The 142671-nt window shown below is 41.3% G+C and overlaps 6 protein-coding genes across 13 annotated transcripts in view; 4 read left to right on the top strand and 2 right to left on the bottom strand.

Moving 5' to 3' along the window:
- TMED10 (transmembrane p24 trafficking protein 10) overlaps positions 1 to 22975 on the top strand; it is a 44481-nt gene extending 21506 nt beyond the window's left edge. Inside the window, exons 3-5 of the mRNA XM_029238036.1 lie at positions 3104 to 3177; positions 19229 to 19355; positions 19793 to 22975. Coding sequence (XP_029093869.1) covers positions 3104 to 3177; positions 19229 to 19355; positions 19793 to 19914 — 323 coding nt within the window. The 3' untranslated portion in view covers positions 19915 to 22975. The remainder of the gene's footprint in view (positions 1 to 3103; positions 3178 to 19228; positions 19356 to 19792) is intronic.
- A 6918-nt stretch (positions 22976 to 29893) lies between these two features.
- NEK9 (NIMA related kinase 9) lies at positions 29894 to 67891 on the top strand. 2 transcript variants are annotated; one of them, XM_029238539.1, is made up of 22 exons: positions 29894 to 30227; positions 32666 to 32843; positions 34550 to 34605; positions 35148 to 35218; positions 36861 to 36966; positions 38580 to 38711; positions 40534 to 40644; positions 41694 to 41758; positions 44060 to 44110; positions 44566 to 44758; positions 46405 to 46549; positions 47176 to 47376; positions 48260 to 48306; positions 49487 to 49642; positions 51447 to 51555; positions 52063 to 52224; positions 55919 to 56089; positions 56805 to 56864; positions 59249 to 59457; positions 60360 to 60473; positions 62072 to 62281; positions 64498 to 67891. In XM_029238539.1, exons 1-22 carry the CDS (start codon positions 30009 to 30011, stop codon positions 64618 to 64620), a joined length of 2889 nt encoding a protein of 962 aa, XP_029094372.1. In that variant the 5' UTR covers positions 29894 to 30008; the 3' UTR covers positions 64621 to 67891. The 2 variants fall into 2 exon arrangements, with proteins under 2 accessions (XP_029094372.1, XP_029094371.1); XM_029238538.1 differs by having other exon boundaries at positions 60360 to 60521.
- Positions 67892 to 70144: 2253 nt separating this feature from the next.
- Positions 70145 to 79120, bottom strand: ZC2HC1C (zinc finger C2HC-type containing 1C). The gene is made up of 2 exons (XM_029238969.1): positions 77798 to 79120; positions 70145 to 70733 (listed from the first exon to the last, which is right to left on the bottom strand). Exons 1-2 carry the CDS (start codon positions 79118 to 79120, stop codon positions 70470 to 70472), a joined length of 1587 nt encoding a protein of 528 aa, XP_029094802.1. The 3' UTR covers positions 70145 to 70469.
- A 1106-nt stretch (positions 79121 to 80226) lies between these two features.
- ACYP1 (acylphosphatase 1) lies at positions 80227 to 93026 on the top strand. Of its 2 annotated transcripts, none has more exons than XM_029236214.1 (3): positions 80227 to 80534; positions 85112 to 85209; positions 92595 to 93026. In XM_029236214.1, exons 1-3 carry the CDS (start codon positions 80372 to 80374, stop codon positions 92808 to 92810), a joined length of 477 nt encoding a protein of 158 aa, XP_029092047.1. In that variant the 5' UTR covers positions 80227 to 80371; the 3' UTR covers positions 92811 to 93026. The 2 variants fall into 2 exon arrangements, with proteins under 2 accessions (XP_029092047.1, XP_029092048.1); XM_029236215.1 differs by lacking the exon at positions 80227 to 80534 and adding an exon at positions 84649 to 84794.
- Positions 93027 to 94593: 1567 nt separating this feature from the next.
- On the top strand, positions 94594 to 122584 carry MLH3 (mutL homolog 3). 5 transcript variants are annotated; one of them, XM_029237364.1, is made up of 13 exons: positions 94770 to 94828; positions 96219 to 99564; positions 101960 to 102058; positions 102763 to 102848; positions 103588 to 103692; positions 104737 to 104809; positions 109382 to 109453; positions 110739 to 110850; positions 111877 to 112036; positions 118942 to 118965; positions 119071 to 119149; positions 121069 to 121220; positions 122182 to 122584. In XM_029237364.1, the coding sequence occupies exons 2-13, from the start codon at positions 96282 to 96284 to the stop codon at positions 122302 to 122304; spliced, it is 4368 nt and encodes a 1455-aa protein (XP_029093197.1). In that variant the 5' UTR covers positions 94770 to 94828; positions 96219 to 96281; the 3' UTR covers positions 122305 to 122584. The 5 variants fall into 5 exon arrangements, with proteins under 5 accessions (XP_029093201.1, XP_029093199.1, XP_029093198.1 ...); XM_029237369.1 differs by lacking the exon at positions 94770 to 94828 and having other exon boundaries at positions 99450 to 99564; positions 102018 to 102058; XM_029237366.1 differs by lacking the exon at positions 110739 to 110850 and having other exon boundaries at positions 94613 to 99564; positions 111954 to 112036.
- Positions 105110 to 139818, bottom strand: EIF2B2 (eukaryotic translation initiation factor 2B subunit beta). Of its 2 annotated transcripts, none has more exons than XM_029237371.1 (8): positions 139584 to 139795; positions 139344 to 139464; positions 139054 to 139202; positions 137938 to 138101; positions 136876 to 136971; positions 136117 to 136254; positions 134962 to 135028; positions 105110 to 106242 (listed from the first exon to the last, which is right to left on the bottom strand). In XM_029237371.1, the coding sequence occupies exons 1-8, from the start codon at positions 139744 to 139746 to the stop codon at positions 106223 to 106225; spliced, it is 918 nt and encodes a 305-aa protein (XP_029093204.1). In that variant the 5' UTR covers positions 139747 to 139795; the 3' UTR covers positions 105110 to 106222. The 2 variants fall into 2 exon arrangements, with proteins under 2 accessions (XP_029093204.1, XP_029093203.1); XM_029237370.1 differs by lacking the exon at positions 105110 to 106242 and adding an exon at positions 133105 to 133670 and having other exon boundaries at positions 139584 to 139818.
- Between the last annotated feature and the right edge of the window lie 2853 nt (positions 139819 to 142671).

Genomic DNA, 142671 nt, shown 5'->3' with positions numbered 1-142671 from the left:
GGTTAAGAATCCATCTGCCAATGCGGGAGACACAGGTTCGATCCCTGGTCCAGGAAGCTCCCACATGCCGCGGAGCAACTAAGCCTGTGCGCCACAACTACTGAGCCTGTGCTCTAGAGCTCGCGAGCCACAACTGCTGAAGCCTGTGCGCCTAGAGCCCATGCTCCGCAATAAGAGAAGCCTTGCACACCACAACAAAGAGTAGCCCCCGCTTGCCGCAACTAGAGAAAAGCCCGCGTGCAGCAACAAAGACCCAGTGCAGCCATAAATTTATTTATTTATTAAAAAAAAATAAGTCAGATGGTAATGAGGGCTTTGGAGAGAAAGCAAACACCTTAAGATGCTGAGCATGTCTCAGAAACAGCAAGGAGGTCAGTGTGGCTTCCTCTGAATAGTGCATCACTTACTGATTGGATTGTTTATTTAAGTATTTGAATATATATATATCTCACACACACAGCCTTGTGTTGTTTAAGTGTCTCGTGTATATATCTTACATTCCCAATTTTGTACTCTTTGAAGGCAGAGATTATCTTTTGTTCTGAATTTCTTATATGCTGATGCTGTGCATGTAAATGCCTAGGAACTAGTTCAAAAATGTGTGTGTATATATGTATAAATGTATGTGTACACACACACGTTATAGCCAGCATTCAATTTCTAGTTTCATTTGTGTTTATTCAGCTGTTTATTCTGATGTGAAGACCTGATACCTTGTAGTCTTTGGAGCACCCTTAAAAGACTGTCTATTTGTCAGGCAGAGAGAAATTTCAAAGGGTGTTTTTACAAAGGAGACCCTTTATGGCCATGATGTCAATTAAGGGGCTGGGCTGGCTGTTCTGTGCAAGAAATTGTATGGTCTGGACTCAGATGGTCTGTGGTTTTGTGGTTTCATTCGTCTTTGAATAATGCTAAAGCTGTGCTGTGGCAAACAGAGGTAGCGAGAAGAGTCTGTTAGGAAGAGAATATTTTGATCATTCCGACCAGGCGGAGCTGTGAGCTGCTTGGATTTCACAACTTTTTAAGTGAGGAAGGAGAAGCAGATATTTGCATTGAATCTCTTACAGGCAGTGCTGTGATCAGGATTGCACATTAGATTTGGGAGAAGATACCTCTCTGGGTGTCACTTTTTGTTTTGCTTTCTTTTGTTTTGGAAACCTAATTGGTTTAATGCTCAGAAGGTATCTGTGACTTGGCTTAGTTTCTTTCTTTTTCTTTTTTTTTTTAAATAAATGTATTTATTTATTTTTGGCTGCGTTGGGTTTCCATTGCTGCATGCGGGCTTTCTCTAGTTGCAGCAGGCGGGGGCTACCCTTTATTGCATGTGCAGACTTCTCATTGCGGTGGCTTCTCTTTGTTGCGGAGCATGGGCTCTAGGCATGCGGGCTTCAGTAGTCGGGGCGCACGGGCTTAGTTGCTCTGCGGCATGTGGGATCTTCCCGGACCAGGGCTCGAACCGGTGTCCCCTGCATTGGCAGGTGTATTCTTAACCACTGTGCCACCAGGAAAGTCCTTGGCTTAGTTTCTTGATCCTACCTATTCAGTCTTATAAGCTTTCAAATTGATCTTTCTAGTCTATCCAAAAGAACTTCTTTACTGTCTTTTAAACATGCCACAATCCTTTCAATAGCTGTCTTTGTTCATGTGTTCCCTTCTGTCCAGATACTTTGTCTGCCGTCAGGTGCTACCTCTCAAGTGAAGCCTGTCCACAACTAATCTCTTCCCTCTTCTAACCTTTGCTCCATAGCTGGGATTGTCTGAACCGTTTTTGTTTTTTCCTTCAAGTTTTATATGCTTTGCATTTTTACTGTAGCTGGTATGCATATTTATGTCTTAGATGCCCATAGAATTATTTGAAGGCAGAGATTGCAATCTCTGTTCTAGCGCCTTGTGAGTTCTTAATGAGTAGTTTTTGAATTGACGTTTCAGAAAATCTCCAGTGTTTCTCAGGGTACAGTACCACTCTCTATGGCTTATGGTCTCAGGAACCATGATACTTAACTGGCAGTATTTCCCAAAACTCCTAATTTCATGCAGGCAGTTTTTAATTATACAAGTAATCAGGTGAATTCCAGGAGATTGAGACTGAGCAGTTTTCTGGGCCTCTTTTGAATCTTTCCCTTTCTCCTATTTGATGATGTAAGAATAGAATTCCTTTTTTTTTTTTTTTGCGGTACGTGGGCCTCTCACTGTTGTGGCCTCTCCCATTGCAGAGCACAGGCTCCGGACGCGCAGGCTCAGCGGCCATGCCTCACAGGCCCAGCCGCTCCGCGGCATGTGGGATCTTCCCGGACCGGCGCAGTGGACTCTCAACCACTGCGCCACCAGGGAAGCCTGAGTAGAATTCCTTTTGATCAAGCTGAATCAGATTATCTTTTCTAATATGAACATTGCTCTGTTGGTCCTACTATCCCAAATAGACTTTTCTGTTTGTAAGAAGTATCCCTGAGAATTTTACTCTTACTGTTAAGTTTCTTCTTGGGCTCTTCTAAAGGCTTTGTGGGAATAGTCCCATAACACTTTGTTTACCTATTGAAATGGCCTTACATCGACCAAAATGTTTGAAATAAGTGGAATAGTAGACAAATCCTGTGTACTTTTCAGTACTCATATTTGTATTAAGTAAATTCAAGCTTAGCGTATACCGAGTAATCCTTCTCTCAGAATTTCACAGGTCAGCCTTTTCAGATGTGGAATGTGCCTTTTCAGCCTAAGTTGGTGCCCTCTACCTATTGGTCTATATGCCACTCAATTGTATGCTGTTGTGACTTTCATTTCCTAATCCAGTGAGCCTGTGTGTTTTCTCTTCCCCTGTTCTGTTCCTCTGTAGTACCAGCTGCAGTATCTTGTGTCCTGCTCCCTCAGAGATGTTTGCCAGCAGCATGTTCTTGTCACTTTCTGGCACCCCACACAGATAGAGGCTTTGTCTGGAATGCTTGTGATTTTTAGCCAGAGCCAGGAATTTTCTGCAGCTGAGTAGGGGGAGGAGTTGCTGCTGTTTCCCTCTATTGAGAGGGTAGGGCTTAGGGAGAGGGAGGGTGGGTGGGTGATTTCCCGGAATTTTAAACATTCCGCACAATGAATCCTTTGATTTCTTTCTCAGGAACAGGGCGGATACCTGACCAACTCGTGATCCTAGACATGAAGCATGGAGTGGAGGCGAAAAATTACGAAGAGGTATGTCCTGCTGTAACAGCCAGTAGAGGCAGTAGCTTGCTGTTCTGTGAGGTTTCTGTGACCTAGTCAGGCCAACAGGCTGTGCTTTGCCCAGGAGGCTGTGGTTTTCTCAGCAGTCATGTGATAACCAGCTTGATATAAAAAGTTATGTTAACAGCCTTGAACAATAATTCTGGCTGTGCTGTCAGCCAAATGACTGGACCAACTGTCCCATAGAAATGTTGGTGTGATAAAACCCAAGCATATGCCATTAGTGCTCTTGAGACGTCTGAAACCAGATATATATTTATAATTTTTAAAAGCTGGAATTCATTTATGTTAATGTTCAAGGTTAAGAAAAGTGATTTTTAAAAAAATTCCTATGGCTTTTATTCCCCGACTGACAGCTATGTATATAGCTAGGGCATAGATTCAGTGCCGTTTTAGACTTGAACAGTTGTGCTGTCTTTGAGAAACACAATAATCAAAAGTAGCTTTTAGTTAAAATAATTTCAAAGAGAGAGCAAGATGGAAGAAAAAACTGCAAGAGACTAGCAGTTTTGCTGACAGGAAGTATTGTAGAGAACAAAAATAGGCATTTATTTGGGTGGTAGGGAGGTGGAAGTGTGCATAGAATTAGGGGAAGGGAGACCAAGCCCTTTTAATCTCAATTATTGTGAGAGATTCTGGGGGCAGCACAAAATGGTTCTTCAAATGAAGAGCACCTTTGAAAAACCACAAGAACTATTTAAGACTGGAGGATTGATCTTTACAGAAAGATAAGAGTGTTTGTACCGAGATCAGTCTTTTTACAGCAGTACCTGAAGGCATGAAGAAGAGGTGGGGTACAGGAAATGTAAATGGCTTTTGAAGAATGTAAACTGAATAAACAAAGGAAAGTTGTTTTAAGTGATTTAAGAGAATTTTCTAGGAATGTTGGAACAGGAGAAGTTATTCTATCTTTGGTCAGAACTTGGAAGGGAAATATCCTAAAATGGAAGATTGGAAGCGACTGGCTGGTTCTACGACAGGAAGTAGTACTACAATGATTGCAGCTCTCCAGGTCTTTCCTCTTTTTTCCTAGTTCATGTGTGTGTTCAACTGAACAAAACTAAACTGAGTTATTTGTAGGGAATAAACAGGAGCAAGTGATGCAGTTGTGAATGGAAGACAGTTCCTAGTGGAGACTTTGATTTGCTTGTTTCTGTCTCCAGGCTAGTTTAAGTAAAAGAAATAAAGCAAGAGCTTCTTTGTTTGATGAACTTAAGAGTAAACTGAAAAATCCAAGAATCCTAATTATATCTAAATAAGATCATGTAAGTTAAAGCACTGTTGTACGGTATAAAACACTAAGAAAAATGTTGTATTATCATGAGGTAGAAGAATAGGTAAAATGATTTTCAGTTTTTGAGTACTGCTGCTATATTCTCAACCTCAGACTGCATATTAGACATAGCTTGTTTTTCTCTAAAACAGATGGTATTATTGTGAGTTTACATATAGTATGATGTGGACGTCACTAGCGTATGGCATTTTACTTTTTTATTATTTTTTTAATATATCTTTATTGGAGTATAGCTGCTCCACAATACTGCGCTAGCCTCTGTCACACAACAAATTGAATCAGCCACGTGCATGCATACATCCCCACGTCCCCACCCTCTTGAGCCTCCCTCCCACCCTCCCTATTCCACCCCTCTAGGTCATCACAAAGCACCGAGCTGATCTCCTGTGCTGTGCAACTGCTTCCCACTAGCTATTTTACATTTGGTAGTGTATTTATGTTGATGCTACTCTCACTTCGCCCCAGCTTCCCCCTCCACCCCATGTCCTCAAGTCCATTCTCTATGTCTACGTCTTTATTCCTGCCCTGCCACTAGGTTCATTAGTACCATTTTTTTTTAGATTCCCTATACATGTGTTAGCATACGGTATTTGTTTTTCTCTTTCTGATTTACTTCACTCTGTATGACAGACTCTAGGTCCATCCACCTCACTACAGATAACTCAATTTCGTTTCTTTTTATGGCTGAGTAATATTCCATTGTATATGTGTGCCACATCTTCTTTATCCATTCATCTGTCAGTGCACATTTAGATTGCTTCCATGTCCTGGCTATTGTAAATAGTGCTGCAACGAACATTGTGGTACATGTCTCTTTTTGAATTATGTTTTTCTTAGTATATGCCCAGTAGTGGGATTGCTGGGCCATATGGTAGTTCTATTTTTAGTTTTTTAAAAAACCTCCATACTGTTCACCATAGTGGTTGTATCAATTTACATTCCCACCAACAGTGCAGGAGGGTTCCCTTTTTACCACACCCTTTCCAGCGTTTATTGTTTGTAGATTTTTTGATGCTGGCCATTCTGACTGTTATGAGGTGATAACCCATTGTAGTTTTGATTTGCATTTCTCTAATAGTGATGTTGAGCATCTTTTCATGTGCCTCTTGGCCATCTGTATGTCTTCTTTGGTGAAATGTCTATTTAGGTCTTCCACCCATTTCTTTTTCTTTTTTTTTTTTAAGCAGAGGTCTTCTTAGAAGCCCATATCATTTAAATTTATTTATTTATTTATTTATGGCTGTGTTGGGTCTTCGTTTCTGTGTGAGGGCTTTCTATAGTTGTGGCAAGCGGGGGCCACTCTTCATCGCGGTGTGCGGGCCTCTCACTATCGCGGCCTTTCTTGTTGCGGAGCACAGGCTCCAGACGTGCAGGCTCAGTAATTGTGGCTCATGGGCCCAGTTGCTCTGCGGCATGCGGAATCTTCCCGGACCAGGGCCTGAACCCGTGTCCCCTGCATTGGCAGGCAGATTCTCAACCACTGCGCCACCAGGGAAGCCCCTTCCACCCATTTTTTAATTTGATTCTTTGTTTTTTTGATATTGAGCTCCATGAGCTATTTGTATATTTTGGAGATTAATCCTTTGTCCCTTGTTTCATTTGCACATATTTTCTGCCATTCTGAGGGTTGTCTTTTCGTCTTGTTTATGGTTTCCTTTGCTGTGCAAAAGCTTTTAAGTTTCATTAGGTCCCATTTGTTTATTTTTGTTTTTATTTGCATTACTCTAGGAGGTGGGTCAAAAAAAGACCTTGCTGTGGTTTATATCAAAGAGTGTTCTTCCTATGTTTTCCTCTAAGAGTTTTATAGTGTCTGGTCTTACTTTTAGGTCTTTAATCCATTTTGAGATTATTTTTGTGTATGGTGTTAGGTAGTGTTCTAAATTCATTCTTTTACATGTAGCTGTCCAGTTTTCCCAGCACCAGTTATCGAAGAGGCTGTCTTTTCTCTATTGTATGTTCTTGCCTCCTTTGTTGTAAATTAGGTGGCCATATGTGCGTGGGTTTATCTCTGGGCTTTCTATCTTGTACCATTGATCTATATTTCTGTTTTCATGCCAGTACCATACTGTCTTTCTTTTTTTAATTTATTTTTTTATACAGCAGGTTCTTATTAATTATCTATTTTATACATATTAGTGTATATATGTCAATCCCAATCTCCCAATTCATCACACCACCACCACCACCACCACCCCCGCCACTTTCCCCACTTGGTGTCCATATGTTTGTTCTCTATATCTGTGTCTCTATTTCTGCCCTGAAAACCGGTTCATACTGTCTTGAATACTGTAGCTTTGTAGTATAGTTTGAAGTTGGGGAGCCTGATTCCTCTAGCTCCATTTTTCTTTCTCAAGATTGCTTTAGCTATTTGGGGTCTTGTGTGTTTCCATATGAATTGTAAAAATTTTTTTCTAATTCTGTGAAGAATGCCATTGGTAATTTGATAGGGATTGTATTGAATCTGTAGGTTGCTTTGAGTAGTATAGTCATTTCCACAATACTGAGTCTTCCAATCCAGGAACATTGTATATCTCTCCATCTGTTTATGTCATCTTTGATTGCTTTCATCAGTGTTTTATAGTTTTCTGAGTACACGTCTTTTACCTCCTTAGATAGGTTTATTGCTAGGTATTTCATTCTTTTTGTTGTGATGGTAAATGGGATTGTTTCCTTAATTTCTCTTTCTGATTTTTTGTTGTTAGTGTATAGGAATGCAAGAGATTTCTGAGCATTAATTTTGTATCCTGCAACCTTACCAAATTCATTGATTAGTTCTAGTAGTTTTCTGGTGGTATCTTTAGGATTTTCTACGTATAGTATCATGTCATCTGCAAATAGTGACAGTTTTACTTCTTCTTTTCCAATCTGTATTCCTTTTATTTCTTTTTCTTCTATGATTGCCGTGGCTAGGATTTCCAAAACTATGTTGAATAAGAGTGGCTAGAGTGGACACCCTTGTCTTGTTCCTGATCTTAGTGGAAATGCTTTCAGCTTTTCACCATTGAGTATGATGTTTGCTGTGGGTTTGTCATATAAGGCCTTTATTATGTTGAGGTAGGTTCCCTCTATGCCCATTTTCTGGAGAGTTTTTATCATAAATGGGTGTTTAATTTTGTCAAAAACTTTTTCTGCATCTATTGAGATGATCATATGGTTTTTATTCCTCAGTTTGTTAATGTGGTGTATCACATTGATTTGTGTATATTGAAGAATCTTTGCATCCCTGGGATAAATCCCACTCGATCATGGTGTATGATCCTTTTGATATGTTGTTGGATTCTGTTTGCTAGTATTTTGTTCAGGAACTTTGCATCTCTGTTCATCAGTGATACTGGTCTCCAATTTTCTTTTTTTGTGGTATCATTTTCTGGTTTTGGTATCAGGGTGATGGTGGCTTCGTAGAATGGATTTGGGAGTGTTCCTCCCTCTGCAATTTTTTGGAAGAGTTTGAGAAGGATCGGTGTTAGCTCTTCTCTAAATGTTTGGTAGGATTTGCCTGTGAAGCCATCTGGTCCTGGACTTTTGTTTGTTGGAAGATTTTAAATTACAGTTTCAATTGGGAGATTGGGATTGACATGTATACACTGATGTGTATAAAATGGATGACTAATAAGAAAAAATAAATAAATAAACAACAACAACAACAAATTACAGTTTCAGTTTCATTGCTTGTGATAGGTCTGTTTATATTTTCTAATTCTTTCTGGTTCAGTCTTGGAAAATTTTACCTTTCCAAGAATTTGTCCATTTCTTCGTGGTTGTCAGTTTTATTGGCATATTGTTGTTTGTAGTAGTCTCTTATAATCCTTTGTATTTCTGCAGTGTTGGTTGTGATTTCTCCTTTTTCATTTCTAATTTTATTGATTTGCATCCTCTCCCTTTTTTTCTTGATGAGTCTGGCTAACGGTTTATCAATTTTGCTTATCTTCTCAAAGAACCAGCTTTTAGTTTTATTGATCTTTGCTATTGTTTTCTTCGTTTCTATTTCATTTATTTCTGCTCTGATCTTTATGATTTCTTTCCTTCTACTGACTTCAGGTTTTCTTTGTTTTTCTTTCTGTAGTTGCTTTAGGTGTAGGGTTAGATTGTTTATTTGCAATTTCTCTTGTTTCTTGAGGTGAGATTGAATTGCTATAAACTTCCCTCTTAGAACTGCTTTTGCTGCATCCCATAGGTTTTGGGTTGTCGTGTTTTCATTGTCATTTGTTTCTATGTGCTTTTTGATCTCTTCTGTGATCTCTTGGTTATTTAGTAGTGCACTGTTTAGCCTCCATGTATTTGTGGGGTTTTTTTTTTTTTTTGGCTGCATTGGGTCTTTGTTGCTGCGTGCAGGCTTTCTCTAGTTGCAGCGAGCAGGGGCTACTCTTCGTTGCGGTGTGCGGGCTTCTCATTGTGGTGGCTTCTCTTGTTGCAGAGCACGGGCAGGCTTCAGTAGTTGTGGCATGAGGGCTCAGTAGTTGTGGTTCACAGACTCTAGAGCACAGGCTCAGTAGTTGTAGCACACAGGCTTAATTGCTCCACGGCATGTGGGATCTTCCTGGACCAGGGCTTGAACCCATGTCCCCTGCATTGGCGGGTGGATTCTTAAACTGTGCTACCAGGAAGTCCCTGTATTTGTGTTTTTTACAGTTTTTTTCCTGTAATTGATTTCCAGTCTCATGGCATTGTGGTCAGAAAAGATGCTTGATACGATTTCAGTTTTCTTAAATTTTCCGAGGCTTGATTTGTGACCCAAGATGTGATCTATCCTGGAGAATATTCTGTGTGCACTTGAGAAGAAAGTGTATTCTGCCACTTTTGGGTGGAATGTTCTATGAATATCAATTAAATCTATCTGGTCTGTTGTGTCATTTAAAGCTTGTGTTTCCTTATTTATTTTCTGCTTGGATGATCTGTCCATTGGTATAAGTGGGGTGTTAAAGTCCCCTGCTATCATTGTGTTACTGTCAGTTTCCCCTTTCATGGTTGTTAGCATTTGCCTTATATATGGAGGTGCTCCTATGTTGGGTGCATAAACATTTATAATTGTTATATCTTCTTCTTGGATTGATCCCTTGATCATTATGTAGTGTCCTTCCTTATCTCTTGTAACAGTCTTTATTTTAAAGTCTATTTTATCTGATACGAGTATTGCTACTCCAGCTTTCTTTTGATTTCCATGGAATATCTTTTTCCACCCCTTCATTTTCAGTCTGTATGTGTCCCTAGGTCTGAAGTGAGTCTCTTGTAGACAGCATATATATGGGTCTTGTGTTTGTATCCATTTGGCCAGTCTGTGTCTTTTGGTTGAGGCATTTAATCCATTTACATTCAAGGTTATTATTGATATGTATATTTCTATTACCATTTTCCTAATTGTTTTGGGTTTGTTTGGTTTGTTTTTGTGGGTCTTTTTCTTCTCTGTGTTTCCCGCCTAGAGAAGTTTCTTTAGCATTTGTTGTAAAGCTGGTTTGGTGATGCTGAATTCTCTTAGCTTTTGCTTGTCTGAAAAGCTTTTGATTTCTCTGTAGAATCTGAATGAGATCCTTGCTGGATAGAGTAATCTTGGTTGTAGGTTTTTCTCTTTCATCACTTTAAGTATATCCTGCCACTCCCTTCTGGCCTGCAGAGTTTCTGCTGAAAAGTCAGCTGATAACCTTATGGGGTGTCCTTTGTATGTTATTTTTTGCTTTTCCCTCGCTGCTTTTAATATTTTTTCTTTGAATTTAATTTTTGTTAGCTTGATTAATATGTGTCTTTGTCTCTTTCTCCTGGGGTTTATCCTGGATGGGACTCTCTGTGCTTCCTGGACTTGGTGACTAGTTCCTTTCCCATTTTAGGGAAGTTTTGCACTATAATCTCTTCAGATATTTTCTCAGACCCTTTCTTTTTCTCTTCTTCTGGGACCCCTATAATTCAAATGTTGGTGCGTTTAGTGTTGTCCCAGAGGTCTGTGAGATTGTCTTCAGTTCTTTTCATTCTTTTTTCTTTATTCTGCCCCTCGGCAGTTATTTCCATGATTATGTCTTCCAGCTCACTTATTCGTTCTTCTGCCTCAGTTATTGATTCCTTCTACTGTATTTTTCATTTCAGTTATTGTGTTGTTCTTCTCTGTTTGTTCTTTAGTTCTTCTAGGTCTTTGTTAAACATTTCTTGTATTTTCTCAATCCGTGCTTCCATCCTATTTCCAAGACTCTGGATCATCTTTACTATAATTACTCTGAATTCTTTTTCAGGCAGATTGCCTGTTTCCTCTTCATTTATTTGATCTTTTAGGCTTCTACCTTGATCATTCATCTGTGACATATTTTTTTGCTGTTTCCTTCTTTTTTTTTTTTTTTTTTTTTTGGATGAGTGGGATTGTGTTCCTGTCTTACTGGTTGTTTGGCTTGAGGCTTTCAGCACTGGACTTTGTACACTGTTGGGTAGAGTTGGGTCTTGGTGCTGAGATGAGGACCTCTGGGAGACCTCACTCCTATGAATATTCCCTGGGGTCTGAGGTTCTCTGTTAGTCTGGTGGTTTGGACTCGGAGTTCCCACCACAGGAGCTTTGGCCTGACCCCTGGCTCGTGAACCAAGATCCTGCAAGCCACACGGAGTGGCAAAAAAAAAAGGGGGGGGTAGAATGATGACAAAGAAAAAAAATAAAATTAGACTAGGAAACTAGCAGATATGTTAGAAAGAATATAAAAATTAAAATATAGTTGAAACAACAACCAGAAGGTAAAACAGAACCACAGTAGTAAGAAAGGAGGAGAGGAAAAAAAAAAAAAGAAAGGTGGAAAAGGCCTTGGCTGTGGAGGGTGGGGCCTAAGCAGGGACGGGGCTTGGGTGGTGGGCGGGACCTATGGTTAGGACTTATGCTTAGGGCTGGAAAAGGCCCGGGGAGGGGGCGCTTAGGCTCAAGGAACAGAAGGGGCTCAGAGGGTGGGGGACCCCACCTGGGAGCTCAGCAGGTCTCCGGGCTCAAGTGGCCAGGGCCATCCCAGAGGGCCCCCTCCCACCTGCCTCTCCTGATCTCCCTGGCCTCCCTCCTATGCCCCCAGGACCCACGCAGCCCCGAGGGGGCCTCTGAGGGGGTAGGACCCAGCCCGAGAGCCAGGCAGACTTCTGCCGATTGGGCAGGGGATAGCATGCTCCCCCCGATCCGAGCCCCCAAGGGTCCCTCCAGGCGTGGGAAACCCTCCCCTCCCTCCAGCCACCCCTCAGGAGCGCTGGTCCTATCTGGCCTCCACTTCTCCTCCCCTCTCAGTCCCCCCACATCCTACCAGTTCGCTTGGGGTTTCCTCCTGTCACCTTGGGCGTGGAGGTCCCCCACCAGCATCCTGCAGGCACCCTAGTTTTGGGGAGACGCAGACTCCATGTCTTCCCACACTGCCATCTTGACTCCGCCACCCCCCATGTGGCATTTTAGAATCCCCATACCTCCTGGAATTTCCATCATCCTTGGACTCTGTTTACACTGGGAAAGGGCCTTTATCTTTCCTGACCTTTTACTTAACCCAAGAGGGGAATCCCTAGCAGAAAGGAAACCACAGTGCTTCCTTTGCCTGCTTCCTGCTTCAGAAGTCTGGCACGTCCTAAGCCTTTCTTTACGCACATGGTTACAACACAACTCTTAAGTTCTCTTTCTTAACCAAGAAACTCCTCCCACTGCTTTCTTCGGTGGTCTACCTCCCCACTCCCCCACCCCACGAAAAGCAGATCAGACTGAGACAGAGGAGGACAAGTGGTTATTACACAGGCCAAAGACTAGGCCTTTTCTCAGTCTGTGCCTTAAACCTTGCTCAGAAATAGCTATTAGTTGTCTCTGGGCTAATGCCTGTGACAAGAACATGGATAATAGAAGCACTTGTTGAGTGGTTAATTACCAGAGAGCACTGAGCCTATGTAGAGGTTTTGAGGCATTTAATTTCAGGTCCTTGAGGCAAGGGAGAGACTTTATCTCCAGAGGATTGTGGCCCTTCAGCATCAGTATTTAGATTCAGGAAGGTGGCACATTTCTTTTAATGTTTTTTTCACATCACAGCTCTCCCTCACATTTGCGGACTTCATAATTCTGAAATCCCATGTGGTCCTGTAAGATTTAGTAGTAATCGCTGTCTAAATAGCTGGACAGAGTACCACACTACCTACTAAATTGTTATGGAGGATTAGTTAATGCATGTGAATTGCTATGTAAACACGATACAAATGTAAGGTGACATTATTTGAAGGCAGAATGGTTGCCATTTTGTAAAGAAGCATAGTCTTGTAGTTTGAATTCTTTAAAGAGAAAGAATGTGTATTTCCTCAGAAATAAAGCACTTTTGATTCCCTCCATTGTATTTTAAGGACCTCTCACCCCTATCAGAGGGTGGCATTTGCCCCTCAGAGGGTGGCATTTTTGTAGAATCAGTATGTGAATTGAGCCATTTCTTTTTAGTTTGTGGTCTGTGAACTAGATCAGCGGTTTGGAGGGACTTACTGTCTAATCTTACAGTTGTGGGAATGAAGGCAATTATCCCACCAAGAACGAGCTGTCTGACATATCCTCTAACTCTTGGGCTGTGTATGTCCCCTCTTGCTTGGATGTCCACATTTTCAACTCAACTAAAGTCATGTTTTGCCTAGGGGTCTATTAGTATGCCATTTGCTACCAACAAATACACCAAAAACACAGTTGCACTTGTTGGAGCAACAGCTGAAGGCTTTCCAAAGGTTCTGTTTCTCTGAATGCCCTCATGAAGGAGGAACTCTGGTTTTATATACTTGATCCAAAATCCCTTTCTTGACATAAGTTAAATGAAATAACATGGGTAAGGCACCTGACACATAGGTGATCAGTTCAGTAGATTTTAGTTCCCTTCTCCTACCCTTTCTAGAAACTGCCAAATGGCTATGACAGAGTAAATAGGATCTTTCTAAATTTCATTCATTTAGCCCTAAGGTTGGCAGTATCAGCTGGACTTATTTTGCACAGTTGACCTTTTGACCTTCGTTGAAGAAGCCTGTGATTCACATGCCCCCATGTATAAGTAGACTTGCCTTTGGGTGTACGACTGTCTTCATTATCTTGATTGTGTTAGACTGGATGGTCTCCACTTTTATTACTATGCTTCTAAAATTTGCAGGGGCTGTGGAGTGGGGTGTGGAGATAACAGAGTCATTTGTCTGAATCTGGTTCTCCTCAAGAAGCTTCTCTCTTGAGTTTCTCAGTGTTCCACCAAGGGAAAGAATCTAGTGATTCTCTAGAGGCTGGTTTCACATGTGTGTTTTAAGAAGCAGTCTTTCAGATTTAATACCTTTCCTTGGTACAATTACATAGAACTCTGAATTCTTTAGATTCAGATCATCATTAGAGGAATGGAAGATTTGGATATGGTTTAAGAAGAGTAATTTTACGGTTATTTTGGAGGTGTCGTAGATACACAGGGAAAGCTTTTCCAAGCAATACCTACCATTACAGATGAAGAGTGATAGATACTGTGGTAGAGAGAACTTTTTCCTAGGCAGTGTGCCTGGTGAAGATGAATGCTGAGTGAAAGTAAATGCAGAGTGCTCTTAACATACAGGGAGTGTGTGCTTCAGGGGACCAGCAGCACATAGCTGCTATGAGAACGCTGGCTCCTTAAAGAAGGCATAGAATGGACCTAATGGGTTAGCTACAAGTGTGTACCATGTATCAGGCATGTGGGACTACACAAGGTATATATCATTCTAATTCTGTTGAGTTCAAGATCCAAACTAGTGTGGGGGAAAAGGATAAAAAGCAAAAACAATGTGAATATGACAGTATATGATTGTTAATTGTGTGACACAGTCTGAGTGTTGTAGGGCATTAGGGAAGAGGGAATTAGTGTTAACAGTAGTGGTTAAAGGAGGCTTCATGGTTAAGGCTGGAAAGATAGGTACGATTTGGGTACACTGAGTGTGTACGCTTTTGGAAGTCAGGGATTCATTTCTGCTTACATTTTACAGCAGAGCTTTGCAGTTTTGATACTAAATGCTTTGGTGACCCTGGGTAGGGAGTCAAGAGACTGTGGTACTGCTAGTCTTGGTCTTCCCCTCAAAGGACTGAATAACTATGGAATCATGAGTTTCCTCATTTGTAAAATGAAGTCTCTGGTAGCTCTGATATTTTTGATTATTTAATGGTTAAATGCAGCCTACAAGGGGAATGCTACCTCCTAGTGGAGAACCTATGGTACACATTGTCAAATAGGGTTTGCTTTTATCAGACTGTTGGCAAAACACACATCATCCTTCCAACCTTGGAAGAGAAAAGTAGACCAGAATAATGGCCTGCCTTCGTGAGATGTGTAATTTCACATTCTTACAGACACTGAACATTGAATCAGATGTTTTGAATAGCATAACAGCAGTCAGTGGGGATATTGATAGAGGTTTTCCTATTAGCTTTTTGTACTGACTGATATAAAGTCTTGATGATACTCTTATTATTATTATTTATTTGGCTGCATTGGGTCTTAGTTGCAGCATGTGGGATCTTCGTTGTGATGTTCAGGCTTCTCTCTAGTTGTGTGCAGGCTCCAGAGTGCGTGGGCTCGGTAGTTGCAGCACGTGGGCTCTCTAGTTGTGGCGCACAGGCTCAGTAGTTGTGGTGCACGGGCTTAGTTGCCCCGCAGCTTATGGGATCTTAGCTCCCCGACCAGGGATCGAACCCGCGTCCCCTGCATTGGAAGGCGCATTCTTAACCACTGGACCACCAGGGAAGTCCCTTGATGATACTCTTTGAATGCTTAGTCCTGGGCAAGCGAAGAGGGTCTACTTTAAAATACTTAGGATAATTTGTTTTAAAATTTTATTCTATTAGTTATAAAAATGAGAGTAATGCAGTATGAAACTTATGAAGCTTAACTGATAAACTGGACAACTTACCCAGATCCTTGTGGCCTACTATATAGCACATTCACTTCACTTTTGATCCAGATAAAACTTAGTCTAGTCATCTGGTTTTCTTCACCAAATTTTTTGTTCCTACAGAATAAAATATAAACTCAGACTTGGATTGCAATTCTAGCTCAACCAAGCTCTGAGACCTTGGGCAAGTTATTTAACACTCTGAGCCTTAATTTCCTCATCTGAGAAATTTAGGAATAATAATATTCACCATATATAGGATTATGTTATGAGGATTAAGTGAGAGTATAAAATACGGATCACTTTCTGGGTATATAGTAATAGGTCTAATTCATTATATTACCTTCTTCATCCTCATCCTCAATTTAGCTCCAGCCTAACTTTTTTTTTTGTGGTACGCGGGCCTCTAACTGCTGTGGCCTCTCCCGCTGCGGAGCACAGGCTCCGGACACGCAGGCTCAGCGGCCATGGCTCAAGAACCCAGCCGCTCCGCGGCATGTGGGATCCTCCCAGACCGGGGCACGAACCCACGTCCCCTGCATCGGCAGGCAGATCCCCCAACCACTGCGCCACCAGGGAAGCCCCAGCCTAACTTTTGAGGCTTATATTTGCTGTTACCCATCACCCACCCACAAGCTCGCATGCGCGCACACACGCACATCTACCTACTTTATGGCTACTCATGGCCTCCTAAGCAGGGCCTGTACTTTCTTCCCTACATGTTTTGGTTTGCAGGTTCCCCTCAGCCTTAAATATCTGTCTCTCCCATCTCTTAAAATCCTGTACACCTTGTATGACCCAACTCCCCCACTTCCTGTTAAGCTTTCCTTTATTCTTCCAATTGTAATTAAGTTCGTGCTACTTTCTTTGCATTCCACTTTCAATGTGTACCTTTGTTGTAGAAGTTAATACATAGTGCTTTATATTATGGTTGTAGCTTTTTAGGTGAGCCTCTCCACGAGACTGTGAGCTTCTTAGGAGCAGAGATCATAATTTATCTTGGTGCCTTGCACATAATAAGCCCTCAGAAAAACATTGTTAGGGTATTAACATGTTAAAAAACAAAACAGAAAAACCTTTTTACATTTGTTTTGATTTCTAGGTTTAGATTAAATGTAGAAATATATTCATTATTTTTGTTATTTCCACTGAGTATCCATGGTATGTTAGATGGTTGAAATAGCAAGTTGGTTTTCAATATTGTTTTAGTCTTTTGGCAATTCTTTACGTTTGCTGGATTTTAAACTAATATCAAGAATAAAGGTAGTTATCAGGCAGAGATGTTTTTTAGGGAAAGAGACCTTCATCCCACTCAGGAAGTCTGCAAATAATTTACTGAATTAAGGGCAGGATTGAGTAGGGATTTCATTGAGAAAATGAAATCGACTTGGATGATATGTTATGAATAGAAGTATAGAGTCTACAGTAGGTCCTATACTAGAAAAGGGGTTAGGAAATTGAATGATTAAGTAAACAGTGGCCCATATGCCATATGGAGTACTATGTAGCAGTTAAGAAGTAAGTATGAGGTGAATCTACAAGCACTGAAGTTTTTACGGTAAGCGGGCCTCTCACTGTTGTGGCCTCTCCCGTTGCGGAGCACAGGCTCCGGACGCTCAGGCTCAGCGGCCGTGGCTCACAGGCCCAGCCGCTCTGCAGCATGTGGGATCTTCCCGGACCGGGGCACAAACCTGGGTCCCCTGCATTGGCAGGCAGACTCTCAACCACTGTGCCACCAGGGAAGCCCAGCACTGAAGTTTTTGGAAAGATTTTATTAAATGAAAAGAAGGAAGCCTTAGAACAACATATACATTATGATCGCATTTATAAGTATGTTTTTAATTATATTTTCCTATGTACATTTATATACATACAAAGGCGTAAATAGTGTGTTATCTTCTGACAAGGTCTAGAAAGATAATACACCAAGTTCATAACCACCTCTGGGAAGGAATGTGTGGATGTGGGGATCGAGGAGCTGTGAAGATGGGCCTTTTGTTTTTGTTTCCTTTGCTTCTGAATAATTTAAATTCTTTAGTAAGGGGACATATTTATATGTTTCTTGTATAGCTAAAAAATAAATGAAACACCAGAAAGGAAAAGGATTGGGACAGGTTTGGGGGACTATATTCTACAAAGGCTATTCTCAGTACCAAATTTATTTTCATTCCATCCTCCTTTTTGGGGTTTTAGGCCTTTGGGCTATTGTCATTTAACCAAAAAAAGAGTGGGGAGTTAGAAGTAGTCTTCAAAGTAATTTTTAAGAATATTATTTTCAGCTGGCAGAGAGAGGTACAGCCATAGTGTCACTTCCAGTTCCTTTTATAAGTTTCTATTTAAGGAGCCTTAAAGCACTTATCTCTAAAGATGTATCATGCTGTTGCCTTCATACTATCTCATTCAAGAAGCTTTGGAGGGGAAAGCATATACCAGGAGGGAAAATGTTAAACAGCCTAAGGTTCAGCTTATTATATATGTCTTGTATCTTTTTCCTGGGGGGATTTCTTTGCTCTGCACCTCTATATGAAATCAATTAACAGATATATATTGTAGGTTAATGGCAAAACCTGGTGTTTGGGTATTCAGCTAAGAGTGTTAGCTCAGTGTATTAACTAATCATTGTAAATCTTATAACCAGTTAGCTTTATTCTGTTCTGTAGCTAGCTGTCAGTCAAGCTATTAACTGTATCCAACATTTTACAATTGTAAGAAAATGTACATCCAGTGAAAGAAACTTAGGTGGATCATTACAAATCCATCACTATATTTTAGGTACCTTAGGACTTCCTTGGTGGCGCAGTGATTAAGAAAAAGTGGGGAGTTGTATAGAGAATGTATAGGGAGTAAAGAAGCAGATGTAGAAATATCTTTTGAAGAGTTCTCTGTGGAAAACATGTAAGAGCAACTGGTATATGAATTTTAAGATCTGAAATGCTCTGGTGTTATATCCCCATTTTAATACAAATCATAATCTAAGATTGATAAAGAAAAAACAAATAGAATAATGAAATCCTCTCTCTGATCATATATGCCTTTAGTTACTAGATACTCTTGGAGGTTTCACAGTGGTCTGGGGTGAAAAAGGAAGACAGTTTATTTCTCATACCCTTCATTCCTTAGCACACAGTGATGTCCTTGGAGATTTATTTTGATAACTGGCTGTGTAATTAAAAACAAAACACATGGGGATATATGTATACATATAGCTGATTCACTTTGTTATACAGCAGAAACTAACACAACACTGTAAAGCAATTATACTCCAATAAAGATGTTAAAAAACAAAAACAAAAAAACACTCGGTGGATTTTTTTTTTTTTTAAGCAGAGCTAGGATTCATCTGGGTTCTAGAGCTCTGTTACAAACCTTAAAGCGTTGTGGGATTTAAATGAGCAAACCAGAATTCTCTAATTTTGCAGTTTGGGTTATTATCTTAATGTTATATTTATATGTACTCTCTCATTCCTGTGCATTCCCTATTGGGAATTCGGTGTGTTTTCTTCTCAAAACCACATTTGACTAATACTATGACGCTCACACTTATGCTAATAATATTGCTTATTTCTTAGACAAAAGTGGAAAGGCAAAGTAAAATGCTTTATTAAAGTCAGAAATCTTGGAAAAATAATATATCTTATTTTATAGGCTACCATATTATAGTACTACTAAGGAGGTTTTAATCAAAATTAAAGTATAAAAAAAGTCTGAGATGGAAACATATAGACAGTAGGGAAGGGAAGAAGCCCCAATTTTAAAATGTGTTAGAATGATGACAGAAGAAATTTTAAGTTTGGCGAAACTTTTAAAAAGACTCCTCTGTTATGTTGTGTTCTTGACTGTAGCAGTTTTTTCAGGGAGTGTGTTCATAATTCCTTTCTTTTCCAGATTGCAAAAGTTGAGAAGCTCAAACCTTTGGAGGTAGAGCTACGACGCCTAGAAGACCTTTCAGAATCTATTGTTAATGATTTTGCCTATATGAAGAAGCGAGAGGAAGAGATGCGTGATACCAATGGTGAGGGGAGGGAAGCTCTTGTTTCTTAGTACGTGCACCGTAAAGGAGATAGATCCCCAAACTTTAAATTCTGGTGTACCTTTTTCTCAGATTTGCCAAAGGGGGTTATGTGGAAGGATAATTGCTTACTTCCGTGTTGTTGCTCTACAGGTAAATGAGCCTTGTTAAATTTTCAAGGGAATAGCAGTTTTTTTCTGTGATAAGCAGTTGACCATATTCTCAGTCAGCTCATAGTGTATCAAACTAATAGTACTAATCTTTGTAATTTTTAACATTTATGTATAGGATAATGAAAATTTAAGAAAAAAACTTATCTGAGATCCTACTGTAAGGCCTAGGGGCAGAGTGAAGCTAATTAATTGCCTTTTCCCCCTGGCCGTTTACCCTACTGAGCCTCACTTCATTACATTTACACTGCTTTTGCTTTTTTTTTTTAGAGTCCACAAACACTCGGGTCCTGTACTTCAGCATCTTTTCAATGTTCTGCCTCATTGGTCTAGCCACCTGGCAGGTCTTCTACCTGCGTCGCTTCTTCAAGGCCAAGAAGTTGATTGAGTAATAAAGCCCAGTCTCCTCCCACCTTGTATCTTAGCCAGCAGAACATCGCTGGGATGTCCGTGGCCTAAGACATCCTACCAGCAGCACCATCAAGGCACGTTGGAGCTTTCTTGCTAGAACTGATGTCTTTTGGTGTGGGAGGACGTGGGTTACCACCTACACCCAATAAGTCAAAGAGGGACTTCTTTTTAACTTGGTAGGATTTGGACTGGTTTTGCAACAATAAGACTATTATTAGAGTCACCTATGACAAAAAATAGGGGTTACCTAGATAATGCCAAAGCCAGCATTTGTACTGGGTTTCCTCGTATGATCTGTTTGAACCATGTTTTCTTTCCTTCTCCCACTTGCTCACCAGCTTGGGCTTCCACTCTAGTTCTTTTACCAACATTTGTATGACCATGTTGAACTTGTTTCATTCTGATTGTCCTCTTTGGATTTCTGTGTGACAATACCATTAACTTTCTCTTGACCCTTAGCTGAAATGTTTAGATAGCTTCTGGTGGTACCCTTTCACAATTTTATGTCTCTTAAAAGTGTAATGGATGTGACACCTCATAGAAATGAGCTTTGAACTGTAGATTACTCTTAAAGAAAATTTCATTTTAGAGAATTAAAATATTTGTGCTCAGCCGCTTGAACTTCTTTCTTTTTGTGTATTTATGTGTGTTTAGTTCTATGCAGTTTTATCACATGTATGGATGTGTGACCACCACCACAAGATGCACAACCGTTTCATCACATGGATCCCTTGGGTACCCTTTTATAGCCACAGTCACCTCCTTCCTTAACCCCAAGCCCCAACCTCTGGCACCACTAATCTGTTCTCCATCTCTCTAATTTTGTAATTTTAAGAATGTTATATAAATGGAATCACATAGTATATAACCTTTTGAGATTGACTTTTTTCACTCAACATAGTGCCCTTGAAATCCATCCAAGTTGTTGCATATATCACTAGTTTGTTCCTCTTTATTGCTCATTAGCATTTCATGGTGTGGATGTACCACAGTTTAACCAGCGTCTGAAGGACATCACTGTTGTTTTCAGTTTTGGGCCATTACTAATAAAGCTGCTGTGAACATTCATGTACATGTTTTTATGTGAACATAAATTTTCATTTCTCTGGGATAAGTGCCCAAAAGAGCAATTGCTGGGTTATCTGGTAAACACATGTTTATTTTTGTAAGAAACTGTCCTGCTTTTTTCAGAATGACTGTGTCATTTTACGTTCCCATTAGCAATGTATGACCAATCCAGTTTCTCCACATCCTCACCAGTATTTGCTATTTATTTTTAATTTTTTTAGTCATTCTGAGAGGCGTGTGTAATGATATTCATTGTGGTTTTAATTTGCATTTTCCTATTAGTAAATGGTGTTGAACATCCTTTCATGTGTTTATTTGCCATCTGTATTTCTTCCTGGTGAAATATCTGTTCCTTTGCCCATTTTATGATTAGATTGTGTGTTCTTTTTACTACTGAGGTTTTTTTTTAATTGAAGTATAGTTGACTTATACTATTGAGTTTGAGGAGTCCTTATATATCCTAGATACAAGTCCTTTGTCAGTTATGTGGTTGCTTAAATTTTTAACATAACTTATACAAAGGAAAATATAAGTAAAATTTACGAAGTCTTCTTACATGGCAAGTCACTGACTTAATTTCTGTTCTTATGTATTCCATCTAGACAATTAAGTCATATGAAGTATTAAAAGGTAACACATCTGGAAGGATCATGAATCGAGTAAATACCTGAAAATATATGTTACAAAAGCAAATCCAATAATCACTTTGGGAATATGAGGTGCCTAAAGGCCAATACTAAGCTAAATAAGAGAAAAGAGTGGACACGAATGATCATGTTCATAAACAACAGTGAAAAAATAACATCACTTGATATTTTCCCCACTTCTCCCAATAAAGTGGGTGGGAGTTTGTCCTTTCTGTAATCTCTTTTTTTAACCCTGCTGACTGTTACAGGGCTTGTCCCATCGCAATGACAAGCATTACAGGACTTAGGGCTCTGCAGCTTGCAGTTAAGAAGCAGCATGTTGGAATTAACAGAGAACAGTGCTGTCATGACCTGGATAAAGTACAAAGGGGAAAGAGGGAGTGAGTTATGTTGTTAAACTTCCAGGCTGTTCTGTAAATGTTCCAGCTATTGTGAACCCAAAAGCCTTTTTTTCCCCCCTCTTTTGACTCCCTTTATCCATTCCTCTGGTGTGGCATAAAAGTAGTGCTGTCATTAATTTGTGCAACATTGCCATCTGCTGTTAAGAATTGATAGATACTGTTTCTGAGAACCTGGCAGCCAGATCTCACCATAAGGGCAGCAGATGTTGAGAAAGTCTATCTGTGGTATTACATATACTAAACAACAGAGGATACATCCAAGCAGGGAAGAGAATAACCAGACTTGTGAGTTAAGATCCATCCTTAGACGTTTAAAGGTGAAATACTGTTCTGTACCATTAGCCTAACAAGAAACTTTCATATTTCTGACTGGTGCCTTTTCCCTTTTTAGAAACAATGAAAGCTACTCAGTTGGTTGTAGTCTTCTGTTCTGACAAAATGTCAAAGAAGAAGATAGGAGAGGAAAATACTTTATTTGGCTGATGTTTTGTTCCCACATGTGACTTTGTGAAACTGAAATTCTTTCCTGTCCTTTCCTTTTACTCATGCCAAGACTACAAACTTGGAATTTGTGCTTTTGGTTTAAAGTTCATTGATATCACAGTTTGATTTTATCTAAAAAGTAAAATTATTTGCCTTTGATAAAAGACTAGTGCAAGAGCAAATCAGCTTTAAAAACGAAGATGTTATCTGCTTTCCTCCATTTTTGAACCTGTTATTCAACAAAGCCTGTAAATTATTGATGAAAGTGATAGTTTTAAGTAAGCTTTGTTATACCATTGTCATAAACCCCTGTCATAACCTGTTTTTATGTTTGTTTAATGGAAAGAGGCATGTGGGATTTATGGATTTATACAGATTCACTTGTAAGTGTTGGATTGGGGATTTTTGTGTAAATTTCCTCAAATAAAGGCTAGCAGAAACTATTTTAGGTGTATTTTTCTGTTACTCGAGTATCTCCTTGTCTGGATTGGCAATAATTCCTCCATATTCCTCAGTATTAAAGTATGGCAAATTATATGTGACGAATTAGAGAAAAAATGTTTGTAATTTACTCCAGATGGATAAAGTTTATGTGAGCTAGTAAAAGTTTATTATACTTTATATATAAATGTATAAACTGTATATTAAAGTAATAATAATTATACATGTTCAGAAAGACCAAATAGGGTTCTGTAAGCCAGGAATTCTCTGTAGCTTCTCTGTTTTAGAAACTGCTACTGGAATTATTCCTACAGAGGGTCTTCTCCCTTTCCCTCCATTCTTAGAATACCCCTCCCAATTTAGAACCCCCCCAGGACTTGCTTTTTTGACCCATCACATCTATGCAAAACCCCACTCCAGCAGGTAAAGGCCATTTTCTCCGTTCCTTTTACTTGCAGTTGAATCTTCTCCATAAAGCTTCTTTTTTTTTTTAATTGTTTTTGTTGTTGTTGTTTTGGTTTTTTTGGTGTTTTTGTTTTGGTTTTTTTGTCTTTTTTGCGATACGTGGGCCTCTCACTGTTGTGGCCTCTCCCGTTGCGGAGCACAGGCTCCGGACGCGCAGGCTCAGTGGCCATGGCTCATGGGCCCAACCGCTCCACGGCATGTGGGATCCTCCCGGACCGGGGCACGGACCCGTGTCCCCTGCATCGGCAGGCAGACTCTCAACCACTGCGCCACCAGGGAAGCCCTTTTTTTTAATTTTTCATTTAATTTTTATTTTTGGCTGCGTTGGGTCTTCGTTGCTGCGCGTGGGCTTTCTCTAGTTGTGGCGAGAGGGGGCTACTCTTGGTTGCGGTGCGTGGGCTTCTCATCGTGGTGGCTTCTCTTGTTGCAGAGCACAGGCTCTAGGCACACGGGCTTCAGTAGTTGCGGCACACAGGCTCAGTAGTTGTGGCTTGTGGGCTCTAGAGCGCAGGCTCAGTAGTTGTGGCACACGGGCTTAGTTGCTCCGTGGCATGTGGGATCTTCCCAGACCAGGGCTCGAACCCGTGTGCCCTGCATTGGCAGGCAGGTTCTTAACGACTGCGCCACCAGGGAAGCCCCATAAAGATTCTTTTTAAGAGTCAACCTGAAGTGCTTTACACATTGACTTGCTGGCCTCTTATTTACCCTCTACCTCCATTCCCCCAAAAAACAGTTAATAAATTATGTCAGTGAATCTAGTTTATAAAGTAGTGGTTCCCAACATTTAAGTGTAAATACTTTAACATCAAAAATGTCTTATTTCTTACTGATATTTTATAGAACATAAATAATGAATGAATTCAGCAAAATGTGTAAGTGAATTTAAATTTAATTGTCTCAACGGTGTATATGTTAAATAGTTGTACATGTTCTACAAATTATTAGCTATTCAGTCTGCTACAATGATATCTCATATAGCCTGAGCCCCATGAATAATATGAATTTTTCTAGTACCACATTTAAAAAGTAAAAGAAACAGTTGAAATTTATTTCCTTTTATTTTTTAAATAATTTTTATTGGAGTATAGTTGATTTACAATGTTGTGTTTTTCTGCTGTACAACAAAGTGAATCAGTTATACCCATACATATATCCATTCTTTTTTAGCTTCTATTCCCATATAGGTCATTACAGAGTATTGAGTAGAGTTCCCTGTGCTACACAGTAGGTTCTCATTAGTTATATATTGATATTTTATATATAGTAGTGTGTGCATGTCAATCCCAATCTCCCAATTTATCCCTTTCCCCCTTGGTAACCATAAGTTTGTTTTCTACATCTGTGACTCTATTTTCATTTTGTAAATAAGTTCATTTGTACCATTTTTTTTTTTTTTTAGATTCCACATATAAGCAATATCATATGATATTTATCTTTCTCTGTCTGACTTACTTCACTCAGTATGACAATCTCAGGATTTCCCTGGTGGTCCAGTGGGTAAGACTCTGTGCTCCCAATGCAGGAGGCCCAGGTTCGATCCCTGGTCAGGGAACTAGATGCCACATGCATGCTGCAACTAAGAGTCCACATGCCGCAACTAAGAAGCCTGCATGCTGCAACTAAGACCTGGCACGGCATGCATGCATAAGTAAATAAATATTTTTTTAAAGTACAACAATCTCTAGGTCCATCCATGTCACTGCAAATGGCATTATTTCGTTCTTTTTGATGGCTGAGTAATATTCCATTGTATATATGTACCACATCTTCATCCATTCATCTGTTAATGGACATTTAGGTTGCTTCCATGTCCTGGTTATTGTAAATACTGTGAAATTAATTTTAATAATACATTAAGTCTAATATATCCAAAATAGGATGTCAACATAAAATTCAATATAAAAATGTAAAAATGACTGAGATATCTAACATTCTTTGTTCCATATAAAGTCTTTGGTGTGCATTTTATGGCTACAACACGTCTTACTTCAGACTAGCCACAATTCAAGTGCTCAGTAGTTTCGTGTAGCTAGTGGTTACTACATTGGACAGTGAAACTATAGACTTTGCTAAGTACTTTGGTAGTTTCTTTAATATTACCAGTAAATCTATGGCCCCTGGGAATCATCCATTCACAAGAGATGATAGAGAACTTCTGCTATATAGCATCCTAACTATTCACTTGTTAAAATATAAAATGGAAATACTGTTTTTTACCAGAAGCACTTTGAAATCAGTTATACCTTTAAAATGGTGAGTATTTCTGGACTTAAGAATATTCCAAAGTCAGATATTTAGTTTCATTTTTATCTAGTACAATGAAGTGCTGAACTTGAGTTTCTGTTTTGTATTCTCTAAGATGGAACAGGATATTTGTTAAGCTTTTTATCTATGCATTATAACTAGAACATAATATCAGGCTAACTGTCTAGTTCCATATTGCAAAGATGCCAGAAAAGTGAATTTTTAAGCTTTGGCTGAAACCTACTCAGCTCCTCTGAATGAAAGTCAGCACTTCTAGCTATAAGTAATTGTTTTTTCCATTCAACTCAAAAATCACTTATTGATCATCTATTCTATTTAATGTGCTGAACTAAACTCTGGAGTAGACCCAGATAAATAAGAAGCAATACCTATCCTCACTCAAAGTGCCTTCTAATTAATAGGAGGAGGTAGATGGAATGTCCTCTCTCCAGCATGATCTCCGTACTTTCTTTAGCCACCACTGACTTAACATTTTGCATATTCCTCCAGGAAGTCTTCACTAACCCAGCTAGTTTGGCTTGGAAGGGTGCCCCTCCTAAATACCTTTCTAGAAGATTGTACTTTCCTTTTAATAGCACTTATATACGGTTGTAATTGCCTGTTTATTTGTTATGGATTGTAAGCTCCAGGAGAGTAGGAACCATGTTTATTTTGTTCTCTTGTAACCCAGCACCTGACACAAGTTGGTGCTCAGTGTTTGTTGGATGAATGAATTGAAAGTTGAAAACTATCTGTACAATCTAAGAACCCCGGAATGAAACCAACAAAAAATTTAACAGGGGTTATCAGTCAGTCAGTCTTGCATTTTGGTTTAAAAACTGTTATATATGTATGAAGTAATAACGACCTGATATTCTTTCAACAAATAATTTTTAGGCCTGTAATATCAAGCACTTTTCTAGGCACTGATGATACATAGTTGTGAAAAAGAGGGCAAAATCCAGGCTCTCATGGAGCTTATATTCCAATGAATGGTGATAATAAAGTAAACAAGCAAGACATCAATTTTATAGATAAACATTGTGAAGAAAATAAGGGGTGATGTGATCTGGTGGGAGAGCTGTGTTACTTTGCATCAGATTGGCTGTGAAAAAGAGGTTTGGTTAAATACAAGCACAGCGTAAGTAGATCATCATGAAGTCTGGTACAATAATAGAAAAAATGGATCCAGATCAAGGAAGACAGAAGTCCCTTGTACCCTCCTATTCAGACCCAATGTGGAAGGTTATGCAGAGTGTAGCATATCATACTTTAAAAGGAATATTGATGGGGCTTCCCTGGTGGCACAGTGGTTGAGAGTCCGCCTGCAGATGCAGGGGACACGGGTTCGTGCCCTGGTCCGGGAAGATCCCACATGCCGCGGAGTGGCTGGGCCTGTGAGCCATGGCCGCTGAGCCTGCGCGTCCGGAGGCTGTGCTCCGCAACAGGAGAGGCCACAACAGTGAGAGGCCCGCGTACCGCAAAAAAAAAAAAGGAACATTGATGAACTCTAGAAAGGTCAGAGGAATGTGAGCTCATTAGCTCTCATACCCTTCACCCCATTCTACCAATTCTCTTCCTCCTGTATTTGCTGTCACTATCTACCTAAAAACAAACCTAGATGTGAGTCTCCTGGACTCAGATTTGCCTCACCAACCATATCCTAACTGAGCACAAAGTTCTAAATGTTCCTCAGATGGATTTCTTAAATCTGGGTCCCTTTTCCACTCACAGTGATAGTACCTCAGCGCTTGTCTCCCAGCCTCCAGTCTTTGTCTTCCATATTGTCATCAGAGTTCTTTGTAAAGTATAGCTTTGGTCTATGTAAGGTGATCATATTGGTTTTTGTCTGTGCTGGGCACATGAGCAAAAGAAGACTTACTAATTATGCGAGGGGGGAGGTATAAACTGAGACATCACATCCCCCAGCAAATCAGGACATATAGTCACACAAATCATATACTCCCCTGCTTAAAAATCTCCAATATTTTCCATTGCCCACAGGAAAAGCCAAATTCTCTAAATAAACATTTGAGGCCTTGTCTTCTGCTTCTACCCCACATATGCCATGGCCTCCAGCCACATTGCCTTCTCTTAGCCCTCAAACATCCTGCTCTCTGAAAGACATCTGGAGCCATGTTGCTGGCTTTGACTCCCAGCTCCCCTCACTACCTATGTAACACAGAGCAGGTTACTTAACCCTTCTCTCTCAGTTCCTTTTGTAGAATGGGAATACTATGAGGATTAAACGGGATTATACATAGAAAGAAAACCTTTAATTTTTAAAAAATATTTATTTATTTAGGCTGGGTCCGGGTCTTAGTTGCAGCATGTGGGATCTTTGTTGCAGCGTGTTTTAGCTGTGGCATGCCGGATCTTTTTTAGTGGCAGCTCGTGGGCTTCTCAGTTGCAGCCTGCATGTGGCATCTAGTTCCCCCACCAGGGGTTGAACCCAAGCCCCCTGCATTGTGAGTGGGGTGTCTTACCCACTGGACCACCAGGGAAGTCCCAAGAAAACCTTTAGCATAGTGCCAGGAACACAACAATAAATGTTGTTATCTCTGTAGGACATATTCCCACAATTTTACGATTAAAAAGTAACCTTGGGGCTTCCCTGGTGGCGCAGTGGTTGAGAGTCCGCCTGGCGATGCAGGGGACACGGGTTCGTGCCCCCGTCCGGGAATATCCCACATGCCGCGGAGCGGCTGGGCCCGTGAGCCATGGCTGCTGAGCCTGCGCGTCTGGAGCCTGTGCTCCGCAACGGGTGAGGCCACAACAGTGAGAGGCCCGCGTACCGCAAAAAAAAAAAAGTAACCTTGAAGGGTCTCCCTGGTGGCACAGTGGTTGAGAGTCCGCCTGCCGATGCAGGGGACTCGGGTTCGTGCCCCGGTCCGGGAGGATCCCACATGCCGCGGAGCGGCTGGGCCCGTGGGCCATGGCCGATGAGCCTGCGCTTCCGGAGAGGCCGCGACAGTGAGAGGCCCGCGTACCTTAAAAAAAAAAAAAAAGGAACCTTGGAGATGTAAAGTTGCCCAAGGTCACATAACTGATGGAACATGTTTTTCCACTGTATTGCAATTTTTTTAGTGACTTTAGGGCGGGGAGCACCCTTTGCAGATTCCCCACCTCCAGATACAGTATCTGGCAGTGCGCAAAGAATGTTGCACGAGGTCAGTTGGTCAAAGATTTGGAAAGACACGTAGAAGGAGAATGTGAAATCTGGAAAGAGAGTGTCAGGAGAGTTGACTTAAAATATTCTTGACGTTATGTGGAAGATGGAGGGACCCAGCGTAGTCCTGGGTAGGTCTGGAAGAAACAACTGGGCCCACTGACTGAGATGACAGGAGGCAAGTATTTCCGCTGGGGGGGGGGGGGGAAGGTATAAATTGAGGGGAAAAGGTATAAATTGCTTACTAAACAAAGAGCGCTGTGCGATGTTGGAAGGGACTGTTTCCCCAGTCACTGCCCTTGAGATAGGCCTGGCGCCCATATGAGACTGGATGACCTCTGGACGTCGAAACTGTCTGAGCCTAGAGTCTGTCATACAGAGTGAAGTCAGAAAGAGAAAAACAAATACCGTATGCTAATGCATATATATGGAATCTTAAAAAAAAAAAAAATGGTACTGATGAAACTAGTGGTAGGGCAGGAATAAAGACGTAGACATAGAGAATGGACTTGAGGACGTAGGAGGAGGGTAAGTAGCATGGACGTATATACGCAACCAAATGTAAAATAGATAGCTAGTGGGAAGCAGCTGCATAGCACAGGGAGATCAGCTGGGTGCTTTGCGACGATCTAGAGGGGTGGGATAGAGAGGGTGGGAGGGAGGATCAAGAGGGAGGGGACATGGGGATGTATGTGTGCATGTGGCTGATTCACTTTGTTGTGCGACAGAGGCTAGCGCAGTATTGTGAAGCAGTTACACTCCAATAAAGATCTATTAAAAAAAAAACTGGGGACCTGGCCAGCAATCAGGGGAGGGGTCTGCAGACCCGTCGATGACGCCCTTGCCCCCGCCAGAGCCACTGGACTCCACGCCGGTCTCCACCAGGCGCCGCCACCACAGCCCGAGGCCTCGACTTTCCAGACCGCCCGGAGGAAGAGCAACCTCGCCGCTAGGCTAAACTAGCGACCAGCGAAAGCGGAGGAAACCCCGCCGGGCCGGAAGCACCCAGAACTGCTTCCGGGTCAAGGGGGAAGGCCCCACCATGGAGCCTAGCTGGGTGGCGGGGTGGCTGGGCTGACGGGGCCGCGGGCTGGTGTCTGAAGCGGGAGAGGCGCAGCGCCGCCCGGGACACGCAGGCGGGTCCCGCGGCCGCCGCCATGTCGGTGCTGGGCGAATACGAGCGACACTGCGATTCCCTCAACTCGGACTTTGGGAGCGAGTCCGGGGGTGGCGGGGACTCGGGCCCGGGGACCAGCGCTGGTCCGGGGCCCCGAGCCGGCGGCGGCGCGGCGGAGCAGGAGGAGCTGCACTACATCCCCATCCGCATCCTGGGCCGCGGCGCCTTCGGGGAGGCCACGCTGTATCGCCGCACCGAGGTAGCGGCCCCCGGCTCCGGCCGCCCCCGCCCCCGCCCCCGCCCCGCCTGCGCGGCCCTGCTCTCCCTGCTCGTCGTCCTCGCTTAGTGTTAGGGCCCCGAAGGGTATCTGTCTCGGGGTCTTCATCACTCGTTCAACTCTCCTCACTAGGAGTTCGTTACAGCACTGGTTTTACTGACTGGTCGTTTTTGTTTAAATCAGGCAACTGAACAAGTCATTGAACCTTCTCTGAGCCTTAGTTTCCCCATCTGTAAATTAGAGTTAGTGATAGCTACGTACCTTAAACGTAATATTTACTTTTTAAGGTTATTTTGTGAATCGAACGAAGATACTTTGCAAACTGTAAATTAAACTAGTTTATGAATGTGAGGTATTGTCAAAACTTCCTTCCTATTGTGCTGTACAGCTCTCCAAGGTCGAGGTGGAGAGGAGGGGATAGCTTCAAAATTCCCACATCCGTGGCAGCTCCTCTGCTTTTGCCATATCTTTATGTTCAGATATGAACACGCAGTTGGAGATTTTTCTTGAAGATCATGGGGAAGATTGTAGCGTGTTAGTTTCTTCAGTGATTATCCAGCAGCGTTTATGCGTGGGAAATACTTTTTTATTTTTGGTATATTCTAAGCCATTAGTTCTTAACCTAGGGAGGGACAGGACTCCTTTGCGAATCTAATGTAAACATTCCCTCCCCCCAGTCCACTACTGCACACATACAAATCCTTTGAAGAGATTTGTGGGTTACTGACCCTCAAGTTCAGAATGTATACTGATTAAAACCCTATACCGAGGAGTCTACTTCCAAAAACTAACCATAAACAGGGTTTGATCACTGAAGTCTTAAAACTCTAGTTTTAGAATAGGTAAGGATCCATGAGAACTTGCTGGGATTGCTGAAGGCGATTGATCTATCAGTGATCTATCTGTCTGCAGTTCTGGTGTGTGTTCCAAGGTACTTTTAAGGCTAAAAGATGGAGGAGGAGAAAGGTGGTTGCAAGATTAATGTATAAGGTTAGAGTTACTGTTGGTATTCTGTTTTCTTATTTGTACTCAAAATATGAGAATGAGGAGATGAGCTTTGGCATTCCTATTTTATAGTTAAAGAAACTAAGATAGTATATTTAAGGACTTGCCCACTTAAATTAGAAGCAAATCCTGGGCTAGAATGGAGTTTTACATCTCTTTGTCCATGCCTTTCCATTATTATCATGTTGAACTTGATTATCAAGGTTGTTTTAAGTTTGATTGCACTTCCCCTAAAATTGCACAGTATTATCCATAACACCAAATGTTTATTACATCTGTGAATTTACAAGGGTTTAATTAGAAGCAGCCCTTTCCCTCAAGAAGCATATATTTCATTGGGAAGACATGTTAGTCTTGTTAGTAACAAATAGCGTTTAAGTTGTATGGTTATATAAGGGGAAAAGAATGGACAAATATTTTAGTGTATGAGCTCTGAAAGTTAAGGAAATGCACAGTGGAAGGTTCATTGATCTTCCCCCAAAGTTTCAAAGGCCTAACGAAGCCATTCTAAAGGATAGGGAGGGTTATTTAGGTGGGGATGCTCCTGGGCTGGGGAGCAGTATCTGTAAGGAATTAGAGATGTTATAAAATGGAGTGAATATTGGGAGCCACAGGTAAGTCTTCATGAATAGAGGAAAACATGATAACATAAAAGTGACAGTAGAAACAGAGCTGCAGAATGGGACAGGGTGAGGAAAGTGAACTCAGAGCCCTTAGACCTGGCTTATTCTTATCCAGAAAGGATAAATGAAAATCACTAGAGAAATCTAAATTTATAAAATTAGAGGCAATTTTAACATTTCTATTTTACAAGAAACTGTGGTCAGCCATAGGTAACCATTTTCCAGTTCTCTATTTCTCCAATACAATCCTCATCATGACTAGCAGTCTTTCATAATGTCCCTCAATAGAATCTTTGAGACCTACCTCCATCCCATATTTTTTACCTGGAATTGACATCATGTAAATTAAGTGTAGAAACAATGTAACAGCATCTTTTTTTTTTTTTTTTTTTGCGGTACGCGTACGCGGGCCTCTCACTGTTGTGGCCTCTCCTGCTGCGGAGCACAGGCTCTGGACGCACAGGCTCAGCGGCCATGGCCCACGGGCACAGCCGCTCTGCGGCATGTGGGATCTTCCCAGACCGGGGCACGAACCCGTGTCCCCTGCATGGGCAGGCAGACTCTCAACCACTGCGCCACCAGGGAAGCCCTGTAACAGCATCTTAATGCTCTCCCAGGCCTGCAGTAAATTATGATGCTTGGTTGTATGCAGAACCTTTAAAGTCTGTTCATGTTTAAAGGAAAAAAAGGAGTCAGTCTAGGAAGTTTTCTTTCTAGGCTTACAGATCCGGGTGTGGATTCATTCTCTGCCAGGCGCGAGGAAAGCATGATAGCTCTATTACTGTGTTACAGGATGACTCATTGGTCGTGTGGAAGGAAGTTGATTTGACCCGACTGTCTGAGAAGGAACGTCGTGATGCCTTGAATGAGATTGTTATTCTGGCGCTGCTGCAGCATGACAACATTATTGCCTACTACAATCACTTCATGGACAACACCACCCTGCTGATTGAGCTGGAATATTGTAATGGTAAAGTAGAATTCAGTGGGACTTCCTCCAGTGAGACATTCTTGTGCTTATACTTACCTTAAGGGGGAGAGAAAAAGAAGATACACGTACAAAGAATAAGAACTTTAAATGGATTTCTAGAGTTTAAGAGAAACAGTTCAGGCCCTGGAGAGTTTTGAAATGATCTACAAAATGAGGGGAGGGATTTTTCCCCTGCATACTCAGATTCTCCTTTGTGATGATAATTCCATCTTCAAATTACTTGTTCAGTTGAATTTTACATTCATTTTTCAAGGTTTTTTCCTTATGAAATGACATTAGTCAGGCATTAGAGACATAGCATGGTTTGACACTTGATATAATATATAATGAAATGGCTTGATATATAATGAAATCTTATAGGTAATATTTATTTATATTGACTTCAGCTAAAGCCATCCTATTGAAAAGTGGTCCAAACATCATAGCTGACTGAAAATGAAAATGATTTCTTTGAACACTTTTGCTTGTAAAATAGCAGTATAGCCTGTTTGTTAAGAAAATAGACCCTGAACCCATATCCTAAGCTTCACTACTTTTTAGCTCTGTATCTTGCATTAGCAACTTAACCTCTCTGTGCCTCAGCCTCCTTATCTTAAGTGAGCTTGATGATAAGCAATAGTTACCTCCTAGGGTTGTTGTATGAAATGAATATGTAAAGCTCCTAGCATAGTACTTGATATGTAGCAAATTTTTGATAAATACTGTACAAGCTATTATCCTTATTACGTAAGAGAACCCCCAAAGCCCTTTCTTGAGCTGCATGCCAAAGAGGTCCCAGCATATTCTTCACTTAAATCTCCTAAGAGAACGCTCCTAGACTTCTAACTTTCTTACTAGATTCTTGTGTACCATGATTGTTCCTGTGTTCAACCCTAAATGCATGAGATTATATTAGAAATTTTTGAACAGAAGCCTCAAGTAGCTAACTTCCTTTGTGGTTAGGAGGAACTAGAATGAATGGTGTATTTATTGAAACTCTGAGTTACTAAATTGCAAGGGGAAAAAGTTGTGAAACTTAACCAGGACTACAGTGTAAGTTACAGCTGCAGGTAGGAAATACAATGAACCATCATCATTTGCAGTTTGTATTACTTGGTAATGAAAGGGAGAAGCAAATTCAGACTTACTCTGCAGGAAGGAGTTAGTAAAGGGAGTAATGATTGGAAACAATCTAGAGTCTACCCTAAATTTTGGGCAACTTTTTCAGCGTGAAGTGGAAAGAAAAAGAAGTTGATGATATACACCTGTATATACAAAACATCACATCACAGCTGTAACCCAAATGTTCTAATAGTCACACTGAGAGAGTTGTTACCAAAATATTGCAGATTCCTTTAAAAGGAGTTTTGGAAAAGAAAATCATCTGATTTTGAAGAGTTTCAAAGTAATTTTATAAATTAGGGCACTATAGAAAGTGTCTTTACTCTCATCTTTTCTAAAAATGCTGTACTTCCCGTTTTCATATTGAGTCTCTTCTGTTAGGGAGGGGAATCTCTGAAGAATATTTCAGATATAGTCCTTGACAGATGGGAAGAGTTTTGTACCCATGTACCCAAGAGCTGAGAAGGAAGAAGGGGTATCTTTTAAGAGGAAGCAGAATCCTTCACTTACTGTGGCACCTGTTAAAACCCTAGGAGCGTTGATCTCTATTAAGCAATTCAAACCTGTTTCTTGTTTTATTGCAGGAGGGAACCTGTATGACAAAATCCTTCGTCAGAAGGACAAGTTGTTTGAGGAAGAGGTAATTCATATTTCTGTGGAAGGAAGCTAGAATTGTAATGTTGTGATTCTTGCATTCTAGTTCTGTATTTACTCTTACAACAATGAAGAGTGTTTTTCTCCTTTTATTCAGACTCCTTCCAGGCTCTGATTGACATTCATGAGAAAGGAAACCTCTAACAAGGAAGCTGACTATAGCTGCTTCCTAAATGGTTTACCTCCACATCATGATTCTCTATGAGCTTTCTTTCCTGGTTCTGTTACTGCATACTGGTATGCCCAGTTTTCTATACCTTTGCATTCTTCCTGGATTTCTTTCCACAAGTCTGCTTCATCATACTATATAACAATATTGGAACTATTTTATAACGATCTGCTTTTTTTTTTTTTTTTAAACCCCTACCACTTTTCTTTGCCTACTCAACTACAAGCAAGAAATGTCAAGTCATGTTGAATCATAACCTCTGGTTGCAGCTTCCTTTGTTTTGTGTGTTCGAGTGTGTGTGTTTATATGGTTTTTTTGGTTTGTTTCCAGTCCAAGTATAATTTATTTTTTCTCTGCAGATGGTGGTATGGTACCTATTTCAGATTGTTTCAGCAGTGAGCTGTATCCATAAAGCTGGAATCCTTCATAGGTAATGAGTGAAAGAATGTGGGATGTATTCCTTTCCACCAGTCCAACCCTCACCTTGGGTACCTCCCATCAGCACTATTATTTTCTTGATTAAGCAGTCAAGGCTTTTCCGTTGATATAATTTAGGAAGGAAACAGTGAGTAATGAGGGGCGTTATCTTCACTTCCTAAAGTTAAACTGTGATCTAGGAAGAATCTCCTCAGTAGCTAAGTACTGCTCAGTCATCTCTTTAAGAAGTATTTTAGAGGTGAGTTCATTAATTCATCAGTAAAGCCTAGAAAGCCACAATAAAAGTGGTATTAGATTGGTTGGAACTCATAGTAAATGTTTTCTCTGAGCAATAAAATGGGCAATTGTTTTTAATTTTATAATTAAGTCTTTTAATTTAAGTAAAAAGGGCTTCCCTGGTGGCTCAGCAGTTAAGAATCCGCCTGCCAATGCTGGGAACATGGGTTCAAGCCATGGTCTGGGAAGATCCCACATGCCATGGAGCAACTAAGCCCGTGTGCCACAACTACTGAGCCTGCGCTCTAGAGCCCGTGAGCCACAACTGCTGAGCCCACGTGCCACAGCTACTGAAACCCACGCGCCTAGAGCCCATGCTTCGCAACAAGAGAAGCCACCGCAATGAGAAGCCCGCATACCACAATGAAGAGTGGCCCCCGCTCACCACAACTAGAGAAAGCTTGCATGCAGCAACAAAGACACAACGCAGCCAAAAATAAATAAGTAAATAATTTAAGTAAAAAGCTTATTCACTTTGTACAATTAATTATGCAGTTTTACCAGAGCTTTGGCCAGGGGAAACAGCTTTCTATTCACTTCTAGCTATAGGAGAGAACCATTATAAGAACATTTCCACGTCATTATACCCTGCTTAAGTGAGTCATGGACCGTTGTTAGAGATTAATGTTAATACACTAGCATTTCCCTTTTTATTGATTTGTCCATTCAGTTACCATATATTTCTTGATAGCTGTCGAGTGGCTACAGTTGTGTATTGTTACTTTCTTTTTGACAATTACAAAGAATATTGTTCTGTTTTTTTCACATCTTTCAGTAAAGGAAGCCAGAGTATGAACTAGACACAGTTTATTTGTGTTACTTACGGTCAATTCATCTTTAGAAAGATAGTGATTTTATTTAGGTGATCTGCATAGCCTAATCATTTTGCTGCTGGGATGTGCTGTCTCTTCTGTTCTGTCTCTTCTGTTCTCTTGCCTTAACAAATTTGAAACTTTGGCACCAACCAAGTGTTAAAATTGCCTTGATAATCACTTATTTCAAGGCACAAGTGTTAATTGAAGAGGCAGTACACCTTACAGGAATTATGATTACCTAGGGCACCATTTTTTTTTTTTTTTGGTCTGACCCTCTCAACTTTTCCTAACGACTTCAGTGTTTTTGGGGACATGCCTGTGCTGCGAAACCACGGAGGATGAAGTTAATTCTCTGCCTCCACTCCCCCAAGTCCCCTTCTCAGTGTTAAAACGTATGAGAAAGTGATGACCACTCTTTGGGATCCCGTAACAACCTGAGCAGTGGTAACACACTCTTTTTATTTTGTAATAATTTGGAGCGGGAAGGGGGATGAGATAAAATAGTTGAGTATATGGGTTTAATATACAGCATTTTTTTTTCAGAGATATAAAGACATTAAATATTTTTCTGACCAAAGCAAACCTGATAAAACTTGGAGATTATGGCCTAGCAAAGAAACTTAACTCTGAGTATTCCATGGCTGAGACGGTAAGTAAGTGTTATCCTTGACTTGGTTGGTTTTGTTTTGTTTTTTGGTGGCGCTATGCAGCATGTGGGATCTTAAGCAAAGTCCTAACCACTGGACCGCCAGGGAATTCCTCCCGACGTAGTTTTTTTCTTTTCCTTTCCTGCACTGTGAGATATAACTGTACCCCCTAAATTTTGCACACTTTTCTCAATATTTTTACAAGTTCTCCATACTTCTAAAGCAAGTCTTCAGGAGTCTCTTTCCTGGACCCACTGTCATTTACATGCTCAGGTGTTTTTTCAAGAGCCATTGTCCACATAACAGCTCTGACATCATTGGCCTTTCCAACACTGACTAGAGACTTTTCTAAAAGCAATAAAATACTTTACCATTTTTTCCAGCCTAGGATCTTTAGTAGATTTCACTTTATCTCTCATTTAATGTTTGTTCTTAGGGTGTTAGACATCTCTGTGTTTCCTTTGAGTTTTTTCTGGTTCAGAAACCCTATATTACAAATAAAGGCTGATGCCCAAAGAACAATCTCATCTTTAATATGATACACAGTCTGAACCGCAGAGCTCCCTTCTCACCTGATCCTATGAAAGACCATTTGTAAAGAGTAGACATAAGCTGATCTTTAAAGACAGTGATCCTTTTAGGACTTATAAAACCCAGTTGTTACTCTTCTGGTTTCACAATGCTTTGTCTTTAAAAGAACTTGAAAATGTAAACTAATAAAATTAATTTTGTCCTGATGATTATTTTTGATAATGTTGAGATGTGCCTACAAGCAATCTAGAAATATCCAAGGATACTGATAGCCAAGGTTGGGAGTCGGCTTCAGGGACTCAGTTTGCTTGTATGACGGTGTCATATTGAGTTTCTGAGGAAGTAGTCATGTTGTTGCATGGATTTTTCTCATCAAGAGTAATCCGATAAAACCAAGATTTAACTTTTTTAACCCAGTTAAATGCAAAGAAGGAACGATATGTAAGCCATCTGAAAAACTGCTTTGCCTTGCTGCTGAAAGATGGCTGTCAGTTTTATTAGAATTTCCAGGGTACTCATTGTCTCTCATCTTGGGAGAGGCATGACCTCCATTTAGGGCATTTTTTTTCCTTCCAACACATTCTTGAACTCAGAAGGTCTTTTTAAATTTGGAAGAAATTCACTAGCTGTGTTAGTATTACAAATGTTAAATTGAGCCATTTACAAAGTTTCACTACTATGCGTTTCAGTTAGAACTTTTAACCTGTTTATTCAATTACCATCTCTGCACTACCAGTTTTTTTTTTTTCCATTAGTGAACTTTTACCAAGTATGCTTTTTATAAAGTCTGTGAAGTCTTAAGTGGGTCTTGAATGCCTAAATCCTCTGTGATCCAGGAATCACAGAGCTTTTCTGTCTCCCAAATTACCATAGGTCTTTACCACAGAGATTGGCCCAAGAGATCTGATATGAATAAGATTTCTCCTCATAGTGGCATCATCTCATAAAAACCATTTTGGGATATGCTGATGAATGTTTTGTAATTGTTATCACTAGTTCTAGGAAATTTAATTTAGTTGTTGAAATATTAATATAGTTACCTCAGAAAAGAAGTTATTCTTTGATTGCTTTCTTTGTTGTTCAGCTTGTGGGAACTCCATATTACATGTCTCCAGAGCTCTGCCAAGGAGTTAAATACAATTTCAAGTCTGATATCTGGGCAGTGGGCTGTGTCATTTTTGAACTGCTTACGCTAAAGAGAACGTTTGATGCTACAGTAAGTTGATGTATTATCCCTGCATTGTCCTTGCAAATGGTACAGCTTGGTTGAGAGAATCAGCTTTATCCCTGAGCTTCTGATTTCTTGAACAGAAATCAGCTGTAGGAAAAATAACCAGTATTCAGGCACTGGCTTAGTAGTGTATTACTAAAATTCTATAGACAAGATTTATTTCCAACTTGAATTCCCCACTGAAATAATCATAATCAAGTAGTTTGAGCACGGTCCTTGAATCTGTTGACTATAATTTTAAAACTGGCTCTAGGATCGACTGTGTGATGCAGCAATTTAGATAAGCTATTTCATTTCTTACGCTTCAGCTACATCATTTTATAAAAGCTAAGGCAAGTTATATAATACTGATTAAAGTGTTTTGATCTTTTTTATGAAAAATTACACCCTGACTCTTACTAAAGATTGCTACTGTTTTATAAACAACAAATCCCTTTAAGTCTCTTTTCTTTTCCTCTTAAGTAAAGCCCAGTATAAAGCAGTGCTTGCCAAACTTTAATATACATAGGAAATCACCTGGGCATCTTGTTAAAATGCAGACTCTATTTTAGTGTGTCTGGAGCTAGGCCTGATATTCTGCATTTCTGACAAACTCCCAGATGATGCCGATGCTACTAGTCCATGGGTCACAATTTGAGTAGCAGAAGTGGATTCACATCCAATATCCTCTACAAACCAGATGTGAGAACTTAGGCAAATCACTTCATGTCTTTAATCCTCTATTCCATTAGCTATAACAAGGGAAAAAATACATATTCCTCTCATAGAGATGCTCTGCTAATGTATATGAAAATGCAAATATAAGATAATGCAGAATTCTTTGGCCTTTTATGAGACCTGTTTATTTTTCTAAGTGCTGAAGTTTATTCTGATCTATCATCTAGTTTTCTTAAATAACATAGTGGAAAGAAAATGAGTTTTGGAGTCAGATAGACTTTGGTTGAAATTATGGCTCCATTTTTACTATCCGTGTAGTCTTGGGCAAGTTACTTTACGTCTCTGAATTGGTAATGATAACCTTGCATGGTGTTTGTTTGCAAGGGTTAAAAAACATTATATGTGCAACTTATGTTTCTGTTGGTCTCAGTAAAGGTGGTGGTGGCACTGTTATAATAATTTCTTATCATTATGAACTTATTATTCATTGCCTTGTCTATTACAGCAGAGTATCACCTGTATAACCATTATTCGGATATATAAATTAGGAGGCAAATTAGTTGGCAAAGGACATACTTAAAGCCAAGGAGCATAGCTAACCTTGCTTTCCTTTTTCTTAGGATTCAGTTGAAGGGTCAGATTATAATATACTCTGAGTATTATTCTATTGGTCGCATATTATTCTATTGGTCGCATATTATTCTATTGGCTCCATGTTGGCCAGTTGGCTTCATTCTCTGACAGCAGTGATGCATCCCTAACCATTTCTTTTTTTTTTTTTTTTTGCGGTACGCGGGCCTCTCACTGTTGTGGCCTCTCCCGTTGTGGAGCACAGGCTCCGGACACGTAGGCTCAGCGGCCGTGGCTCACGGGCCTAGCCGCTCCACGGCATGTGGGATCTTCCCGGACCGGGGCACGAATCCGTGTCCCCTGCATCGGCAGGCAGACTCTCAACCACTGCGCCACCAGGGAAGCCCCCCTAACCATTTCTTGCTGATATATACCAACGGTTGTAAAAAGAAGTCAGACCTAATTCAGAACTATTGCCATTTCTTTATATGATAGTCACAGGCATCTCAAAGCCCCTACTAGTAGATTATAATGTCATCTTTATATAACCAAGGACAATACAATAATCATTTTCTCATAGAACCCACTCAACTTGTGTGTGAAGATTGTACAAGGAATCCGGGCCATGGAAGTTGATTCTAGCCAGTACTCTTTGGAACTGATCCAAATGGTCCATGCATGCCTTGACCAGGTAAGTGTGACTTAACATATTGATTTCAGTTCAGTGCTTTCCCTTCCAGCCTCAGTGTTTGGAGTATGGCATAGATGAACCTGCACAAAACCACATCCACTTCCCCAGGGTAGGATGTATTTGGGGCTGTATCCGGGAGAATAGGCATTGGCAATTCATGATAGTTGTTTGCTTCAGCCAACAAATTCTTCCTTTACTAATTTGCGAAATGAATTTACCATCTAAATTGTGCTCCCCTTTTTATGATCAAGATTAATTTTTTAAAATTGATTTTATAAAATAATAGAGGTAATTTAGAATTCCTAATGTGCAGAATGTGTACAGTTCTAAATGTCACAGTTGCCTTGCAGTGCAGCTCTAGGTCAGTATTATTCAAAGGTGGTCCAGGAACCACAGGCGTTAGAATCGCCAGGGGATGGGGGAGTTTTACAAGAAGAAAATGAAGATTCCTGGGCCCCACCCCAGACTGACTGGATCAGAATCTCTGTGGATAAAGCCCAGAAATCTTTATTTGTAACAGGCACTCCAGGAGATTCTTATGTACTATGTATACTGAAATTTGAGAACCACTGCCCTGACAGTCAAAACAAGTGAGGAAGGTACATTCTCATTCACATATAAGTGTTGATGATAGTGAGCATGAGGCATAGAATGTGACATAAGAAATAGGTTTTTTGAAACAGAAGGATGGTATATAGTGATCTTTGAATAACAAACCTCCAGGCTTCTAAGAGGAAGTAAAATGCGTCTTTAAATCCCATTTTGCCCATTCCATTTATTTATTTAAATATTTATTTTGGCTGCACCAGGTCTTCGTTGTGACGTACAGGATCTTCATTGCGGCATGTGGGCTTCTTAGTTGGGGCACATGTATTCTTAGTTGTGGCATGCACACTTCTTAGTTGCAGTATGCATGCAGGATCTAGTTCCCCAACCAGGGATCAAACCCAGTCCCCTGTATTGGGAGCATGGAGCCTTACACACTGGACCACCAGGAAGTCCCCTGCGCATTCCCTTTAAGTTAAAACTAACCCATTGATACTTTTTAGGATCCTGAGCAGAGACCCACTGCAGATGAACTTCTGGATCGCCCCCTTCTCAGGAAACGCAGAAGGTAAAGAGCAAAGAAGTTGCTTCATTTCCTTTCTGTAGATGGCTGACTATTAGAAGCCTGACCAGAGTACTACAAAGAGAGGGTGGTGTTTCCTGACTTTGCCACTCTGCTGCTATTTTCTTCCAACATCTCTGCTTTCATTGCTTGATGTAGTTCCTGACTTTCAGCTCCTTAACCTGTGCTACTTTGTTCTAAATAAATACTGATGAGACCCTGGAGCCCTTCACTCCTCCCCATCTTCTGTGAGTTCTAATCTAGAGTTTGGGCACTAGAGTGTAGTAATTAAGAGAGGAGGGCTCCGGACTCAGACATCCTTATGTTTGTATCTGAGTTGTGTCATTATCTTTGTCAAGTTATTTAACATCTCTGCCCCTTCGTTTTCTCTATAAAGTGAGGTAGGGTGAGGATTAAAGGAGGTAATGCATATAAAGTGCTCAACATATAAAGCCCAGGGCCTGGCACAAGGTGCTCAACAATTGTTGGATAGTAGCATGGGTTTGGACCAGGCCTTTGCTTTTTAGTGCATTTGTTTAGATGGTAGATTGCAATTGGAGGGGTCCTCTTCAGATACCTTTTGCCCATTTCCTGTAGTCGAGGTTGATTGATTCCTGACAGGTTATTTCCTGAGGTTTATTTAGTGTTAAAGATCTCTAGAGGTAGGAAGAAGGTCCTTTATCCCTCATTTTTTGTAGGAGGCTTCAAACCCTAACTCAGAGGAAGAGGTATTCTTCATCCTTGTTAAATGCTCTAGTCTCTGTTTCATCCTGTTATACTATTTTTTTTTTCTGTTATACTATTTTTGCCTAACAACCCTTCTTCCTCCTCTACCAGTTCTTTGTTTTTGAATCTTCCCAATATTCAAACATGTACTGTGCTCTTTTTCAAGTGTTGCCCTTAGATGCATTAAGTGATACCTAATTCCATAATCTCTGCTGTTTGGTCAGCAACCTTTATTCTGTTGTATTAAATTAATCTTTTTCTGGTTCTCCAGCCAGTGTTTTAGTGCATAGAATTATGTATAATACTCCAGATGCAGCACTGTAACCTTCCATTTATGTTCTTTTCGTATTCAGGCAATATCACCCTTTAGGGCTGGTTAAGCATATTCTAATTCTTTATCTGGCTTATTTTCCAACAATATATTCACTGTTTAAATCTCTTATTTAAATATTGCCATTGATAATGCAATTTTTATTGAGAGAGGTGGAGATTTACATGTAGTACTTTGTTAGAACTTTGTTCTTTGATGGAAAAACAGAAGACAAAGAGCTTTCGAGATAAAGCACAGACACAGGGAATTGTGGAAGTATTCAGGAAGCACTAAGTCCTGTTTGGCTAGAGGTTCTAGACCTGGCGTTCTCAATAGCAACACCTCAGGAACTTTAAAGAAAATGCTGGTTCTTAAGCACCACCCCAGGTCTTCAGCTATAATTGATTTAGGCAGAATGAGAACCCTGAGTTAGCACATGGGAGTGGATACAGGGAAGGAAGGCTGGAAAGGTAGGCAGAGAATGTTGAATGCCAGATGAAGGAATCTGTGCTTTATTCAAGGAATAGTACGGAAGTGTTGGTTATTTATGAGAGGGCAGTTCATGTGGGGAGAGATGCGCCTTAGGAAGAGTTATTTAGCAGTAATAATATCAGTGTTAAATCAGTATAGGACTGATTAAAGTGGATTGAAACTGTGGTGAGACCAATTAGGTGCTACCACAGCCCAGTTGGGAAGTAAAGCTGCCCAGAACCAAGGTGGTGAGACTGGGAAGGAGACGTGAGTGAAAGGGCATTGTATAAGTAGAATCTATAAAACTTGAATATTGAAGAAAGGAAGACATCTGAGTCCAAAATCACTGAAGTTTTAAACCTAGTTCACTGGGAGAATAGAGGGTGCCAGTTATAGAATTAGGAGAGTCAGAAAAAAAAGCTGTATTGGAGAAAGACAATGAGCTAAGCTTTAGAGATGTTGAGTTCAGGGAGTCAGTGGGCAGACTAAAGGAAGATGTCAGCAGGTTCCTAAAACGAGCATCAGAGGTTCTCAAGGCTCTCTGGTCCAGCCTGGAACATTCCTCAGAGACAGAAAGCAAATGGCCCCAGACTGCTGTCCCCCTTGTATTTAATGAATTGTCTAATGCTAGGCCTATAGAACTGTTTCAGTTGTATCGAAGTACTTTCTTAAAAGTATTGTAACATTGTGGGAGACATATGGTTTATAGAAGATTAAGTCTGTGAAAGGTTTTAAAGAGACACTAGTGCAATATAGGAACCTATTATTTCTCTCATGTATCTTTGCTTTTCTTTTGGTAGAGAGATGGAGGAAAAAGTCACACTGCTTAATGCACCTACAAAGAGACCAAGGTAATGCTCAAGAGACTCTTGAAAAGTAATATATCTTAAATTACCACCAGGGGGTCTTTCTTTCTTGGGTCTGGACATTGTTTGATCCCAGTAAGAAGCCTTTGGCATCCTTTCAGAAGCCAACATCTGCTTAAATGTCAAATAGTCATTTCAGAGAAAAGGAAAGCTATAATTTTACCCTCATGCTAAAGTGGACATCATTATCATGATGAATGTTGAAAAGTTGAAAAGTGTAGGTGTTATGGATCAGACTGCTATCTGATCTGGCTGAGCTGTGATGAAGCCTTAAGGCAGGAATTGCAAAGCCTCCTATGTTAGAGGGTTGAAATAAGTCGTCGAGAAAGAACATACTTTCTCATACCATAATTGGCAGTTCTCAGGGAAAAGAAAGGAAGCATTTTTCCTTGATATAATTTTTATGTTAAATGTTCCTTTGTTCTGGGGGTTGTCGTCAGGTCAAGCACTGTGACTGAAGCACCCATTGCTGTGGTAACATCCCGAACCAGTGAAGTCTATGTTTGGGGTGGTGGGAAATCCACTCCCCAGAAACTGGATGTCATCAAGAGTGGCTGTAGTGCCCGGCAGGTGTGTGCAGGGAATACCCACTTTGCTGTGGTCACAGTGGAGAAGGAACTATACACCTGGGTGGTAAGTGAAAGCTACGTACTTTAGAACAGTGACGTGCACCTCATTGTTTACTGGGCCCAGGCTGTCTAAGAATTTTGTTGGTTGAACATGTGCTGCAGAAGTGGCAGCATGGGATGATGGAATGTAAGCTCCTTTGAGAGTAGGGATTTTGTCTGTTTAGTTCACTGATGTATCCCCAATGCCTGGTACATGTTAGGTCGCTTATAAATGTTTTTTGAGTGAATGAATAAAAGAGAGAGAAAGAAAGAGAGAAAGAATTAAAAGGCTTGGACTCAGGAGATTGGATTCTCATTTACCACTGGGTGATTTCAGAAGGTCACTTAATTACTCTGTTCTATTACCATGCATTTCAGAGCAACTCATACCTGTGAAATAGCTTTGTAAACAAATGAAGCAGTGTACCATGTCAGGAGAATTCTAAGACTTCCATCAGTGATTGAAGATGGAATATCTTGAGTAGAATTTTCCTTTGTTCCCCTCTAGATTCTATCCTCTCTTTCACCTAGAACAAACTGCCTATATTTGCTATCTCTTTTCTTATCTCCCACTCATTCCTCAATCACCTACAGTGCAGCTTCCATCCCTCCACTCAATTGAAACTACTCTTGACAAAATGACCTATAAATTGTGAAAATAAAACAGATAAGTACACTTGAGTCCTTGCTTGATCTCCTGTAGTATTTGACATAGTTGGTCACTCCCTCCTTGAAGCCTGGTCTTCCCTTGGCTTCCGCAAGAGCATGTTCTCTTGACTTTGCTCCTGTCTCTTCTGCTGTACCTTCTCAGGCTCACTTCAGGCCGCTTTTTCTTTACCCGACCTTGTCTTATCTTAGGTTCTCAGTTCTCCCCACTCTTCCTCCTTCCTGAGGGAGCTCATTTTTTCCAGTAGTTTCAGATAACTTCTCCATGAGGACAGGCTTTATCCCCAGTGTGTAACAGAGTAGACACTCAACTATTGATTGATAGAAAGAATGAGTGATTTGGCCTCTGTTATAGAGTTTTAACTTGCTGTTATTTCCTAAAATCCTCTCACTTAAAGAACTAGCTTCTGGGGGGCTGCCAGAGGTGGATTGAAATTAGTGCCTTAAAAAACATTTGTGTAAGGACTTACAGTTGAGTTATTGAATGGGAAGAATTACTTGTATCTTTAGAACTGTTGAAAAGTCATGTAGGACTATTCTCAGTGCTTTACAGCAGCGTCTTTGATGTTACCAGATTCCTTATGACTGTTACGTATTTCAGGGAAACTGTGACCAAAATTTGTAAAACTTTTATAAGGATTTCCAAGAGGCTGTACTCCTGTAAAAAAACAATCAAATTAGACTACGTAAAGAATTTTTTCATCATCACCCATAATTAAATAGACAGTTCACCTTAGACTTGAAGAAGAAAGACAAAATTGAGAATGGGTCCTTTTAAGGCCCGATGGATATCAGCCTGGATACTTTAAAAATCTTTATCTGTTGGCAGGGGTTTTTTACTATCTACCATTAAAAGGTTTAATCCTCTTACCTTTTTTTTTTTCCCGTTTCTATATTTCCAACTGATTTTTTTCCTACTGTTTTTCTTAATAAGTGATACTACAGATTAGATTAAAGATTTGGCGTGAAAAGTTTAAAACTTCACAAGACCTATTTATTTCACAGAACATGCAAGGGGGTACTAAACTCCATGGTCAGCTGGGCCATGGAGACAAAGCCTCCTACCGACAGCCAAAGCATGTGGAAAAGTTGCAAGGCAAAGCTATCCGTCAGGTGTCATGTGGCGATGATTTCACTGTCTGTGTAACAGGTAAGCCAGCAGCAGAAAGCACCCAGGTGCATTTAATGTGGGGTATTTTAGTTAATTCTATGCAGTTTTAGTTGGGATTTTACAACGGAAGACAGCATCCAAAGAACCAAAGACAGTGAGCAAATATTATACACATTAATAACAACATGCCCAACTTGCTATAGCATTAGAGTAGTGATGAGCAAGGAGAAGGCAGGTGGATAACAGAGAAGAGGTGGGATTAGGAGAAATATATCATATGTCCCAGTTGTGGGGGGAGCAGAAATAACCTCACTACCTAGTCAGGTGTAGATAACGCTGAGTCAGGAATTAGGAGCTCAGATTTAGTTTGGGTCTTGCCATTACTCACTTTATGATGTGTAAAATAGAGATGGCCCCGGTAAAATTTTAAGCCTCTTTAATATATCATCCCACCATTCTTTTTTTAACTGTTACTGTAACAGTACACATGACCCCCTAAATACCAACAACTCTAGGCTTGATAGACAGTCTGTCAGATTTCTCTGATATAATCATCCCATGTGAGCTCATTGGCTGAGGTCATCCTCATTCCAGCCCTGCCCAGCTTTCTGATGGGACAAAATAAGTCATTCCTTTGATGGGTTCTGCTTTCCTTCCTTTCACAGATGAAGGTCAGCTCTATGCGTTTGGATCTGACTATTATGGCTGCATGGGCATGGACAAGATTGCTGGCCCTGAACTATTAGAACCCATGCAGCTGGACTTCTTCCTGAACAATCCAGTGGAGCAGGTCTCCTGTGGAGATAATCATGTGGTGGTTTTGACACGAAGCAAAGAAGTCTACTCTTGGGGCTGTGGTGAATATGGTAGGTGTAGCCTTGACTCTGTCCACTTATTCCCAGGCGGACAGCCTGACCTCTTGCTTGTGTGCCTCTAAACACATCATGCAGCCTCTATCTGAGAAGTGTCAGTTCAGTAAAAGAGAATCTTTTTTGTTTTTTGGCTGCGTTGGGTCTTCGTTGCTGCGCGCGGGCTTTCTCTAGTTGTGGCGCGCGGGGGCTGCTCTCCATCGCGGTGCGCGGGCTTCTGATTACAGTGGCTTCTCTTATTGCGGAACATGGGCTCTAGGTGTGTGGGCTTCAGTAGTTGTGGCACGCGGGCTCAGTAGTTGTGGCTCGCAGGCTCTAGAGTGCAGGCTCAGTAGTTGTGGCGCACGGGCTTAGTTGCTCCATGGCATGTGGGATCTTCCCAGACCAGGGCTCGAACCCATGTCCCCTGCATTGGCAGGCAGATTCTTAACCACTGTGCCACCAGGGAAGTCCAGTAAAAGAGAATCTTATAGACTATTTTCATTGGGAAGGAAGCATTCATTTTATTTTATTTTTTTAAGTTGAGGGGTACAGTAGATTTGATTTGATTTGATTTCTTTCTTTTTTATTTATTTATTTATTTGGTTGCACCGGGTCTTAGTTGCAGCAGTTGGGCTCCTTAGTTGCTGCTTGCCGGCTCCTTAGCTGCAGCACGTGGGCTCCTTAGTTGTGGCTCGCGGGCTCCTTAGTTGCAGCTCGCCAGCTCCATAGTTGTAGCATGCGAACTCTAAGTTGCAGCATGCACATAGGATCTAGTTCCCTGACCAGGGATCCAACCCGGGCCCCCTGCATTGGGAGCGCAGAATCTTATCCACTGCACCACCGGGGAAGTCCCTGGAAGCCCTCATTTTAATGATTTTCTTTCTTATGTGTGTCTCAGGAAGGCTGGGTTTGGATTCCGAAGAGGATTATTATACACCACAAAAGGTAAAATCAGAGGCAACTTCTTCCTAGAGCCTATCTAGGTCACACAGACTCCAGTAATATGTCCTCTTTACCTGACTCCTCATATCAAGGTGTTTATCCCTGAAATATTTCCTATCTGGGAGACTGACAATCCGGGATTCCTAATTTAGCACTATGTGGTCTTGTCATCTGACTAAATCTTAAAGAGTTGCGAAAGAAGATGCAGCCACTGTGGACACTCTGGAGTCACATCTTGCTTGGGGATGAGCACTAAAATCAGAATGTATAGCGAAAAAGTCACATCAAGCTAAACACACCCTGGATGGGAAATATTGGAAAGCAATAGAGTATCCCTTAACCCAGCACAGCCATTTCCCTTCCCCTTTCCACAGTTGGATACCAAATGAAGTAGGTGTTTGTATTTAGGGGTCATATTGTATGAAATGTAATATCTAATTCCTCTCAGTACTGCAAGAGCTGGCACTGTGAGAGCTGGCATGGGAGCTGAAACAAGCAGAGAGAGCACGGTCACATGCACCCTAGGACACAGGCTCACCCACTGTTCACTATTAACAATGTTTATTTACATTTTAAAAATTAACATATATCTGTGGGACCATTCTCAATCAATAGGATTCACAGTTATTCCTCTTCTTCTGAAAAGACTATAGGAGAAGGTTTGAGGTTTGAGTTTTCAGGTTTCACAGACATCCATCATGTCCCCCCACCATTCTTCAGCCCTGTCTAGTTAGCTGCAGAGGGATGTGAGCCTTCAGAAGTCTTGGCTGCTGCCTCAATCCTTGGTCACCTCACTTATTATATGACCAGACTGGCACCCCACAGGGCTACTGAGTTTCTTCTATAACTATCATGGGATCTCTGCATCTCAGAGGACTAAATCATTAATAGATCGAAGCTTCTCTTTTCCCAGTGTTTTCTGAGAAGTCTTCCTAAGTAGGACCTATTGCTAAAACTTTTAGCTGACCTGGAATTGCCTTCTTTTACTTTATTATAAAAGTTGAGCTCCTTGTTGAAAACAGTAGCCTCTAAGCTTCGGGGCAAATCTGAAGAAAATAGAGCAACCTTTATTTCCCTGTAGTCATTCTGCTAAATGCAGAGCATCATTTTTGAAAGAATTTGAGGGTTTTTCCCTAATACAAGTTATGTCTGGGAGATTTTCTGATTTTTTTTTTTCTTGCAGGTGGATGTTCCCAAGGCCTTGATTATTGTTGCAGTTCAATGTGGCTGTGATGGGACATTTCTGCTGACCCAGTCAGGCAAAGTGCTGGCCTGTGGACTCAATGAGTTCAACAAACTGGGTCTGAATCAGTGCATGTCTGGAATCATCAATCATGAAGTGAGTACCCCGTTTGGTATCCTAAGTACATCATCGGAACTTCTCTAGGTTGGAATTTCTTTGGAAATGCTATTATTGGTTTGTGACTGTGGAATTTGACTTAAGAATAAAGTGACGATCTCACAGACATTATGTCCAGTAAAGTAGCCAGCCACAAAAGTGTACATACTATATGATGCCCATTATATGAAGTTTAAGAACAGGCAAAATTAACTTATGATGGCAAAAGTCAAAACAGTGGTTGCTTCTGGGAAGAGGGGCATAGGTGTTAACAGAAAGAGTAGGAGGGATCCTAGGGTGATGGAAATGGTCTATATCTTGATCTGGATGGTAGTTTTACATTTATATACCTTTAGAAAAATGTATCAAGCTGTACAATATTGTATAGTATGTTATACCTCAATAAATAAATTGATTACAATCAGTGACGGAATTCAAATTCTACCTTATCACTGAAGTAGATACAAGAAAATTAACATTATGAAAAGAAACATTTTTCCATGTATCACCTCTCTAGGGAGTTTTTATGATTACTCTCAAATCACTGATCCTATACAGGCTTATTATTACCATTCCCCTCCTTCAAGAATGTCATAAATTCGCCACTGATTAAGTACTAGTCCCCTCTTTGTGTTAGTATGATGAGTTTTTGTCATTTTCTAAAGAGTCATATTGAGACAAGTTTGCTATCTCAATGGAAAAGGTAAGAATTAATTTTTAAGGGCTTCCCTGGTGGCGCAGTGGTTGAGAGTCCGCCTGCCGTTGCAGGGCACACGGGTTCGTGCCCCGGTCCGGGAAGATCCCACACGCCGCAGAGCGGCTGGGCCTGTGAGCCATGGCCGCTGAGCCTTTGCGTCCGGATCCTGTGCTCTGCAACGGGAGAGGCCACAACAGTGAGAGGCACGCGAACCAACCCCCCCCCCAAAAAAAAAAGAATTAATTTTTAAGCAATCTCTAAAGTAGTGATTGTGAAATGGGAGAGTGCAAATTTGGAGCAGGTCTGGGGAGGGTGTCCATGTACTTTGAAAAGGCGTATTCAGAATTACCATTACTTGATTTGGGTTTTGTTACAACATTGTGTTTGTTGTGAAATTTTAAACTTACATGGGAAGATTTATTTTTATGCTAATCTAAAGGGGAAAAAAAAAAAAACAAGGGCTTCCCTGGTGGCGCAGTGGTTGAGAGTCCGTCTGCTGATGCAGGGGACACGGGTTCGTGCCCCGGTCCGGGAAGATCCCACATGCCGCGGAGCGGCTGGGTCCGTGAGCCATGGCCATTGAGCCTGCGCGTCCGGAGCCTTTCCTCCGCAATGGGAGAGGCCACAACAGTGAGAGGCCCGCGTACCGCAAAAAAAAACAAAAAAAAAGGAACGTGGTTTTTAACAAGTTGAGAATATTGTAGGTAAAATTAGATCACAGTAAACTGATGGGCTGGACAGAGTCTTCAGGATTTTAATTCCTTCCCCTGCTTTTGTTAGGTATGTAGAGTGTATAACCAAGACAAAAGTCAATGATTCTACCCTTATATAGATGCCTTCTGGGATGGAGAGTTCATGTTGTGCATACCCTAATTTAGGAATCTTAAAACTTCTGTGGTCAGAAAGTCCTGTCTCATACTAAATTCTCTGATTACATATTGAGCTTATTTCTTCGTTTATTCTATTGGAGATGAAAAGCTACCTGGCACCTTCTTAATAACATGATTTGCTTGAAAGGCCTTTTGATCACCACGACAACATTTTCAGCCTGTTTCCCCTCCATTTTTTACTTCATGAGTCTTTGCTTTGTGTTCTACCTTGTTTCAGGCATACCACGAAGTCCCCTACACAACCTCCTTTACCTTGGCCAAACAGTTGTCCTTTTATAAGGTCCGTACAATTGCCCCAGGCAAGACTCACACTGCTGCTATTGATGGTGAGTTGATGTACGACTGTGTACACAGGCCTTAGTATTTCAGGCTCTTTTATTCTATCAGGTAGTAGCGCTTCTTAACTATATGTACACATTCTCCTGATTTCCCCCATCATCCAGTATTATTTCATTAACAAATTGGGCATTCAAATAAATGTTTTGTTGGTAATCATTATAAGTATATAATCAATACATTCCTTAATGAGAATACCACACCTATAATTTCTGGCAACTGCTATTTGTATTTAGCACCATCTATAAGTTTTCTAAGTTAAATAGTACCCATTTTCCACATTTAAAATAGAATATATAATATTGAATCACTTCCTGGGTCTAATTGGTCATAGTTCTAGATGCCCTAGCTGCCCTAGGTCCAGGATTGTGTAGCTAGCTTTATATTTGTATACTCTAACAACCAGAAGCTAGTCTATGGGACTCTGCATTGTCTGCATTTTCCCTCTGTTTCATGACCCATTTGTACCTGGTTATTTATTTTTGCTTCTGTCTCAGAGCGAGGCCGGCTGCTGACCTTTGGCTGCAACAAGTGTGGACAGCTGGGTGTTGGAAATTATAAGAAGCGTCTAGGAATCAACCTGTTGGGGGGCCCCCTAGGTGGAAAGCAAGTGATCAGAGTCTCCTGCGGTGATGAGTTTACCATTGCTGCCACTGATGGTGAGTCTGTACATGTTATTTCAGGCTTTCTGGATAGATGGCTATATTTTAATTTTTGCTTGCAAAAGAGGTGGACTGGTTATTTGTGTAGCTGGATCATATGTTTACTTTTTTATCTGTGTTAAATTGGTGGCCAACTTTTATGCCTATGGAGTTTCATTAACTTTTCATGTGTCCAACATAGTGATTGCTGTAAAAAGGTCAGATTTCTAGAAAATGGCAAGTTAGTACTCTTAAATCCCTGCTTTTTTTACTTTAACTTTTTTGGTACAATGTTTTAAGAATTATTAAATACTTATATATATACCTTGCCCAGTACCATGTTGGTTCCAGTAAATGTTGGGTGGCTAGAGAGGAGAACAACATAATTTAACCTTGTTCCTTGGTTGGGGTCAGCTGCACTGCAGTGATGTCTTTAGGGACTGCTAAGGCTTGAAGGGCTATATACCATGTGTTTCTCAACTTTCTGAATTGGTCTAATGGAATTTTCTTCTGTCTTTCCTCTCAGCTATTTCTTCTCCTCAGCATCCTGCTCCTATCACTTCTCTTCTTTTTTGCAGCTTCTGCTAGCCTTCACTCCCTTTCCTCTTTCTTGTGCTTTCTTTTTTTCTTTTTTCTCTCTTCCTGTATCACCTTCTAAACTCTCTTGATTTTTGTAGCCACTTCTTTCTTGTGACTAGTGAACAACAAAAAAACATATTTCATCTTCTTATCTTTTGACTCATTTTGGCTTTTTTTGTTATTGCTCATGCTCTGGGACGTCTTTGTTTTCTTTCAGTCTGTGTCTGTTACTTACACAAGAGAGGTCCAGCAATAGTGTCAGATAAGTGATCTGTTACCATATTTAATTAAGTGAACCAGCCTTCAGAGTAGCACGTTAACCTTCCCTGCTTGTCCCAAAACAAGTGGTTTTAGGGAACAGACTGGTTAGTTCAGGCTAGATAAATGGAAATGGTACCTAGAAAGACAGAATCAGGATGTCACTGAGGATTAAAAATAGTATAGCAAGTTCAGTAGCACTTTCTGACAGGTCCTCAGAGAGGTAATGTTTCTTCAGTATCTGTGTACTTCTCAAGTTAAACTTCAGAATGACGAGTATAGAATTAGACTCTGTGTCTGGGCATATTACCTGTTGATAAATGTTCCTCTACTCCTTTGAACTGTACTTGATCACCTCATTCACATAGCAGACATAAGCTGAGTGCCTACTATGCTCCAGGTCCTCCTTTAGGCTCTGGGACTATAGAAGTGAGTCTCAGTAAAAATAGAACCATTGTATGATCCAGCAATTCTACTCCTGGGCATATATTCGAAGAAAAGGAAAACAGTAATTCGAAAAGATACATGCACCCCAGTATTCATAGCAGTACTATTTACAATAGCCAAGACATGGAAGCAACCTAAGTGTCCATCAACAGATGACTGGATAAAGAAGATGTGGTACATATATACAGTAAATGGGATATTACCCAGCCATTAAAAAGAATGAAATTCTGCCATTTGCAACAATGTGTATGGACCTAGAGGGTATTATGTTTAGTGAAATAAGTCAGAGGATGGCAAATACTCTATGTTATCACTTACATGTGGAATCTAAAAAATGAAACAAATGGATGAGTATGACAAAACAAAAACAGACTTACAGAGAGAGTGAGAACAAACTAGTAGTTACCAGTGGGGAAGGAGAAGTGGGGCGGGGCAAGATAGGGATATGGGGTTAAAAGATACAAACTACTATGTATACCATAAATAAGCACCAAGAATATATTGAACAGCACAGGAAAATATAGCCATTATTTTATAATAACTTGAAATGGAATATAATCTATGAAAATATTGAATCACTATGTTGTATACCTAAACTAATATAATATTATAAATCAACTATACTTCAATTAAAAAAAAAAGTGACGGGGCTTACTGGTGGTGCAGTGGTTGAGAGTCCGCCTGCCAATGCAGGGGACACGGGTTCGTGCCCCAGTCTGGGAGGATCCCACATGCCGCGGAGCGGCTAGGCCCGTGAGCCATGGCCGCTGAGCCTGCGCGTCCGGAGCCTGTGCTCCGCAACAGGAGAGGCCACAGCAGTGAGAGGCCCGCGTACCGCAAAAAAAAAAAAAGTTTCAGAAAGCCCCTGTCCTCAGGGAACTCACAGTCTAGTAGGGTAGGGGAGACATACATATAGACAGATTAGTGCAGTCAGGTAGGTTCAGTGCCATGACTGTAGTATCTAAGTCTAAAGCCTGGAGTGTCCAGGGCACAATCCTCTCCCGTTTTTGTTTTTTTTTTTTAATATTTATTTATTCATTTATTTGGTTGCACCAGGTCTTAGTTGTGGCAGGTGGGCTCCTTAGTTGCAGTTCCCGAGCTCCTTGGTTGCGGCATGTGAACTCTTAGTTGTGGCATGCATGTGGGATCTAGTTCCCTGACCAGGGATAAAACCCAGGCCCCCTGCATTCGGAGCGCAGAGTCTTATCCACTGTGCCACCAGGGAAGTCCCTCTCCCTTTATTATCTAATTGAGCTTATTACCTTAAATCTTCCCTGTGCACTGATAGCTTTAATTACTGTACCTGACTTCTAGACTCACTGATTCAACAGTCCCTTGATTTGGATGTCTAAAGATAAAGTGGCTTTATAGCCCGGTCTTCCCAGGTTGGTCCTGATTCATGCCTAATGGGCATCTCAAACAAACTTACTGTATTCAAAATCAAATTTCCGATCTTCTTTTCAAACCTGTTCCTCCTGCAGCCTTCCTGTTTCAGAAAATGGCAGCTCTATCCTACACCCCACGTCCCATCCATTCACAAATTCTATAGATTATCCTCAGAATATATCCAACCACTTTTTACCATCTTCACTATTACAACTGATCTCCCTGCTTCCATCCTTGGGCCCCTGCAGTCAGTTCTCCTCATGGTAGCCTAGGGGATCCTTTTAAATACCTACTGTTCAGAATCTCTACTAGTTTCCTATCTCAAACAGTAAAAACCAAAGTCATTGGAATGGCCTGCATGACCCAGACTCTAGTCACCTCCTGACCTCTTCTGTGGCCACTGTCCCCTCCTTTACTTTGCTTCAGCTGCAGAGAACTTCCGTGTTGTGTTTGTGATACATACTTTGCACTTTGCTATTCCCTCTGCCTGGAAAGCTCTTCCCCTAGATATCCACCTGGTTCTCTCCCACTTCAATCAGGTCTCTGCTCAAGTATCAACAAGTACTTCTCTGACTACCCTGTCTAAAGTAATGATACCCTACTATTATTGTTTATTTCCACTTTTCTTTATTGTTTATCTTCCTTCTTAGCACTTAATGCTACCTGAAGTAATTTATTTATCAGTCTCTCCCCACTAGAATGTCAGTTCCACAAGGGCAGCAACTTTATTTTGTTCTCTGCTCTCTTCCTAGCACCTCAAGCAGTGCCTATCATGAAGTAGATGCCCAATAATTATTTGAATGAATGACCAAAAATGTTGAATGAGTGAATGAATGGATGGCAGCATGTAGGAGCGGTGGTCATTTTTACCTGGGTGGCATCAGGAGTTGTTTAGGCTTTATATAGGGGAATAAATAGCATTCCCTTGTTTTGTACATGGTGGAAAATCTTTTTAGCTCTAGGGCATAAAGATGGGGAACCCAAAAGAGTTGGGAAGCCAGTGTTCTGTTCAATTGTCTGCTGTTTAATTTTTTTTGTCTAGATAATCACATTTTTGCCTGGGGCAATGGTGGTAATGGTCGCCTGGCAATGACCCCCACAGAGAGACCGCATGGCTCTGATATCTGCACTTCATGGCCTCGGCCTATCTTTGGATCTCTGCATCACGTCCCAGACTTATCTTGCCGAGGCTGGCACACCATTCTCATTGTTGGTAAGGGCTCCATATGTGTTGGTTAGGATGGCTTTGACAGAGGATAGACCCACACCTAAGTTACTAATGGTCACATTCTGGCAAACAGAAGTGTCCTGAAGAAAAGAAGCTACTCGTGTAAGTCTTAATAATTGTCAGTGATACCATATCTAGTGGTAGGAATAGAACATTGTTTGCTGTCTTATGATAACATAAGGGCTCTGACCCCCTTGCGGTAGAATTTACTTCTAGTAGTCCACTAATTAGTTGATCTGTGCTCATGCTTTTGTGAGAAACATACAGTACAGCTTTAAAAAGAAACTAAATCATAACTGCCTCCTGCATAAAGATTCCTTTGTTATGAACAAATTATAAAGGTCTGTGTGAAGGTTTACAAGTTCATTCTTTAGGTCAGTGGTTCACAACCTTGGCTGCGCCTTAGAATCCCTTGAGGAGTTTTTAGAAATCCCATTGTCCTGACCAATTAAATCAGAACCTCTGGGGTGGAACCTAGGCATTGCTACTTTCTAAAGCTTCCCAGGTGATTCCAAAGAATAGTTAAGGTGGAGAATTGCTACATAGTTGAATATAGAGTAGCTATTGGTGCTTGGCTTATAATATTTTTATCTGGTATGAGAGATAGCAGTTATCTCCTAGATTAACTCCCTATCCTAGGCTGTCACTTTTCCTGTCTCTGGCTGTAAACAATGCTTACCTACTGAATATTTTTCCACAGAGAAAGTATTGAATTCTAAGACCATCCGTTCGAATAGCAGTGGTTTATCCATCGGAACTGGTAAGTAGCAGTATCTCAGGTACCAGTGGTTTTCTGAGGTGTGAGTCTTTGGGTTGAATTCCGTGCAGTCTCCCAAAAAAGGAAATAGGAAATATCTCTGGGAAATGAGGAATACAGTGATCAAGAGGGAAGGTCATAGTTTGGTAGATTTCACAATAAGTTATGACTTCTACATTGCGGTCAGAGGGAGAGTACATCTTTGCCACCACACATGTGGGAGTAATTACGTGGCTTGCCCAACATTGTATCGTGACTTACGTACTGTTCCTTTCCTTTCAATGCTAGGGGCTATGGGTTCTGTCTACCCTTTACTTCCATAGTGTTCCCAGGGGTATTCCAGTCTATAGAAGTAGTCCTTCAGAATAAGCCCTTAGAATTAAAAGTTGGCTGAACTTTCAATGTAGTTGGGAAAATCAGCCCAAACCTCTCTAATACTTTTCCTTTGGCTGCTTTCTTCATGGTTCTCTTATTTGGGGCCATGCTAGGAAATTGAATCTGTGTTCCTTCTGGTTTTCCATTTGCTAGGGTACCTGTAGTCTTTGATGTCTCAGAACTGGATTCTGATGTTTTGTGCAATCAAAACAGATGAAGACCCAGAATGAAAGCAGACTAATCCTCCAAAAAGACAGTTGAAAATCTGATCTAGACTTGTTGAGCTCTAGTTTACACAAACACACATCATACCTTTTATTAGTTTCCTTTAGTAACCCATTGCTCAGCATCTGTTTGTGCATATTAATATCTGTCACAAATGATAAAATACCTTTTTGCTAAGCACAGCTGTTATATTACAGCTCTGTTTTACTAGAACAGTATTTAAAGGAAAAACTTAAGATTAAAAGCACATGTCCATTGTCTGGAAAATATAAACTCTGTAAGGGCAACGATTTTTGTCTTTTTTATTCAATAATTTTATCCACATTGCCTAGAAGAATGCCTGGCAAATGGTAAATGCTCAGTAAATATTTGTTGGTTGACTATGTTATAACCATCCAATGGAATATTAAATGTGTTAAAATGAACAACATCTACAAATATTTCCATAATGTGAAATGTAAAAAGCAAGTTGCAGCAGACTACATGCCTTTTTATAAAGTTCAAAAACAAGCAAAATAAATAATATATTGCTTAAGGATACCTAAGTATGTGATAAAGTTTTTTTTTTTTTGCAAGAAGAATTGAAAAGTACAAAATTAATCAGAGTAGTTATATATAGGTAGGAGGCCAGAGAAGGAAGGAATTCACAAGGCAGATGGAGCAAAACAGGTATTATTCTTTTTCAGCCCTGTCCCATAGCTCTTTCTGCGATAATGGAAATGTTCTATGTCTGTGCTGTCCAGTGTAATAGCCACCAGCCACATGTGGCTGTTGAGCAGTTGAAAAGTGGCTCTTGCGACTGAGGAACTGAATTTTTCATTCTGTTTAAATTTAAATAACCATATTTGGCTAATGGCTACCGTATTGGAAACTAATTGTACTTTCATGTAGTAGATGCATGTATGGTTATTTTGTTAGGCATCAAAACTTACACATATGTTAAAAATAGTCTTAATGTGTATGTCAAATGTAACATAATTTTTAAAAGCCATTTAAAACAAAAAAGCAAGCTTAAGAGGTTATTTTGGCATCTACAGTTCTGCTGCTTCGGTAGGATCACAGTGTGGCATGGTCAGTCCTCAAGCCAGGTTAGCTGGTGATCGTAAATAAGCTTTTACATTTAACTTTAGAATATACCATGCAATTTTTTTTTCTTTTAGCTTTGGCAAATTACTTTCTTAGTTATATTTTTCTTTGGCTCATATTAAAGCTTAGTGTCATTTCCTGACTGTACATCAACTCATCTTCATTAAATGTAACTTGGAATATGCTGCATGATATTTAAAGAACCAGCCATCATATTTTTAAAATTCTTACGAATAGTCATTAAAGAATTTAGTGGTTGAGGACTTCTCCATTCAGGTGTTTCCCCAGAAAGGGAGATAATGGTGAGTTTATCTGGCAACTTTAAGAGGTGTTTGGCTCAAATGTGAAAAAGCTTTGTATATAAGGTGAACCTCTATGGAGGATGCTGGAGTCTGGGTATATCTGTTAAGGCATGGATGCTGTGGTTGGGGTGAGTATTCAGTAATGCGGTAGAACATTGATAATCTGCTGTGGACATAAGGATAAGCAAGTTTGGAAAGTAGAAGTGAATATTGCTATAAAGATACTGATACACAATACCTTGTATAAAAACTAAAAATTTAGTCCCGAGTATCTGATTTACACTGTTGCTGTTCTGCTTCACGCAACTCTAGGAACCTCTCCGGGGGTCGGTGGGGCTATCAGATGGTAAATCTTGCTGCATAGCAAAGCTTTCTATTTCTGTGCTGTGTATCTGTCAGTGGTTCAGAGCTCTAGCCCAGGAGGTGGCAGCGGTGGCGGTAGGGGAGAAGAGGAGGACAGTCAGCAGGAATCTGAAACTCCTGATCCAAGTGGAGGCTTCCGAGGAACAATGGAAGCAGACCGAGGAATGGAAGGTTTAGTCAGTCCCACGGAGGCCGTGAGGATCAGTAGTGGGGCCAGCAGCTCCTGTCCTGGCTGGCTTCGAAAGGTAATTCCTTTGGTAGTGGTACCTCTGTAGGGACTAGAAAGGATCTGTTTCCCATGTCCTATCCAAGCGTTTTGCAGCAGGCATCTAGGTTTCTGATTTCTACCTGAACCGAAATCACCAAATCTCTAATCCTTTTTCTTCCTGACAAGAAAAGGTATAAGATGTGCTCATACCTGTATTACTTAAATGAATGGAAATTAATGCAGCCTTCCTTGAAGGCGGTTTTTGTAATACATGCATGCAAAGATTAAGCTTCTAGATTTTGTACTGTGGTTCGTAGAAGTAGAATATTGGGGCAATTGGAATGCCTTATGGTAGAGAAATGCTTAACAGTGGTTATCTATGAGTGATGGAATTACTGGTGATTTTTATCATCTCCCTTTGCCCATCTGTATTTTCACATTTTCTACAGTCAACATTTATAGTTAGAGAAATTTTAAATTTTTTACCCGCCCCCCACCAAAGAGAGAACGTGTAGATTTAAAGCTCCCTCTATAATAAGATTAAACTTGATAGCTACATAGGAATATGAATGGAGGAAGCAGCACACAGTTCTGTCTAAAGCTTTAGGTCAGCCTTTAGCAACCTGGCAGTTGGCCTCACTGCCATTACCTTAGAGCTTCCCAACTTACTGAATAGCCTGTGTAGACTGTGTTAGAGAAACATGTCAGACACTCCAAAATGTTCTTGGATTTGAGTTTGAATTCGCTTCACTGTTCACTCCTCAGAGGAAGGAATGGCAGGATGTTGACAGGTGGGGCGAGCTATGTTGTAACCACAACTGTCCTGCTCCACTAGAGGGTGCTGATGTCACGACAGAGTGAAAGCTATAGCAAGAAGGGAATTTGGTCGAAAGTAAATGGCTCAAACAGAACTGATGAGATTCTTTCTTTTATACATAGGAGCTGGAAAATGCAGAATTCATCCCTATGCCTGACAGCCCATCCCCCCTAAGTGCAGCTTTTTCAGAATCTGAGAAAGATACTCTGCCCTACGAAGAGCTACAAGGACTCAAGGTGGGCTCTGAAGCTCCTTTGGAACACAAGCCCCCAGAAGGAGCCTGGGTAACTGAGCTTTTGCCTTTAAATCACAACTAGGTAAACAGTGGCTGTAAGCTCTGCCCACTTCTCCTGGCCTCACTGTCTTCCCCTGTAGCTTCATTGGTTTCCCAGCTGCCCAGCATCAACTCATACTGTCTGTTCAGTAGTGCTTAAAGCCTGTATGCAAGGCGAAACTGATTTCTGTGGAAAAGTATCTACCCTTTCACATTTCTGACAGGCCCCCATCTTTCTATACCAGATGATTGTCTTTTCTTTTCTCTCTGCCTCAGAAGTACCAAAACTGAAATTCCAAAATTCAAATCCAACTTTTCATGACACTGCTAGGGTAGGTTGGAGGTTCTAAATGTAAGTAAGAAATAATACTTGTAGTCTACTGGGGGAGCAATGCATGTATACCTAACTTTGGTAGAAATCAAATTGTGGTAAATATCTCAATAAAACTGTAAACCAGGGATCATCAAACTTTTTCTAAAGGGCTACATAGTAATTATTTTAGGCTATGCGGACCATACAGTCTCTTGCAACCATTCAATACTGATATCGTAACACAGAAGCAGCCAAAAATAATGCATAATGAATGGGCATGCTTATGTTCCAATAAAACTTTATTTATAAAAACAAGCAGTAGGCTGGATTTGGCCCATGGGCTTTCATTTGTTGACCCTTCCTATAAACAAAGTACAGTAGAAGAAGGGAGAAAAATCCAGGCTAGGATAATTGAAAAGCTTCCCAGAAGAGGAAATAAAGCCTTTGAAACTTCAAGGTAAACATTTTAATTCCTCTGTCAGTTAGCCGTCTTGAATTGTTTTGGCGATCCTATTTACTGAACACCTCTTAAATCTCTTCTAAAGTGTGATCCACTACATTTCATGAATATTGACCCTTTGAATCATGGTATCCTCACTGTGATCAGAAAGACTTGTTCCATCTGGGAAGATCCCACATGCCATGGAGCACATAGAGTAGAGTGTGCCACAACTACTGAGCCTGCGCTCTAGAGCCCACAAGCCACAACTCCTGAGCCTTGTGCCACAACTACTGAAGCCTGCACATCTAGAGCCCATGCTCCGCAACAAGAGAAGCCACCGCAATGAGAAGCCCGCGCACCACAACGAAGGGTAGCCCCTGCTTGCCACAACTAGAGAAAGCTGGCGTGCAAAAAAAAAAAAAGAAAAGAAAAACTTGTTCCAAACCAAATTGTGCATTCTCTCACTTCAGCATTTTAAATAGGAAGATATCAATGACTTTAAAATTTTTCACAAAGTTCTCCAAAATAGATGATTATTCTTTTACCTTACCATAATGCAGACTGAGGCACTGAGAGTTCTCTTGCTCTGTTATGTTAGAGCCAGGTTCTATTGTAATCCCAGCAGTTTTCAGTTTCTCTTCCATTTACTTCGTGTATATGTGTTTTATATTGTTTATATTTATATTGTTTATATTTATATTGTTACTTTAAAAGTAAAATCTGGTAGCACTTAGAGGACATTTGGACTGGGGAGCTGTAGCATCCGGGCAGAACCTCCTATGACCCTTTTCTCCTGTCTCTCTAGCCACCTCGGCTGAATCCTGCAGGAACATGCGCTGGGAAGGGAACACCTTTGACTCCTACCTGTGCATGCAGCACTCTGCAGGTGGAGGTTGAGAGATTGCAGGGTCTGGTGTTGAAGTGTCTGGCTGAACAACAGAAGTTACAGCAAGAAAACCTTCAGATTTTTACGCAGCTACAGAAGCTGAACAAGAAATTAGAAGGAGGGCAGCAGGTGAGAGCATTAAAAGGATAATTGAATTTCTAATTCTGTTTTGAAGAATCACAGAAACAAAACGCCAGTGCCTGAAATAGGCTTACTTCTTTGCAAGTACTTACCTTTTGATGATGTAATGTTTGTAATTAATCCCAGATGCTTGGTCCTTCTTCAGGCACCTGGATTGAATCATTTCATCACCTAACTTCCATTGTATTTTTGTTACCTTTGCTTTTTCTTCTACTTATTATGAAAAACTTTAAACATTACAGTTCAGTGGACATCCACCATCTAGGTTCAACCGTTGTTAACATGTTGCTGTAATTATTTCAAATGTGTTTGTGTGTGTTTAAAATATGTGTAGGTATTTGTGTATTTGAAATATGAGTGTGTGTATGTGCATGTATATTTTTTCCTTTTTCTTTTTTTGCTAAACCATTTTCAAGTAAATTATGAAAGTCATGACATAGCCTCCCTAAATACTTTATTACACATATCTAAAAATAAAGACGTCATTCTTCTGGAGAACCACAGTACTATTATCACACTTAACAAAAATAACACTAGTATTCTCAATTCTCATCTAGTACCCAGTTGATACTCAAATTTTCCCAGTTTTCCCATAAAAATGTCCTTCATAACTGTTTTTATTAGACCAGAAACCAGTCAAGAACCCCCTTTTACACTACTATGTTTCTCATTTCTTTTAATCTAGAACAATTCCATCACCACTTCTACCCCCCTTTTTTTTTTTAACATTTTTAAATTGTTTTATTCAGTGATCCATACTTCCCTCACTGATTTGAAAGATCACATTTAATATATTGTAAATATCCAAATACACACGGGTTCATTTTTAGGCTCTCTTTTCTGTTGCCTTGAGCTATTTAATTAGTCCTATTGAAAATACTAGAGTTTTAAATGTCTAGATTCCCAGTAAGGAAAGTCCTGTGCTCATTTTTGTTCTTTTCTGGGGTTACATTGGCTATTTTTGCACATTGCTTCTTCTGTATGAATCTTAGAATTCCTCAAAAGTGAAGTTTCTCAAAACTCCCTTTGGTATTTATATTGGAATTTATTAGATTTGCTTTGAATTATATCTTTATTTGAGTAGAGTTGACTTTGTAATGCTGAGTCTTCCCAGCCTTGAATAGTTATTTATTCAAGTCTTCCTTTATGTTCTTACATAAAGTTTTATCATTTCTTAGAAGTCTTGTGCGATTATTTTTGTTGTCATCTACCCCCGTTTTTTAAAAAAATTTCCATGGCATTGGTTTGTTGAAGAAACAGGGTCGGTTGTTTAACAGAATGTCCTACATTCTGGATTTGCCTTATTTTCCTGAGACATTGCTTATCTCATTCTTTTGTCACCCTGTCATTTCTGTAAACTGGAAGTTAGACTTAAGGCTTGATTAGGTTCAAGTTAAAACATTTTTGGTAAAAATACTTCACCGGTGATGCTGCTTGCGTCGTTTTTTTGTTGTTTTTTTTTGTGGTTCGCAGGCCTCTCACTGTTGTGGCCTCTCCTTTTGTGGAGCACAGGCTCCGGACGCGCAGGCTCAGCGGCCATGGCTCACGGGCCCAGCCGCTCCGCAGCATATGGGCTCTTCCCTGACCGGGGCACGAACCCGTGTCCCCTGCATCGGCAGGCGGACTCTCAACCACTGCGCCACCAGGGAAGCCCTTGAGTCGTTTTTAAAGGGCCATAGTATTGCTCTATATAGAGTGAACTAGGTTAGGGAAATACTGTCAACCTTGGCTTTGCCATTTACCAGGTTTATGTGTTTGGACAAATTACTTTGTTTCTCTGAGCCCTGGTTGTCACCTGAAAGGAGAAAATAGTTGTTGTATGGTTGTTTTGAGAATTAGATGAAATAATGTCTATGAACGTACTTTGGAAAGTAATATACACACTTGAAGTAAGCATGGAGTGATTGGCAGCTGTAGGAGGGAGGAGGATTGTTTTGCCTAGGGCTGTTTGAGTTTTAAAACTGAAGAGTTCTGCATCTCAGAAAATCCTGCAGTCCTGGGCAAACCACGACACTTGGTCACCCTACCTGCAACAAATGTACAGGTGTGGACTTTATCTAAGGTCCTATTATTAAGGTAGTAGTATGAGCTTCTCACAAAACCATGGCTACACATTCTTAGAGGTGGGCATTGAAAATCTAGTCCTGAAATGCTGTAACTAGGTGGCAATGTTGTTAACCTGGAACTGTGTTTTATCTGGACAGGTGGGGATGCATTCCAAAGGAACTCAGACAGCAAAGGAAGAGATGGAAATGGATCCAAAGCCTGATTTAGATTCAGATTCCTGGTGCCTCCTGGGAACAGACTCCTGTAGACCCAGCCTCTAGTCTCCTGAGCCTGTATAGCCTCCAGGAAACTGGAATCCAAAGACCTTCACAGCACACTTACTGAACGCAGAGAGCGCTTTCCTGGCTTCGTTCACTTGCAGACAAGGAGCGTGAGGCGGAGGCTCTGAAGCACTTTCCATGTACACTTGGAGAGTAGCATTGCCTATTAGATAGGATCTAGGAGTGGTTTTGTGTTGGAGAATGGAAGGGCCCCATGGCCCTGGCTTTGTCCTCAGTGACTGCCATAGCAACAGCAGCTCTGTACCTCATCTGGTGATCCCACCTTTGAAGAGGAGACACAATGCTCACCTTAATTTTGCTGGTAGCAGCTTACATCCCACTTACCATTTTCACCATTAATTGGAAGCTGCCTTGGGAATTCAACACCAGGCATTGCACCTCTGGGTGGAGGAGGTTAAAGTGTAAAGCTGGAGTGGGCTGGAACCAGGTGTGGCCCATCCAGGGTCATCTGGAGAGTGGTGAAGTGTTCTAAGCCCTCTCAGGAGCCTTAGTCCAGGAAAGTGTGTCTGGTGGAGTCAATCTCCAGCTTGTTTTCAGAAAGTTCAATTATTTTGTGCAGCTAAATGCTTGAGGAGGAACAGTGGGCTTAGGTTGCTTTTCCTCTGAGGGTTGAGTGAGACTTCTTCAATGAGGAGTAGAGAAAGAAGGGTAGGTCCCTCCTTGTCACACAGCAGGAGTGTGAGGCTGTGGCCAACGCAGGGTGGGATTTCCTAGCTTTGGAAGATTCCTCTGAGAGATGAGGCGTCTTGTAGAGAATTGAGTCTGTGGGGCAGTAAGAATGGACTTCAGAGGAAACTGTGAGGGGAGGCCCTCCTTCAGCTGCCTCTACTCAGTGTCTTCGAGAGGGCCTAGGGTGACTGAGTCTTCTGCCCCTGAGAAGACTTCTTGTGCCTCTGCCTTCATGGCTCTTAGGGTTCTAATCTTGACATCAGCAGCTCCAACTGCTCCCTTTCTGTATGTCTAGTCAGTGTGTTTCCCCTTTTGGTGTTTTATGAAGCCATATCAGTGAATCTGTATCATCTTTCCTACTTGAGTGGCCCAAAGCCAGCCCCCAGACCAGGTAGTCCCTGAAGCCTAGCAGAACAGGAGGAGCCTGCCAAGTGAGAGGAATTTGGCTGAGAGCTCCCTTCTGATCCCCGTGTCTTCATGTCCTTGTAGACAGGAGCAAGCTAGCTTTCCCGGAGAGAGAAAGTGTCCTAGAAATGTTTGATGGTTTTCACTTAAGGATGTGAGCGTTGTGTTTCCACCTAGCCTTTAGTATTTTGAGTCACAGGAGCTGCCTTGATGAGTCTCATATCCTACCTCCCTAGAAAGAGCTAAATTAATTTTTGTTTCATTTTTCCCCAACCAAAAAATGAATGTTTGATATCTGTTTAATATTTTGGAAGGACCTGTGCAATGGAAATTTTGCCATTTCCCTAAAACTGGTGGTGTAAAGGCTGCTGCTCCGGGAAAACCCCTCAGCTGGGGATGGGCAACTCTATTCAATGGGATCTTCTTTGGTTTAATATTCCCATTGTTTTCTCAATTCTGGGAAGCCTAGTACAATGGTACTAATGTAATCACTGAAGCCTTTTCTTAAAATAAGGGAAGGGGCCAACCCTGGATTAAAGTTACAAGTTCTGGGGACTTGGGGTTTGCAACAAACCCTAACAATGGGTTTTGATTCATCATGTAAATGCAACTTTGATTTTTTTTTTTTTTTAAGGACTGACTGGCCTTTCACGTTCCTGTATCCCTCATGCTCACCACCTCAGCAGGCCTGAGAGGCAGGGTCATTTTGGGTGTTAATCATGAGTATTGCTTCTGCCATGGAACCGAGGAACATGGGCATGTTGCTGAGACTATGGGATGAAAGTGAGCACTGAAGGGAGGGTGAGAGCTGGGCTCTTGGTCCGGAGGGGAAGTCACTCTAGCAGCGGAACGCTGGGGTCGTTTTCTCTAGCACGTTCCCTTGGGAAGTCTAGGTTTGCTGTTAATCTGGCCGAGAATCTAAGTTCTGTGCCTTAGAGACAATTTGCACTTTGCCAAATTGTGCCTGGGATAGCCATATGATTTTTCCCACCAAAAAGCTACGCAAACAGAAACCAGTTCAAAGGTGGTAGCCATGCATCAGATAAAAAGTAAAAGGTGAGGCAGCAGAAATGCCTTTGAACGGTTTTCTGTAGCTAATTCTCTTAAATTGCATCCTACTTTTCTTCTTTATGTAGTGCTAGGTGTTTTAAGTTTTCCAGTAGTATTGCTTTTGAGTTATAGTATAACCTGAGTTACTCCTCTGCTCTGACATTGTTGCTGAAGAATTAGCTTATTGTTAGCCAGATGTTTGAAAGGTTGAGGGTGGAGTGGTTTGACATTTCTGTTTTAAATAAACATTTAAACTCTCAATCAGTGCTATGCCTCAGTGAGCCTACGCATGGACCTTAGTCACTGGGGATAAAACACACAGACTCTAGGCCTTCGTGAATTTTTGATTCAGTGAGTCTTTATATAAATAAAGAAATAAATGGTCTTGTAACAGAAACAATGCAAGGGACTTTTGCACAGAAATAATCTTTGCTTCTTGCCAGTTTCTTTTTCTTACTAATAGAATCATTTTTGCTGCTACAACTTTTTTTCCCCCAAAACTTCTAAAATATAGTGCTTAAAATGCAGAAGGAGAAAAAGATGAGCCATTAAAAGAGGAAGGGTCATGTCTTGTACTTATCTCCACAGTGGGCTTTTTCAAGGTACTGCCAGTTTATGTTTGTAAAACTGTTTTCCCTCACAAAGGCTGAACTGTGTTTGGTCTCCCTGGCATAGCCAAGTTGTAACTTCTCTTGGCTGAACATTTCACTAAAGTTTAGAGCAAGAGCAGACTTAACTCACATTTCATTTGATTTTGCCGTATATTTGGAAACATTCATAATAGAACAACTCTGGTGCAAGGATGTATTGTAAATGAATTATTTCAAATGAGCATCCTTGGGCCTCCAAAGAAATATTATTCATGATAGTGTCAGGGCAGAGTGGGCTGTAGTCAGGACTACGAAACAAGTTCCTTCCTGCCACAAAGCAAAAAAATCATTTATTGCTTCAGTGATTAACTATGGAAATAAACATGCTGATCACTAAACCTCACAGAATTACGAACATTAGGGAGAAAAACACTATATCACATCTCTGCTACCTCCTGTGTAGTTGTGAAAAGTGACAAACTGATGACCTAAAGCAAATGTTGGCCAAAGGTGCTGTGCTGCATTCAATACACTGCATATACTTTTTAACGAAGTGAGTTTCACCGTAAGATTTTTTCTCATTGCTTAACCTTTTGAACTTTAAAATTTATAGCATCTACTTGCACTAAAGTTTCTTGGATAAAGTAGTATAAAACACGGACATTAACAAGCAGCATTTATTTATCCTCTGTCATCCTCTGCTATCTAGGAAGAGATGTAGATAGAAAAAAAGTTCTTCTTCCCAAAGATCCGATCAAGCTAAATTTAAAAGGCTAATAGATATTCCTGATATAATCAAAGGCCTAAACATGTTGAGATCGAAGGGAACACTATGGCATTGACTATTCTTTGTTCCTCTAGCAGCATAAGAAAGCACTCCCCACACACACAACATTTGTTCTCCCTGGAGGCCCCTGGTCTGTGACCTTTATAATGTCATCCAGGGGTTCCAGGCCAGGCAGACAAGGCAAATAAGTGAAGCACGCCAGGCGGGGCTGTGGTGATCTGCGTGCTCCACCCCGTCTGGAAGGAGCAACTGATTCTAAATCCCACTCGGTGCTATACAGGGTTGCAGGCCCAGGGTTTCCAGAACTTCCAGTTTCTCAAAAGATGCTCCATATCCCAATTTTTTAATGTCAGGTTATATTTTTAATACTATGTCAGTCAAATAAAACATACCTGTGGGGCAAAGCAGTCCACAGGCTACCACTGTGTGACCTTGGCCACCACTCATTCTAGTCACCTACTGCTTTTACCATCAAGTGTGAAACTTAAAGTGGGTACCTCATTAAACTTGACTGGAGAATGTATATATTGGGTTAAATATCCAGTGTCTCTCTGTGAGTTTTCTTTGAATGACCAACCAAAAGGCCCTATTATGTGATACCTCTCTTTCTTTGTAACAGTTATGAAGAGCATAAAGCAATATATGCAGTTTTTTAAAACATCGTTTTTTTAGCCTGGCATCTAGCAGCTTCACAGCTAAAGCCTTAAACTTGCATATCAAATTGGTCTGATCTGTTAGCCCAGCCGCTCAGCAGGAGCTGCAGAGGAAATGGAACAGGAGTGAGTGGCCATCTGTAGTTTAGTAAATGTGGTTTTGTGGTCTGCACAGTCCCCTTTGCCCAGGTCAGGTTAGGTGATTTTTCTCCAGTGTTTTTTTTTTGTTCGTTTGTTTTGTTTTAACATCTTAATTGGAGTATAATTGCTTTACAATGGTGTGTTAGTTTCTGCTTTATAACAAAGTGAATCAGTTATACATATACATATGTCCCTAGACCTCCTCCTTCTTGCGTCTCCCTCCCTCCCACCCTCCCTATCCCACCCCTCTAGGTGGTCACAAACCACCTAGCTGATTTCCCTGTGCCATGCGGCTGCTTCCCACTAGCTATCTATTTTACGTTTGGTAGTGTATATATGTCCATGCCACTCTCTCACTTTGTCACAGCTTATCCAGTGTTTTAAACTAACAATTTGAGTGATACTCTCAGGACAGTAATCTTACTAGTATTTCAGATCTGTTGTGTTAGCTTCATCCTACCTGAACTGATAGCTTCTCCCCCATCGGACATTACCTTATCACTTCTCCCATTTGACAAGTCTAAGACTCACTCATTTTATTATTTGTTTAATTTTAAATTCCCCAAACCCATTTATTGAAGGCCTAATTATGAAGGTTACTTGCAGTAGGCATGATTCTGCCCAGAGAAAATTTTAGATCTGCTATCTTTTCCTTCAAAGTTTACTTTCTAGAATAGAAGTTTACTGTGATGTGATCAGCAGGGACATGTGACACCAGAATGTCCCAGGTTGCTTTGATGGTATATTTTGCTGCTTCATTTTAAAAGTCATTAAACCAACCTGATTTGAAAGCAGAGTGCTAGCAATAGCTGAAACTAAAGTTCCTTCCTTCCTTTTTTTTTTTTCTGACATATGAAATCCATTAGGAAGGAACAACTACAGAGACATAGTGTGCTTTTCCCCATCCCTACCCTGTAAAGTATTGTACATAAAGATGAGGGTCCCTTTATTACACAGTACAACATGGGGAGGCTTTAGGACATACTGGCGCCTGAACCTTCCATACTTGTATATTGACTTTTGGCCAGGACCATGTATCAGGGAGGTCATTTGTCTTACGGCAAAACTGTATTTTTTATAAGATACCGTGATCCTCGGATACCAACGAGCCAACTTCTTGCAAGAACAAGAGGAGTTAACAGAAGCCATAGACATACATGCAGAGGCAGTGGCAAGAAGGCACAGCAAATGCAGGCACTTAACTAGCACAAACCACAATCAGGCTTGCAAGAAGAGAGCTTTAATGTAGCCTACTCGCTACTCTTACGTGTCCTCACCCATCAGTTCTTAGGGCAATAACATGAGGCGCACCAGCCGGAGGCGGTGATTTAGTGGGAAGCGGAGGCTTCCTGTTGCCTCCTGCTGCTTAGCAATGGGTCTCTCTCTCTTCACCGATTTCAGCTCTGCAGGCACACCTGGGAGATGTAAAAGTTTTAGTTCTTTCTGCTCTGCATCAAATTATTCTACTCCCATTTACTGCTGAAGCGAAGCAGAGCCTTCTGGACTATCAAGGAAGTTTCCACTGTTGTCTGCTCAACTGCAGTGCTTCCTTGGAGGTGGAGGGTGGTTCTTGATGGTCTTGCACTTAGGAATGTGCCACTCTGCCACCTTGGGAGCAAAGTGGCAGCTACAGTGAGGACACTGAATATAGTCTGGATTTTCTGCAGGCAGGATGGGAGGCAGGTCGGAGGGGTTTCCACCTTTGGCAATTACCTGCTGGACCTCTCGAGCCTGACGGAGGGTACGGATGAAAGATTCGTGCTTCTGTTTCCAGTTGCTCTTCCAAGGAGGTTCAGCCTGTAAGTTGAGGGAAGACTGATCATTTAACTTGGTGTCTATCTCATCCCCCTCCTGAGTCTCCGTTAGAATGACAGTAAGGAAATTAAGCTCAAAGAGAACAGGAAAGAAGCAACAATGATAACTGACTTGCCAGAGTGGAGGCACTTAAACCAGGGGCCCCCCGCGCCCCCGGGGCTGCGGACTGGTTCTGGTCCGCCGCCTGTTAGGAACCGGGCCGCACAGCAGGAGGTGAGCAGCGGGCAAGCGGCGAGAGAAGCTGCATCTGCTGCTCCCCCATCGCTCGCATCACCGCCTGAACCATCCCCCTCCCCGCCCCACCCATGGAAAAACTGCCTTCCACAAAACCGGCCCCTGGTGCCAAAAAGTCTGGGACCGCTGACTTAAACTAAGGGCCTGCAAAGGCGGATGGTACTGAGAGGCAAGCCTATTTCCCAGCAGAACCCCTGGGAGGCTCAGTGCTTGGAAATACAGGTAGTGGGAAGGGGGAGGTGAACAGGTTGGCTCCCAGGGCTCCTCTCCACCTTGCACATCCAAGTGTCCAACACTTCCAGCACCCTCTCTGGAGAAATTGAACCAGACAGGTTTCAGACTCAGGACATCCAGGCACAGTGGAGAGCAGGGTTAATCTAGGGGCTGAAAATGGAGATTAAGGGCAAGTGTATGCAATGTATTGTGGAATTAACTGTCAGCTTCCTTCCCCCACTCAGCTCCCAGAGTACCAGACACAGGCACCCTCATAGGAGGCAGGAGTTCTCTGGATGCACCAAGCAGTTGAGAGAAAAGTTGAGATGCTGATTCTGAGGGACCCCAATTAAAAGACTCACTGTTTGACAACCCTAATATGAAAGCCCTCAGTCAACAAGCCCCACTTAAACTTAAATATGAACGGACAGTCAGTAAAGCTCTAACAAGGAAGAGACCAAACAAGTACAGGAACACACATGCATACACGCTCAGGAAGTAGCAACAAGGCAGGTAGCAGAAGAAATTTTTTTACAAAAAATCATAATATCAAAGTAGTGTTAGAAGAGATTTTATCTATGAAACAAGAATATATATACTATGAAGAAGGAATGAGAGAACCAGAAAGAACTATTATAAATTAATACTGCAATAGCTAAAAATAGAACTGTTGTAAAATAATGTCAGAAAAGGTACGCAGAATGGGAAAAAGGATCAAGATGGAAAGTAGAAAAGATCAGAATATTAGGAAGTCAATCTAGAAAGTCCAACACTGACTAATAGGAGTTCCAAAAACAGAAAGCACAAGGAGGAAATTATTAAAGAAGACAATAAACATTCCTAGAAATAAATATCACTACCCTTGAGATTGAAATGGCCTACCCACTATCCAACACAATCATTGTAGAATAAAGAGAGAATCCTATAAGTTTTAAGAAAAAAATCTATAGGTTTCATATAATGGAGCAGAAATCAAAATGGTATCAGATTTGTCAACAGTAACATTGGATGCTAAAAGCTAGTGGGAAAATGCCATAAAAGTTCCAACAGAAAATAATTTTCCAGCTAGAATTCTCTACCTGGCCGATTCATCAATCAAAAATAAAGCTATTATATCGATATTTTAATTCATCCCAAGACAAAAAATATGCCTCCCGTGCACCTTTCTTAATAAAGCTTCAGCAAAGCAAGGAGGAGTAAAGCGAGAAAAAGGAAGACACAGGGTGCTGGAAACAGGAGAGAAGCAGAGAGAAGTTCCAAACAACAGGTCTGCACCAGGCCTGGAGAAGAACCAGTCTGGACTGGAGCAGGAAGAAAAAGAATGGTGGGATGGAGGTTCCAGAAGAAAAAAAAGTCAAACTGATAGAAAAACATTAACAGGTGTCTGATACTGGGCAGATCATTCAGGGGGAAAAAAAATACAATTAGGTATGTAGGAAACCAAGAAAATTAAAACATGGGTCAATTATTAACTCTGGGTGAATGTGGGCAGGGGCAGAATCTGTCCACTCAGCAGTGAACAAAATTTATGTGTTTATTATCACATAAACAGCTGACTACTGGTTTAAACCAAAACTGTGATATCACTACAATGGAAGGATAAGGGAAGGAGAAAAGTGGGAGGAGAGGGGATAAGAACCCAGAGTGTCCATAAGAGGTCAACAGATAATGTGCAAAACTGATAAATCAAGCAAATAAGTATATTATTTAGAAATATGGAAATGCATACCAGAAGAGCCATCTATCAGAACTGCCTGTGGGAGCTAGATGAGGGGCCAGAGAGGGATGAGGCAAAATACTGTTGATCTGCATCACAGGTCACTCAGTACTACATGATTTGTCAAATGTATTCAAATACGACTCAGATGAAAATAATATTAATTTTAAAAAGAAGAAAAAAGAAAAGCAAGTAGCTGCTTGGTGATGAATATAGGAAGAGATGTTATCAAAGGAAAAGGAAGGATCCATCAGGAAAATCTTACTGAAACAGACAAGGCAAGAGAATCAGAGTGTTAGAGATGGTATTTAGGAACCTTTAGAATTGAATTGGGGGAAAGTTCCTCAACTATATGATACTTATATTTTAATTCTTCATTGTATTGAAGTTTATTCAATTAACACTTATTAATCACAAAGCACAAAGATATAGTCTCTATGCTCAAATACATAAGGTCTAGTAGAGAGACAAGAGTATGAGTCTGCTGCAAGTTATGTGAATATTAAAGAATAAAAGATGACAGGGCGAGAGAGAGTCATGGACATATACACACTAACAAACGTAGTAAGGTAGATAGCTAGGGGGAAGCAGCCGCAAGGCACAGGGATATTAGCTCGGTGCTTTGTGACAGCCTGGAGGGGTGGGATAGGGAGAGTGGGAGGGAGGGAGACGCAAGAGGGAAGACATATGGGAACATATGTATATGTATAACTGATTCACTTTGTTATAAAGCAGAAACTAACACACCATTGTAAAGCAATTATACCCCAATAAAGATGTTTAAAAAAAAAAAAAAAAGAATAAAAGAAAAATCACCTGTTCTTGCAAGTACACTGAAGGAATAACAGAGAGACACAAACCACTCAGCTTACAAAGGCACAAAGCTTTGGAATAAAACTTGGGACGGTCCAAGGAGAGGAGTCCATCTCAATCCAGATCCTTTCTGCCTTGATGTCCTCAATGCAACATATTTCCTCAAACTAGTTTCCACAAAGCTAGGGCATCTGATCCCAGAAACCCTTTTTTTTTTTTTTTTTTTTGCTTTATTGCTACTGTATTTGGGAATTTAAGAAACACAAGATTCTTTTAGGTTCTGGCCAGAAATAAACCACTGTAGTGGGACAGAGAATACCCAAGTGGATTATGGGGTTGACCAGAAAAAAAACAGGATAGAACAGGAACTGATGATCATATCATTATCGGCAAGGGCAAAATGTTGACTTCTCGTTGGAAACCCGATTTCAGGGAGATCGTCGCTAAACGTGGAAAGGACTTTCTTGTAGTGATCTCCCATATCGTACTGAAAGAAATAATTAAGACTGCAAAAGACTTCTCTTAACAGCCACCACATAAACGTGAGTTTTTAAAGGCCCCGCAAATACACACATAAACTGTAAAGTGCTAATGGACAAGAGGTGTTAGCGTGGCAGTGGGAGGGTTGGAAGGAAATGAAAATAGAATAACACTCTCATAGTTTACGAGACTCAGAGCTGGACGGGCTTTGAGATCATGTGGTCTAGGCTTTCGCACATTTTGATCATTTGCATACCACTTTCACTTCATCCCCCTTACTATTTTTCTTTAAATTCATGATTCCTAGAAATCAAGGGCTTACTATGTTTTACTTTTCTAATACACATTACAATTACTGAAATAAAAAATGCATGTCAGCATGCCACACTTTGAGAAACACTCATTTACAACCCCAGTGTTATAACCTTGACAAGGTGGTAGAAGCTTCACCAGACAATCTTCTCCAGGTCTGACTATCCAGATGTGCCTATGAAGTTCCCCCAAATGTATGGAAGTGTCTCAAAGTCACTTTTTACAACATTTTTCTGCAGCTAGGAATGTTCACCAAAGACGAAGTCCTCTAATCCAGCAATCCCACTTCTGAGCATATATCTGGAGAAAACCATAATTCAAAAAGATACATGCACCCCAATGTTCATAGCAGCACTATTTACAATAGCCAGGACATGGAAGCAACCTAAGTGTCCATCAGCAGAGGAGTGGATAAAGAAGATGTGGCACATATACACAATGGAATATTACTCAGCTATAAAAAAAAGAATGAAATGATGCCATTTGCCGCAACATGGATGGACCTGGAGATTGTCATACTGAGAGAAGTAAGTCAGACGGAGAAAGACAAATACCATATGATATCACTTATATGTGGAAGCTGAACTGGGCGATTGGGATTGACATGTATACACTGATGTGTATAAAACTGATGACTAATAAGAACCTGCATTATAAAAAACCAAACAAACAAAAAAAAACAACTAATACTAAACTTTCTTTGGGTTATTTGTATGGAAATATGTTAATATAAATGTTTCAGACATTACATGAAATTTCTAAAAATCTTATATGTTCTGGTATAATGTTATAAGTCATAATTCTAGTTATTACTTTAAAATGTATATCTCAGAAATAACTAAATTTCCTTGTCAACTGCATTATTATGAACTTTCATCAAATCTTTACCGTGGTCATTTTTAAGTCTTTTGTCATTTACAGACAGTTCTGGGTGTGCTCTGATGCTTTTGCAAAAATGTTCCTATAAAAGGGTTTCATCTCCAAGGAATTCATGGAAAAGACTCTGACAAGTACAGGTTTCTGGTAACTGACCATACTGCTGAACTGAATGAAGAAGCATTTTCAGAACTCTAATGGAAAACGGATGGACTCATAAAAGTGCTAACAAAAGATCAAGATGAAAAAAATTAATCACATGGGACTGAGTGCACTGATGAGGATGATTATAATTTTAGTGACTTTCTGTTTGAATTAAAAAAAAAAATCCCACAAGGACTCAGAGGCCAAAAATATACAAATCAATTTTCACTGCAAAGTAAAGGAGCTGTTGCAGTGGAGGATTACTGGACTGAATGTCAATATTATGACATAGAAAAAAATATATATATATATATGTGTGTGTGTGTGTCATCTTGGGCATGTTACTTAACTTCTTGCCTCATATCTAAAATGGGATAGTAGTAGTATTGTTGGGAAATTATGTGAGATAGTATATGTAATCTAGAGCACTTAGAATGGTATATGGTACAACCAAAAAAAAAAAAAAAAAAGGTACAAATGAGCTTGTTTCCAGAACAGAAATAGAGTCAGAGACATAGGGAACCGACTTGTGGTTGCCAGGAGGGAGTGCTGGGGGGGAATAAATCGGGAGATTGGGATTGAGATATATACACTACTGTATATAAAATAGATAACTGGACTTCCCTGGTGGCGCAGTGCTTAAGAATCCTCCTGCCAATGCAGGGGACACGGGTTCGGGTCCTGCTCCAGGAAGATCCCACATGCCACGGAGCAGCTAAGCCCATGCACCACAACTACTGAGCCTGTGCTCTAGAGCCCACGAGCCACAACTACTGAGCCCACGTGCCACAACTACTGAAGCCCGCGTGCCTAGAGCTTGTGCTCCACAACAAGAGAAGCCATTGCAATGAGAAGCCTGCACACCGCAAGAAGAGAAGCCCCTGCTCGCCGCAACTAGAGAAAGCCCGTGCGCAGCAATGAGGACCCAACGCAGCCAAAAATAAGTTTTAAAAAATAAAAATAGGGCTTCCCTGGTGGCGCAGTGGTTGGGGGTCCGCCTGCCGATGCTGGGGGCACGGGTTCGTGCCCCGGTCCGAGAGGGTCCTGCGTGCCGTGGAGCGGCTGGGCCCGTGGGCCGTGGCCGCTGGGCCTGTGCGTCCGGAGCCTGTGCTCCGCGGCGGGAGGGGCCGCGGCGGTGGGAGGCCCGCGTACAGTTAAAAATAAATAAATAAATAAATAAAAATTAAAAAATAAAATAGATAACTAACAAGGACCTACTGTATAGCACAGGGAACTCTACTCAATATTCTGTGATGACCTATATGGGAAAAGAATCTAAAAAAGAGTGGATATATATATACATATAACTGATTCACTTTGCTGTACACCTGAAACTAACACAACATTGTCAATCAACTATATCCCAATAAAAATTATTAAAAACATAAAATAAAGTCTTCTAACCTTAAGGTGTTTACGCTCTAAATGGGGAGAAAAAGAATTCCAAACAATTGTGTTTCATGTATTTACTAAGAATGTATATCAAAATTAGCCAATCTTGAAAAAATAGATACAGCTTATAGGAGTGGTAGCAAGTCCTAATCTTGGGAGGTGGCAGAATATATTGCAGAGAGCGAAGAATTCTCTCAGGGTAGTGAAATGCTTCATAATATTTTTCTTTATATTTTTCATTCTCTTAAATTTTCTAAAGTAAGTGTTTATTACTTTTATAATCAAAAGGACACACACACACATATATATATATAATTTTTTTTTTTTTTTTGCGGTGCGCGGGCCTCTCACTGCTGTGGCCTCTCCCGCCGCGGAGCACAGGCCCCGAACGCGCAGGCTCAGCGGCCATGGCCCACGGGCTCAGCCGCTCCGCGGCATGTGGGATCTTCCCAGACCGGGGCACGAACCCGTGTCCCCTGCATCGGCAGGCGGACTCTCAACCACTGCGCCACCAGGGAAGCCCAAGGACATATATTTTTTAAGTCTAGATTTTTGGAGTCATTCTGACCCAGATTTATATGCTGACTGTCATTTAAGACTGTTTGTGATCTCAAGCAAGTTAACCTCTCTGACACTTGACTTTTGAACTGATAAAAGATAATGAAATCTTCACAGGGTTGTGGTGAGGATCATATGAAAAGCTCCCATCACTGTGACTGGCACACAGTAGTAATCAATAAATCAAACGTTAATTCTCACTTTCTCCCCATATGACACATGAAATTTTTTTAAAGAAAATGGATGAGTATATAACAGGCTCTTAAAATGATCCCCACTCAAGGCAAATCCATAAGGCCCTTGTTACCTTGACTGAGGCTGGTCCCTTCCAGTTCAAGTACTGCTCTAGTTCTGTGCCCTTGGCCCGGGCCCTGGAGGAATCAAACACTTTCCTCTTGGAACTCTGCATCCTGCGGCAGACGTTGGAGTGTCTCTCCAGCCTGAGCAAGAGAAACTTTCGGCCACAGTGGCTGCACTCGCCCAATTCTGGCTCTTCAGTGGAACAGCTGGAGCCCGAGGAGTGTGGTGCCCTAGACGAGCTAGAATTGCTGGTGGACCTCCGCAAAGCACTGAGTGGCGCTTCTGAAGCTTGAGAAAACGTCCCCTTCAATCGCCCTGCGACTCGGTCTCGGATGTTGTTATTGCTTGCCACCAGTCTTTCCCTTTTGAGCTTCTGAACTCCATAATCAGAGAACTGGAATGGACTAGATCTTTCTTGAGACCGTCCCCAAGTTTCATCCTCTCCTGTATCTCTACTGAAGACCTCCTCAGACATGAATTCTGGGGAGAAGATAGGTTTGTATGTGGTATTGCCTTTAACTCTCCTCCCGGGGAGTACCATTCTCTGCAGCTCTCTTTTTTCATTTTCCTCAGCCTGTTCTTTTTCCTTCTGGATCCTTCTGAGTTCCTCCTCTGTCTTCTTCAGCTTTTCCCTCAGAAGAGTCTCTTTTCTGCGGATTTCCTCCTCTAAACTCTCCCCTGCAGCCTCTAGTCTTTGGATCTGCATCCACTCCGTCCTGTTGGGGTTTGCCATGACCCTGTCCTCCTGACTGGCAGCAACTGTACCAACCACAGATGAATTCACCCAGTTCCTTGAACCAGAGCTATTGTATGAAAACTTTCTTGGCTCAGGGGGTCTTGGAGAGACATTCTGGTCCCCATCAGTGCCAGCCTCACCTGTACTATGGGGCTTCCGGTGAAACACAGGTTTCAGTGGGTATGCCCGGTCCACCCCAACTCGCTTCTTTGTAAAGGGGATGAATTCCTGGTTATTTGCTTTGGGATACTGGGATTGAGGGCCTGGTGAGTAAAACAAACACTTTGCTTGGCCCTGGGGATTGCTTCTTGAGTCTTGCTGGCTGATTCCAGCACAGCAGGGATAAGAGTAGCTCTGGGCTTTCGTGCAGGTGTTCCATTTGGGGTGAGTGTAGAGATTACCCAGCGTCAGCTCTTGGTTGCTCAAAAGCTTCTGCTGGACATTGTTCCTCGGGTGCCCCATAGAGGACCGCTGGGAAGAGTCACCTTTTTCAGAGGGGTCTTGCTTAGCTGAGTGGAACTCTGGAGCTTCCGTTTTATTATGTGGGAGCATAATGCCCACAGGCAGAGGCAGTGCCAACTGGAGACCAGCCATTCAGGGCGTGGACTGAAAGCCTAGGGTAGATTTAAACCAGGTGTATGTGAGAAGTTTGTCTGAGGTTCATGTCGGCTGCTAAAGTAAACTGTTTCTACATTTGTCCTACCCACATTTTCTCTCAGACTTCTTAGGGACAGTGGAGCTGGGTCTGCCAGAGCTTTCATTCAATAAGCATTTGGTGAACACTTATTATGTCTTGCGGGTGCTTATTAGGTCCTGAGGATAGAAAAAGGAATGTGATACAGGTGTTCCTGTCACCTGGCTTTCCTTTGTATCAGTACCAGCCTCTGCCATACACAGCATACTCTGTAGCAGGTGGAAAGAGCTATTGGATTGAAAGTCAGTTTTTAGGCCTGTGACACAGGACAAGCAGCATCCCCTCGCTGGCTCCAGTTTCTTCACCTGTAAACTGAGGGGTTCTCTCAGAGTTACAGGACTCGAATTTAGGGACCTTAGGACTCCAAGTCTAGCCCCATCATTTTATAGGTGAGAAAACTGCGGCCCATTGCTAAGTGACTGGCACAAAGAGCTCTCGGGGCTTCCGTCCTGCTGAAACAATGCTTGACCCCAAAGAGCACAGCTGCTGCAGCTCAGGGCCTGCAGCAGGTGCCTGACTGGCAAACCCTCACCCAAAGAGTCCCCGCGGCTCAGACGGCGGGTCTGTAATCTGAGACGCGGGGACCACCTGATCTGGCCGCCGCGGGTTTTAGATCCGGAACGCCTAAGTCGCATTCTGTCCTGGAGGGCTCAGCCGGGAAGCCTCTACTGGAGACTCCGCTTTGGGGACAAGCCCTCGCTCTACAATCTGTCGGGCCCTTGGGAGGTCAAGGTGCTGACCCCATGTCTCCCCGCCCTTCCGCGTACCTGAGGCTCTCGGGAACAGTTGTTGCTCAGGGGAAACCCCAGGACTTAGTTTTCCCGACCACGAACCCTCCCTCCACCGACGGCCGCGCAGGCGCTCTCAGCTGGCCTCTGTTTTTCCCGTTGCCTGGAGACGGGAGAGCGTGGGCGCCCAGCCCCACCTCGCCGCGAATTCCGCGGTGGGTGGGTGGGTGAGGCGTGCGCAAGCGCAGTCCGCACACCACCGGGCGCCGCCCCGGGCGCGGGCGCGGAACACCAGGGTGTCGCCTGACCCGGTGTCCCGCCAACTCTGCAGCTCCGTCCAGCTCTGCCCTTAGGGGACGGGGGAATGGGGTGGGAGAGGCTTTTCTGGGGCTCCATCAAAGAGCTTGGATTTTTCTCAGAGCGATGGTCTCAGATCCTGGGGTGTGCCCTTCTCTGGCAAAAGACGGAGCGCCTAGATGTGCCCTCAAGTCATTCTGCCGCAGGATTCCGGTGCCTGCCCTCTTAGCGGGAGTGGGCCTGCTGATAGCCTTTCTTAGCACGTTCGGCTGCCTTGTACGGGCCCCAGGTACGGCTGTATACTATCTCTCCATGCTTTTCCTCGCAAATAGTTTGGAGCTTGCGTCAAATTTTAGCAACTCGGCTAGGTTTTGCTACGCAGAAGGGGGGAAATTTTTGTAGCCAATCTAATTATTTTGATATAATGTTTTACTCTCACGTGGTAACTGTGGGCCTCTCTTCTTAGGGCCCAGGAGTGACTCAGAGAAGTGTAATGATAATAAAGTTAACTACCAGATCGAAAATGCTCAGTATAACCTGGTTTCAACACTAAAGATACTCCATAACTTGCTAACATCAGAAGAGAGTTTATTTGTCTTCATACTTCAGTTCATTTGTGTAAGCTGTTTGGAACAGGCAGCTTACTTTTTTCCCTGTAACTACTTAAAAGATTCATGCACATGGAAAATAATATAGACAGCAGTGGTCGGTGTTAATACTTCAACATGTCATAATACAGCTTTTACATGTTATAAAGAAACGCCTTGGTGGTGCTCCAAGGCAGTCCTTTTATGCCTTGTTTTCTTTCCTAGTTGACTCTCCACTGCCTTCTCTATGTATGCATTTTCAGACATTTCCCACTCTTCTCAAGGTCCCAGTTATCTCAGCATGGGGCTTGCCTGTCATCAACTCCAGAAGCTCCCCTCCAGCCTGGCAGAATTTCCCAGGGTGCCTCCCTCCATCTTGACTTCTTTCCCTCTTTATGAGGAAGAAGAATCTTTGTCTTCCCTTGAGTTCTCTTGACTTAGTCCCTTTCAGTACCCTCCAGGAACTGACTCACTTTACCCCTGCATCTTGTTAACCTCAAGTTGTATCTATCCACACACGCTTCTGTGGTTTTAGAATATGCTTAACTTTGCCCTGCACAAAAAGCCTCATTTCCCTTGGCCACACCTTTCACCTTAGGGTCCCATTCCTTTCTCCTCTTCTCCACGTCTTAATAGAAAACTTTACATTTCCTGCTCCCACTTCCTCAACTCCCCTTCATTGTCCAGTCCATTGTGGTCTGGTTCCCCGCTGTCCGCTTTATTTAACTGCTAGGCTACCAGTGACTTTCCAATGACCCTAAAGACAAAAGCTGCTATTTCTTCAGCCTACTCATTTGACACTGATTTTTCTCTCCGTTGGAACTCTTCTCACTTGCTCCTGTGTGCCTTCTTGGTTTCTTCTTTCATGTCCTTGCATTTATGTCTTTTCCTCACCTTCCCCCCAAATGTTAGGTGTTCTCCAAGGCCCTCGTATTTCTCATATAAATGTAGTTTCAGACATTCTCTTCCTTAATGATTTCAGCCAAATGCTGAAATTTCAGGTCTCACCTATGTTTAAATGATATCTAGCTTAGTTCTCTCTCCTTAATTACGGACTCAAATTTCCAAATTCCCATGTAGCACTTGCACGTGAATGTTCCTCAGGAACCACAAACTCAATATGACAGAAAACGAAGTTGTGATCACCTCCGCATTCCCCAATCTACTTCTCCAGTGTTTCCTCTCATGCTGAAAGCATCAGTCATCTTCTACTCCTCCCACTTTGTCACCCCCTCTCTCTAACTGGTCAGCAGGCTCCGTTGAAGTTACTCTGCGATGTCTCATATATGTCCCCTCCTTTACGTTTCTACAACCCTAGGTGAGTTTCTCCCTCACTTCTCACTGGGATGGCACCACTCTCCTAACTGCTGTTCATCTGCTCCCCAAACCTATCCTTCTGGCTGCTGCCAGAATAATTCTCCTGAATACTTCTGACCCCATAATTCTCCTACCCAGTGGCTTCTTCTTTACCTATAGGATAAAGTTGAAATGTGTAACTTTGCATGGAACTTCAGCTTGCCAGATTAGGTCCAGCCTACCTTTCCAGTCTTGCCTCCCCAGAGGCTAGCCCAGGGCATCTGAACCTTGGCTGTGCTTTAGGACTACCTGGAAAGCAATTTCTGGGAGTGAGGCCTGGGTATCAGTATTTTACAAAGCTTTCCCCAAGGTCCTAATGTGCAGCCAGGGTTGAGAAACCCTGGTCCAGCCACACCTGACTACTTGCACTTTCTTACCTCAGTGGCCTTACTCCAAGCTCCACGTACTGGGAGGTGGTGGAGCATAGCATTCATGGGAGTAGGTTCTGTACTCAGACTGCTTGGAACTAAATCCCAGCTCCATCACTTACTGTTTGTGGTTGTGTAACCTTGGGTAATATGCTGGTTCCTCCAAGAATGCTTTCCCACTCTTCCCAGCCAGAATGAATCTCTTTGCTCCTTTGTGTTCTCATAATATTTTCTGTCCTTGTTCTAGCACAGGGCTGGCTCATGATGAGCTCTCAGTGGATGCTTGTGGAATTGAATTAGCATGTTGTGCATTGTATTGTCATCATTTGCACGCGTATTTGTCCCTTACACTAAATAAAAAACTCTTTGAGGGCAAAGATTATATACCATCCATCTTTGTATATCCTGCAGTGTATATACATAGTAGATACTCAATAGGTTAATTCTACAGAGAAACTAGTTTTTTAAAAATAAATTTTAAATAACATCAGCCAGTTACTCTGTTCAGCATTATTTTCAAATATTACCAAGTGTAACAATTCAGTTCAGCTTCCCACCCCACTCCCACCCCAATGCCAGCACTGAGGTTGTATGATTCTCCAGGATCTGGATCCTCACTTTGTAGTGGGGAGCTGATGGAATAATGAATCTCCATGGCTTCCATTGCAAATCCATCTCACCTTGCCAAGTCTGCCAACCTGGCATATTCACAAATGGAATCTTATGTTATGAAGGGATGTAAGGTACACAAGCACTCCAAAGAGCAACAATAAACACCGCAGTTTTCCTTCATACACATTCTTAATCTTAAGGGTATCTGTATTCAAATGCCTTCAAGGTGACCCTACTTTTTTTTTTAATTAATTTTTATTGGAGTATAGTTGCTTTACAGTGTTGTGTTAGTTTCTGCTGTACAGCAAAATGAATCAGCTATACATATACATATGTCCCCTCTTTTTTGGATTTCCTTCCCATTTAAGTCACCACAGTGCACTAAGTAGAGTTCCCTGTGCTATACAGTATGTTCTCATTATTTATCTATAAGGTGACCCTATTTTTTTTGTTGTTGTTGTTGTTGCGGTACACGGGCCTCTCACTGTTGTGGCCTCTCCTGTTGCGGAGCACAGGCTCCGGACGCGCAGGCTCAGCGGCCATGGCTCACGGGCCCAGCCGCTCCGCGTCATGTGGGATCTTCCCGGACCGGGGCACGAACCCGTGTCCCCTGCATCGGCAGGCGGACCCTCAACCACTGCGCCACAGGGAAGCCCAAGGTGACCCTATTTTTAACAATCATCACCCACAACTCCCCTTGACAATTCCCTTCTCCCGAAAGAAATTCATGCAACTTGGTCACTTGGCTTAGATTGACTGATTCAGTTGTGATTATGGGTTATTTTGCTTGTGCTTGTGATTGATGGATTGATTGCTTTAGATAAGCATTGTTTGTAGTTTTCTTAGTAAGGTAGACTCTGGTGGGCCGCTTCCAGAATCACAGAGGGAGAAATAACCTCCACTGGGACCTCCTATACAGTTATCTCCACTACCAATTCCAGCCTTAGGCATGACTCAGAATTGGAGGAGAACTGAGAAAAAGGGCAGAAAAGTTGTATGTCTTCTATTTAATTTGTTTATCTGTTTATGATGTTTAGTGTTTATCATCTGTCTCCAGAGTTTAATCTCCTCCGGTCCAGGGATCCTTTTTGTTCATTAACGTATGTCAACCACCTAGAAATGTGCCTGGCACACAGAGGTTCTCAGTAAATATTTACAGAATGATTGGATTTATCTCAAGTGTTTCTTCGTCTTTGTCTTTATCCCCGCGAGAAAATGAAAAAAGGCGTGCGCTTAGTGACAGAGGTGGGGTGAGGGCTCGGTGTGCAGAATCCTAGCCGAGACCCTGGACAGATCCCGCCCCCCCGCCAATCGGAGGCTCTGGAGCTACTAGACACTGGCGTCCCGAAATCCCACCCCCTGGGCGGGCTCTGGGCCGAGCGCGCCGTGCGTGATTGGCCGGTGGAGGTGATGGGTCTGAGAGACAGCAAAGGAGGAGCCGCGTTCTAAGCTACCGGGCGCGGCGGTTACGCAACCGGGGGAACAATTGGCCTGCTGGTCTCCCGGGTAGTCCACCGGAGAGGAGGACGAGGAGAGTGAGCCTGGGGCAGGGCCCCGGGGCGTGCTCATCAGTTCAATTAGCCCTAAAATTTTAATAGGGCATTCTTGTGGGGGCGCGGAAGCCAGGTTAGCGTGGGAAGAGGGAGGGATGGAGAGGGAGCGGGACCGGGGATGGGTGTAGGGAGGTAACTGGATAAGCAGGTAATTGCCCTAAAAGAGGCCTCTGTGGGCTCCCTTGCCCGGGTGTCTTCCTGTTAACTTCACACACCCGCGCTTACACGTGACCGCTTACTTACTCCGAAGTACTGGCACCTTAAGGTCAGGGAGAGGTCACAGTGGTTAACGATGGAGAGGTGTGTGTGTGACCCATTCTGCCTCAGGATTGGGGGCCCGGGAATAGGATAATGAGTCCTTTACTTTTCTGCTTTCATGGTCTCTGACAGGTCTGAGCGTGAGTATGGCAGAAGGGGACACCCTGATATCAGTGGATTATGAAGTTTTTGGGAAAGTGCAAGGTGTGTTTTTCCGCAAGTACACTCAGGTATGTGGCTTACAGGCTTTGGGGACATACCTAGGGTATGAGCATGGGAACAAGAGACATGTTCCTGAAAAATATGCATTGGAGAACCTTTCTGTTTGGTAGCTGGATGGCAAAGAGGTGGTTTGTAAAACAATGGGTATGAAAATGCTTTGCAGTGGGTAAAACACAATGCAAATGGAAAATTTGTCTACTGTTATTATTGGTCTTTTCTAACAGTGGTACTTGAGTACCTAGACACATATGGGTGAGCTTCTCTTTTCCAAAGGGGAATAGAGGGCTTCCCCAGTTCTCCCTGTTGTGGCATCATCAAACCAAGTCACAATTCTTGTAGGAAAGTTAACATTGATCAAAGAGATGGCATTTAAGTGAACTTGTGACATTTAATTGCTTCCTCTGCAGCTGCTGCATTTTCTTCAGACCTCTTTCCTTTTTCAACCTCTCCCATTCCCCTGTGTAATTCCTTTCCGCTCATTTTAGCTTTTAAAGAACAATTACCTTTTCCAGGTGAAGCTTTTCTAATGAAAATACTTTATCCATTCCAGGGTAAGTAATGGTAACATTGAACGTGGAGCCTGGTATTCCTATTTGATATTAGGGAGTAGTTGAGGGGATGAACAAACTATTGACAGCCTCTGTCTTAATATCACTAATCCTCCCTCAGTGGGCACACACAGATGCAATCTCAGTTTGCCTTCTGTCTTCTATAGAGGGGTATCAGGCTATTGCCTTCCCAATGTATCTCCAACCCCAAAGATACTGAGTTAAGACTGCAGAACTTGCCAAGTGTCACATTCCTGGGACTGTGGTACTTAAAATTCAAACGTGAATCTTTGAAATATGAATGTTAAATATCACTACCTCTTTTTCCAATTACTTGCAAATCATTTCCTCCTGTTTCATGCTCATATATGAAGTGCCTATTGGAAAAAAAGAATTACTGAAAGTCATAGCAAGAGCTATGTTCCAATTAGCTTTGCTACTAATTATGTATGGTAAGTTCCTGTGATTTAGTAAATGGAGGTGGCAGCCTCAAAGATTAATTAAAGTTGTTGAGCGAAAAGGACCAGATGGCAGTATACTCCATCTTTCTCTACTGCGCCTCCCACCCCTCAATTTAAAGAGAGAATAAAAGAATGCAGAAAAACAAATATTGATTTGGAAAACTGCAAGGAAAATGTCATCCTTTTTTCCCCTTAATTAGACTTGTAGTTTATTCTTGACTACTTATAATCATTTTATTATATATGTTCATTTTAACAATTATTTTGTTTTGCTACAGTCTTTTTATGTGTTGATATCATCTAGCCTCTTAATTTAATTCCATCACTCCTAGAATGAGTGATAATACTTGAAGGGATTTTTTTTTTAAAGTTGGAATATAATTCACATTCCATAAAATTCACCCTTTTGGGACTTCCCTGGTGGTCCAGTGGTTAAGAATCCACCTTCCAATGCAGGAGACATGGGTTCAATCCCTGGTCGGGGAACTAAGATCCCACATGCCGCGGGGCAACTAAGCCCACTCACCGCAACTACTGAGCCCATGCACCACAACTACAGAGCCCACGTGCTCTAGAGCCTGCACGCCACAACTAGAGAGAAGCCCGCGCACCGCAACGAAGAGCCCCTGCACTGCAACGAAGATCCCGCTTAAGGCAACTAAGACCCAACGTAGCCAAAACTAAATAAATTAAATAAATAAATAAATATTTTTTAAAAATCACCCTTTTAAAGTGTATAATACAGGTCTTCCCTGGCGGTGCAGTGGTTAAGAATCGCCTGCCAATGCAGGGGACACAGGTTCGAGCCCTGGTCCGGGAAGATCCCACATGCCGCAGAGCAACTAAGCCCGTGCGCTGCAACTACTGAGGCTGTACTCTAAAGCCTGCGAGCCACAACTACCAAAGCCCACGTGCCTAGAGCCCATGCTCCACAACAGGAGAAGCCACTGAAATGAGAAGCCTGCCCACCGCAACGAAGAGTAGCCCCTGCTCGCTGCAACTAGAGAAAGCCCACACGCAGCACCGAAGACCCAACGCAGCCAAAAAAGAATAACAATTAAATAAGTAATAAATTTATTTTTTTAAGTGTATAATACAGTGGTTTTTTAGTATTTATAAAGATGTACACTAATTCCAGAACATTTTATCACCCCAAAAAGAAACCCCACACCCATTAGCACTCACTCATCCCCCCAGCCCCTGGCAACCACTAACCTCATTTCTATCTCTATGGATTTGCCTATTCTGGACATTTAATGTAAATGGAATCATACAATATGTGGCCTTTTGTGTTTGGCTTCTTTCACTTGACATGTTTTCAAGATTTATCCATGTTGTAGCTTATATCAGTACTTCATTTCTTTTTATGGCTGGGTAATATTCCATTGTATGGGGAATTCCCTGGCAGTCCAGTGGTTAGGACTCGGCGCATTCACTGCCAGGGCCTGGGTTCAATCCCTGGTTGGGGAACTAAGATCCCACAAGCCTTGCAGTGTGGCCAAATAAAAAAATAATTGTTTAAAAAAATATTCCACTGTATGGATATAACACATTGTATATATCCAATCATCAATTCATGGGCATTTAGGTTGTTTCTACTTTTTATCTGTTATAAATAATGATGCTGTGAACATTTATGTACCTGTTTTTATGTAAACATTGTTTTCAGTTCCCTTGGGCATATATACCTAGGAGTAGATTGCTGGGTCACATGATAACTCCATGTATAACGTTTTGAGGAACTGCCAAAGCAGTTTTCCAAAGCAGCTGCACCATTTTACAGTCCCACTATCAATGCATGAGAATTCCAATTTCTCCCAATTGTCAACAGTTGTTATTGTCTGTCTTCTTTATTATAGCCATCCTGGTGAGTGTGAAGTGGTATCTCATTGTGGTTTTTTGTTGTTTTGTTTTGAGGTATCAATGAATTTAAAAGGATTTAAGTCATATAAAGCATGTTCTCCTATGACCATAATGAAACTAAACTGCCATCAATAACAGAAAACTGGGAAATTCCCAAATATTTGGAAACTATAGAACACATTTTTTTTAATTGTGGTAAAATATACATAATGTAAAATTTGCCATTTTAACCATTTTGAGTATACAGTTCAGTGACCTTAAGTACATTCATATTGTTGTGGTACCATCACCATCATCCATCCACAGAACTCTTTTCATCTTGCAAAGCTGAAACTCTGTACTCATTAAACAATAACTCCTGATTCCCCTTCCCTAGCCCCTGGCAGTTACAGTTCTACTTTCTGTCTCTATGAATTTGACTACTCTAGGTAACTCATATAAGTAGAATCATATAGTATTCGGTTTTTTTCCGACTTGCTTATTTCACTAGCATAACATCCTTAAGGTCATCCATGTTGTAGCATCTGTTCAAATTTCCTTCCTTTTTAAGGCTCTGTAATATTCTGGTGTATGTGTATACCCTCACTGTGGTTTTGTTTGCCTTCTAATGGTTAATGATGTTGAACATCTTTTCATGTGCTTATTGGCACATGGAAGAAGATATTTCTTCTTTGGAGAAATGTCTCCAAATCCGTTGCCCATTTTTTTAAAATATAAACTTATTTATGGCTGCTTTGGGTCTTAGTTGCTGCACGCGGGCTTTCTCTAGTTGTGGTGAGCAGGGGCTATTCTTTGTTGTGGTGCGCAGGCTTCTCATTGCGGTGGCTTTTCTTGTTGCGGAGCGTGGGCTCTAGGCACGCGGGCTTCAGTAGTTGTGGCACGTGGGCTCAGTAGTTGTGGCTCGCGGGCTCTAGAGCACAGGCTCAGTAGTTGTGGCACGTGGACTTCAGTAGTTGTGGCGCACAGGCTCTGCAGCATGTGGGATCTTCCCAGACCAGGGCTCGAACCCGTGTCCCCTGCATTGGCAGGCGGATTCTTAACCACCGCGCCACTAGGGAAGCCCTTTAATACATCTTTATTGGAGTATAATTGCTTCACAATACCATGTTAGTTTCATTTGTACAACAAAGCGAATCAGCCGCACCCATACACACGTCCCCACATCCCCTCCCTCTTGAGCCTCCCTCCCATCCTCCCTATCCCAACCCTCTAGGTCATTGCAAAGCACTGAGCTGATCTCCCTGTGCTATGCGGCTGCTTCCCACCAGCCAGCTATCTAACATTCCATAGTGTAAGTACGTCGATGCTACTCTCACTTCACCCCAGCTTTGTCCTCCCACCCCATGTCATCAAGTTCATTCTCTATGTCTACCTCTTTATTCCTGCCCTGCAACTAAGTTCATCAGTACCATTTTTTTTTTTAGATTCCCTATATATGCGTTAGCATACAGTATTTGTTTTTCTCATTCTGATTTACTTCACTCTGTATGACAGACTCTAAGTCCATCCACCTCACTACAAATAACTCAATTTCATTTCTTTTTATGGCTGAGTAATATTCTATTGTATATATGTGCCACATTATGGAAAACAGTATGGAGGTTCCTTAAAAAACTAAAAATAGAACTACCATATGACCCAGCAATCCCACTACTGGGCACATACCCTGAGAAAACCATAATTCAAAAAGAGTCATGTTCCACAGTGTTCATTGCAGCTCTATTTACAATAGCCAGGACATGGAAGCAACCTAAATGTCCATTGACATATCATGGGCAGTTTTTGATTACTAATTCAATCTCTTGTTATAGGTCTATTCAGATTTTCTATTTCTTCTTAATTCAGTTTCTGTAGTTTTTGAGTCTTTCTAGGTATCTGCTCTTTTAATCTAAGGTATCTAATTTGTTAGAATACAACTGTTCATATTATTCCCTTATTATCCTTTTATTTTTTTTGTAAGGTTGGTGGTAATGTCCCCTCTTTCATTTCTGATTTTAGTACTTTGAGCCTTCTCTCTCTTTTTTTTTTAATTGATCAGCCTAGCTTAAGGTTTGACAACTTTGTTGGTCTTTTTAAAGAATCAACTTTTGGTTTCATTTATTTTTTCTTTCTTCCTGCTTTCCTTCCTTCCTTTCTTTTTTTCTTTTTTCTGTATCTATTAACTCCTGCTCTAATCCTTATTATTTCCTTTTTTGTGCTTGTTTTGGATTCAGTTTGCTCTTCTCTTTCTAGTTTCCTAAGGTGGAAGTCTAGGTTATTGGTTTGAGGGTACTTTCTTTTTAGATTGAGACTAGAGTTGGTGATTATATTCGTTAAAATGTTTCCAGGGGCTTCCCTGGTGGCGCAGTGGTTGAGAGTCCGCCTGCCGATGCAGGGGACACAGGTTCGTGCCCCGGTCCGCGAAGATCCCACATGCCGCGGAGCGGCTGGGCTCGTGAGCCATGGCCACTGGGCCTGCGCATCCAGGGCCTGTGCTCCGCAATGGGAGAGGCCACAACAGTGAGAGGCCCGCGTACCGCAAAAAAAAAAAAAAAAAAAAAAAAAATGTTTCCAGACGACCATCCAAGCAGAAATATTATTATGAGGGAGAATTAGCTTTTTGGAATTTTCGTAGGAGAAAACGCTGCTTACTTGTTTAGATATATATTCAAAACTGAACATGACTCAGCAACATTATGTTATCATTTAAAAATAAAAACAGGGACTTCCCTGATGGCACAGTGGATAAGACTCCGTGCTCCCAATACAAGGGGCCTGGGTTCGATCCCTGGTCAGGAAACTAGATCCCACATTAATGCTACAACTAAGAGTTCGCATGTCACAACTAAGGAGCTGGTGAGCTACAACTAAGGAGCCCACCTGCCGCAACTAAGACCTTGTGCAACCAAATAAATAAATATACATATATATGTGTGTGTGTATATATATATATATATATATATATATATATATATATAATAAGAACAGAATCGAGTGCACAAATAAAACCCATAGGAAATCCCCATTCTCAACACCAGTCAAAGTTGGGAGTGTTTTGTTCGCTCTCAGAGTTCAGATAAATCGTATTGCAATTTAAAATGTAAATAAATTAGTTTTGAGCAGTACTGTTATAACCTCCTGCTCAAAACTCAACACAATCATTCCTCTAGCTAATTACCATATAAGGTAACTAAGAACTAGGGATAGCCCATTCCCCTAGGTTAAAAGAAGTAGAAGAGTGCAGTTGTTACACAAAGTCAGCTGGATGTGGAGTCTTATTCAAATCCATTCTCTGCATTCTTTTTTAATGCCACAATCTACAACACTCAATCATGCTGTAGGTATCTCTTATTTTTCTTCATTCCTTAATTTGCTCTGTATCCTTTAAACTGTTATTTATTTGACCAAAGTCTCTTGTTCATTATGCAAACATGTCTTTGCTTTGAACGTAACTGATTTGATGAATACTTCAGTTCCTCATCAAACATAGTTTTGCTATGCATAACATTTCCTTTGGCCAACTCCAGCAATTTCCCATATTTCCTAGGTCACTAGTCTGGCCCTTGGACATGCAATCAAGTTAACTCCCGTTTTCTTTTGTAATCTGACCCCTTCTATTTAGATAGAATGTAACAATCAATAACTTTTATAATATCCTTAATTGGAAATTTTACAAAAATAAAGTTGCCTCTAAAACATTGCTACCTTTCCCCAATTTTCAGTCATTCCACAGTTAATGATTTAAAGGAAACAGCATTGGAAAGTCTAAGAAAAGAGCAACTACAGTGATTAGATGATTTTCATAAGCTTATGCAACATTAAAGACATTGTGATTATTTAGACAGAAGAAAGTCAAGTGAAAACAATAGTTAATGTAGTCTCATGAGACTTTGGTGTTTAGAGGCTGATCACCAGCTGCTTTTTCCTTCTCTAGGGGGATGAGAGAAAGTGGGCTTTGGATGCACCATAAAGACCTTGGGTTAGACAGTTTCTTTACAGTGAGGACAGTGGATTGCCTTGCCCAGGAAATTGTAAAATACTCTCTAATGATCTTTAAAGAGATATTGGACGCTTAATCATCTGGATTTGTTTAGGTGTGGTCTTGGTTAAAGAAAAAAAGAAGGATCAAATAGCTTCATGCTTTTTCTATTTAATATACCCAGTAGTTTCTTGATTAGGAGACGGAAAATGAACAAGATATACTCCAGTATCCTAACAACAGTCATCCTTAGGGAATCATTTTGAAAACATCTGATTTGGTCTTAAATCTTTAGTACTTAACCAAATTGACGACATAGTGAGAAATTCTGGTGCCTGGTTTTATAGGGTGGAAGAAGGAAATGGAGTCAAGTGGTCAACACTGCATGTTAAGATCAGCAATGAGGTTCTCCTTGCTGTAGTTCTGTTTTGACTGTTGTGGACAATATCAAATTAGTTTCAGTGGCTTGATTCTAGGCCAAGATTCTGGCAAGAGATTGTAGTCTAATTTTGTTTTGTTCAATCTCACTGGATTTCTCTCTCTTGTCTTTTTCTTTCCCTTAGGCTGAGGGTAAAAAGCTCGGATTAGTAGGCTGGGTCCAGAACACTGACCAGGGCACAGTGCAAGGACAATTGCAAGGTCCCACCTCCAAAGTACGTCATATGCAGGAATGGCTTGAGACAAGAGGAAGTCCCAAATCGCACATTGATAGAGCAAGCTTCAACAATGAGAAAGTCATCTTAAAGTTGGATTACTCAGATTTCCAAATTGTGAAATAACGGTCTGAATTTAAATTTTCCAAGATACTCAGTGGTTTTGTTTTTTTATTTTTAATAGGGATAGAATTATTCTGTGTTCAATATTAGAATTTGTAAGTAAGTTATTTTAGTATCAGATATTTGATAGTTACTGTATATTATGTGTATGATGGAAGGATTACAACTGTACACAATTCTAATCAATAAAAACACAGAACCTTCTGTGTGGGATACTTATTTTCTTTTTGGTAAACTTCATTTTGGGCAAAATAAGAGGTATTTACTTAATGAACATCTTTGGGAAGAGAATTTTGAGGTAATTTAAAGAAGTCTGAAAGAAAAAGCAGTTACTTTTAATCATTTCTTTTTAATAGTTTCCATGAACTTTTCTTCAGGAAATTGTACCTAATAAGAACAAATACCACAAGTTCAGTTTGTTAGCTGTTCAAATGATATTTTGGACCAATTGTTTTTCATTTTCTGGAGTTTCTGCTGTCATCCCTGTCCTCTGCGTAAGGAATTCACATAAATCGATATTATGGGCTAAATTATCCCCCCCCCCCCCAAATTCATATGTTGAGTCCTAACTCTGGATACCTCAGTATGGGACTACACTTGGAGACCGGCCTTTTATAGAGGTAATTAAGGTTAAATGAGGTCATTAGGGTGGGCCCTAATCCAATATGCCCCAGTGTTCTTATAAGAAGAGGAAATTTGGACACAGCCCTGTGTGCACAGAGGAAAGAACATGTGAAGACAGAGGGAGAAGACAGCAATTTTACCAGCCAAGGAAAGAGGCCCTAGAAGAGATCATCATTTCAACACTTTGATCTCAGATTTCTAGCCTCCAGAACTGTGACAAAATAAATTTCTGTTGTTTAAGCCACCCAGTTTGGTACTTTGATATGGCAGCCTTAGCAAACTAATACAAGCGATAAGCATTTTGCTTCATCAGACTTAGATATCTCCTGATTTGGTTTAGTCAGCCATTAAAAGTATATATCAGGGCTTCCCTGGTGGCGCAGTGATTGAGAGTCCGCCTGCCGATGCAGGGGACACGGGTTCGTGCCCCGGTCCAGGAGGATCCCATGTGCCGCGGGGCGGCTGGGCCCGTGAGCCATGGCTGCTGAGCCTGTGCATCCAGAGCCTGTGCTCCGCAACGGGAGAGGCCACAGCAGTGAGAGGCCCGCGTACAGCAAAAAAAAAAAAAAAGTATATATCAAATGCTTATTGAGTTTGACAAGTTTATCATAAATTCCAGTTTTTTAAAATACAAGGTTTCAATGAAAACAGGACAAAGCAAAAACTGTAGGTTGGTTAACGAGTCCCATAACACCTATTCTCACAATGCCCTTAGAGTTCCACTCTCATTCATTAGAAAAGAAAGCTGCGGTGGTATTGGGAAGATACCAAAAAAGTCAACGAAGGGAGTCTTGTTGTCCTCATCTGTAAATTAAGAATAGAGCTATACAGTTTCTTGGTCTTTTCCAGCTCTGAAATACTACTATAGATCTCTAGATGGAAGGCTTTGGATTTAGTAATTAACTGAGTACCTAACATAAGCCAGGCACTGTTCTTGCCATGGGGATACAGCAGCAAACAAAAATAGACAAAATCCATACCTTCATATAGCTTACATTCTAGTGAGAGAAGATAGACGATAAGCAAATAAAATATATATTGAATTAAATGGTCGTACGTGCAAAGGAGAGATGAGAGAAGGGGAAAGAAGAAAAAACAAGTAAAAATTGCTAGAAACAGCTTTTCACGCCATGCTAAAACGGGAAAAGGATTGAGAATTCGGGGTACTAGGGAGAAGAGACCTTGGGACACATGAGTACCGAAGCCGGGAACACCTGGTGCGCATGCGCATTGGGGTGTCACGGACTAGAGGGTGTTCTCGGCGGGGCAGCTGAGAAGCGCATGCTCGCGGGATCGCGCGTGCGTGAGCCTCGCGTGCACGAGCCTTGCGAGCCAACGTGCGCGCGTCCGGCGTCCGAGGCGGTTGGTGTCAGGGAGTTGTTGAGGCGCGATACGAGGTGACTTGGGGAAAAGCACGCGACGAAAGGATGATTCCGGGAGCTCTTCTACCACTAGAAGGGCCCTGGCGACCGCTGCGGGCCAACTTTACGGGCCAGCTGCGCAGGGGCTCCGGGAGGCCCCCTGGCCTGCCTTCAGCGGGGCGCCCAAGCCTGGGCAGGCTGGGGTTTCTGGTTGCCGGCTGGGGTTTCTGGTTGCCAGCTGGGGGAGGGGATGGGGGTGGAGCTTGGGTCTGGCTGGGTAGGCGGCCTCCGCCCTGCTCCCCGAAGCTTTCTTATTAGCTCGGAACCCGGATGGAGTCGTCCCGTTTGTCCCAGGAGCCCTGAAAGGACTGGGATATAATCAGGAAATCGTTGAGTTGGGTAGCAGTCGGAATACTTATTGAACGTTTACCTCTCATTTTTTGCCAGCTGCAAAGTTCATGATGTTAGAAATCGTCAGATCTGCAATTATCGCTCTGATTTTACCGGGTTTGAAAAACTAGCCCTACCACTTGCGAGAGGTCCCCCCCATGCTGCTCTCAGCTGTGAAGGGAGGGGACCTTTAATTGCACTATAATCTTATTTTTTTTACCTGTCAGAAAACTTAAAATCAAGTTTAAACAGCCCCTTGCCATCATGATTATTGCCAAGGTAGTTTGAAGCCATCTGTAAAGACCAAAATACAAAATAATAGTAAGGGCCTTCTGAAAACTTATCAAAGTAATACATGAACAAGATTTAAAAATCAAATACAGAACGGCTTACAATGACAAGGAATTTTCCTGTCCTATCCTTTCCCATTCTTAGTCTGTTTCCTCTGAGATAACTACATTTAGCCAATAATAATAATTATTATTAATCTTAATCTCTTCTTGACATAATTTGATTTTATTTCCTCTTGTTCCTTCACCCTAGTTATTACAGTGTCTTAACACTTCATTATAAGTTTTTTCTAAAAGTCATGGTTATTGTGTAATGTATAAATGTTATGAAACTAGCTTGGACTTTTTTTCATGAATAATTTCTAGCTAATGTTTCTTAACGTAATTTAGGCATCTGTTTTTGGTGAAGTGATTAGCATTTTGAACATGTTTTTGCAGGTCAACTTCAAGTGTGATTATGATTTCACTTTAGGGCATATGGGATTTAGAGAGGAGCAGTAAAAATTATGAAATTATGAATGCTGTTTTGGATGTTAAAATCACTGCACCAAACAAGAGCCGTGTGATCTGCCTAGAGATCAGAGCTATAATTTGTTTTGTTTTGTTTTACAATGTGGTTTAGTAAGAGATTTCATTTACCTCAAATATTTCTTTATAAAGCTTGAGAGAAATGGTTGATGCCGTGTAACTCCGAAGCTTTAAATGTGTGTGTGTGTGTGTGTTTTGTTTTGTTTTTCCTCCCATAGGCAATTATTTCCAGTCAGAAAAGGGAACCAGTGCCTGGCTTTCTCACCAGCTTTCTACCTGCCATGATCAAGTGCTTGTCAGTTGAAGTACAAGCCAGGTTGCGTTCTGGTTTGGCTATATGCTCCTTAGGCCGGTGTGTTGAGGAGCTTGCCCTCAATAGTATTGATGCTGAAGCAAAATGTGTGGCTGTCAGGGTAAACATGGAAACCTTCCAAGTTCAGGTGATAGACAATGGATTTGGGATGGGGAGTGATGATATAGACAAGGTGGGAAATCGTTATTTCACTAGTAAATGCGACTCTGTACAGGACTTGGAGAACCCAAGGTTTTATGGTTTCCGAGGGGAGGCCTTGGCCAGTGTAGCCGACATGGCCAGTGCTGTGGAAATTTCATCCAAGAAAAACAAGTCAATGAAAACTTTTGTGAAGCTGTTTCAGAATGGAAAAGTCCTGAAAGCTTGTGAAGCTGACTTGACTCGACCAAGTGCTGGGACAACAGTCACCGTATATAACCTATTTTATCAGTTACCTGTAAGGAGGAAATGCATGGATCCTAGACTGGAGTTTGAGAAGGTTAGGCAGAGGATAGAAGCTCTCTCACTCATGCACCCTTCCATTTCTTTCTCTTTGAGAAATGATGTTTCTGGTTCCATGGTTCTTCAGCTCCCTAGAACCAAAGACATATGTTCCCGATTTTGTCAAATTTATGGACTGGGTAAGTCCCAAAAGTTAAGAGAAATAGATTTTAAATATAAGGAGTTTGAGCTTAGTGGCTATATCAGCTCTGAAGCACATTATAATAAGAATATGCAGTTTTTGTTTGTGAACAAGAGGCTAGTTTTAAGGACAAAGTTGCATAAACTCATTGACTTTTTATTAAGGAAAGAAAGCATTATATGCAAGCCAAAGAACGGCTCTGCCAGTAGGCAAACGAATTCAAGTCCTCGGCATCGGTCTAACCCAGAACTCCATGGTATATATGTAATCAACATGCAGTGCCACTTCTGTGAGTATGACGTGTGCCTGGAGCCAGCAAAAACTCTGATTGAGTTTCAGAACTGGGATACTGTTTTGGTTTGTATTCAGGAAGGAGTAAAAATGTTTTTAAAGAAAGAAAAATTATTTGTGGAATTATCAAGTGAAGACCTTAAGGAATTTAGTGAAGAAAATGAGTTTAGTTTATTTAGTGCCACTCTTCAGAAGCAAGTGTCCTCTGATGAGAAGTGTGACCAGGTCAATTTCCAAGAAGCATGTAATAATATTTTGGATTCCTGTGAAATGTTTAATTTGCAATCAAAAGCTGTGAAAAGAAAAGCTCCTGTAGAAAACATAAGCACGCAGAATTCTAGGGATTCGGAAGCTATCAGAAAAAAGACAAATGATTCATTTTTGTACACTTACAAATCCGATGGGCCAGCCTATAGTAAAATGGAGTCATCTTTACAAAACGAAGATAGCGCTTGCTCAGAGTCAAGGATCTTAGAACAAGAGACAGCTGAAGCATCAGAATCAGGAGCAAATGAGAAACATAAAAAATCTTGCTTGGAACTTAACTCTTCAGAAAATCCATGTGGAGCCAGTTCAGAAATGTCTGCAATCCCTTTTCAGACACTTTATCACTTTGAGGGGAGTGGAGAAGGTCTAGAAATACAGAAAGTAAGTACTACTGCTAATGGCATGGCTGCCAACATCCTGAAAAATAATAGAATTCAAAATCAACCAGAGAGGTTTAAAGATGCTACTGAAATGGGATGCCAACCTCTGCCTGTTGAGACAACATTATCGGGAGCACATGGTGCTCAGAGAGAAGAGAAAAGAAAAGAAGAACCTAGTAATTGTGGAAGAATAAATGTTTTTAGTTATGGGCAAGTTAAATTATGTTCCACTGGTTTCATAACTCATGTGGTACAAAATGAGCAAACTAAATCAACTGAAACAGAACATTTATTTAAAAATTATGTTCAACCTGGTCTTGTGAGTGCCAAAGAAACATTTGGAAATAGAACATGCCATTCATTTGAGACTCCAAACACCAAAGATTTAACCACCACTTTAAGTAAAGAATTTGCTCAACTGCCCAACAAAAGATTGTGCAGAACAAATATAAGTTATGGGCTAGAGAACAAACCTATAGCAACTTATAAAAATTTTGCTATTTTTCAGGAAAGTAGTAAAAAATCGTACACAGGTTGCTTACTACCTGACACATCCTCTTTCACTCAGGGTAGACATGGTTCAGATGGTAGTAAGAAAACAGGTAAGTTGATTTGTTCTGCCAAACCCATAGCTCATAAGAAGCTAAGCTTAAGTTCACAACTAGGATCTTTAGAGAAGTTTAAGAGGCAATATGGGAAGGTTAAAAATCCTCTGAATACAGAAGTGGAGGAAAATATCACTTTAGAAATCACTACCAATCTCAATCCTCAGGTTGAACCTGACATTCTGTGGAAAGACAAAAACCACTTAGACAACTCTGGTATTTGTAAAATCACTACTATGAAACATGATGATTCAAATAGTAGTTGTCAACCAGTAAGTCACATGTTTTATTCAGAAAAGTTACCATTCTCCAAGGAAGACAGTTGTTTGGAAGAACAGATGCCTTGCTTAAGAGAAAGCCCTATACCTCTACAGGAGTTATCTCATTTTAACAGAAAGCCTTTGGATGTTGAGAAGTCACCTGAATCACTAGCCTCTAAATTATCCAGATTGAAAGGCTCCGAAAGAGAGACTCAAACAATGGAGATGACGAGTCATTCTGATGAACTTTCACAATCAGATTCCAGTAGGAAAGACAGTGACTTGTCCAGTGGGTTAACCCTAGATTCTTGTAAGTTATTTAAAAATGAGCATAAAAAACCAGAAAGTGGCAACATCCCAATGTCGGACTCTGTCACACAGGGTAATCCCTTCAATAAAGACAGTGAAACATATTCTAACAATACAACAGAGAACTCTGTGATGTCAGAAACTCCTTTAGTACTGCCCTATGATCATTCTACCGTTATCGGTAAGGATTCAGATGTTCTTATAGCTTCAGAACAACAGATTGGAAGTCCTGACTCTCCGAGTCGAATGTTAGTGAGTCACGGAGAAGATTCCACAGCTGGCCAAAAGGGAACTTGTTGTCAGAGTGAGGAATCTATAGCAAGAACTTGTTCTGAAAATGAAGAGTCCAACACATGTTCTTTGGATTGGCAGCAGCATTTTGATGTAGCCCTGGGAAGAATGGTTTACATCAACAAGCTAACAGGACTTAGCACATTCACTGCTCCTACTGAGGACGTTCGGGCTGCTTGTACTAAAGACCTGACAACTATGGCTGTGGATGTTCTACTTGAGAATGGTAAGTATATGGTGTTCACTGGCATGAATGCTTTGGAAGGTGGGAATAATGGCTAAGGAGTAAGATAATCATGTTCAAAGAGATTATCTCAGCAGATAGAATATTTTGAAGCTTAATTATAAAATGTATGTGAAAATTCTCCAGGTCTATTATTATTTAAACATAAAAATACAGTGGAAGAATGATACAGAATGGAAGTGTATGTATATGTGTCTATGGGTGTAGGTATGTGCAAGAGGGTGAGACAGTTTTTAGTGAAAATGGTGCTATTGATAGTTGAGAAGATCTACAGTGTTTCCCTACCCCACTTTCCCCTCTCTCCCAAACACACAACTCTCTAAGAAATTGGTCTTTAAAGGCACCTGCAATGCCAGCGTGGTATTTTTCTGGAAGTTGCTCTCTGCAGCTCCCAGGTAAAGGGCCAGAATGATCCTGTAATCATCCTAGGTTTCCCAGGAAAATCTAGGGCTCAGTACAGTAGTATATTTATAAACTTTTTTTTTTTTAAAGAAAAAAACTGGACCATAAATTTTGGGGAATATAGTTTAAGTATGTATTTTTATAATCATACTTTTCAAATGTACTTTATTATAATACATATGCTAATAATCTTGATCTGTATGAGTGGCTGTTATTCAGAAAGACAATAATGTGGCTTTTAGATCAGACCACAAGGCCACATTGGGGCCTAGGCTAGGACTCTGAGTTCCCAGGTCTCAGTCAGCATTAAAAGTGACATTGTTTTGGCAGCGTGTTGAGAGCCAGATGTTGGGAGATGGTAAAACTGATTTCCATCTGGCAATAATCTTGGTTTTGCATCAGGATGATAAACACTAAATGTTCATCTGTATTAAAAGTCTTGAATGTTGCAAAAGAATGTAAATAGTATGAAGGTAATTGCAAATTAACTTATAATTTCTCCCTAGGATAAGTATCTCTAACAGGAGGCTCTGATTTATTTAAGGTTAAATAAGGCTTTTATTTTTCAATGGTTTCCAGTTTTTCTCCTTGTAAAAAAAAGAATCACTGTAGTAACTTTCAAAATATTAAATGGAAGAAAACCCTTTTCTTCAGTACTGCTCCTGAGACTAGCAGGCGGCTCGTAAAGACACACGTGTTTTTCAACGTATGTAGTTTTGTGTCCTGATTTATAGTGAATGCTTATCAGAGGTAAATCTAAGGCACTGGCACCTCATCTTCCTGAAATGCAACTGCTTCTGATATGGTGACAAAAAATAACTGGATCACATTAAGCTGAGGTGGCTATTGCTAAAACAGAGGGGGGCAATCTTGGCTGCCATGCCCACCCGAAACATCTGCCCCTGTTACACAATCTAGACGCGCAAAACACTGCAACCTGCTCAACGCCCGCGTTAGCAGGCCTTGTGGTGGACTTTTGAGAGTCACGTTAAGTCAGAGATTCATAATGAAAAATTAAGTAGGTGGTGTCTAGAAACCAGTTCGAAGAAAAGATGGCTTCCGAGCACCCTCCACTCACAGGGAGGAAACGGCTGGAAACGGCTGGTGCGTAGCGGAACAGTGGGACTTGTTGAACCACCCAAAAAACATCACATGAGATGAACTGTTAAGAGGTAAATTTAACTGGACAGAAGAGAGGCTCTATAAAGGTAATTTTAAGGACTAGGGTCAAGTCTCCAAGCCCTGGTAGTTTTTTTCCTTAAAATGTCTTTAACGCTGTCCTTTCTGTTAATAGTGACACAACCTTATTTCACTTCACACTTTACTTTTATCATTCTGAATTTATCTCTCTCCAGTTTTTGTCCAACACGTTTATCTTTTTGAAATAATAGTTTCATCACGTTTTGCCCCTGTTCAAAACTGTCAAATTCAGCATTGTTCCTAAAACTCAAATCTTATCATCCTTCAGAGAGGAGGGTAGAATTTGGGCCAGATCTTACTGGACTTTGGAATTTAAGTCGTGAACCTTTCATTCATTCATCTATTCACTTATCCACTCATTTGCTGGTCATTCACACTGTGTTTGGAGCTGCCACATTGCAAATTAACTGGCTTTGCTTTCAAGAGTCCACAGTCTATTAGGGAGGACAGCCATCTAAACAATTATAATATGATGAGATAAATGTTAAGACACATACTGGGCACACACACATATAGAGAGACACATATATTGGGAATAAGAGGCATGAAAATTGGGGATCTATTCTTCCTCATTCTGTCTGATATAGATGGCTAATAGGACTAAGCATTAATGCAGATTCCTAAGTTAGCAGAATAATTTCATTAAAGAACTTCTGACTCAATCTGTTGTTTATGTCTTAATTCAGTTTGTGCAGAAAGAGATTTTATGTAACTTAATTTTTTAATACTTTATTTTTTGAGTTCAAATGTCTAGGTTTTTCTTTTTTATATTTAGGATCTCAGTACAGGTGTCATCCTTTTAGAAGCGACCTTGTTCTTCCTTTCCTTCCTAGAGCCCGGGAAGAGAGGACTGTGATGAGACAGAATAACAGAGGTAGGGGCATTAACAGAGATTGCCAGAACACCTAGTACATACTGTGCCACCTAGCTTAAAGAAAACAAAGCAGGGTTGTGTTATTGAGCTTGATCAGTGCCAGCTGTGCCTTCCTGGAACCAGGAATTCCCCACAGTCCTGTTTAACAGCAGAACTAAGTAATTCAGTGCATGCATTTAGATCAGAAATTACTTTTTCCAGACGAGGTCAATACTGTGTGATCATGCAGTCTGTGGTGCCTTGTGATTGAGAAAATGTTTCTTATTTGTAAAGATTGGAGCTGAGTCCATATTGCATTAGTTTTATATAAGCAAAATTCTTACCTGCAAAAAAAGCTACAGACATTTATCATTTTTCTTTTCTTCATTTCTAAAAATAGATAAGGTATATTTTTACCTAAAAGAAGTGAGGCTACTAATTTGAACTGGTTTTTCTTCTGGACTTGTATTCTGAAATATCTGGTGCAAATAGTTTGGAGAAAAAGCTATAGTGCCAGAAGATACAGTCATCAAGTTTAGTTTAAAAAGTAACAGATCAAAACAATTTAGAGATACAGCAAACGCTGCACATTTGCAGTATGTGGGAACAATGTGTCTGATCTTTGGTCTTGAGGCTGCACCACACCAAGCATGAGACACCATTCACCATTCACCCACTTCCCTGAGGCTCTTGATGCCAACTTTACTTGTCCCCTTTTGCTGTAGCTACTGGGGACGGCGCTGTTGGTCCCGAATCGCTTCAGTCTTTGTTCTCAGAATGGGACAACCCAGTATTTGCCCGTTATCCAGAGGTAGGTCTGCAGCAGTTTTTCTTTGCTTGTTATTTAAAAATTTGAATTTCATTTAAATTGGGTATGGACACGAATGACTATATTCATTTGTAATTATGAATGGCAAGTGAGCATGTTTCCAAATAATTTATTTGGAAATTAATATTTACTGTAGAGAGGAGGAATCAGAATTCATAGCAGTTTGGAAGCTCGGACATTTTGGATTATACATGTGTAACCACTTTGTGAATAGTGAGTGTGTTTACCACTCTCAGAAACCCTGACTTGCAGCTTTGGCAAAGTATTTAGGGTGGTGGTAATAAAAACTGTTATCATTAGGTAAAGCAGTGAATCTTCTGCTAGAGGAACAGTTCACCACTGGACCTGAGTATGCATCCTCTCCTCAGTGGGTTATCACACAATGCGCTTTGTGTGTTGTAATACAGGTGTAGCGTATATGAGCATTTGTTACTGATTCATCGGTTAAGATGTCTTTAAGGACTTGCTCATGAAGCGCAGGCAAACTGTTATTCTGAAAGTATTGGTGTTTGTCAGTAATTTTCTGTATAAGCAAAAATTATTATTTAAGAGTAATAATTCATAAAGCCTTTTGAATTTTTATAAGTTTCCTGAATTCAACCCACCTCTAATAGGTTCTGTGAAAATGAATGTTTGTAAAGCACTTTGAGATCTTGGGTAAAACAGTTCTGCAGACATAAAAGATTACAGTGTAAATGACGTTTGATCTGGGTCTTTCTAGGTTGCTGTTGACGTTAGCAGCGGCCAGGCTGAGAGCCTAGCAGTTAAAATTCACAACATCTTGTATCCTTATCGTTTCACCAAAGAAATGATTCACTCCATGCAGGTAAAAGATTGACTGTAAAATCTCATTAAAATATGTGTGTGTATATATATATATATATATATATATATATAAGACTTAAGCTAGACTAACTCGTGTGAAATAGGATTTATTTGATGATATAGACCATCCTGGTCAAGGCACATGTGTTCTTTTTAATCTTACTGAAACTTTTATCATCAGAAGAAAAAGCGAAGGATTAATTATAATTACACAGATAAAAGTGTCCTTTGTAGTGTGAGCAGGTTTGGAGGGATGAATTATGGATTCAGGCTCACAGTTTCAAGGATTATATATTGACTTTCTATATTGACAACAATTTGTATTTGTAAATCAACCAAGTAATGTAGAGAAATTGTCCTTAACTGTGCAGCAATGCCCCTTTTTAAATGACCCTCTATTGTATGAGGCTACAAATGATATGGCTTAGGAGACCCCAGATTGAGGAGTTCCATTAACAGAGGGGACCCCTTCTCTCATCTGCTTTTCTAGTTTGCCCTCTCTCTACGCCACTCAGGCTGTCTTCATCTCCTTATTTTCAGTATGGAAACAAATTAGGAGGTTAGACCGATCTAGGCAGAGCAGAGCCACCAAGGTCTGAAGCCACCGGTGGCTTTTAACTTACTGCTTTAATGGACTAGCTCCTACAAGATGGGTTTCCTTGCTTTTGCATACATTTTCCAAATTTTTTTCAGACCTATTTGTTAGCAATCTCTGGTCGTATTAATAAATCTCTAGTCATATCACCTGTTAATAAGAGTCATTCTGTTGGGAACATTTCAAATCTACTTGAAAGTTTTATTAGCATTAATCCTCTTAGATGCCTCAGTCTGTTTCCTTGTAGTCTCTCCTTTTGTCTTCTGATCACTCTACTTGCCTATTCTTTTTTCCTTCCTAACGACTCCCTCAGGTTCATCAGCACCTGGCCTCAAGTCTTAGATATGAATGTTATAATGCAAACAACTTTAAGTACAGTTTTGTCTCTATGCAGATAAGCCTTTGTTAATCTTTATTTAGTATTGTACCACTTATTTGAATGTATGGCAGGTTCTCCAGCAAGTGGATAACAAGTTTATTGCCTGTGTAATGAGCACTAAGACTGAAGAGAATGGTGAGGCAGGTAAGAATGAGGTTTAGCCTCAGTAACCAGCTGGTCTTCTTTTTTTTTTTTTTTTTTTAAATATATTTATTTATTTGTTTGTTTGTTTTTATTTTTGGCTGCGTTGGGTCTTCGTTGCTATGCGCAGGCTTTCTCTAGTTGTGGTGAGCAGGGGCTACTCTTCGTTGTGGTGCGTGGGCTTCTCATTGCGGTGGCTTCTCTTGTAGTGGAGCACGGGCTCTAGGCACGCGGGCTTCAGTAGTTGTGGCTTGCGGTCTCTTGAGCACAGGCTCAGTAGTTGTGGTGCACGGGCTTAGTTGCTCCACGGCATGTGGGATCTTCCCAGGCCAGGGCTCGAACCTGTGTTCCTTGCATTGGCAGGCAGATTCTTAACCACTGCACCACCAGGGAAGCCCCAGCTGGTCTTCTGACAACCTCCTTTTAAGGTTATTTTTTTTATATACGACACAGTTTCAATGATTTGGACAGATTAGGAAAAACCAATCTAAATTGATATTATGAAACAACAGTTTTAAAGTACATTTAGTTTTATATACATAGACATGTATATACATGTTAAACTATTAAGAGTGGTTACCTTGGGAGTGCGAATGGAAATGGGCAGAGGGGAAATTTCATCTTTTACTCTTTAAAATATTTTATAGTCTTTGACTTTTTAATAATGTTTTAATGTGTTCCCTTTATAATAATAGAAAGTTTATATGATGAACTCTGATAGATTTATCAAGAGTTACATATAATCTCTTGGTGACCTGCTTTAATAAAACAACAAGAATTTGTAAATAATAACATTAACTCATTCGACAAATACTGATTGAGTGCCTATTGCACGCCAGGAGCTGTGCTAGGGGTGCGATGGTGGGAGAAAATATGCATGCAAGAGAAACAGGTAGTTACGCAAACAATTAAAATTTTAACTAGTGTTATGGAGGAGAGAAACAAGATGCTGTAAGAGTCTGTATCGGGAGATTTGATTTAGTAGGGAGGTCAGGGAAGGTTTTGTGGGTAAAGTGAGATCTGAAGTATAAGTTAACTAGGTAAGGAAAGGAGGGAGGAGTATTCTGGGCAGAGGGAATAATATGCAATTTGTGCTTTCCTCTCCTTCAGTGATAGGAAGCAGGGCAAGCCCTTCCTTGTGTGAGAGCAGGAGACAGGCTAGACAAGTAGGTTGCAGCCAGATCTTAAAGACCAATTACAAGCTTTGTCTTCCTCCCAACACCAATTGGAAACAATTGAAGGCTTTTTGTTTTCTTTTTTATTGTTTGTTTTCGCAGCGGCACATGTCACATCACATTTGCATTTTGAAAATACTGCTCTGGCTGCAGTGTGGAGCCTGGAGCGCGTGTCGAGATGGAGTCCCAGTTACTGCAGAGAGACTGTTAGGAGGATGTTGCGATATCTAAGAAATGATGGTTAGCTGGGATCAGGGTGACCTAGAGAGAAAGATATTTAGGAGATAAAGTCAGCAGGACTTGGTGATGGATTGGATATGGGGAAGGTATATCAAAGATGACTCCTGGTCTTCTGACCTATGTAACTGAGTGGATGATGTTGCAGGACGACGAGGTTGGAGAAGAAGCAGGCAAGAAGGGTGAAAATCATAAGTTCAGTCTGAAATCCCTTTGAAATGTTCAAGAATGTGTCAGGAATATTACAGGTCTAGGATGCGAGAAGCATTCTGACATGGAGATCTAAATCTGAGCTGTCAGCATAAAGTCAGTCACTGAAGTCACGTGTATAAATTTTATCACCTAGAAGAAGAATGAAGAGTGAGGAGGGGAAGAGAGATTCTGAATCTAGAGTAATTCCGCCATTTAATAGCTGGGTAGAAAAGGGTGAACCAGCAAGAGAGGTTATGAAACAACAGAAATAGGAAGAAAACAAGCAAAGGTTGTGTTGCAAAGCCAAGACTTTGTACTAAGTGCTGCCGAGAGGTTAAGATGAGGACCAAAACTATCTGCTAGGTTTCCAGACAGTGGAGGTCAGGGACTTCAGACGAGAGCTGTTTCAGAGAAGACATAGGACAGGAGAGACTCCAAACTCTGTGACATGGAAGAGGGACTAAGGAGAGTGAGGGTGCGAGGCTTTTTTTTTTAACTGGGAGACTCTCGAGCCATTTACAAGGAATGCTTGATCCCGTCAGGCTCTGGAAAAGGCCTGAGTGGCTGAGTCCTGAGCATCACTGGAGGAGGTGGCTCCCGATGGGTAGACCTGCAGGCGAGAGCTTCTAAAGTTTGAAAGCAGTTCATTCTCTTTGTACTTCAAAATATTCTTTTTTATCTTGTTTACAGTATAAATTTATTTAGTAAATGTCATCACAGATCAAAGGTAAAGTAACCAAAAGTTTTGTCGTAATTATCATAAATATAGAATTAGTGAAGGTCAAATTCTAGTAGTCCTACTACTTCTAGAAAGTGAATAGATTGTTTTCTAAAGTTTTGATTACCTGGAATTCTTTGTTGTTTAATACCAAAATCTCTACTAATGGCACCTGAGACGGGTGTAGCCACAAAATCCCCAGACAGTTAAATTGCTCTTGAGATTCTGGATTGTTACGGTATTGGTTAGCTGCCATCAAGGAGTACTTTTATATAAAGAATTTTTCGAAATCAAAATGTAAGTATTTTTATTGTTGCTCACAAATACCAAAAGCAACCTATTCCTATAATTGAGTTACTTTTATTTTAATATTTGCACATATTTTTAATGGATAGATATACTATTGTTTTACATTATTGTGAAATTAATGCCATATAATGGCATTTTTTATTGCATGTTTCCACCTATAATAAAATACAGTTGTTCAGTTATGATCCTCTAAAGAATAAGGATTCATTCATTTATTCTGTAAATATTTACTGAGTGCCTGTTATGTGCCTAGTGCTATTATACATGCCAGGAATATAACAGACAAAAATCCTTGCCCTGATGAAGCTTCTATTCTGTTATTTTGCAATATCAAAAATACAGCTCTGACATGAGTAAATTACCTTCATATATTCTGCTCCATTCAATGAATGGAAAATATCATGAACATTTTGTAGACTATAAATCATTCCTCCAGAGTCAGGTGCAGGATTGATTTCGTAGGGTCCCTGACTCTTGGTGATTCACACTGGCTCAGGTTTTGAGTTTGAGGTTACTTCCTCATAATTTATTATTTATTCCATTGTTCTGCCCAATACAGGATGTTCAGTATTCATCACAACCAGCTGCAACTCCTCCTATCCTCAAAGGAGTTTAAAATTCAACATTTTGGGGCCTGTTCTGTGGTTGAACATGCTGTCAGAAAAATCATAATCTTTTTATTTTTCAAGTCAGTAGCTCTTACGCCATGAATTTGATGGTGTCATACAAACAATTTTTTTAATCTTTAGTAGAAATAGGAAAAACAGGCATTATCTAGTTTGATCAAATTCAAGAGGAGAACTTTTATTTCAATATAATCAGTAACAATAAACCTCAACCCTTTGGCCAAAAGTAATAAAATTACAAGCTAAAAAGATGTACTAATGTAATAGAGAATCAGTCCTCCTGTCAGTGAGAAAGGGATTTATTTCCCTGTAGGTTTGGCTTTGGGGTCAGGACATTCTGCTTCTCTCTTGCACCTGAGAGTGCAAAGCCTTGCTACTCAAAATCAAGGTCTGTAAATAACATCATCTGGGAGTTTGTTAGACTCGCACACTCTTGTGTCCCACCCCTAACCTACTGAATCAGAATCTGCATCTTAATAAGATCCCCAGGTGATTTGTCTGCTGTTCAGAGTTTGCAAAGCCCGAGTCTAAAGCAAGGCAAACTGTGGCCAGGGGGCCGGATCCAGCCATAACCTGTTTTTGTACAGCCAGGGAGATAAGAATGGTTTTTACTTTTTTTTTTTAATTGACGTGTAGTTAATTTACCGTGTTACATTAGTTTCAGGTATACTACATTTTTAAATAGTAAAAAAAGAGCAAAGGAAGAGTTATATTTTTCGACACATTAAAATTATATGAAATTAATATTTCAGTGTCTGTAAAAAGTTTATTGGAACACAGCTACAATATTCACACGTCTATGGCGGCTTTGGTTCAGAATGAATATTTGAGTAGTTGTGACAGAAACCATGTGTCCCAAAAGCCTAAAATATTTACTGTGTGGCATTTCACAGAAAAATATTGCTGACCTCTGATCTGAAGTGTAGGAGAATGCTTCATGGGTTCTGGGGCAGCTTGCGAATCAAGGTCAGCTGATTATAAAATGTGTGGTTTAATGATCCTTCATTGTATCAAATTTGAATTAATAAAGCAAAATCAGTATTTAAACATTAAGAATGTAGGGCTTTCACCATGTTTTAGAAATGAAATACTAATGAACTAAAGAGTTTTTCATCAGGGATACATTTGTTTTAGTTTTTCCCATAACTTTAACTTTTTAGGAAGTAAAAGATACAGTTGTTATTGCTCAGTTTGTATGCTTCTCTTATGCTCATGTTGTTAAATAGTTTGAATTAAGCTTTTTCTCCCTCAACACAACGTGATTATTTTAATCTTGACCTGAGAATTTGAAACCCGGTGGTGCTTGCTGGTCTTCTAGGTGGAAACCTGCTAGTCTTGGTGGACCAGCATGCTGCCCATGAGCGCATCCGACTGGAGCAGCTGACCATTGGTAAGGATCTGCTGAGGACTAGGAAAGATTCGAGACTCCCCAGCAGAGTTAATGTACCTGAAAGAGTTTTTCTAACTGTGACTGTTGTGAAAAAAGGTGAATTGTACGTTTTAAAAAATGAAGCTGAAAAAAAAAAAAAACTGTAAAGAAAAAATGAAGCTGAAGCCTGCAGGTATGGCTTCTTTTATAATTGAAAGAAGGTAGTAGTTCACTTTACTAATTCAAACATGTGGGTCTTAACACATGGTCAAAGGCATATTTGCTGTATCCTTATCATCAACCCTAAAGATTAGGCTACTTTATTACAACTTTCAGCACAAAGATATGCCCCTCCACATGCCCATGTGATCTTGGTTTACCTTCACAGTTCATCAGGCAGAGACTACCAAGCAGCTCAGAAGGCCCAATATATTGTTTTTATTTTAAAATTTAATTTGTTTTTGAATAGGTAGTATAATCCAATAGGCTCAAGTCTGAAAGGTACAAAAGGGAATAAAATAAGGCCTCTTTTCTACCCTTGCCCTTCATCCAACCTAGTTTCTCTCCCCAGAGGCAACCTGTATCACTAATTTGTTATGCATTCTTCCAAAGTCAATATGTGCTTTTTAATCTTTGCTACCCATTTTTCTCATATGAGGCAGTCTGTTCCCCAAGGTGTAAAATACCAGAAAAATCTTTACTCCTGTGGTCAAGTAATAAAAAACCCAAATGTTGTAGAGTTAGTTGAGGACCTAGGGAGGTATTTCATGGACTAGAATGGCAGTGATGTTACTTCCATGTTCACTTTTCCTTATAAAATGAAGACCTAAGAGTTGGGAAAGATACAATAAAAAGTATTAGAAAAACTTTCTTGCTCTAGGCCCTGGACCATTTGAGAATAGTACTGACTGATTCTCTTCAGAGCCTGGGAAATCCTTCTGGAAGAATGAGGGAGCCTTCTTGAGCCACTGGGTTGTGAAGTAAACCCCTTTTATCTCCCCAGTAATCCATATTAGTCAGCTTCTGTTACTGAAACCACATTTGTTGACTATCTCCAGGAACATCGCATTGTTCATTTGAATGTAAGACTAAGTCTTATATTTCTTATTTAAGAAAATACTGCTAAAATGAATAAACAAACTAGATATTTACTAGTTTGACTTTAATAATGGAAATTCAAAGCCTAAAACTGAACATTGAACATGCTGCTAAGCATTATAATAATTCCATGACTGTGTCTTCATTTTTTTCTGAATCTGGAAGACTTCACTTCCTGCTCTTAACCCATTCATCTTTCTCTCAATAGGTTCCTATGAGAAGCAACAGCCACAAGGCTCTGGTCGAAAAAAATTACTGTCTTCCACTATAAGTCCTCCACTAGAGATAACAGTGACAGAGGAACAAAGGAGACTCTTATCGTTAGTACCACCATGAGGTTGTGATGTTGCTAATGTACATTCTCTGGCCAGGGTATAAGCATAACTATTGTTGCTTATCTCAGTTGAGGCGCTGAGACCAAGAGAGGTTACATGACTTGTTCAAGGTCATAACAAGTTTTAAGTGGTGGAGCAGGCACTCAGATGCAGGTCGTCTGACTCCAAATGCTGTTCTTTCCACTATATCACAGCTATTGAGTATAGGATAGAGTTTCCCTGATAATTTTTTCCAGCAGTTGGCTTAGAGTACTCTTACCATTTCTTGGAACGGTCAATATTTATGCTGTGCTGTTTCTGAAAGTGAAGTTACTGCAGTAATTGCTTCCATTCTGCTTTGCCTTGGTACATTCTAGATTCTTAGTTTTTGTTACCATAATCATACTGGGAAGAAAGTAAAACACCAGGCCACAAGGAGGGGGCAAATCATACAATGAGTCACAAGATAGGACATTTTCCTACTTCGGGGTGGCACAAATTATTGGAAGTAAAAAAGAGAGAATTGTCTCTAAATTTATTTAAAGTTTGGGAATATGCCACTGCCAATAAATCTTTTTCCCTGGGGTATAATTTATCTTAGAGGCAGATCCATTTATTTACATTCCGTTAATTAGGACTTCTCAGTTCCTCCCGCTGTTAATTATCTCCCTGCTTTTAATGCTGATTCAAAACATTCTTAACCCTTTTATTTGTGCCAAAGTTCTTTAAGTGCCAGCAAGGAGAAGTTAGCAATTCCTCAGTGAAGAATAAAACATTTAGGAACAAGACATAGAAACAAATTGACATAGAAACAAATTGATTCTCTCAACGGAAAAGAGGAAAAAAAAAATGAAGGTTACTGTAATTCAAAAAGGAAATTTGATAATAAAATCTAAATAAACAACCATGAGTGTGAGAAGAATATTGTACGTTTTAAAGCTTTTGGCAGCTTTTGAGAAACTATCAAGCATTTGGAACTGATACTGAAATGTGAATGAAGTAATTCTTTTACATTTGAGGTTCTCTCTTTAGGTGTTACCACAAAAATCTGGAAGATCTGGGCCTTGAAATTATATTTCCAGACACTAGTGATTCTCTGGTCCTTGTAGGAAAAGTACCACTCTGTTTTGTGGAAAGAGAAGCCAGTGAACTGCGAAGAGGGAGATCTACTGTGACCAAGAGCATTGTGGAGGTAAGACACAGCTGCAAAAGCCGAGAAAACTGCTGAGTGCTAATAACCTCCTACTTTGTTCAGAAATTCTCTATATTCATCTTTTATTCAACAAGCATTTATGAAATAACCTGCTGGGTGCCAGGTGCCAGAGATTCAAAGATGAATTAGCTCAAGGTGAGGGAGAAGGACATTTAAATAATTATACTATAATGAAATTTGGCCAGCAGAGGTATGTTCAAAAGTGCTACGGAAATACAGAATATTTACTGTGCCCAGGAGGGTGGAGGTCAAGGAAACTATCACAGAAAAGCATTTGTTTTTTTTTTTGTTTGTTTGTTTCAGGAAAAGTCTTGTAGAACAGTAGGAGCCTGCCAAGTACACAAGAGGGGATAAGGTCATTCTAGACAGAATAACAGATATCAGAGACTTGAAGCAGATCCCGTGCTTAGGGAACTACCAGTACACATGGCTCGGATTAAGATACACACAAGGTAGTGGTGGGCCTAGATGAGGCTAGATAGGTTGTCGAGGCCAACTCATAAAGGGATTTACCATATTCAGCTGAATAGTTTGCATTTCATCCTGTAGGCAGCCAATGAAGAAGAGCAAAATACACTTTAGCACTGCATTTTAAATACTTTACTGACGTGTTTCGTTTTTTTAAAACAATTTATTTTGTATTTGTTGTCTTTTCTTTCCTCCTTTCCTGTTTTCTATTAGAGTTTTCTTTATTTCTCTTTTTTTCCCCTCTACTGGTTTAGAAGGGGAATTTTAGCTTGCATATATAACACAGTTTAAAGGTAATTTGTTCTTCTGTTCGCTTCATAAACCGTACACAAACCTTACCACCCTTTCTCTTGTACCACTTTTCTCCCATCTTCCATTTTGTTGCCTGTTTTAATTCCACCTTGTCTTTAATTCCCCTGGTAGACCTTAATTTTATAGTAAATGTTTATTTAGCTTAACCAAAATGTTTTCCATTCTTTGCTCACTATTGCTTCTTGCATCCTATTTATTCTTTGTGTTCAGTTTTCTTTTCACTGAAGTAAATCTCTTAAAAGTTCTTTTGTTAAGAGTCCATGAATAAAATATCTTTGAAAACATCTTTATTCCACCTTCACATTTGCATGATTGTCTAGCTAAAAGTAGAATTCCATTTTCTTATTTATTCCTCAAGCATTTCAAAAATATTCTATTACTTCTGACATTCTATTTTTGCTACTGAAGTCCATTGTCAATTTTATTATCATTGCTTTGTAGGTAACCTGATTTTGTCTCTGGTTGCTTTTAAGATTTCCCTGTCTTTGGTGGTCTGCCATTTCCCTATGATATATCTTTGTGTGGATTTATTTTGATTTCCTTCTTGAGATTCATCTTACATATTCAATTTGGAAAATATAGTTATTATCACTTCAAACATTGCTTCTTCCCCCCTTCTCTCTCTTGCCTCCTAGAAATGCTATCAGATGTCTACTGGACCTTATCATTCTATTCTCCATGTCTTTTGCCTTCTCTTTCATATTTCCCATGGTTTTATCTCTCTGTGATGTATTCTGGGAAATTTCCTCATTTATCTTCCAGTAAACTAAGTTCACTCTTCATCTACTGTTTAATTAGGTGTTTAACTTGTCCCCTGGGTTGTTTATTTCAATGACTATTATTTTTTTCCAGAAGTTTTATTTGGCTCTTTCTCAGATCTATCTGTTCGTTTTTCATGGTGTCCTTTTTTTATTCATTGTGGTTTCTTAACTCCGTCTTTAGCTCTTTCTGTTTGGAGCACAGGAAAATCCACATCAACTCAGTCTATCATTTTTTCCAGAAATCTGAATTACTTTAGTAATATTTAAAAATAAAAAGTAGAAGATAGATTTAGTGGATAAAGTGTGGGATACATGGATATAGGAAAGATTTGAGGTAGAGAGCAGTTGAGAGGCTAGTGCACTGGTGCAAGTAAGACAGTATGAAGATTTGACTAAGTCAGTAGCAATGGGAATGGAGAGGAGGGACATATTTGAAAGGTAGAATCAAGAGGACCCTGTGAGCAAGAGAATATAAAAGAGATAAAGGAGAAAAGATAAGTGATGATTCTGAGGGTTCTCACTCAGATGACTAGAGGGATGGTGCCGTTGACAGAAAAAGGAAACAGAGGAGGAGAAGTACACCTGGCTAGGGAGCTAGATTATGAGCCTTAGTTTAGACACATTGAATGTGCCTTCAAATGGAGATGTCCAGTGGATGGACAGACTTTGAGATCTAGCACTTGGGAAAGAAGTCAGGGCTGTAGTATCTATTTGGGGGTTAACAGTATACAGTTGGCCCTTGAACAACATGGGTTTGAACTGTGCGGGTCCACTTTTACTCGAATTTTTTTCAAAAATTACACACTACACTACTACAGGATCTGCGGTTGGTTGAATTCCCAGATGTGGAACCGCGTCTACGGAGGGCTGACTGTAAGGTTATACAAGGATTTTCTACTGCACAGAGGGTTGGTGCCCCTAACTCCTGTGTTGTTCAAGGGTCAACTGTATATATTTTGATAATATCAGAATCTGGAGAAGGGTCTAACAGACGTGCAGTTGTTCAGGGAGAATATGAAGAAAAAAAGAGAGCCAAGCATGGAGGCTGTGGAACACCAGCATTCAGGGTGTATATGTTTTGGCAAAGGTCCAGAAAGCTACTGCTGAAAAGAAGAGACTGTAAAGGATGATTGAAAATATTTGGTCAGAGAAGGAGGAGGAAAACCAGGGAAAAGTAATATTGCCACAGCCAAGGGAAGTTTTAAGCAAGAAGGGAATGGTCAACAGTGGCCGGAGAGTAAAGCCTGAGGAGTTGGATTTGGCTGTCAGGGGACACTGCCTGCCTTGTGGAATCTGGTCCTAGGGGTGGGCAGGGGGTCAGGAGTGAGGGAAGGGAGAAAGGGGAGCTAAGGAGCCCTCTCTTTCCAGGACTTCGGCTACATACCAAAGAGATGGGGGCGACAGCTAAAGGTTAAGGGTGTCAGGAAGTGTGGGGCAGGACACAGGTGGAGGAAAGGTTTTTGTTTCTTTTCAGATGGGAGAGACTTGAGCATGTTTGTAGTCTAAGTGTGAGAAGACATTTGAGAGGAAGAGGCAGCTAACATGCCAGCTTTGGGATCATCTTGACTTTACCCTTCCCAGAATTGCCCTTTGATCAGACCACCTCTGCTTGGCTTTCAGCAGCGCTCTTTTCTCCCAACAGAGCTTATTTTCTCCAAGGATCCTCCTCCAAATTGTCTTAAATCCAAGAGATAGGATCTGTTAGAATCTTTTATAGTAATTCAATCCTTAAGTATTTAACGAGAAAATTATAATGAAAACTTTTCCTAAAGTGACTTCAAAGAGTACTGGCAAGAAGTTTACCTCAAACTGAAACAAGGCTTATGGTTTCAGCAAGTCTTGATTATATTAAGTCAGGCTGATCAGGAGAGATTTTGTTGATTCTGAAAGAAGCTGGAACAGTTCTGGTATCTTGAAAAAGCGGTAGTTACTTGGATCTAGCAGTTGAAAGATCACTAAGACATCTTTCTGTAAAGTTCTATCCTCTAGCCTAATGAATGAGCCTTTTAAATATTAAATTATCTAGCATTAGTGTTCAATTTGAAATCGAACATTTGAAATATGAAATGAATAGAGAATAAGATCCGTTTCCCCTTCTCCACGCTTACAGACTGATGTTTTACAAGTCCCAGATACATAAGCACAAGAGAGAAGAGCAAAGAAGTTAGGTTTGATCTGTATCCACACTAAACTTTGTTAGTGGGCCAGGTACTGTGAGACATCTTTCTATTTAGGTTTGTTTGGGGAAATATGTGGCTTTTAAAAAATACATAGTATCTACCAACTAGCTCTTGGTAACTGTGCTCATTTATAAGTATGGTGGACTAGTCTGTAAATGAGGCAGGGAAGAGAATTTTCTGTTTTGTTTTGAAGTTTTAAACTTTTAAATTCTTTTTATTTTTATTTTTTTAATTGGAGCATAACTGCTTTACAATGTTGTGTTCTGCTGTACAATGAAATGAATCAGCTATATGTATACCTATATCCCCTCCCTCTTGGACCTCCCTCCCACCCCCCTCCCCCATCTAGGTCATCACAGAGCACCGAGCTGAGCTTCCTGTGCTCTATAGCATGTTCCCACTAGCTGTCTGTTTTACGCATGGCAGTGTATATATGTCAATCCTAATCCCCCAATTTGTCCCACCCTCCGCTTCCCACCCCCCGTGTCCATATGTCCATTCTCTACATCTGTGTCTCGATTCCTGCCCTGCAGATAGATTCATCTGTACCATTTTCTTTTCTAGATTCCACATATATGTGTTAATATACAATATTTGTTTTCCTCTTTCTGGATTACTTCACTCTGTATGACAGACTTTAGGTCCATCCACATCTCTACAAATGACCCAATTTCGTTCCTTTCTATGGCTGAGTAATATTCCATTGTATATATATTCCACATCTTCCTTATCCATTCATCTGTTGTTGGACATTTCGGTTGTTTCCATGTCCTGGCTACGGTAAATAGTGCTGCAGTGAACTTCGGGGTACATGTGCCTTTTTCTTTTTTTCAAACATCTTCATTGGAGTATAATAGCTTTACAATGTTGTGTTAGTTTCTGCTGAATAACAAAGTGAATCAGCTGTATGTATACATATATCCCCATATCTCCTCCCTCTTGAGCCTCCCTCCCACCCTCCCTATCCCACCCTGCCCATTTTGAATTATGCTTCTCAGGGTATATGCCCAGCAATGGGATTGCTGGGTCATGGTGATTCTATTTTTAGTTTTTTAAGGAACCTCCATACTGTTCTCTATAGTGGCTGTATCAATTTACATTCCCACCAACAGTGCAAGAGGGTTCCCTTTTCTCCACACCCTCTCCAGAATTTATTGTTTGTAGATTTTTTGATGATGGCCATTCTGACTGGTGTGAAGTGATACCTCATTGTAGTTTTTGTTTGTTTGTTTGTTTGTTTGCGGTACGCGGGCCTCTCACTGTTGTGGCCTCTCCCGTTGCGGAGCACAGGCTCGGGGCTCCGGACGCGCAGGCTCAGCGGCCATGGCTCACGGGCCCAGCCGCTCCGCGGCATACGGGATCTTCCCGGACTGGGGCACGAACCCGTGTCCCCTTCATCGGCAGGCGGACTCTTAACCACTGCGCCACCAGGGAAGCCCTCATTGTAGTTTTTTAAATTTACTTTTATTTATTAATTTTTGGCTGCGTTGGGTCTTTGTTGCTGCGTGCAGGCCTTCTCTAATTGCAGCGAGCAGGGGATACTCTTCATTGCAGTGCGCAGGCTTCTCATTGCAGTGGCTTCTCTAGTTGTGGAGCACGGGCTCTAGGCATGCAGGCTTCAGTAGTTGTGGCTCGTGGGCTCTAGAGTGCAGGCTCAGTAGTTGTGGCACATTGCTCCATTGTGGGCTTAGTTGCTCCACGGCATGTGGGATCTTCCCGGACCAGGGCTCCAACCCGTGTCCCTTGCATTGGCAGGTGGATTCTTAACCACTGCGCCACTGGGCAAGTCCCTCATTGTCGTTTTGATTTGCATTTCTCTAATGATTAGTGATGTTGAGCAGCTTTTCATGTGCCTCTTGGCCATCTGTATGTTTTCTTTGGTGACATGTCTATTTAGGTCTTCTGCCCATTTTTGGATTGGGTTGTTTGTTTTTTTGATATTGAGCTCCATGTGCTGTCTGTATATTTTGGAGATTAATCCTTTGTGTGTTGCTTCATTTGCAAATATTTTCTCCCATTCTGAGGGTTGTCTTTTCGTCTTGTTTATGGTTTCCTTTGCTGTACAAAAGCTTTTAAGTTTAATTAGGTCTCCTTTGTTTATTTTTGTTTTTATTTTCATTACTCTAGGAGGTGGGTCAAAAGAGATCTTGCTGTGGTTTATGTCAGAGTGTTTTTCCTAAGTTTTCGGGAAGAGAGCTCTCTGAGTCTGGTTTAAAAAGAAGTCTATCATGTTGTAATCTTAGGAAGCTAATTTTTTTTTTTTTTTTTTGCCGCACCGCTTGGCTTGTGGGATCTTAGTTCCCCAACCAGGGATTGAACCCAGGTCCCAGCAGTGAAAGCTCTGAGTCCTAACCACTGGATCACGAGGGTATTCCCAGGAAGCTAATTTATACATAGCCATTTCTAGGAGTAAAGAAATCCTGTGTTTTCTTATAAAGAAATTATTAAATATGCCATATCTCAGAACAGTTTTTAACCTCCAGAGGGTAAACAAATTAGTAGCACGAAATAGTGTCTGCTTTAAATTTCTTTAGTCCTTTTGTAAATATTAACATCTGCAGGGATGTTACTATTGAAAAGGCTACCCTAGGGACAGAGATATGCAAAGGAGGAGAAATTTCTCAACAAAATGCCTCAGAGAGTAAGCTTTTTGACCTGAAGGGAATTGTCACACACAAAAAAAATGCCTGTGGGAACTAAGTGACTACTTATTTTTATGATATTTAAACAAGTGTTATACTGAGTGCATAGTTGTATTGACCATTGTCGTGTATTCATTCTGTTTATGTGCAGTATTAAACATGTTCTAGCTAAGATTATAAATGCAAACAGAGAGCCTCTTAGTGAGAAACCTCCCTGCTATTCAGTTGAGTCATTAGGCTACCAGTTATATAACCTCATGAGTTGATGAGCTATCTCTGGAGAAAGCTTCAGTAGCTAAATACATTCTCCATTCAGTAAGAGTTCTTTCAGTTGTCTTGGTATTTCGTATTCAAAGTGCCTTACAACAAGTAAATTATTTGCATCTAGGTGCTATATTGCTGGAATTCTTTTCTTCAAGAGGCATATTTTAAAGAAGAAAATTGGAATATTTTGTAAATTATCAAAGGGCTATTATAACATAGCAATCGATTAATGCCTGTTTTCCTTTTTCTCCTCGTAGGAATTTATTCAAGAACAATTGGAGGTAAGCTCTTCTCTTATTTTGGGGTTTCACACAGAGACACCGCACACAGAAAGCTCCACTGCCCCACTTGCTTTTCCATTAACAAAGGATGTGTTTATGCATTAGCTACTCCAGACCACAGGAGGCATCCAAGGGACTTTGCCACTGACTGTCCAGAAGGTGTTGGCATCCCAAGCCTGCCATGGTAAGACTCTCAACACACTAGCTACTGAGTGCCTTTGCGTGCTGCGCGCTGGCAGGGTTCGGCAGTTATGAAAGAAGTAGAAGACACGATTATCACCTGCCTCTTGGAGGGTTCAGTTTGGATCAGGAAACAGTACACTAAAAACGAACCCGAAAAAATTACTTTTACAAAGCAAAATACCACCATATATATTGGACCATAATGCAGACTGACTTATATGAGTGGAGCAGTAACTGCATTTTTGAGTCAAGTTTTGAATGAGCTGTGGGACATGGATTCAGAGGAAGGGAGAGATTACTACAGGGGAGGAAATAGCCTGTGCGGAGATCCAAAGGCAGAAACAAATTAGTTATATGAGGAGCAGCAAAGAATATCAGGAAATTAAGCTGGTGAGGAAGCACAGAAACCTAGAAGGTCACAGCAAAACCTTTAGACTTTATACAGAGGGCAAGAATCATTGAGGGTTCTCGAGTAGCGCAATTTGATAAAATATAGAAAACGGTATTGGAGGAACTTACTCTAGGGATGATGACAGCCACAGAATCCCCTGCAACTATCATTTGACCATGGTGGGGTGTCCACTCCAGACACCCTCCCTCCATTTGATCTCTCCCCATCAACCTTCTCCTCTCTTCACTTCCTGTCTTTTCTGGCTTTGTAACGTCAGTCGCTCATTAGTTTGCCTCCTGTAAATATCACAAACTCCTTCCCCCCTTTATCCTATCTTTACTCCTCATATTACTCCTTCCCCAATTTCATCATCTCTGCCTTCAAAGTGTATCTTAAATGTCTCCGATGTGATCGGTTTCCACTGCCGCCTCCCTAGTTCTTGCCACTGTTGAGTCCTCTGACTTAGTCTCCTCACATCTATTCTGGCTCCCCTTCAAGCCATTCTTCCCTCAACACCCAGAGGAATCTTTTTGAAACATTCCTCTGAGCACGTCATTCTTCTACCAAAAGCCTGACAATGACTACCCATTGCTCATAGGATGAACATTTTATTCTTTACCATGGCCTGCAGGGGTCTTCATGGTCCAGCCTCTGCCTGCCTCTCCAGTTTCTTCTCACATCCCTCTCCACCTTGCCCTTCACATTCCAGCCTGCTTCCTTGGTCTTGGTCTTGTGTGCTAAATTCGGCGCTTGCCTTTCTCCTCTGTCTGAAATGCCCTTCTGCTCATTCTTCAATTAGCCATGTTTTTCTTAACCTAAGATCTCAGATTAAATATCATTTTGTCAGGAAAGCCTTCCCTGAGCCTCCTAAACTGGGTTTGGTCTTCCGGTTATATATTCTTCGATATTCTATATTTTATAGTACTTATAATTTAAACTATTGTGTAAGTGTTTAATGTTTGTCTCACCTATTAGATTGTAAGCATCATGGGGGTGCAGGGCATCCATCTCATTCACTGCCTGGCATACCTCCAACACAGAGTATATACGTAATAAATATTTGTTGACTGAGTGAATTAATGTATGCATAAAGGCAGTTTCTGACCATATGAGAGTTTAGAGTAAGAAGATTATGCTAGAAATAGAAAAAAGCAGCAAATAAAATGGACACTGTAGGGAAACAATTAGAGATCTTGGTGATAGATTAGATTGGCTCTGGATGAAAGATGACCTTGATGTCACAAACCCAAGACGTAGGCAAAAATATTGCTCTTGCCTCTTTGAAAAAACTCTGCAGGCAAAATCCTAACAAGTTAAGGGATGCCTGCTACAGGGATTAGACAGACAGTGACTCCATAAGGAAAAGCTGAGCGCAGGTCTGTCCTGAAGCCAATTTCAAGCAGTATTAAAGTCACATGAAAGGAGCCTCAGAACCACGTTGCTCTTCCCAGATACTTGGCTCTGACCCAGGGCCAGCACCGGTTTCCCACCGTACACACCATACCCTCTTGTTTCTGTCTCTTGTTTAGGGGCCATTAAGTTTAATGACGACCTGAGCCTAGAGGAGAGCTGTCGCCTTATTGAAGCTCTGTCCTGGTGCCAGCTGCCTTTCCAGTGTGCTCATGGCAGGCCCTCCATGCTGCCATTAGCTGACATTGACCACTTGGAGCAGGACAAACAGGTGGAGCAATGACTAACAGGAGACTAGCTCCTATTAACCGAATGTAATCTGTCTTAATCCTTTCCCAATTACGAGAGTTTTGAAAAATATGCATTGGAAGTTGTCTTGGAAGTCTCACCATTTCATCTTCTAGCTCAAATTCAAAATGGAGTTTAGGCTGAACTATCTCATTATACATATGATGCCGTTGTATTTTTTAAGTTTACCACATGTACAGACTGATGTATCCTGAACATTTGTTGCCTACGGGCTCTAGGTTTGATAAGATGCAGAAGTTCTCTCTGGGGCCACAGAAGGTTGGTAGAAACACAGCAAATTCACTGCTGGCAAATGTAGCCGAAACAGCCAGTTGCTTGATAGTACTTACTGGAAATGGTAGCCATCTCCAGGGATCTCTAGAGTAACGATTTGAGGACCTCCAGGCAGGAAACCAAGCTTAGGACATTTCACATTATGCTTTGGCCCTGACTGCTCAGCAGGCCAGGAACAATGATGTGGATAATGCAATAAAGGCACCGAGTGGTTTAAACTAAAGAGCATTTTCTGTCCTTGTTATAATCTTAAATGAAACAGAACGTGAGAGCATAATAGGAACGTCCACGTTGCCACTTTCCAAAATCTTTTATTTTGCTTACCTTTCCTGTCAAGGGCTATAAAGTCTTTTCTTGCATGGAGTTTTCAGGTACTAATGTTTTCTGACTCATCTAGTACATTTTACTCCATTAAGAACTTTTTGTTTCATATGACAGTGAAAAAAATGAAAAAAGTTTTGTCTCCATTCCCGAACAGATGTGCCTCTAGGCTGAGTTTTCAGTCCCATTTATCCTAAGGAAATCTATAATCTTTTCCCAATCCAGAAATTAGAAATCAGAACTGATTTGAGTAGCCATAATTAGGAAATACTTATATGCTCCTTGGCTTTTCATACTGCTAATTGGAGTTATTCTCTTTCTTCCCATAGATTAAACCCGATCTTGCTAAACTTCGCAGAATGGCTCAGGCCTGGCATCTCTTTGGAAAAGCAGAAGGATGTGATACAGGGCAAAGCCTGCAGGCATCTGCGCCTCCTTGTGAGCTGCCATGAGAACAGAATTATTGTCTCTAAGGAACCAAAGGGATGCTGACTGTAGGCCTCTGGGCAGAGACTGTGAGCAGCAGGCACTGGCAAGGTCTTGACTGAATGGGCCCAGGGCACCAATCAGCATCTCCACCTTCCCTGAGCAGATGATCCCTCCAGTTAAGTAGCCAGATGGAATTCAAACCTAAAGACAGTTCATTCATTGGCATCCATGGACACTGGAGGTTGCCCTATAATATCTACTTCTTGTAATTTATTTGGGGATAAAATCTAATGATTAATTGTTTGATTGTCTGGTTGTTTGTGAGATTTTTGGGGGGTGGGATGGGGTTCTTTGGTTTTGTTTTGCAATTTTTTTCCAGCCTCATAGTTTGCACTGATGTGATCTACCTGATGCTGAACTCCCAGGGGTCAAGCCTGCCTTCCCTAGACCTCCCACAGCCTGCTCCCACAGCCCCTCCTTCCCCCCCAGCCTCCTCCACTTCCCTCTGCTGCTGCTTTACATTCTGTATCTCAGCCTTAAAGAGTTTCTCCATGCTCATTAAAAACGTGCTGGGTAGTCTTCCACCAGGCCTGTAGTTGGATTATTTTAAGGATAAAAACGGCTGACAAAGAGAAGCAAGGACCAGGATGGAATAGAGCAACTGTAAAGCACTGCTCCTCGTTCTTTGTTTTATTGCCTCCTTAAAACCCTTCAGCTCTGGAAAGCAATCTGCAGATTCAGTGCAATCCCTGTCCAACTACCACTGGCATTTTTCACAGAACTAGAACAAAAAATTTCCCAATTTGTATGGAAACACAAAAGACCCCGAATAGCCAAAGCAATCTTGAGAACGAAAAATGGAGCTGGAGGAATCAGGCTCCCTGACTTCAGACTATACTACAAAGCTACAGTAATCAAGACAGTATGGTACTGGCACAAAAACAGAAATATAGATCAATGGAACAGGATAGAAAGCCCGGAGATAAACCCGCGCACATATGGTCACCTTATCTTTGATAAAGGAGGCAAGAATACACAGTGGAGAAAAGACGGCCTCTTCAATAAGTGGTGCTGGGAAAACTGGGCAGGTACATGTAAAAGTATGAGATTAGAACACTCCCTAACACCATACACAAAAATAAGCTCAAAATGGATTAAAGACCTAAATGTAAGGCCAGAAACTATCAAACTCTTAGAGGAAAACATAGGCAGAACACTCTATGACATCAATCACAGCAAGATCCTTTTTGACCCACCTCCTAGAGAAATGGAAATATAAACAAATGGGACCTAATGAAACTTAAAAGCTTTTGCACAGCAAAGGAAGCCATAAACAAGACCAAAAGACAACCCTCAGAATGGAAGAAAATATTTGCAAATGAAGCAACTGACAAAGGATTAATCTCCAAAATTTACAAGCAGCTCATGCAGCTCAATAACAAAAAAACAACCCAATCCAAAAATGGGCAGAAGACCTAAATAGACATTTCTCCAAAGAAGATATACAGATTGCCAACAAACACATGAAAGAATGCTCAACATCATTAATCATTAGAGACATGCAAATCAAAACTACAATGAGATATCATCTCACACCAGTCAGAATGGCCATCATCAAAAAATCTAGAAACAATAAATGCTGGAGAGGGTGTGGAGAAAAGGGAACACTCTTGCACTGTTGGTGGGAATGTAAATTGATACAGCCACTTTGGAGAAAGTATGGAGGTTCCTTAAAAAAAAACTACAAATAGAACTACCATACGACCCAGCAATCCCACTACTAGGCATATACCCTGAGCAAACCATAATTCAAAAAGAGTCATGTAGTCCACCTGCTGATGCAGGGGACACGGGTTCGTGCCCTGGTCCGGGAAGATGCCGCGGAGCGGCTGGGCCCATGAGCCATGGCCGCTGAGCCTGCGCGTCCGGAGCCTGTGCTCTGCAACGGGAGAGGCCACAACAGCAAGAGGCCTGTGTACCACAAAAAAAAAAAAAAAAAAGAGTCATGTACCAAAATGTTCATTGCAGCTCTATTTATAATAGCCAGGACATGGAAGCAGCAACCTAAGTGTCCATCAACAGATGAATGGATAAAGAAGATGTGGCACATATATACAGTGGAATATTACTCAGCCATAAAAAGAAACAAAATTGAGTTATTTGTAGTGAGGTGGATGGACCTAGAGTCTGTCATACAGAGTGAAGTAAGTCAGAGAAAAACAAATACCGTATGCTAACACATATATATGGAATCTAAGAAAAAAACAAAACAAAACAAAAAAGGTCATGAAGAACCTAGGGGTAAGATGGGAATAAAGACACAGACCTACTAGAGAATGGACTTGAGGACACAGGGAGGGGGAAGGGTAAGCCGTGACAAAGTGAGAGAGTGGCGTGGACATACATACACTACCAAACGTAAAATAGATAGCTAGTGGGAAGCAGCCGCATAGCACAGGGAGATCAGCTCGGTGGTTTGTGACCACCTAGAGGGGTGGGATAGGGAGGGTGGGAGGGAGGGAGACGCAAGAGGGAAGAGATCTGGGAACATATGTATATGTATAACTGATTCACTTTGTTATAAAGCAGAAACTAACACATCATTGTAAAGCAATTATACTCCAGTAAAGATGTTAAAAACAAAACAAAACAAAAAAACCCTTCAGGCAGGTGCAAGCCCACAAGGGGCAGTGGCTGGAGCTGGCACCCCAGGAGGCACGCAGCTCCGGAGCCTCCGCCTGCCCACGTGAGGAGCTGTCAGCTCCAGCCCCGCTCTGTCACAAGCTTGTTGATCATATGAAAATTCTAGAAACGGGTCCCTTGACAAGACATCTAAACATGTTGGGACTGGATTTGTGGGGGCTGTACACGTGGTGACGTAATGAAATTCCAGATTCAAGTGGATGAAAAGAGGACGAGCGTGGACGCCAGGTTTAAGATTTGGCTGTGGCTCCGATTGCCTCCAGCCGGTGAGCCACCCCGTGGGTAAAAGGGAACCGGCGGAGGAAGACTTGACCATCAAAACACGGACATAGGTACTTCCCTGGTGGCGCAGTGGTTGAGAATCCACCTGCCAATGCAGGGGACACGGGTTCGAGCCCTGGTCCGGGAAGATCCCACATGCCGCGGAGCAACTAAGCCCGTGCGCCACAGCTACTGAGCCTGCGCTCTAGAGCCCGTGCACAACTACTGAGCCTGTGCTCTAGAGCCCGCGAGCCACAACTACTGAAGCCTGTACGCCTAGAGCCTGTGCTCCGCAACAAGAGAAGCCACCGCAATGAGAAGACCGCGCACCGCAACGAAGAGTAGCCCCCGCTCGCCGCAACTAGAGAAAGCCCGCGCGCAGCAACGAAGACCCAACGCAACCAAAAATAAATAAGTTAATTAAAAAAAAAAAACAAAAACACGGGCATAGCCAAGGAACTCTCCTTCCTCCTGTGGCTGCACTGTTCCCTGCTGGCTGAAGGTGCAGCCCAGGCCGCCCCGGCGGATGACACAGGGAAACAAGAACCCAAGGGGGCAGAGGCGGAGAAGAAAGGAGCCCTTGGTGAAGCAGCCTCTGCCAGGTCGTATCAGCTGTTTTCTTCCCCTCTCCCACAGTAAAAGAGCTATGGGATACACACATGTGCTGTTCACAGTGTGGCTCAAATGCCAGCAAAATACAGTTTAATTGTTCTGAATCCTGTGGTTTCTTTCAGCCCACATTTATCACCTTAACCCAGTTCATGTATATTTTGAATTATGTATATGATCTCAAAACTGAAATCAATAATGAAGTCTCAAGTCTGGTAGTCCACAAAGTGCACGAATATCTGATTTCGCCTGAATCTATTTTGGGGAAGATTACCAATAGAATGTCTTGGTCTAATGATTTGATGGAACCAATTATTGTACATAAAACATATTTGCATATATGTAAAAAATAAAAGAGTGTAAGACAAAAAAATAAATAAACCCCCTTTCAGAGACTGATATTGTTCATATCCCAAACCAGTGAAATGGTGAAAGTACTATGCACTTGTTTTAGAAAACATTTTTTTGTACTTAAGTATCTATGTGAAAGCAATCTTCATATCAAAAATGCAGCATTTATTCTTTCAAAATAGCCAGATGTATTCTCTACCCTTTTTCAGGAGGCAAAGGTTACTTTGGTCCCTTTCCAATTGTATCTTGGTTTCATTACAGTATGCCTAACTAATGGCCTCGTAACTTCATTTGGGACCGGGACTGATCTTTCTGCAGACGCTTGTTATGCCACTCTTAATCCGTACTCCCCCTACCTTTTTAGATGACTTGATTTCTGGTTAATAAGACTAAAGTCCTGTAAAAGAAAAAAAGAAAAAAGCAAAAAAACAGCTGGTAATGTTTTTTGCATCTGGGATGCCATACAATGAGAAAGATGTTGCAATGAGAATATCTACTTTTGTATTTCCTGACCAGCCTGCTCCCACTGGTCTTTGTAGCAAATGGAATGATTTCCTTCGTTTTTTAATACAGGAAACAAATTTGTGCTTACGGGAGAAAAATTCGTTTGCCGGCAGCCCTGCAGTGAATCTTACGGGAGTGATGAAGTAGTGCATTCACAGGAGGTTTAGGGAAAGCCTTCGCTGGTTTTCAAGGGGATCCTCGTAGATCCTTGTAGAATTACGTAATTGGAACCCTGAAGAATAGGCACCACTGGCCTTTATTATTCTAAATACGTATAAGTGGTTTCATAGACTGGGAGGTCTAGCCTTAGAAAGGAGGGTATTTTCAGGGGCTCAGCCTCCAGGCCCGGTGGGGTGCCGTGGCCTCTGGACCTCTGTCTCCCCTCTCCAGAGCTACATGGAGGTCAGCTGTCCTGGGAGTTTAAAAAATCTTTTTAGGTCAGACCAATCTGTACGATTAAAAAAAAGCGTTACGATACCTCTTATATTATGGTGATGGGGTGTGATTTCACAAGGTCTTGCTAATAATCTCAAACCCCTGTGTTCTTCAGAAGAGCAGAGGACTAGAAAAAGTTCTCCAAAAATCATGTAACCAATCATCCTGCCCAGCCTGACTCTAGCAATGCAGGAGATAATTATCCTATCTTAATAATTTATAAACTCAGTAGCATGTATCAGCATAAAACCAACCAATTAGCCCAAAATATCTAACATTACTTTTATTGCCTGTTAGGGTTCTGTTTCATTCTGTTTTAACTCAGGTGCCATAACAGCAGAGATACATTTAATCTTCAAACACATGACGGTAATCATTAACACCTATATGGTGTTTTAAGGTTTACAAATAATATTTGCATAACTTATTTGAATTTCTTGGCAACCCATGAGATAAGGTGGTATTATTCTCCCCATTTTACAAAGTGGGAAAGTAAGTTTGAAAAATATTCTCTAAGATCACATAGCTAATAAGTAAAGCTGAGAGTGGTATCCAAGTTTTCTGGCTCCAAGAACAAGAATACTAGCTACCATTTTTTTTTAAAGATGTTATTTTATTTTATTTTTAATGTTTATTTATTTATTTGGCTGTGTCGGGTCCCGGTTGTGGCACACGGGCTCTTTGTCACGGGCTCCTCTAGTTGTGGTATGTGGGCTCCAGAACGTGCAGGCTCAGTGGTCACGGCACACGGGCTCAGTTGCCCCGCGGCATACAGGGATCTTAGTTTCCTGACCAGGGATCGAACCTGCGTCCCCTGCATTGGAAGGTGGATTCTTAACCACTGGACCACCAGGGAAGTCCTGATACTAGCTTCCATTTACTGAGGGCTCACTATATACCAAATGCTTTGTATACATGCTCTCTAATCCTTACAACGGTCCTCTTAGGAAACTAGTATCTCTCTCTTGCCGTGAGACTACTGAACCTCAGAGATGTTAACCGGTTTGCTGAGAGGGAGAATTCCAGCCCAGGTCTGTAGGACTTCACACTGCACACATTCCCATTATTACCCACACTGCCCTATATCTTTTTAATTTATTAGGGATTTATCAGTTTGTAAACCTAGTGGTTTAACTGTACTTGATTCTGGTTAGCGGAGGCTTTGTTAACTTGAGAGATGAGATGTGTAACGAAGCCATTCTTAACGAGTTCCTTTGTCAGTAACACTCATCAGAACTGTATTGAGAAATAAAGGTGCATACCTTCAAGAAGCTTAGCTTCAGTCAGAGAGAGAGACAAGGAAACTAATGATAGACTAGGTAACTTCCTCTAAGTGTAGGGATCACCCCGAGTTACAGCTATGTCTTTATTATTGAAATAAATGGAAATTAACAATTCTACCGTCAGAATTAAGGCTATATAGATGGCAATAGGAGCTAGTATCAGAAAAGCTTAAGGCAAAGCTTAGAATGTAGGCTAGAAGGAAAAGGAGAGTCTGGGGAGGGGGCTAGGGCAAAGTCCAGAACCCAGCTGGGGATCTGGAACTCCATGAGTAGTTGAGAACGGAGAGGGTCTAGCAATCAGACGTCAGAGCAAGGCAAAAGGTCAGACACAAATGAACAGCTGGGATCTGAGCCTAACAGATAATAAAAAGAACAAGGCAACCATAACAGGTCACAGCAGGAAGGGGCCCAAGGCCAAGTTCTAGAGATGTGCAGGGGGCTGAGGAAGCCATGCCAAGTAAGAACAGATGCAGCCCATCAGTTCCTAGACGGCACTGACAACCAGGCTCAGCCCGAGCTTCAGGTGGGGGCCAGTACCGGCGTATCTGAAGGAAGGGAAGAGCAGTTTCTGGCACAAAGAACTAGACTCTCCCTACCTGTTTTCCGCTGAAGTGCACCTCCTTCCATCAAAACCCTTCACAAAAGCAGGCTAACAATGAGAACTGACTGGTATGTTTGCCACTGTATATCGTGCCAATTTTCACCCCTTCTCAGCTGAAGTTGCTCATCAACAGTGAGATGGCAAAAAGGTGGGCTCAGAAGAGAGGAAAAGAAAGCTTGGGAAACCAAAAATCTGGATAATCTGCACGAAATAAACACTTCCTTCCTTCTATCTCTCCATTTATTCATTTATTTATCATTCAGTAACATTTAGTGAGTCCCTCCTAAATGTATTGAGGCAGAAATTGTGGAAGAGATAAAGAAAAAAGAAGTTATCTTATGGTTTAGGATTTTTCAAGACCTTGAATCACTTTCATCCCATGCCCATTTGTCACAGAGCACTCAATCTTATCCAGAAACATCTGATAAAGTTCAGGCAACCTGATCAAAGCCTGTGGGAATCTGAGTGTCTTACATCTGAGTGTCTCCATCTATCGAACCAGCAAGCTAGCATGACTCAAGTAGCGGTGTGAAGAAGCTGGATTTGGCCAGACTTTCCCTGTACAACTTGCCTGGCTAAACAACTTGCTCTAAGGAGCATCCAATCGATCAAAAAAAAAAAAAAAAAAGGTAGTTTGGAGTTAGCTACTGCTAGTAGTTTATCATTACTTAAGTATTTCATGACCTCTCTTTTATAGTAGTTAACTGCAGAATTTTACATATAAATTATGAATCTTTGGAATCTTGTCAAGTTTTTAAGTAGCTTCCTTCTTCTCTAGGCAGGTCTTAATTCAAAATGTAAGTAGGGACTTCCCTGATGGTGCAGTGGTTAAGAACCCGCCTGCCAATGCAGGGGACATGGGTTCGAGCCCTGGTCCAGGAAGATCCCACATGACGCGGAGCAAGTAAGCCCGTGTGCCACAACTACTGAGCCTGCGCGCCTAGATCCTGTGCTCCACAACAAGAGAAGTCATGACAATGAGAAGCCCGTGCACCACAACGAAGAGTAGCCCCCGCTCACCACAACTAGAGAAAGCCCGCACACAGCAACGAAGACCCACAGCCAAAAATAAATAATAATAAATTTATAAAATAAATAAATGTAACTAACATGCCTGCAAAAACACTACTGAAAGGCCCCTTCTCGTCAGCACAATATTTAATTTAAACATTAGGCGATCGTCGTTTCAAGTGTGGTTAGGCTTGAAGGCAGCCCTCTGCTGTGTGTTGTGAAGACTGAAAGCTTAGACTATAGCTCTTTATTGGTTGTAATCGCTTAGCCATTGCACAACATCCTGGAACAACTGTTTGGTGAATGAAAGGATAATCCAAAGCAGAGATAAAAAAACATTTCCAAACCACATTTCAAAATAGCTCCTTTGTGTCAACTAGATGCATGTCTGCAGAGGGAGTTTTTGCAAGGACAGGTGGATAGTGTAGGCCTTTACAATAATTACATCACCATCTGGTACTATCTTTATGGCAAAGCATTCTGATGTACTGAGTTCTACATATGTGGTATTACAGAGTCATGGAGCTCAATGGTGGAACTGTGAGCCTGGCAGCCTTCATAAGCCCAAAGACTGCTGCAACAGATTACTTTGAGAAATGGCTTTGAAGCATATCTGTGAAACTTACGATCTTACGAGTACTGGCATTTTTTTCTTTGAGGTATCACTTTACACTTCAGTTTTTCTTGGTAGAGTATTTTTCAGAGACTTCTCTTAAGAGGCTATGTTGGGAATTTCTATTCCTTATTTGAGTTCCAGGAATTGTGCCTTTCCTGCCCTCCGTCCAAATTGGAAGGCATAAACCGTGGGAAAAAGCGTCTTTACAACTGTGTTGAGTAAGTGATCTAACTTGGTTCATTAAGCGTATTCAGGAAGACTTCCACGTCCATGTAATCCTCTATTAATTTTCCAAGCTACAACAGTTTTTAAATGAGCTTCTGGATTCTGCTGCAAAAGCAGGGGTGAGAGGCAAGCCCAAACAAAGGCTGATAAGGTAGGAAGCTGACGCAAACGCCTTAGCTTCTCCCTGTTCAGATCAGGTTCTCCCTTTCCAATATTTACTCTTCCTCAACGGGGAAAAGGGAGAGAGAGAAATAGAAAAACCAGGCATATAAACAGCTTTGTGGGATTTACTTGACTGAGGTTCTAAAGAGTACGCATTTGTGCAGTTCTGTTCCAGGCACTGTAAGTGTTGACCAGAGACAGCCTCTACCCTGGTAAACTTCGTCCATCTCAGTTCTGCCTGGGCAGGATGTTGGTGCTAATTTTAGACCCAGGGACCGAGATGCACAAAGGACAAGTATCATAAAGCACTTTTGGAGCCAGAAACAGATTTAAGTTCCTTGACTCACTGCTGCTCTTACCCCAGAGCACATGGTCGTACCCAAGTGAGCTGCCGTCAAGAACTGGTGCCTTCAGAGGAGACAATTGCTCGAAATTGGTAGCTATAAGCCACTTCACTGAGAAAGCGTGGGGTCTTAGATGCTTTAAGAAATAACTGACAGAGACCTAAGTGAGCCAGGCTCTTCTGTGTCAGAGAGCTTTTAGGTCAGTCCTTTAGACTGACCCTCTTCAGTCTTGCTTTTTCCCTGTCTCAAGGAAGATAAGAATCCTAAGGAAAAGATCTGCCCATGTCAAGTAGCTAACAGAGAGTAGAGCCCTTTCCCTCATCGTCTACCTCTGGCCAGTGTTTATCAAAACAAGGCTATCAAATGCCCTGTTAAAATCCCTTGGGTTGCTTGTTAAACATGCAGATTCCCAGAACTTCCTCCCGTACCTCATAGACACTGCTGCAAGAGGCAGGAGGCTGGCTTTGTGACAAGCATCCCAGGGGGTTCCCCCTGCACACTCAGTGGACCTTGGACCCCTGTTTTGGACCAAACTTCCCAAACATGGCATCCAGATCATCTGGATAACCTGGGGAGACTTTTTGAGATCATAATTACTAAAGTAGTACACATAAAAAGTAGAAACAATATACCAACACACTAAATAAAATTAGAAGCTGTCCCCCTTCTTGTCACCGTTTGGTGTTATTCTTCCAGACTTTTATCCTATGCATGCATATATTTTGTTTTAAGGAAGTTAGTTAGGGTCATATCATGTAGATTGCTCTGCAGCTTGTTTTCCCAGCTTGATTTTGGTTTTATACAGAATATAAAATAGACTTGCTTACAAATCTATCCCATTCATTAACACAAGGGTCACCACTCAGATGCCTACCAGGGTTCGGCAGACAACATAAATGAGTTTAGTGGACATGGCTTGGAACTGCAGAAAACTGGGGGTTTTCCATTTAATGGAATTAGAAGCTACCCAACTATAGCCAAATGCTGCCATTTGGGAATGTGGGCCCAGAGTTGCCAAATCTTCAGGAGTAGCAAGAAATCTGAATTTGTTTAATGTGTAACCTCCAGATTTTAAAATACTGGTAAATAATTCAAATTAAATACTAGATGAACCATCTAAAATGTCTAATCCAGACACTGATCTCAAGCCACCCTTTGAAACCTCTGTTGCAGTGTATACATAATGTTCCACGGTACATCATACTTATTTTAAAACCTGTCTTGTTTTTAACTAACAGAATACGAAATGCTATATTGCTGGACACTTAGGCTGTGACATTACAGCTGCTACAATGGACATTCTTGTCTGTGTCTTTGTGTGCTTGTAAAAATAATTCTAGAAGACTCAAAATTGCCCTGGAAAAGGTTGTACCAATTTACAGTCCTATTAACAGTACATGAGGGCGTCCTTTTCTGGGGCACTCTAAGCAGATCCCCGTGTGCCATCCCAGAGATCAGATGCAGTAGGTCTGGGATTGTATATTTTCTCAAACTCCCAGATGATTCTGATGATCAGTGATTTTGGAACCACTGTCTTGGATTATTAACAAGCTGTTTGGGATGAATTCCAGTCAATTATAAAGGAATCATAAATACTTTCATCCGCCCTTCTGTTTTAGGCTGTTACCTCTGATTACTGCCCTCTATGAAAACACCAAAGGGCTCTGCTGCTGCTGTTGCAGGCACTTCAGTCAGAGCAGGACAGTAAATAAACCGACTCAGGAACCTTCGAGCAGCCTTTATTGGCACAGCCTCAGAAAAGGCGTGGTAGTCATTTCTGAGCAAAAACCTGTAGCCCAGCAAGGTCTGCAGTGCTGTGTTTAACACGCCACTGAACCAGAAAGTTTAAGTTCCTGAAACAGACGCCCCAAGTCACTAAGAGGCTCCAAAATCAATAGGTCAAGCCCTGCTGCTCTGTTGAGACCTGAAAGGCAAAAAATCGTCCTGGATGTGCATCCTGGTTATAGGATGACTGAAACGGTGGGGAACAGTATCAGTATCAAGTTTTCTCAGCTTGACTCCAGATCACTCCCCCACTACAAGGAAGATGTGTTTCAGCCGTGGCACTGAAGTCTCCACTCCATCCTGTGTTTGCCTAAGCAGCTTCTGCCTAGGACGAGTGGTGGTCATAGGACATGATCATCAGGATGGTAGAGCTCACTCATCAGGCGGTAGATGTAGGAAGGTGCATTCCCACCAATGTTGGAGATAAAGAGGGTAATGAGCTCTGGGGGAACGTAGTCAAACACAGGGCAGTGAACACTGACTTTCTCCAAGATGTCCCCTGAAAGGTAATCACATGAGCGAAAGATAAAACCAAGGCTCCTGTTCTAATAATTAAGTATCTTATAGATTCTAGGCTCAGTAATGCAAGTACACTCGCCACCCCAAGGAAGGGAAACTGCAGCAACATACAAACCAGAAGAGATGACTTCAGTTCATGATACACCCTATGCTTATAACTGTCTGATGCCTTTCCATAGATAACCCTTAGAATAATAGTCAAATTTGGGATTGCAACCTTCAAGATCTGGCCCCTCGCCACCACACTACACTAATTATAGTTCATATTACTCTCTCTCTTGCTCATTACTCTCTAGCCACATGGCCATCTTCTTCCAACTGGCTAAGCATGTACCTAAATCAGGCCCTTTGCACCAACACCTGGAAAACTCTTTCCTTCATCTTCACATAGCAGGCTGTATTCCTTCAGGACTCAGCTGAAATGCCACCTCATTAAGTCCCTTCCCCGGACTAAGGTAGTCCCCTCGTCACTTTCCATCTCATCCTTCGTATTTGTTTTCTTCCTAAAACATCCCATGACCTGACATATTCTTGTCTGTCTTTTGCAACATAATGTAAACTCTGGGGGAGCAGGGCCTATCTATGTTATTCACTGTTATATCCCTAGTGCCTGAAATAGTGTTGGATACACAGTGGGTACTCAATAGTCATAAATATTTCTTGAAAGAATGAATGTTTGGATAAATGGTGAAGTTATTCAATTTCCAAGAAGAATCAGCACCCCGAGTACTATGCTTTGCTCCAGGAGGGTGTTAAAGCCCATGCGAACTGTTGACGAGGCAGCAGGCTCACTGAGCAAAGCTGCCTTCAGAATACGTGAGAGAAATGGACCCCAACACACAAAGGTGTCCAGGCTACAGGCGAGTTTCAGAAGTAACATTTCAGAGCCTGCTTTCTTTGGCAGTCACGTTACCAAAATGACTCCCTGCAGCAGCCGAAAACAAGAACATTTTCTCATTGGGTTGTCGCCTGTGTCTCAAAGAACTTTCAAGGCCAAACCCAGTCAGTGCTGGGTGATCCAACCCGCCATGGCCCCAATAACGCAGCTAAAATATATTAGTTTTAGAAGAAAATGAACATGGATTAGATCAGGACCCCGAGCACCCTAAGCTGCTAAAGAGAACAGTCCCCACAAGAAGTATGATAAAAAAAACACAACCTGACGGCATTCAATCCCATTGGCCACCAAAACCCAAAGACCGCAACACACATACACAAAAACCCAAAACACACAAGCGCGTGTGCCACATACATTCAAGCAACTTCTGTACCTTCTGTGAAAGGCAGGACTTCTTCAGGAGCCACAAACTTGTGAAATGAATCTTCTTCATTGGGGAACTGGAAAAGAATTAGGGAAAAAGAAAAAAAAAAGAATTAGGGAAAAAGAAAAAAGAAAAAAAAAAGAGAGTGTCAGCTCATCTGACACTTCCACTTTTAGGTATACACCCAAGAGAAATAAAAAACATACATCCACAGACATTTGATTACAAAGGCTTACAGCAGCATTATTCACAAAAGCCAAAAGGTAGAAATAACTCAGATGCTTATCAACAGATGAATGGATAATTAAATTGTGGTATATCCACGCAATGGAATACTATTCGGCCACAAAAAGGAACAAAGTACTGTGCTACAACTCGGATGAAGCCCCAAAACATTATGCTAAGTGAAAGAAATCAGAAACAAAAGGGTCCATGTTGTATGACTCCTTTTATGTGAAATATCAAAAATAAGCAAATCCATAGAGACAGAAAGCAGATTAGCCATTACTAGGAGATGGGGAGAAGGAGGAATAGGGAGTGATTACTCAATAGGTACAGAGTGTTTTTCTGGGATGATGAAAAAGTTTTGAAACTAGAGAGTGGTAGTTGCACAATGCTGTGAATGTAGTAAATGCCACTGAACTATACAACTTTAAATGGTTAATTGTATGTTATGTGAATTTCACCTCAATTTTTAAAAAAGTAGACACCTATAGATAGGCTGATATGTTCAAAGCAAGTAGTTTCTATCACTGGTGAAATTGCTCTTCACTTTGTAACTTCCTGTATTCAGGCTACAGAGGACAGTCCCTGGAACAAATAAAACCAATTCTATGTTTCTAGTTTCAACTTACTTGGCATTTTCAGAAATGGTGTCAGCGAGTGGTGGCAATGTAAACAAAGGGCCTTCCCCAACTGCGTATTGTCCTGACCTTACAATTTTGACTTCCTGAAGCTGACAGGTTGTAACTATCAATGGCTTTTCCTGGATCAAGACTTCTGTGGCTTTTTCCAGCCTCCACTGGGTCTAATCCATTGAGTAAATGCAGACAAAGAGAAGCCCCAGAGTGAGAAGGTTGAAGGCCCACAGTTCAGACCTACACCTTGACTTCCTTCTGTTGGCTAGAGACAGACGAGAGAGCAGATGGAGACAGACAGACATACCTGTGGGGAAAGCTTGAACATAGGTGCACAGACGATGAGTGGGGTGGAATGGTGTTTTGCTGCCAGTGCTAGAGTATGAGTTCCTGTCACAGCTCTCAGGGCACCGTTGGCCAGGATGGTCTTTGTGCCAATGATCACCTTTGGGACAGGAAAGAAAATGTTAGCCATCCTAGGAATAGAGCCCTAAACAGGCCATTGGGCACAAGATCCGGAATGCTCAGCCTCAGTCTTGGTGTACTGGGAGGTCACACGCTGGTACACCCAAGGGAAAGGGAGTCTAGGCTCAGACCACAAGTTCTAGCATAAAAGTGGGCTCGCAAGGGAAGAATGAACATAGTACAGGACAGGAAACTGCAATATCTACTGTTCTTAGCCCTGTCTTTCCTGGAAATCTATCTTTCATACCTCCTGAGAAGCAGGGAGCCTTTCTTCCACCATCCACCACCACCAAGCTCTCTGAGCAGAAGTGAGCAGCCCTTTACCAGATCCCTAGCAGCTGACACACTTACCTTAGTCCCACTTAATTCTTTTCAATGCTTTAAACAAAATGAGGCTCCTCCAAGTGAGGAATAATGATTCAGATAAAGGGGGAAACAAAATCAGTTAATAGATTAAAAAGGCCCATGTATATATTTTTAAAAGGTGCTAGAAACTTTCCTCCCTTCTCATGGATATTGGGGGTGGGGTGGGGGTGGAGACCCAACATTTTAGAAGTATAATCTTCATGAATTCGACACACTATAACCCAAATACACCCACCTTGTTGACTCTTGACATAACAGCAAAAATGGCAGCATCCGTCATGACAGTCGTCTCAATACCTGTTTTGGACAAATTGACTGCCATCTCATGACCCTGCAATAGGAGAGAAAGGCTGATTGATGCTGGGAGGAAGAGTGAGAGAGAATGAAAACGCTCTGGGGATTCTGTGATACTGGGCATATCCAGTGCGCAATTTCCAACAGATAACTAACTCATCTGGTAGGTATTCTCTGGGAAGCAGGAGGAAGCCCAGGGGACTCTAATAAATGTTTATTACTCCCCAACAGCACTAGGACAGCCACAAAACTGGAAATATGACTTTCTTGCATAATCCAGCAGAGCTGACAAGACAGATCCTAGCTCATTATTTTACTGCATCCTTACATACTTGCTTTTTTGGAGACCTATTATTTACCTAAAGATTGAGTGAGGTTAGACCAAGCATCAGTCACCCTCAAGGTAATTTACCCTATTTTGATTCCTAAAACAACCAATATTTATATTTTTCTTGGGCCTAGCAGCTCACCCAACTTTCTTATTTTTTTTTCTTTTTTTACCCAGTTCTATGAAAACATTTATTGAGCCTTTATTTTACAGAAGTGAATACCGCTGACTCTCTCAAGGAGTTTTTAGGAGAGGCATATATATATATATATATAAAACTCTAACATGCAGTAATAGATATAATAATAGAGGTACTGAAGTAGGAAGTAGTATAGAGCTAGAATTGATTCATTTACTATTGAAAGGGTTGGGGAGAAGGGGGAGAAGAACAGCCGTGAAAAACAGTTTCCCAGAGGAGATGATATCTAAACTGGGTCTTAAAGGTTAAAAACAAAGGTTTCATTCTTTATATGGTATGAAAAGTATGTCACCCAACTTTCCTAAACCAATGTTTAAGAATGTTAACAGGATGAACTTGAAAATTCCCTTAGTGTTTTACTTTGTCTTCTCACTGTGCCTTGCTTATCAATTCAAAGATGGCATGGAGCCCACCTACCCCTCCTTTATTCTCTCCTTATTTTAAATTTTTCTTAGCAACTCCAGCAGTCCCCATACCTGACAGAAAGGTGCACACTCTGCCACGATGACATGGAATTTCCTCTTTCGGGCAGCCTCTTTGAGGAAGGCCTCCACTGTTCGGGAGAAGCCAATGGTCATGATCACCTCATTGGAGTGGATGTGCTCCAGAGCCTGGGCTGCGATGTTCTCCGTTGTCCCTTCTGCAAGAAGCCAGTTTTTCAAGAAAAATATGACACTGCTATGCTACAACACAGACAGACACTACAGAAAACAGAAAGGGATGTGCACCCTTCTCTAGACTGCCCACCTAGCAGACCCTGGTAACACGTGGTCAGTGGACTTAATGTGGAATGTCACCTTTCCTTAAAAGCCCTGCTCCTCCACGATCTTCCATCTCCCAAGTTCTCAGCCTACCCTCTTGCCCAGCAGCACCCCTATTCATCAACTTACTCCCCGTGCCCCTGCCGGGTCCCAACACCAGCTCTTTACAATTGACTTTGAAGACAATGAATTTAGGCAAGAAATGGTCCAATTTGGGAAATTCTAAAGTGCTGAGCGTGGGGTAAACAGAGCTTCCCCCAAAAGAACTCCTCCTCCAAAAGGTGGCCACAACACCTCCAACTGACAGGGAGGCCACGGTAGAAAAACTGGGGGGGGTGGATTTGGAAGCAGCAGCTCAGTGCACAGACAGACTCGGCTTCTTCCTAGCCTGGGAACACTGACTGCAATAAGTATCTACAGTTCTCCCGAGTCACATAGACAAGGTGGGTGGAGGTGGCCTGTGTGTATGTGTATGTGTATGTATATGTGTATGTGTGTCTGTATAAAAATTCAAGAGGAAGTTTAGTGAAGGAGGGTCTATCAACTGTGGTTTTCCGGGGTTCATCTTCTTTAAAATAAAAATAAAGCTCTTCCCAAATAGAGTCTCCACCACAGCGGATCTGCAGTCGATAAGGGGTTAGTCTGTAAGGAAATGTAAAGAGGGTTATCTTAGTCTGCCACCTATTCCAACCCTTCCTAATCAGGATGAGGGCAAACTTCCGAGAACCAGAGGACTGGTAATCTCCCATCTCTGCTGATGACAACTTCCAGGGTCTTCTGTTCCCTCATCTGCCTGCCACCTGTCCTGTCCACCTAGGGATCAGGACTCACCCAGTTCCACAAGCAGCTCATTAATTGCTTCAATGATGTTGGACTGGAGTTGAGCATAATGGGAGCGGAAATCCTCGCTCAGGCCCCCGGATGTCAAGAGTTTGTGCAGGGACTCCTGCTGATCGCTCTCGTCGCTGCGTCCGTGGAGTCTATGGGAGGCAACAAGACCCAAAGAGGGAGGTGGGGAAGAGATGTGGTCATTAAGGTAACAACAGCTGCTCAGCTCCAATAAAGGCTCCATGTAAAAAGCGTCACTGGGTCCAACCCCCGGCCCAGGACGTGGGCCTGACCTGCCATACTCCTCCCGGATAATCCTGAGCACTCTCCGCACCATGTTGCCCACAGTGGTCTCTGAGGGTTGAGCGGCCGTCATCCTCCGGCCTTCTCTGCGGATCAATTCCATCAGCTCCCCTGTCGTCCAAAGAGAGAGGGTAAGCGCGGCAAGGGCGCGGTGGGGCCTGGGCGACTTTCCGCCCGGGGATCGGAAACGGAAAGTGGCGAGGGAGGCGATGGAGCTAGGCCTGCCTCACCTGCATTGCTCCAGCGGTGGTCCGTGATGATCCGGCGCAGCAGCCCCAGGGTCTCCCGGGCCGTGTCCTCGGAGCTGTGCCGACCGCCGCCCCGCTTCAGTGCCTCTACGAAACTCTCGATCCTCTCGGACAACTCCGAGCCCTTAGCCTCAGCCCCCGGCATCTCGAAAAAACCCGCCTCGCCGGCGGAATCCACACCTGCACGACCCCCAGACTTGCACTTCCGGGGCAGGAGAGGTCGGCTTCCGCTCTGCGAGGAAGACTCCAGTTTGGGAGACGGCAGGGCCACGCCCCTCGCTGCCACATCCCGCCCCCCCACCTGCCAGAGCCAATCAGAGACTTGGAGCTCGAGTTGTTCAGTTACGGCCGAGCGTCCGCGCGCCTCCGAGGTTGGAGGACCGGAAGTGACCTTTCTTGCCTCCTCAGACGCTGAAGACCTTGCAAGTGAGGCCTCAAGAGGGTGGCTAGACCAGCTGTGGCAACAGCCAGTCTGAACGTCCCCCACCACTACCCGAGGCTACGCTGGAGAAGTTGCCGCCCTCTTTCCCGGTCCCTCAGCTCCGGTGACGGCCCAGCCTCCAGACACAGACGCTCAGAGTGTGCGTCCAGGGTCAGCTACCCCATGGGCCGACGCCCCATTATAATGCTGTTACACTGCGTGTTACTGGTTCGTTTGCGCCTCTGTCTCTCTAATAGATTGAGCTCCCTGACGGCAGGGACAATATATATATTGTTTGTTTGTTTGCCTTTGCCCTTTCCTTTTAAACGTCTAGCACGCATAATGTAAGAGGAATCGGGGATGAGGAGATCGAATACCCACCAATAAGGAGATTCAAAGTGGGAGTTAATATGGGAGCAAAGATGATATCCTTCCATCTGGACAGACTACAGAGACTAGAGAGTATAACATAACACCAAGAGCTACCATTTACCTAAAGCTTACTAGGTGTTGGACACTGTGTGTGAATTGTCTCATCTAATGCATCTCTGTGAGGTAGGTCCTCTTATCCTCATTTTACAGATCAGGAAACAGAGCCACAGAACTTAAGCAGTTAGTAAGGGGATGCGTTTATATTTAAATCCAGGTGTGTCTGAACCCAAAGTCTGTGTGTAATGAGAATCTCTAATTATTTCCTTAAGATAAATTCTTAGAAGTGAAGTCCTTGGGCACACACATTTCTAAGACTGTTGTTACAGTTGACAAATTGCCCTCCAAAAAAATATATCAATACGAAAATCAGACAAAGATAGTACAAGAAAAGAAAATTGCAGACCAGTGTCCCTCATGAATGCAGATACAAAGATCTGCAACAAATTATTAGCAAACCAAATCCATCAATACATAAAAGATTAATGTATAATTATCAAGTAGAATTTAAACCTGGAATGCAAAGCTATTTTAATATTCAAAAATCAATTTGAGAAACCATATTAATATTCTGAAAAGTAAAACCTCAGGATCATATCAATTGATGCAAGAAGCATTTGACAAAAATCAACAGCCATTGAATATAAAAAAAAAAGCACAAAACCTCTCAGACAACTAGCAATAGAAAGGAAATTCTTCAGCATGATAAGGGACATCTACAAAATCCTATACCTAACGTCATACTTTATGGTGAAAGACTGCTTTCTCTCTAAGATCAGGAACAAGGCAAGGATGTCCACTCTCACTACTCCTATTTAATATTATACTCAAAGATCTAGCCAGTGCAATAAGGCAGGAAAAAGAAATTTTAAAAACATACAGACTGGAAAGAAAGAAAACTGTCCCTATTAACAGAAAACATCATTGTCTACATAGAAATTCCCAAAGAATCAACAATAATAAGAAAAAGCCTCCTAGAACTAATACATGAATTTAGCAAGGATACAAGGTCAACACACAAAAATTTATCATATTTCTGTATACTACTGATGAATAATCAGAAACCAAGATTGAAAACATAGTAGCTCCCAAAAGCCATAAAATATCTGTCAATTTTACTGTGTGTTAAGTTTAAAATGTCCAAAAAATTCTGAGTTTACATGCTTGCTGGCACTTATGTTCTGGCCAATTTTGGATATTGTCATTATTTTTCCAGGTATAAAGCCATTAAAAAATAAGGTACGTACTATTTTATACATACAAAAGAATATGTGCATATGTATATGCAAGTTATGAAACTTGACAACAAAGTGAACACCCATGGGCCCATCTGTCAACTTGAAAACTAAAAATCTCAAATTCATAGACACAGAAAGTAGAATGGTGGTGGTCAGAGGCTCAAGGGAGGGATTATTTATTGTTTAATGTTCAGAGTTTCAGTTGTACAAGATGAAAGGAATTCTAGAAATGGATGGTTGATGATGGATGTGCATTTATATTGTACAACAATATAAGTGCATTTAATGCCACTGAACTGCACACTTAAGGGTTAAAATGGTAAATTTTATGTTATGTGTATTTTACGACAATTTTAAAACATAAATAATTTGTGATATTTTAAAAAAAACACCCAGAATACTGCCAGTACCATCACATCAATGTGTGTGCTCTTTTCCTAACCCATTTCCCTGCCTTCTACCACACCCAAGGATAACCACTAAACTAAATTTTGATTGATACTCCTTTGCTTTATGAAAAAATAATTTATATTTACAATCCCTAAACAACATAGTGATTAATCTTGCTTGTTTTGGAGTTTTTTTACAAATGGTATTATAATGTAATCTTCTACAAGTTGCTTTTTTTACTTAGTATGACGTTGCTAAAATTCATCCATGTTGTTGTATGTATCTGTAGTTCTCTTGTTTGCACTGCTGTGTAATGTTCCATCATGTGACTATACCACAATTTATGTATTCATTTTCCTTCAACAGATATTTGGGTTGTTTCCAATCTTTTTGGGGGGTGAGAGAATATAAACTATAAATATTCTTTTGTATATCTTGGCATACCTACAAGTGGAACAGCTGGGTCATAGGCTATGTGAATATTCAACTTTACAAATAGTGCTAGTATTCCAAAGTGGTTAAATCAATTTATGCTCCCTCCAGTAGGGCTTAAAGAGTTCTAGCTTACCAACACTTGGTATTATCAACTATT

This window comes from Monodon monoceros, unplaced genomic scaffold, assembly GCF_005190385.1.
Source record: "Monodon monoceros isolate NGI ecotype Baffin Bay Population unplaced genomic scaffold, NGI_Narwhal_1 Super_Scaffold_21, whole genome shotgun sequence".
NCBI classification, from domain to species: Eukaryota; Metazoa; Chordata; class Mammalia; order Artiodactyla; family Monodontidae; genus Monodon; species Monodon monoceros.
The sequence above is the reverse complement of the archived record's forward strand: the minus strand, read 5'-3'. Positions and strand labels throughout refer to the sequence as shown.

Bases quoted from the DNA above. Each gene is read 5' to 3' on its own strand.
- EIF2B2 (XM_029237370.1), bottom strand. From the start codon at position 139,746: ATGCCGGGGGCTGAGGCTAAGGGCTCGGAGTTGTCCGAGAGGATCGAG. The intron at 138,102-139,053 runs GTGAGTCCTGAT...GGCTTCTTGCAG, and splicing joins TGAGCTGCTTGTGGAACTGG to AAGGGACAACGGAGAACATC. The intron at 136,972-137,937 runs GTATGGGGACTG...CTCCTATTGCAG, and splicing joins AGTGTGCACCTTTCTGTCAG to GGTCATGAGATGGCAGTCAA.
- NEK9 (XM_029238538.1), top strand. From the start codon at position 30,009: ATGTCGGTGCTGGGCGAATACGAGCGACACTGCGATTCCCTCAACTCG. The intron at 56,865-59,248 runs GTAAGTAGCAGT...TGTATCTGTCAG, and splicing joins TGGTTTATCCATCGGAACTG to TGGTTCAGAGCTCTAGCCCA. The intron at 59,458-60,359 runs GTAATTCCTTTG...TTTTATACATAG, and splicing joins GTCCTGGCTGGCTTCGAAAG to GAGCTGGAAAATGCAGAATT.
- MLH3 (XM_029237364.1), top strand. From the start codon at position 96,282: ATGATCAAGTGCTTGTCAGTTGAAGTACAAGCCAGGTTGCGTTCTGGT. The intron at 110,851-111,876 runs GTTAGTACCACC...TTCTCTCTTTAG, and splicing joins GAACAAAGGAGACTCTTATC to GTGTTACCACAAAAATCTGG. The intron at 119,150-121,068 runs GTAAGACTCTCA...TCTCTTGTTTAG, and splicing joins GGCATCCCAAGCCTGCCATG to GGGCCATTAAGTTTAATGAC.
- ZC2HC1C (XM_029238969.1), bottom strand. From the start codon at position 79,120: ATGGCTGGTCTCCAGTTGGCACTGCCTCTGCCTGTGGGCATTATGCTC. The intron at 70,734-77,797 runs GTAACAAGGGCC...CTCAACTTACAG, and splicing joins AGGGACCAGCCTCAGTCAAG to GCTGAACCTCCTTGGAAGAG.
- ACYP1 (XM_029236214.1), top strand. From the start codon at position 80,372: ATGGTCTCAGATCCTGGGGTGTGCCCTTCTCTGGCAAAAGACGGAGCG. The intron at 80,535-85,111 runs GTACGGCTGTAT...GGTCTCTGACAG, and splicing joins CTGCCTTGTACGGGCCCCAG to GTCTGAGCGTGAGTATGGCA. The intron at 85,210-92,594 runs GTATGTGGCTTA...TCTTTCCCTTAG, and splicing joins TTTTCCGCAAGTACACTCAG to GCTGAGGGTAAAAAGCTCGG.